This window comes from Malurus melanocephalus, unplaced genomic scaffold (assembly GCF_030028575.1).
Source record: "Malurus melanocephalus ecotype Western Australia unplaced genomic scaffold, MMel_1.1 scaffold_166, whole genome shotgun sequence".
Taxonomy (NCBI): Eukaryota; Metazoa; Chordata; class Aves; order Passeriformes; family Maluridae; genus Malurus; species Malurus melanocephalus.
The window spans coordinates 420,111-542,170 of NW_026623398.1; the positions used below are offsets into that span (position 1 = coordinate 420,111).

A 122,060-nucleotide genomic window follows, 5' to 3' on the forward strand; every position below is an offset into this window, starting at 1 on the left:
AGGTTTACGTAAACCCCTGCAAATGCTCTCAACTCTGTTGATAATTTTATTTTCCCCTGTTTTCACCAGTTAAAGGGTATCATCCTTAGCAGTGGTGTCTGTGAAGATCAGCTGTTAAGTCAAATTTCAACAGTATGCACTGTTTAGATACATGGAACTGAGCTAGGAAGGCATCCCTATTAAAGGTATTTTCTAGCTGGGGAATATTTTCTTSAGGAAGTAATCTGTTTGAACTGGAGTTAAAAGTATGTCTGGTTTTTTTCCTAAAAAAGGTCAATCCAAATTCTCTTTTCCTGCTCTTATTCCATCAAACTTGGCCTTGTATGTGTTGTTTCACCTTCTGATTTGTAGCCTCTGTCCCCAGCAGCTGGCCTTGCTGCCAGCTGTGCTGTGCCCTGTCACTGTTGGTTATGCCTTTGATGTGAAGCTTGGGTTGTAGCTGTGACTGCTGCCTTGAGAGCTTTCCTCTCCTGATTATATTCGAGTATGGACCTGTGGGCTGGGGAAGGCCAAGAGAAAGGAAAGAAAGGATGGGGTTTGTTCTGTTCAGTATTAATTAAATATATATATATATAAAGACATAACAAACTGTCCTTTATGGATTGTTCTGCAATGTTTTAGACTGACGTTTTAATTAGAAGTAGGCAAGGAAAACATATGTGCACATCTAGAAGGTGAAAATTATTGGATGTTAACTTATTGACAGGACATCTCATTTATCATGTTTTAGGAAGCTGCTTTCAACTGAAGCACCATAGCTGGTTGTGGGTTTGTTCCTATCCTGTTCCAGTTGGAAAGAATTTTTGCAGCCAACACTGCAGCTGAATTGCCCCATGTTGTTTAGATGTCTTTATTTTACTGCTTCCTGCAGAGGACCAGGAGTGCACAGGCAGCCCCTGTCTGTGCTCCAGTTGAAGGACTCCAAATTTCAGTGGAGGCTGTTAATCCCATTAAATAAGAGTGTCTGAAATAATTTGATTTTTAGTTATGCCTGATTCAAACAAAAAAGAATTTTTTTTAGCGTAAGAAATGTTTATGCTGAAAAACATGACACAAACAAGGTAAGAAGTTTCCACTGTGAACTCACTGGTTTTACTACAGGACATGTCCATTTTGAAGTTCATGTTTTAGGCACTAAAAACGTAGTTTAAGGGGAAAATGGAAAAATAGTCACTTTTTCAAGTGATTAATTATACATTTTTCTGGAAAARTATTTGACATATTTTGACGGTTTGAGATTGAATAGTGGCTCCAATATTATTTAAATAGTGATATTTAAAGTGTGATGATGGAAAGTGAGTAGGAGGACTTTATAATTTCAACRTAAGTATTTTAAACAAGTTCAAACACTGCTGAGTAATAACCAGTGGAGAAAACAATGGAATAATAGAAAATCTAGGTAATTTGTCCTCCTACACCAGCATCAATTTTTTTTGCAGAATTATCCATAKGAAGATGGAAGTTTCACACCTTCCCACATGCCTTAGACAAGCAACTCAGGTGCCTKTACTGGAAGGGTTTTCCTTATTGCTGTCCTAAATGTCTCTGTCTTGCCCTGTCTCTAATGGGTAGTGGAAATAGTTTGCTTCCTCTTTTCTGTGCCATTTTTTCACATAGGAAGTCTGTTCTTTTATCTTCCCTCGATCCTGCTGCACCAGGAAATGTACATTCAAATACGAATAATAAAGAAAAKCTCCAAGAGTAAAGCTTGCCATTTAGCAGGGTAATGCTGAGGTCAGTGAAGATGAGCAGGGAAATATGAAAGGAAAGGATTGTGGGAAGAGAAGCACTGTGTTTAAGAAAAGGATGTAACAAAATACAATGCAAGTTTAGTTTTTGAGTTTCGGGTTTTGTTTTGTTTTGTTGGTTTTTTTTTTGGGTTTTTTTTTGTTTGTTTGTTTTTGTTTTTATTTTTTTTTAAACAAAACTGAAAGGAAAAGAAACTGATAAAACTTATATTGTGGTATTTCTGGAACTTGGGTGAATGTGAACGTATTTATAGGGAGTGCTGGGTTTTTAGGGGATGGATAGGTRAAGATGGAAAGGCCACTGTGCTTAGAAATGTGATGTGTGTTTCTTACATCCCTTTTGTGTTGGTTTTGGTTTACAGAGGAGATTAATTGATAACTTTTTCTGCAAGGAGAGAGAGACTAGAGGCCTGAGCCTCTTTGCRTTGAATTGAACCTTGTACAAATGCATGTTTTATTACTTAGTTTCAATTGCAATTGCGTAGATGGCACAATCCACCAATGAGAGTTGTTTTTACATTGGTGCTCATGATTCAGATTTGAGGAAATTCCCAGCATCCCATCAGGGAGACAGGCACAGAGGAGGAAGACTGTCCAAGGGGAAGAAGTAACCGTGGTTTAGGGGCAGCAGTGATACGGGTTCACATGGGGTTTTGGTGGGAGAGTGGGCAGGGAGAGGTGCAGAAAGCAGAGGGACAGAGAACACAGCTGCACTTTGACCAGGACATGTTATTTGTTAGGAAGACTCAGCAGTGTCTCCAAATGAGCGTGAGCCAGCGTGTGTGTGAGCTCTCACCTGCCTGGAGAGGGTGCACAGGGGCTGCTGTAGGTCTGACCTGAGCCCACTCTTCTCCTGGGAGTGCAGGTTGCCAGCCTTGGCAGCACTTCTGCGCTGAGACACAGCCTCTGCTGCAGCAAACGTTGCTCATTTACTRCTGGTTCCTTTATCTGCAGCAACATGAAAGATCAGATGTAAAACTTGCCCAACATCATGTATTTTGTGGAGCTGTTAATACAATTACCATGGAAATGTTGAAGGAGTACTTTTCATCAATTAAATTTACTTTATCATTTTTAGACTAAGTCCCATAATAATATTTGAAAGATAGTATGAAAGCAGTCATGAAATGTTTAAAGAAAATCTTTTTTAGATAATCAGTTTTGATTCCTTGGGAACTGGGGAGGAACCACGCTGATAGAGAGTACTTAAAAACCTGACATTCAGAATGGCTAAGGTCTGTTCTTCAAAAGGACAAATCGGTACTGGTGGCTCTGCATAGCTAATGAAATCCATGTCAGTCATGGGGAGGTGTGCACATGGCTATTTTTGAACAGCACAGTATACAAGGAAAGGTCTTCCCTGAGCTTTGAACTGAAAGCTCGATGAAATGCAAAGCCAGGATATGACTGTAGGTCACCCAGGGCACAGACCTCTGCAACAGTTCTTGAGGTGTCAGAATTTCATTATGTGACCCAGTGAAGCACCTGTGTGTCTAGATGTGCATTTTCTGTATTGCAGAGCAGCTGACTGCTGGCATTGTTAARCAAGAAGCATCTTTCAGCAAAGAACAGAACCACCCAGTGCAAGGAAAGCTATAAATGATGGCATGTGTGCATGAGAAAAGCAAATCTTCCYGGGAGCTGTTAGCTTGGCCAGTGCTTAGGATCTGTATGGGTTATTTAAAACTTCCAGAAGTTTAGGCAGAAGGAAAAAAAAGAGGAAAAAAGGATATATAATAGGRTGCTCAGTACACCAAGGTATAAACTAAATTTATACCTGGTTTTAAAATTAGTTCACAGYTATCAGGGGTGAGATTCAGCTCTGGAAAGGCACCTGCATTTTGGTGTCTATGTGTAGGGTGCTGTGAGCTGGGGGCAGACGGAGCTAATGTCAGGGGAACCTGGGGAATAATTCATTTTACCTYAATGCAGAAACCTGCTGGCTGAAAATTCGACAGCTAAAAAGCATCTATATGCTTGTGTCATTTCCTAAATTAAATAATGTACASCAAGGAAATACTATATAAACAATTGAATTGTGTGGTGTCAACATTAAATGTTCTTACAGAGYTGAAGTAGCTGATAAATAAGAAGTACAAACTTTCCTGAAAATTTTCATATTGCTAGTAAGATGGCCAATTTATTTATTACACAATATCATATTCCCTGTTTGTTGGATATATTGACTCACTCTTATATCTGTTTTCATTATGTTAAGCTTTTTTTCGAAAAGCAGTAAAAAAGATTTTGTGCAGCAGAAATTTGTAATAATCCACTCATTGATAAAACCAGTTAATGATAAGTTATTTGACTGCACATGAAGACCCTGACACTGAGGTTTTTTCTTAGTTACAGCATTTGATTTTAAAACATTGCAATATAATTCTCAAAGAAAACAAAGTTCTTGTCCAAAAAAAAATGAATCAAATCCATGTATGCATATTTTACTGACAAACTTACACATTGATATTTTCTCTCAATGTTTCCCTTAAGTATATTTTGTCATTAAAKAAGCCAAAATATGTAATTTTTCGAAGATCAATAATTGATATGCATTRTGGTTCTTAATTAATTTTTTATTGCTTTCAGGGGGATGAATGAACAGTGAAGTTAAATTAATCTAGATTTTTTTTTCGTATTTACTTGTCTTTATTTAAAAATATTTTAATGTATTTTTTACTATAGAAGGTTTTTTATAAGATTAGCTAATGCAAGAAAAGGGCAATTTATCCTAATTTTGCTTTAATTTTCAATGGCTTTCTGGTGTAAAACATAAGATGAAAGGAGGCCAAGGAGAATTTCCMTTCTTTATTGGATGTGGTAGGAAGCATAGAGACAAAGGATAAGGCTGAGGTACYTAATGCCTCCTTTACCTCAGCCTTTAATAGCAAGACCAGTTATTCTGTGGGTGCCAGCTCCCTGAGCTCTAACACAGGCTTGGGGAGTAGAATGAAACCCCCATAATCCAAGGGGAAAYGTTCATCACCTGCTKCACAACTTAGACGCACACAAGTCCATGGGCCCGGATGGAATTGAGGCCAGGGTACCGAAASAGCTGGTGGAAATGATCACTAAGCCTCTTTTCATCATCTGTTGGCAGTCCTGGCTAACTGGRAAGGTCCCAGTTGACTGGAAATASGCAAAGGTGATTCCCATCTAGAAGAGGGRCTGGAAGGAGGAGGCAGGGAASWWYAKMTYKWSWSWKMTMWWMTYYTMYRWSAMAGTGACCCACTTAGATRYTRTCTACCAAACTTTAGTAAAGCCTTTGACTCAATTTCCCAGASCATTCTCCTGGAGAAACTGRCTGCTCATGGTTTGGACAGGGACGCTCTTGCTGGGTGAAAAACTGGCTGAATGGCCAGGCCCAGAGGGTGGTGGTGAATGGTGCTGCACTCAGCTGGTGACCGGTCACTGGTGCTGTTCCCCAGGACTCAGTACTGGGGCCATTCCTGTAAAGATAAAATAGCTTTATCAATGATCTGGCTGTGGGGACTGAGTGCACCTTCAGTCAGTTTGCAGCTGACACCAGGCTGGGTGGGAGTGTTGATCTGCTGGAGGGTAGGAAGGCTCTGCAGAGACATCTGGACAGGTTGGATCAATGGTCCAAGGCCAAGAGTGTGAGGTTCAGGAAGGCCAATTGCTGGGTCCTGCCCTTGGGTCACAACAATTCCATACAGATCTACAGGCTGGGGGCAGAGTGATCGGAGAGCTGCCCAATGGAAAAAGACCCGGGGGTGCTGGACAAGAGCAGCTGAACATGAGCCAGGATGTGCCCAGGTGGCCACGAAGGCCAGCAGCATCCTGGCCTGTGTCAGCAGTAGTGTGGCCAGCAGGACCAGGGCAGTGATTGTCCCCCTGTACTCAGCACTGGTGAGGCCACACCTCGAGTGCTGTGTCCAGGTCTGGGCCCCTCATGACAAGAARGAGATTGAGGGTCTGGAGTGAGTATGGGGWTGGGCAGCAGAGCTGGTGAAGGGTCTGGAGCACAAGTCCTGTGAGGAGCAGCTGAGGGAGCTGGGGGTGTTTAGCCTGGAGAAAAAGAGGCTCAGAGGAGACCTCATCGCTATAGCTGCCTGAAAGGAGAGTGTAAAAAGGTGGGGGTCAGTCTCTTCTGCCATGTAACAAGTCACAGAACACAAGGAAATGACCTCAAGTTGTGCCAGTGTAAGTTTATATTGAATATTAGGAAAAAAGTGTTTACAGAAAGGGTGTTCAAACATTGGAACACATCACCCAGGGAAGTGGCTGAGTCACCATCCCTGCAGGCATTTAAAAGACATGTAGTGGCACTTAGGGACATGGTTTAGAGGTGGACTTGGCAGTGCTGGGTTAATAGCAGGACTTGATGATGTTATAGGTCTTTTGCAACCTAGACAGTTCTGTGTTTTTCTCTCACATATTTTTTTCTCATCATCTGTTTCCCCTGTCCCTTTGAAATATTCCCTTTAAACACTTCCCTGCTCTTCATCTGATTCTTTTCTCTGAAATCTTTTGCATCTTGCTGAAGATACCTCGGATAATCCTCACGCGCCCTTCCACATCTGATGAAGATGCCGACCAGTTGCCCCCAGACCCTGATGACTTTGAGCCTGAGGAGCCGGACAGCGCAGAAGGCCATGCCTATTCAGACTGTTTGAGCAGTGCTTTTTATTCTCCCTAATAAAGTATTTTTCTGGAAGGAGTTCATGGGTGGTTTTCTTTCCCTTTGATTATGTTTAATGTAGCACTTGAACCACTATGCCTTATTTATAGTGAAAACCATTACATGGAGGATGAGTTTGAGCTGTGGGAGCAGAACTCTGAATTTCTTTGTCCTGAACTCTCCTTCGGCAAGAACTTGCAAGCCCGAAATGAAATGCACTGGGTCAAGTTATATGAATGTCACCACGTGTTTCAGCAGCCACTCCTAAAGCTATCCTGCAGCACCCAAATGTAATGGTGAAAAAAGCAGGTGGGTTTTATTCAGAAGGTACTTTACCCATTTGGAAACACACTGAAAACAATTGTACAGTTTGGTGGGATTTTTTGAATCTTGTGTCCGTGTTTTGTCTATACAGCTTGTCCTTCTATCTCCCCCCACGTTCCTTTGATTTGTCCCTTTTAATGTCATTTTCTATGAGAATTAAAAGACCATTTTCTGTCTTTAAATAGTGCTGATTTTTTTTACCCACTGAGAAATGTTATTTGTGTTGGAATTCTCTATCTCATTCTAATGTAATAAAAAATAGTTTCTCTAGGGATATCGGCAATGGGAATATATATCACATTTGAACAGGACCTGTAAGTTGTATTTTATGAGATCCAAGTGCAGGAGGCACCTTATGCAACTATGTACCAGAGAGTGAACTGAGAAGCAATTTCTTATGCTTGAGGAACCGTCTGAAATTAAATTGTCCCCTGACTTGCATATAAGCAGAACACTTTTAATTTGCCTTACTGCAGTATGCCAGTTTCATGTATATGTATGTGTATACATGTGTGATGTAAGCATTTAAGAGCAATTGTCCTGTATAASAGTTTCAATCCTTTAATTCTCATTGCTTTTCAGGTTTCTAATGCATTTTAAGCTGTTTAAGAACGTTTTGGGACTGTTCTTTATTTGGGATTCCACAGTGCTGCCTTAACTGAGAGGTGGGGTCTGGCCCTGCTAGACTTGAATGTCATGACTTTCTTTTCATGTACATAAATTGTGCATTGATGGTTTTTATTATGTTTTTACAGTTTCTTTTCCTGTAAATGTAATATATCACAACCCAGTGACCTGGTAAATACTCATCTTCTATTCCCATTCTGAAAGATTTCTCAGATGATCATTCATTATAACTTCAATGAATGCTGGTAGCTGGTTTTTACAGAATTAGAAAGTTCCCAGGAGGCTATGACTGTCACAAAGAGAACAATATSTTCTACTGACAAAAGGAATATTTTATTTTGAAAAGATGAGTTTGCACTAACACTATAATATCAAGTCAACTGCATCCACTTTGGTTTGCATTTTAATTGAAGATAGCAATAGGAATATTAAGCTAACCTCATTCATTTGCAAAATGAACATCTTGGAATCTATTATGACTTTAATATTGAAGACTGTATATTGTACATAAGCATAGGCTTAAATTATATCGATAAATGAAATAATATTTGAAATTTTTGCTTCCCATCCCTTTTCTTCCTCCAAAATAAACAGGCCTCTTCCACCATGACTTAATATTTGATCAATGCATGTTGCAGAAGTATCAATCTCAGAGCCCACAAATRCTTTGGCACTAACAAGTAATGTATGGTTTTCTACTGCTTTACTGTGTCTTACTAGACTACAAAAAAAGCCCCCAACTCATTCAGCTGTTACAAACCAGCCCTAGGTTGCAGAATAAATTGTAGTTGAAAGCTAGTAAAATAAGAGTTCTGTTGAGAAMTTGTATTTCTTTCTTTTTCCTTCCGATGCACAAGTGTTTGTTTTAGATTCTTTGTTAGATGTTGGAAATCCAAACATTTGCTATAAAAATTACAAGCTTTAACCAAATACTATCACCATTTAGATAACTTTTAAACACTGAGATATTTATCTGTCCTTTTCAAATGAATTTGTTTTCAAGGCAAATTTCATATTACAGTGTTGAGAATTTTGCTGTGAGTRTAAGCTTATGGTGGTAACACTCTCTATGGACATGCAGCTCTACAAAATATATCAGTCAAAGCCTATGCTTATTCAAGCTTTGATTAAGAAAAAAAAATCAGCAGCAGTTGATTATGTTTCGCTTTCATTTTGTAAAAAGAGGGGCAGAGGTAAAGGTCAGATGCTGGTGTCCTTATCAGCACTGAGTAATGTCTCTTTTGAGGTTTGGCTGTTTGATAAGAATGGGCAGAGACASAAGGTGGAGAGGCTCAATGGGAGTTGGTCTGTTAATGACTGCTCATATCCTGTGCTCCCGTTTCCTGCTGACCGGGGAGGTGACTAGAYAAAGTCACTGCCTGGTTATGGAGCAGTCACTTGTTTTCTGTGGGGAATGGGCTTCTCATTCTCAGCTGCAACATAATTTAAAAGATAGCTATGAARGTATTTAATGCTTTCCTAATGTATTTCATTAGCCACATCTCATTGTTACATCCATCATTGTGGAGAATGGCATGGCAAACCATATTAATCAATATGGGTGGGAAGATTTTTTTTTTTTGTGTAACTAATCCATTGAAAAATTTTCTGCCCAGGATAATTTGGTTTGCTGGGATATAGCAGTAATATTTAGGGACATTGTATATATAACTGAAACAATGGACATCTGACAGAAAGGAGGTCTGTTGTTCCACTTCTATCGGTACTCCTGGAGGACAGTAGATGTAGGCCCTTGCCAGCACAAGGATAGTCCACTTTAAAACACTTGATTTACAAGATCTGCAAAGAGAAGAACGCATGTACAGCTTTCCATGGACTGCCAYGTCAGAAAAGGCTCTGAGCTCTTGGAAAAAAATTAATGTAGTGTTGAAATAACCTTTATTGTTTTCATCCTCAAATATATACTAACTTGTCAAGGAGCCTCCTGCTCCCTGTACATGACATGTAGGACTCTGCTTGCTCCCATGCAAAGCGGAGACTTGTGGTTTCTGTGCTGTTTTTCCACGCCTGCTATCTCCTGCTCCGGGAGTGTTTGCAGAGCCAGCGGGGTGGACCAGGGAGCGACAGCAGCAGCTGTCGGGTGCCGCGGCAGGAATGTGGAYCCACCTCTCCTAAGGATCAGCTTCCCACCCTTGGCTCCTGGCTGCCTGAAAGGTAAGCCTGCTTCATATCCTATCTCTGTAGCTCTGTCATGCTCTTCATTTCTGCAGGGATCCTGCCGTGAAATCCCAGCTAGAAATGCTGCTGGGGTGCYGTCCTTTCCAGGAGTGTGCATGTGACCTTAGGTGCATGTGACCTGGRGTGTGACAGAGGGGACGCYTGCTGGCAGGGCACGATGGRGCTGAGAGGGTGAGCCCCAGAAATAACCTGGAAAGCTCAACTTGTGCCATCTGCTGGACTGGCAGTTACAAGTAGCAGAGCTGCCCACTGAATTCTGTTCTTGTTGTTCCTTTCAACCTTTTGATTTAAGTGCGGGACAGAAACTCTCTCCACATTAGAGCTTTGAAAATCACTGTGAGAGTAACTTCTGTATCAGTCTTAGGGTTTTTAACTGGTATATGTGACTAAAGTAGATGTTTTTTTCAATACAGTTTAGTATAATTGACCACATCAGGAGCAGAATTACTACTTCCAACTGTTGAATTCTCCTGATGTGTCTGATGCTGAGCAAATAAAAGCGACAGGCTTAGGAAAACAGCAGTGCAGACGAGTGACGTGTGGTGCAGCTACTGGCTGGCAGCCCTGGGCTACTGCTGAGCCAGGCTGAAAATGAAAATGTGCAAATTTAAAGAATTCCAGGCGCCACAAGAGTGCAAACATAGCTGAGAGTGACACACAAAGTTTGTGATACTCACTTGATTCCTTCTCCAAGAGCAGCAGGTCCGATGAACACAGAAAATACATCTGCTTAAATGTATTATAGGCTTAAATGCCCTATTTACACAATAATGTTATTTGGGATATTCATCACTTGTATTTTACAAGAAAGCCCACGGTCCTCCCCTCCATCAACTTTTTCTCTTGGCCTCTTGTTAGGTCCTGTCTGAGAAGAGAAACAGGTGACAAGAGACAAGTGACTGTCATAAAAAGAAGCAATTGGAAATAGCACAGTAATTTAGGCAATGTCTAGAACATGCTTTTTACTTAGCACCTGTTTGCTGTGTTTTCCCTTGCAAAGTAAAACAGGAAATATACAGTTACTAACAGTGTCTCAGAAGGTACTTGGAGAAGAATAACTATTATTTCTCTATACTCTTCTGTAGGAATAAGAAGAGTACTCTCATGATTATATAAAACCAAATTCTCAAATGGTTAGGATCATGGTCTTTCCTCAGGTTTAGTGATGAAATGTCATGCTGAGCAAGGTGTGGTAGATAATAAGGGGATGTCAGCTTTTCTATGGTTCCTTTCATAATAGCATTCAGGCTGCAGAAGAGCCCTGCATCCAGCATTTCTTGAACTCCCTGATTTTAGTGTGATGGCATGAAGTTTGGTGTCATACTCCCTTGCACTCATAGCCTTTTTTTTTTTCATGTTCTCATCTCCAATGCAGTTTGCKCCARCTCSCTGRCAGTTGCACAKTTGGCAGCATGGTGCATCCAGMATATAAATTTCCATTCATGAGAAGTGGAGCTTCTTAAGTGAATGCTCTTAGATGCTTTTGCAAGAATGTTAATRGAAAACTCACTTGTGAAACTACATAGTCTCATCACTATCTTATGTTAAAATTGTTGAGTACAGTTCAGTCCATTGTCAGTTCCTCGTGTCTCTCTGTAGAGATTGTCTCTGACATCAAGGCATGACCTGACACAGGAAAACAGTGTAAGACCCTGAGAGTAAAGACATGTAAGACAGTGTAAGACCCTGCGAGGTGAACATGATTGTAGATTAAGTTTTAGGGTAGTTAGGATGAGTGCTAAGTTACACACAGCATGATACCAGATAAAAATCTGCCATTGCTTGCTCGTATATGTCCTGCACTGCTGGTTTATTGCACCACTGCTCTTTTACCAGCATGCATAGCTGTTCCCCAGCCCACAGAGGAAGTGACTCCCTTGGGAGCTGCTGTTTGGAAGCCTTCTGACATCCAGGGTCTCCCRGCTACCAGTGGGGCAGGGCTGGGATGGCACTGAGCAGGCACAGTCGAATGTGCCCACCTGAGGTGCTCCTGTCCTGGTCTGTCCTTTAAAACCATCACAAATGGACAGGTTAATGGGAGTGGAGGGGGTTCAGGGTCTTCACCTGTGCCRCAGGAATGGACAGTAATGTAAGCAGCAGTGTAGTGTAAGCTGCTCTGTGGATCCCACTGGAGATCTCATTTGAGGTCGTTAAGTGGTGCAAAGACATGATGAAGTTCCTTGCCACAGGGATAAGTTTTGACCTAATGGAAAAGGTTACGAAGATAGGAACTTCTTATTACTGTTTGCCCTCACTGAAGAGTGGAGAACTGCAGCTTTCCTCTGGGTATTATGTTGCTTCCTCTTGCTCCTTTTATCCCAGCATTTCCAGGAGACACAGTGGGTATATTTTTACTTCATGACATAAAGCTCATATTTATTCCCTCTGCTGCAGCAGCCCTTGCAGATTTGACTGGTTCTTTGCATCTGCCTTGCCATATTTACTCTTCTGATGGTTGTCTAAAAACAGAGGTAAAAGAAAGACTAAAGAAAAAAAATTTTCACTGAAGTAGCTTTTGTTTTGTACTAAAGAATGTTTCAGAACAGGAACAATCTAAGGTTTGGGGGTTTATTATCATCAATTTTTCGTATATAAGGTATGTAGAGTGTTAGGGGATGACTGTCTACCTTTTCTCCCTGTCCAAGGCTTTAAAGATCACATGGGTATGGCATCTATCAAGAAACATAGAAAGGGGTGTGCCTAGTTATGGCTGTTGTAAAATGAKAGATGAAAAATGGTTTARTATTTATTTATTCATTCATTTATCCTCTCTACTTATTTATTTTATGAGGTCTTTTACCAATGTGTTGCCTGGAAGAAGTGGAAAGGATGTGTGCTTACTAGGCATTTAGTGAGATACTTAAACAGCCAGCTTCACAGCATGTCTAATGAACCACAGATTACCAGAGAGCACATTCTTGTTTAACAGTAGCAAGCTGTTAACAAACATTTTCTGTGTTTTTCTGTGTCTTCTTGCTTTCCTTCCCTTGCTGGTACACGCAGAGCTGTGTGTGTAAATCACACSTCAGACATGAGCCCAGTTGGTGTGGCAACAGAAGGGTGTGTTGTAAACCTTGGCATCCTCGGCAGAGCCGCTGAGGGTTCTCCAGCACTGCAGTTTCTAAWATTGGCCTCCTGACTTTATCACTGTGAACCTGAGCCAGGTTATTCTTCTACAGTCAACTAACAGACCCCACAATCACTCTGATATGACTCTCAGCTCCATTTTAGTTGGTCACTGGTTTCTTCACAGTGCCTGCTGAAAGTTTAGCAATTCTTTCTGCGTTTCAAAAGTGCAAGATGTCATGATCTGATGCTGGGAAAGGAGAGCACACTCTGCATGAGGGTATATGGGGATAGCTTAGTCCCTAACTCAACAGGGAAAGACCAATAGTTATGGTAAAGTGCTGTTTTAAAGTGTTTTTCTGTGCGCTTTCATCTCTACATAGCAACATGTGGTGCCAGTGAATTATATTTGCCATTTTACTTGTTTAATAATTTCTGAGCTCAAGTTAGTGCTACTGAGGTGTAGCTGTTAGTTTTCATGGACTTTTTCAGTGTGAGCTTTTGGGATAGAGGGGACAAGGAGAGAGTGAATGGGGCCAGCAACCAAAATACATCCTGAACAATTTGCTGTTATACTGAACTGATGTTTATTGTTATCAGAGGCAGCTGTCTGCCCTCTCTCCACGCTTCTATTTGTGGATTTTCAATGGCTATAAATGGAAACAYGCGCTGACCAGAAATCACCACAGCGCCCCCGATACTTTTCTCTCYTGACTCCAAAAGTACAGAGATATCTAACATGTAGTCAGGTTGAATCACTTCTGCTCAGSATATTAGGTGATTTTTATTCCCCTGGGAAATGGAGTTAGGAAAACATGAAAGCAAAGCCTCAGGAAGAGAAACTTTACAGGAAAAGCAAATGGTAAGATACGTTGAGAAATGCTGATATTTGTAATTTTTTTAATGTCATTATACGGTGTAAAAGGAAGTAATCTGTTGTACTTTATAGGATTATTTCCTGGCTTCCTTTAACTGCTGACCTTGAAGATTAAAACTTTATTCATGTGTGTTAAATTAATTATGGCAGTAAATTTGTGTGGAAGTTATGGAAATTTGTGAATGCATTTTGTGTGCACATGAAATGCAAAAACTGAAATCTAGTTAAACATCAATTTGTTATCATAACCCAAACTGATACCTAATTCTTATGGTTTTCTTGTATTTTTTTATGGGACTATTTTGTATCTTTGCACATTGTTTTCCATAACTTTAGATGAGTAAATGGCAGAAGAAATTTATTGTGTCAGGAGTGAGTCTGAAACTTACTGAAAAGAGGTGTGACCAAAACAAATYATAAAGAGAAACTGAAAACAGTCAAAACACTTCTTAATTTCTAATTAGCTTAGGCTTGCTATGCARTTTATAATTGGCCTTGCATTAACGAGGTTATTTTTTTGATATTTCAAAAAGGGCAGTTTATTCTTGGCTTTGCAAAGGTGTGAAGAAAAGTGGCCATCACTGTTGCTAAGAAACAAATCAGTGCCGAATTTTTTAGCATTTATCTTAAATAGTAGTGGTGTTGCATTGATTTGGTTTCATAGTGGTCCAACTTTTACTCCTGTTTAAACACAATGTTGGCCTCTACTAGCCTTAGTTAAGTGAGTTTTGGCAAACTTGTGTGTTTGTTAGTTAATGGTTTTAAATACAATTTCACCAAGGCAAGGTGCATTGGGTAGGAAATAGGGAAAGCACTGAAACTGAAAGWAATGACCTGGTCTTACACTGCTTTTTTGTTTCTTAAAAAAAAGCAGTATTTATCTAAAGAGTAATATTTGAAAGAGCATTGCTAAAGCTTCAGCATTAAGTTCTAGTGGGCGAATTATATATTATAATTGTTCATTTTCTCATTAATTAATTGATTCTTTAGACAGTGACCACAAATTTTCAGTTTGTGATTGATATATAAAATATGAGGAAAACTTCAAAATGAAGAAAAAGTATAAAATCCACTTAATCTTCAGGAAAGATTTCAAAGGAAACCTTTGAAATTTTGTTCTAGCTCATGCATAGAGAAAATAGATAGCAATGTWATCAGCCAGGATGGTTATCTAATTGCAGACTATATCCTCATGCACAAAGAATTGAGCAGCCAGTCTTAAGTAAGATTTTTCCAAAATSCAGTGGGTTTCATTTGGAACCCTAATGAACTGCTGATGATCTTCTGTGTGCATCATTTACTAATTTTAAGAACAGCAAACAGGAGCAAACAGGGACCCCACTGATGGGACCCACGCTAAGGCCCGTGTCAGGTCAGGCACTGTTCAATAGTTTCAAAATGAGCTCCTGCCAACACGTTGAGCTGAGTGTCCCTGAGCAGTGGCAGGTCGCATTCCTGTGCTGCTCAGTGAGGGGAATGCAGATGCCTTGGCTCAGTGGGTTYCACAGCACTGTTGACAGTGGAGGAATGCCTCGGCTCTGTGCCAATCCTCCCAGCCCTTTCCCTGTCCCCTTTCAGCTGAGCCCCACTCTCCTCTATGTCCTACCTCAAACTCTCTTTGCCTATTTAGTCTTAATGCCTTTCTTTCTGTTTGCTAGATTGATTTGCCTTTGCCCCTGCATTTTTTCCCTAGTTTTGTTTCTCCTGGACTTTTACTGATTCTGCCCTTTTCTCTTTGTTACATGCAGGTCAGGTCAACTGACTGCATGGGAGCAGTGTCAATCTGTGGTACAGATACTATTTGTACATGTTATTGTTGATGCCTGTTCACATATTTAACTTCAGTAGAACAAATACATAAACTATTTAATATTCCGCTTCCACCTCCTGTGCTGCCTTTTTTTTCCACTTCAGCTCAGTTGCAAACTCTGTTTAGCCACACTGGGGTCCTGATAAGTCTGCTTGTATTCCTGAATCATAGACATGCATGTGYAAGAGGTTGTTTTCCAAGGACATGATGGCTTTCCCAAGCCCCCTGTGTTCCCAAGCTGCCTTCTACAATATCCCACTTACCATCTCCTGGATAGGCTGCAGTCAGTTTTCCTAAAGCCCAGGGCGTGTGTTTCAGTACTTGTTTTCCTCAGTTCCCCACAAGGTCTTAGGCCTCACTATTTCACAGTCACTACAGCCAAGCCTACCCCTCACTAATATCTACAGCCCCTTCTTCCTTCTTTAAGAATAACAGGCCCAGTTTTGTATGACACGATTGGCCTGTCCTGTGCCTGAATCAAGAAGCAGTCCTTGACACCCTGCATTGCTTGTGCCTTGCCATTTTGTTCTCTGAAAGTGTCACAGAAGCTAAAGCCTTATGTGGAAAAAAACAAACAAGATGTGCAATCTTGAGTTGTTTAAAGAAGTTGTGAGTAGCACTGCCCATTTCCTCACCCACTCSGTACTGTTTGTAGCCCAGTCCCAGTGTGATGTCACCCTCACTGATCTCTCTTCAAATCCTKACCCACAAGCACTCACCCAACCCTGCTGTTCAACCTGTAAAAAAGTTCTCCACCTTTTAGCTGCTGCTTCACACAGAGATTCTGACCACTTTTCCCTGCTTTTCTGAGGAGCTTGTGTCCCTCACAGAGGGACCTATCCCACCCCATCTCATTTATTTCTGCAATGCTGTAGTTCTATGGCCTATATATATTTGTGTGGGTAGGACAAATATTGAATTTGTATGCTTTGTTATAAATATTTTCTAGCTATTTTCAAAAGAACAAAGTCTATGTCATCCTGAAAATACTCTGATTGCAGCATGTTGATCAAATAGAGACCAGTTCATGTTGAGAGTCTAAGACAGAAGATAACTTCAGACAGTTTTATGAAGTGGTATTGTGCCTTTACATTCAATGCTTACTGTAGATGGGATAAATAATATAAAATTCTCTACCACTTTAGGATATTTCATGTAATATTTGTGAAATTTATTGTTAAAGAATTCTTGTCCTTGCTTCCTGGAGGAAGAGTCCTTGGCAACCAGAATCCTAAAGAGTCTTTGTGTGGAGCTGACTGTGGCAATGGAAGATAATGGAGAGCCCATTTTGTGAARGGAAAATAGAATGACTCACTATAAAATAGATTGGACTAAGTAGATGGACTCAATTTTCCTTTTCATACCTTTGATAGCTCAGAAGGACAGAGTAACTCTAGAGTTTTCTGATTGAAATGACGACTCACCTCAAAATAGTCTGTTTTCCTTCTGAAGTCCTCATCCCTTAATGCATATTGCCTTGTTTGAATTTAATTATATTTCACACTTGCCACTTTCCTATTTGTTCTATTCTCTCCCCATGAAAAACAGCACATAAAGTATTGCATTTAAAATAATGCTTACATGGGTATGTTTAAGAGGGAACATTTAATCTTTGTRCTTTAGTTTGCACTAAAGTTAAGTTACAAGTAACTTTAAGTAAAGTTTAAAAACCTAAGGGTTTTTTTTTTTTTACTTTCTTCTTACATGGAGTAGCAATAAAGAACAGTTCTATAGAGAAAATAAATCAACCAAGTGCATATCTGAATCAGAAAGAATGCCATGCACTCCTTGAAATAACATTAAGGTTAGGTTTTGAGTGAGAGGGTTGCTGGACTTCGTTCAGAGAATTAGCATTTGCTTTTCACAGAGAATGTGTGATACAGCTCATACAGAGCAAGGCAATTCAAATCTGGTAGCGACATCAAGAGTCCTGCCAATATCAGGTCTTCTCTATGGAAGTGTGGAAGTAGAGACTCCTTGAAGAAGRCAGCCTGTTTCCTGAAGTTTGCCTAAGGGAGCCCAGACAGAGTGGAGGACAGTGACTAATGAGGTGATGTCTGGTCCTGCTTGCAGGTTCTGCTGTTGATTTAACAGCATTAAACCAGGTGAGAAGTGAGTGTGAGAGGGGAAGGGCTGTTTGCAGAGCAGAAGATGAGAGAGCTGGGTGGGGGCTGGTGGCAGCGGGCAGGGCACATGGCTCCACAGAGACCTCTTCTGCCAGGTCAGCCTTGCCCTTGTGCTCGGAGCTGGTGTTCCAGCGGTAGAGAGGTCAGCAGTCCCTCTGGGCTTAGGCTGTCGCTTCTTTGCAGGGAGCAGGACCCTGTGCCAGTGCTCCCACATGCTCCCTCTGGGCATGCAGGTCCTGCTGGCTGCTCCTGGGGCCAGGAAACTGGGGGAAAACCTCAGAGGAATGGCACAGAGAAGGAAGGGGAGCCCAGGGAAGAGGGAGTGTTTCTTGTGTAGATAGAGGGAGTCAAAGGCCTGGATAACAGAATCATCTTTGGCAGCAGCAGAAGTCTCTGTGGTTGAGTAAAAACAGCGTATCTTGGAGATGAACTGAGCTTTTACCTGTGTGACACACCTGCCCCTGAGCCACTCCTCCTGGCAGGGGGAATGAGCCTGGGGAGGTCAAGGTGGGAGGGATCCGGCTGCTACTCTGGGGAAGCAGCTTGAATTGGGGTTTGTGAGAGGGGCAGGTCCATGGGTTTCTCCGGTACCAGGTGTCCATGCAGAGCTCAGGGTCTCCATGCTCATATACATCTAGCCAGGACGGTGGTGTAGGATCACAGAGCACTGCTGAGGTCACATCTTTCTGCTGGGAGAGAGGAGGTGATGATCACTGTGTGTGGGGATGGCAGGGATTCAGGGCTGGAGAAACACAATGATACAGCCCAAAGTACAGGTGCTTCAGCACTGTGAGGAAGCCAGTGCCACGTACACGGAGAACTGACACAAACCCCTCCTCCTGTCTGCCTGTTCTCTCCCCTAACAAAGGCAGGCTGGTGGTTGCTAGGCTGCCAATTTACATTCAGGTGAGAGGTGAAGTGAGTTTTCATTTGAGTCCTCTTTCATCCCTGGTTTACTTTGCACCTTGACTTTTCTGTCTCATATAAGAACACACCTATCCACAAAAGAAACTCATAAAAATATGTTGCCTGCCGGAATCCTTTCCTCTATTCCTCTGAATAATCCAATAAGTTGGATTATTCAGTGCTGAAGTTTGAGTATCATGCTCATCTTATGGCATATGAAATTAAATAAACACACAGCTGTAGAGTCAGAGAAGGCTTGAAGTGTGTATATATTTAAATGATTCCTGTTCACCTGAGATGAATGTTTTAGTTCTTGCTGTGGAGGRTGTGAGTCACCTCCTCTGGGGGCTTTTGTCATGTAGCTGAGTTCAGGTGGGTGAATGGACACCATTAGGACATTTTGTGCTACTTTGTCCCAAATTACAGCAGCTTTGGAGAAAGGGTTGCTTCACAAGAGACATTTTCAAATAACYTCGATCTTTGGAGATCAGGACTGAGGCTTTGTAGGTGCTACAGCAAGACACTGGTAAGATCATGGAGGCAATTGCATCTTTCTGTAGAGGCACRAGAAAGTGACCAAGGCAGAGCTTCAGCCCGAGGGCCAACATTTCTTCTTGCATACCTAAAATAGCATTCCTGCCTAACTGTGTGAGGCATGGATTACTTCAACAAGCAATCACYGAGGAGGAGGAGGTGGAGGGAATAAACCTGGAGTCTGCACGTAGCAGAATATTTTTAGCACTGTTGATGTGACATTAAACAGGACAAAAGAAAGTGGGAAGCACTGAATCCTGGTCTGCCTTTTTAATCCTGTAATTTAATTTTAGTGCAATGAGGCAGGAGCTGCCTTTTTTTAAAGCTAACTCCAGTCTTACAGAGGCACTGCTGGAACATTTGAGGTAGGCTTTGGTTGCAGCAATAGGAAAAGAGCTATCTTGGAGGGGTGTCATCAGTGCATTTTTGGTTGGAGGTTATGTGAAACATTACCATACAATCTCACACTGGGGTTCAGAAGAGGAATACAGTAGATTTCTGCAGGTCTTGAATGTTGTGGYAAAAAAGGCTTTTCATGAAAAATAGAAATTGCATATTTTAATGTTTTGGGGTGAGGAAAGAGACCCTGTAACAGTTGATCAACTGCTGCCACRAAGTCTTGCAGGGAAATTCAAGTGATTGAGTTCTGGGTGAGGTGTCAAGAAAAGAAGTGTTAGTATGGAGAAACAGCCCCTGTTGATGAATTAAAGCAGTTCTGGGAAATAGTTCTAGGCATGGAAGTCTCTAGAATTCAGTTAAATTGAAAGATTGTTCTGTGGCATGGTATTGGTTTGATACTTGCCTGAATGATACCCCGGTGTAACTTGAGAGTTATAATGAGTGAGAGACTTTCCAGAAATAAGTTTGGCTATGGAGACTGTTATTTAGAAAAATCTATTTTTTTTTCAAAAGATATTCCTCAGGAATGTGTGAGTTATGGGTGATAATTATGAAGATGTTCACTGTCCACTGCTACTGCTAACACTGAAATTAAGAATGAGCACTGGGAAAAGCCTCTTYATTAGAAGTATTGGGCAGCACTGGAACAACCAGGGAATTTGTGGACTCTCCCATCTGGACTTAACCATATGAAACCATGGCCTTGCTTAGGCAGTAGTTTTAACTTGAATCCAAGTGCTGGAGTGGGTATTTTTGGAGGTCCCTTCCAAACATTTCTTTCATGTAATTTTGAAGCTACACTGCAGCATTTGTCATGAAACATGCTAAGAGCTTTTTCCATCTGCAAAATCTCCTTCCAAATCACATTTGAAATGGATACACAATGAGACTGTGCTTATCGTTAAGAGATCCTCATTCCACCCAATATTTTCTATTCACTGTTCTTTAAATTCTGAAAGCACTCAATAAGCAGGTGGCAGCATTAAATCTTTTGCTTTTATATGAATTCCTGAAAATAGAGCTTGTGGTTTAACCCCAGACAGCAACTAACTACGACACAGTGGCATCTTCCTTCCCCTTCCCCAGCCTRCATTGTGGAGGAGAATTGAAAAAAAAGTAAAACTTGTGGGTTGAGATAAGAACAGTTTAATAATTGAAACAGAATAAAACAGTAATAGTAATTATAATGGTAATAATGAAAAGGAGAAAGGGAGAGGAATAAAAGCTAACAAAGACACATGCTGCACAATACAATGCTCATCACCTGCTGACCAATGCCCAGACTGTATCTGAACAGTGATCATCTCCTCCTGACCAGCTCCTCCCAGTTTATGTACTGAGCATGGTGTTCTGTGACATGGCTCATGACTTTGGCCAGTTCAGCTCTCCTGGCCATGCTCACTCCCAGCCTTTTGTGTTTCTGCTCTCTGGTAAAGCGAGGGAAACTGAAAAGTTGATTTGAAGACTAGTTGATTTAAAGACTAGTTAGGAAAAACTAAAACATCAGTGTGTTACTAAGAACTGTATCCCAGCTGAAACCTACTTGACAATGAGCAGAATAAAGAGATAAGTGGTTAATGAAAGGCATAAAGAAGGTGGATGTTAATGAAAATGAACTTGGAGGACAACATGAATGTGACATCCCATCCTTAAGGGGAAGGGAGCACCAAGRTTCCGATGCCTGTGGTCGGAAAGGAATGACTAAAGTCAGAGGGTCCACAAAAAGTTGAAAAGTTTTATTGGTAAATTATACACATGGCATGGAAATTGAAATGACAGACCCTTAAAGCATAAGCACACTGCAGTGGGTTTTGAGTAAGGAGTAGGGTCAAAGAGGAGRGAGAGATTAAAGAGAGGGAGAAAGAAAGAAAAGAAGGAAGGAAGGAGAGACAGTCTTGGCTCCAGCATCAGTCCTACTGATAGCGTGCCCAGGTCCTGGATCATATGTTTTGTGGGGTTACATTTTTACTGATAATTTTTGCCTGTTCTGGAGCTAAGTTTCTCACTTTCTAAGCAAATTAATTGTCATTTGCAGTTCATTCTTCTAGACCTTTCTGGAAATGAATTGGAGGGCACTGGGGGTTCTTTGGTGAACTTAATCCCCCTCTACTGGGTCGGCTGTTGTCGGCAGCCCATGCCTGCTTCTAGACCTCATTCTTGCACTTGCACTGTGCTGTGTTGTGCTTATCTCCAGAAACCAGAACAAGGACGTTTATCCCAGAAAAGTGCTGCCCTGTCTTGGTGTGGCTTGCTTCTCCAGTCACATCAAGTGAGGCATCAAGCCTYCCGCCAGTGATGGTTGCTTATTTTYACCTCTCCTCAAGAAGATTCCACTGGATGAAGAGAAGTGGGAGTAGGTTGGCTTATATTTCACTTTTTAAGTATAATAGTCTGCCGCACTGATGTTAGCAAAGGCATGCTGAGGAAACACAAATTACCTGTGGAATGAGTTTGTGTTGCAGACAAATGATGAGGCACTGGTGAGTGCCTGCCACTTCCTAATGGGATGGAACATGGAGCAATGCCTGATAGTCCTTCATTTTTAGGACCATCCAAAACCTTTGCTTTCTGTTGCTTCTTTTTCAGAGGGAAACACTGCCCTAATCCCTAAGTTCTATGTATCAAGGGAGCAGATTTTCAACTCTTGATTGAACATGAAGGTCACACAGGAAACCTTTCTGCATTTAATACTTCATTTTTGAGTGTTAAGTGTTACCTTTTTTGAAAAGACTTTTTTGATGATGAGTTGTGGTGTGTACTGCAAAATGCTTTCTGATGGCAATTTTACTATTTTAACACCTTCCTGGTAACAAAGATCCATTCTTGAGGAAAAGGAACAAAATCAGATTTSCTGAATGTAGGTGAAAAGTTAATTTTGCTCAATCACTTTAATTTGTTCAGTATTCTGAAAAGTAGAAAGTAACTGGTTGAAGCTTTTCGTATCTTGAATTGTACACGAATGTATTCACACCCCAGAACTAATGTATTTACAGAAATCCCCAAAGMAATTTCACATTTTTCTCTAGGAGACAGAAATTGAATCACTGCCATTCACATTGCTGTGTCATATTTCTTTTTATTGAAGAATGTTTGGAAATCAAACATGGGAAAGTTAGTGTTTTTTAAATATTATATTTTTAAATGTTGTGAAATGAACCAATAGGATTTGCTTCAACCATTTAAAACTGTATATTCAGGGGAGAGCCATAAAAAATTCCCCAATTGAATAGATTTTAAATTGTTTTCATTCAAATTCCATTCATTTCATAAAATGTTACTGACAGTACATTTATCATCATTTTACTACTTTTTAAAAATACAGCTGTTGGTGATGATTTTATGTAACAGGAATGTTTGAAAAAATCATTCGATTTTTCAGCCTCAAGCAAGAACTAAATGGTTTAATATTTTTCTTTAGTAAATGCACTTTGGAATAAATCCAGATCAAACCCAAAACATCGAGTTAAGTGATAATCAAACCAAGAATAATTATTACCTAAGTTCCTAAGCCAAAATTCAGCTGTTTCAGTCTGAGACAACAAAAGCAAAATGCRAAGTATTTGTATTTGAAATTCCAGCACAGAAAGGATATTATTTGTGTTCCTCTGTGCTTTTTTTTAGCAGATGTTTTCACTAATGTGATGGAACTGTTCTCAGTTGAAAATATTCAGTATACCATATATATATATTAYATAATTGCTATATTATTTACAGTCTGTTAGGTGAACTGACACTGATATTTACATATTAAAAAAAAATCCCAAGAAACTGTCAATGGTTTATTTGTCAGGAGAGAAGTAGCTAAATATAACTGAAGATTTTTTTTTTCATTTTCTTTTTAATAGCAATATATTATAGTTTCTAGTGTCTTCTTTCTGAAAAGAATGTATATGTCCTGAAGGATTATAATGATAAATGATTCCTTTAAGAACTGTCACTTCCTCCCCAGTTTCTAAGGCTTAGAAGTCAGGACTGTGGGTCTCCAACCTTGCCAATGATTTGTGGTGACACAGCGCTGCATCGAGTGATGGATTACCTGGGGTTTTCAGGAGCTCCAGTGCACTTTAAAGTTTGGGAAATAGGATTATCAGAGCAAATTTAATTTTCACTTTGTTTCATTCACTTTGTTTTATTCATAAGTTTTATGATAACAGTGTCAATAATAGGATTACAGGCTATTTCTTTGTTCTCCAACGGTGATTTTGCTTAGGAATCACCATGACCAACCACATCAGGATACAATAAAACTGAAAAAAGAGTTATTACCCTCAGTGGTCTTATAAGTAAAATATTGTAAAATAAAACCTAATATTTCATCCGTTTCCAATTGAATATTTTTTTCACTTTTTCAGCCCATGTGCTTCTTGTTTTTCATCACGTGGGCTTCTTGACACATGCAGAAGATCTAAGTCAAATGGTTGAGATGTCCAAAGAAAGGGAAAGTTGGCATTTTCACCCTCCACGTAATGGCAGTGAAAGGGATGAGTCCAGAATATGKTTTTCCCTACTACAAAATGCTCACAGAAATTACCCCTGGCAGCAGATGTGTGGGTAACTCTTTTCAAAATTACTAGGGCCAAGTTAAACTAGTTTCTTAAAAACAGCTAAATTCGTATATATTAGTAATTTTTAATAAGTAAAAATAATTGGACTGCTTGACTTCTAGAAGCACTGCCTCTGTGAAGTGCCCAAGTACTGCAGATGTGAGTGTCATGCAAAAGCATGGAAATAATTTTCATGATGCTCTGGGTGGTGTGAGGCTTGGGAGGGGTGCGAGATTGAACACTGCAGAATTAGGAGGTGTTTTGACATGTTGATGTAGGTTTTCAGAATATACTCTGGTGTAGCTAATATGTAACATTACATATTTCTTAAAATTCAGAACTTATTTGAAATGTTGACCCCAGTATTCAGATGGAATCCCTTTGCTGTTTCTATATTGGACTTCTTTTGACAAGCTATGGAGAGCAGTATTACTTATATGCTCTTACATTTATTGTGTATTTTAGATATCTGTTCAAACATTATTTGTCCATGAAATTGTATATTAAAATGTTCTAATAAGTGTTCCTGTGTTCTGTTTTTATTTGTGTTTCTCATACAAAATCTTATAGGTTTAGATGTTCCTTCATTAATGATGCAGGAGAAAATTGCCTTCCTTCAGACTCCTTAAACAAGAATGATTTTTTCCAATAATGGAATTATATTTGAAATAATGGCTTTTGCATAAAGCACAAATAGTTACAGTAGTTATCTCACTGAGCTATCTCAGGGTAGCAGTGATTTGGTTTGATAGCTGTTTTCCTTCCTTTGTAAGTACAGAGATTATCTTCTGTTGCAGCTATCTTATTTTTGATGTCTGTGAGAGGATACAATTCTAAATGGGTATCCAGCAGTTTACATGCGTAGTCCAATAATTAATCAAATATTCATTGCAGGTAAATGATTTAGAGGGCTAGTCACTGGCATAAAATATATTTAGGTACTTTCAAAAGCAGATAGCCACTTTCAGTCAATGCGTGAGCGAGCAGATGATGATTTTCCAGTAAATCTGTTGGTATTTACATGTGTGTGTCTTCTTGCAAACAGACTATATTAGATGTAAAGTGATGATGTGTGTGGCATGTTTGAAACACTGCCCTACAATAGAGCAAATGCCAAACAATGAAGAACAGTATTTTTAAATTTGCACATGTGGGACGTATAGGTATGGGACAGAATTTGCAGCATAAAATATGATGGGAGTTGATAAGCTGTTCTGTAAAACCAGCTTTCACTTTTGAAGCAGGATACAAAGGCATTTTAAAGCATTACTGGGTGTTTCTGAATTCAGTGCATCAGCTTTTGCTCTCAAAAGAAGAGACGAGGACCTGTTCAGAGTGTGACTGGGCCTGCTTCTGAAGAAATCAGGCCATTCTGGAAAAGTGTCCTAGACAAATATTTTTATCTGGGAAGCGGAGGAAACTGGGAGGACGATTTTAGTGCTCCAGATTAGTGGATATAAAATGAATCAGGTAACATTTGATTCAAAATGATTGTTTTGAAAACCAGTGGAGAGTCTAAATAATTTCATAAGTATTAATAATATTTTTGCATCATCATTARCATTACTATCGTAATTTTGTATGATGTATATTGCAATTTCACCCATGACTCATCTATATAAGGGCCTTTTAGCTCAAGGTTAGGAATAACTGTGTAACCAATGACTACTCATCTGCAGAACACACTGCACATGCTATTGTGTACTAAATTCTTCRTATGAATTCCTTGTAAATGTCTTTCAAGTTCAGATGTTTATTTTAAGCTGCTATTGAATATATGGAAAAAGCATGAATTCAAGTGATCTTGAAGCAATCTTCAGAAGACTGTGAACAGCTTATTTTTTYCCCATCTAATTAATGAATAAACATCCTAAACTGTTCTATTCTTGAATTYAATAAATAGTTCTCTAATTAAATGTGTATAATTTCAAATATATATATTTCATAAGCAGATAGTTATTGCCATAATTTACAATTAATGTATATTTTTGTGATGGAAAATGAGGCATGTTTTAAAGCAGTTTTAATGAAGTTTTAAAACCATAATTATTGTAATAAGTTGAAAATGCTTCCTTTGTTGTTGCTTTCATTTCAGAGGAATGAACATATCTGACAGAAAAATCATCAGCAAATACATATATGTCTATTAGGGGAGCTTCAGCGCTTCATTTTTCCTGAAGCAATGGAATTTACCAAAACAATTTTACTCTTTGCTGCATATGTCAGTAAAATCATTGCTGCAGGGAAAAGTACTGGTGAAGTAAAAAGTGGGGTGAATCTGGGGGGGGGGGGTCTTTGCACTTAGTGGTGCAGTGGCAAAATGTGGTGTGCATCACAAATCTTTTTAGTACTGCAAACCATAGACAGGGTTGTAATTCACACATCAGACAAGACTTGAGAAGAAAGCTAATAGTAAGACAGGAGAGGCAGGTAGTCCTAAAAATCATTGAAAGAAGGTGGAGAAAAAGTAATAGGAGTCTGAAATGGGAGGAAKGARAGAAAAGGGAGAAAAGATAATTACTTTCGAAAAATGAAGTAAAAGGCTGCAAGATAGTGGGAATGAGAATTAAATAGATGTGTGTGAATTAAAAAAGTTCAAGAAACATGGGAATAAGGATAGAAAAATAGTGGATGTGTTGGGCTGAATATTCAGCAATCTTGTCCTTTTAATAATTGATGTCTGAATAGCTGCATTATATTGAGCAATCTAATAATTGCATCATTTGTATCTAATATTAAGTTTCCTGATGCTCTTGAAAAGTAATTGTGTAGATTTCACAAATTACTTGAGAGAATACCTGTGTATCGTTTGTAAGTATGGCTCAACAGCAGAAACTCGTTCTACGTTTATAGCAGCCCTTCGCCTTGGTGAAGTGATTCGCCCAACATCTTTAAATTCCCCACTAGACACTTATAAGCCATGAGAAAGATTAGCTGTGCTTTTTCACATATTGCAGGATAAGGGTTTTCAGTAAGGAGACCAAAACCTTGTTGCTGTTGCATTTTTCTCGCTGGATTCATCAGCACAGCTTTCCATGTAGGTTGATACTGATACCAGGGAAACCTCTTTTCCTTCTGTGCAAACAAGTTTTGCCATTGATTTCCATACCTGAGCCAGCTGAACTGTAAACAAGATTTCCCTCCTTTCCCTCTGGCACTTAATATAAAGCACTAGACTGTATTGTGAGTCAGTCTTAACCAATTGTTTTTGTGTTGATCTATAGAAATAGATGTAGATAGCATACAGAAGACTTTTATATCCTGCGATTGCTGTATAACTAGAAGATGTATTTCTACTCAGAAAGCTGGGAGTGATACTTTGCATCACATCTTCAAGTGAGAATGCTTCAGCTCTTTTATTGATTTATTTTGCTGTTATTATTTCTATGGTTAATATCTCTCCAGCATTGCAGACAATCCTCCTTTGCTGTTACTCTTCCAGTGACACCGTCTTGGAACGCCGTCTCAGTCGACAGCGCTAAGCAATGTGTCACATTTTTGGTTGACCTCTTGTTCTCCTGTGTTTTCTGAAGTGTTTACAGGATTTGTGGCACTCCTGCTCGCTGCACTCCAGGCATGTGAGGCAGCTGCTGTGCTCCAGCCTGGCAGGAGCTTTGGGCTTTATAACGAGAATTGTCCTTGCACAGCTTTGTGGCGCTCTACAGTCCCTTGGTTGGTTCTTTATTTGACTCTAGAGATAACCTCAGATTTTTTCAGCATTAGGAAGCCTGAAGTAATATCAGATAACATAAATTAGATTGTGTGGTTGCCCTGGTTGTTAGTGGTATCTTACGAGGTTGTATTCTGATTCCTTTGTTTTCATTTTGGTTGTCTCCTGTCACTTACAGGAGCAACAGACTGAATGCCATTAGTCTTTAATTTCTGATGTATTATTTATTTTTTTGGCATCTGGTTGTCTACCTGTTCCTCTCTGTTAAATAGCTGGGGCTACGATTTTGTGTGGATCTGTGCTCACACTTCATTAGCAGCACTCCTCTGCTGACTCTGTTTGGGTTGCTCCTGTRATCTAATATCCATAGGGACTGGAGTTTGCAGTCGAAAAATTTGATAACTTCATGAAAATCTTCATTGTAAACTCTGTGTGACTGGCTGCTAACACTGAGATGAATATAAGCACTGACTGTGCTTTAGGAAAGACACACTATGAGTTGCAGGTGCTCAGCTTCATGCGGCTCCTTTTTTACCAATGCAGCCAGTTTTAGTTCTGCACCATTCTGTTTTAAATGAAAAAAACAGCATCAAGGCCCAAAACATTACAACTTCAAATATTTTTTTAGAGCTTTCCACCACAGAACACAGTTTATCCAAGCCAGTTGGCTTGCATACTGAAATAGTCCCTATTCCTCTCTGTTATTATGGGCTCTCTATACAAGCTTGGCTGCAATAAACAGAGGTAAAATTTGGGGGCCCCCCTGCCAATCACACATGAAACTTTTTTTTAAAGGATTTTCTTGAAAACTCTTGTAAATATAGCCTGCTTTTAACGGCATTTTAATATTCCTGTTAGGGGGTGCATGTGTGTCTGTTTCTATTTCTACCCGGTTTTGAAATAACTAATTTACACTGATTGTACTGGAAGATAACAGTAATTGCTCTCTGGAGTAGAATAGGGTGAATGATACTTATTTAGTGAAWAAAAATATTTATGATTCTTGTGTTTATTAGGATTTTTCACCTTTTTTTTTCTGTAGCGTTGATTTAAAAGCGCTCAGAAGAGATCGACTTAAGCATAATATGACAGTTTTTCTTCCCTAATATACTTCTTTCAGTCATCTAGGAGATGTGTTTAATATAAAGGATTTGTGTCACTTCAGCTTGGCACAAGAGTTCGTATTTGGTAATGCACAGCAGCAGTGTCTGCTGAAATACAGTAGTTAGCCCAATGGGTTATTTAAAAGTAAAAGGAAAATGTGATGTTGGGACAGGAAGAAAAAGAAATAGGCTGTCATATGTGAGGTACTTCTTATCATGAATAGGTCAGAACTTATTTTGTGCTGCAATGATAGCTCACCACTGAGCTTCAGATTATTATTACTGGGAAATCCCTATGTGTCTGATTCTTCAGAAAATAGTTACAGGTATTTAAGAAGAGGGTTTCGAGCAATGGTTTGGTGTTTCACTTCTATGAAACAAAGGACAGGGACAATGTAATAGAAAGAAACATTATAAAAAGCAACCTTATATCTTACTGTTTGTGTTCTCCCCTAAGAGGATGGAGGTAAAACTCAATTAGCAGCATTAGTCACAGTCTAAGATTTGAGTTCCCCAGAAACACACTCTGCAATCAAGTTCTGCTGCTATTTTTAGCAATTTTTCAACTTTGCCCAGAATGATGGAAGATGAGACCACTGCTGCTGAGTCACATTGATGACAAACAGAAGGGATAATATCAAGTAGGTGTTTGGCTCCAATACTAAATCTCCTCACCAATAAATATCTCTACTGAAATAATGTGCAAAGAATAGAGGATTGGACCAAGAACAAATGTTTTGAAGTGATATTGTAAAAAGAAAGGTGATGGCTTGCATTTTTTGTTGGTGCTTTGGGTGCTTCCTGGTGTAAAACTGAGGCTTACCCTGAATTTGTTAATCCTTGAAAAAATAGAATGAGTGAGAGAAGATTATAATAGTCCTTGCTTGGCTTACTGCTATAAGAATAGTGTTGACACTGTGAGGTCAGAAAACAAGAATGGATAACTGAATTGGTGGCCCAGTCTACCTAGATCAGTGTCCTGTCCTCGACTGTTACCTGCAATTCATTCTTGTGGAAAAAAAGGCATGGTGAAAAGGACAGATATTCCTGTACCTTCCTGTTCTTCGTGGCCCTAGTGTAAATAAATGGATCTGTTCACTGTGGATGTGTTTTCTTGCATTTTGATCTGGTTTTCTTTTTGGCATCTGGAACTTCCTGATGCAGCAAGTTTCATAATAATTATGTGTTATATGAAATCCTGCTGCTTTTGTTTGTGTGATAACTTAATGTGGTACCTCATGGCAATTTTATTCTTATACCAAGAATCTGTGACATTTAGCAKAAACTTATCTTTATATACCTTATATTTATTTTTCTGTACTGTATTATAGTAGGCATAGTCTTGCTTTAGGTACCCACTGGTTCGTATGTGCTGGGAATCTTGTGCATGAATGGTCCAACTAATGTTGCTTAGACAGGAATCATATCCTCTCTTTGGGGTGGCTGTAATGTACATCTGAGTGAGAAACTAATATGATTAAAAAAAAATCAGTTAAAAAACAAGACTTTGATTAATCTTATCCATATTAAACATTTACGTTTGAGTAGGGTGGACTGAATCTCAGATGTGCTGATTTCTATTGCATGTAAAGAGAACATAAATAAAATAGAGATTTCTATTCTGGACACCTTTGAATTTGTTCAGACAAATATTACTTTTATGGAGATCATTCACTACAAAAGAAGAAATATACATAATGCTGGGAAACAGTGGTGCTTTATAAAATCGTTTACCATATAATAGGCTGGTAAAATGTATTTTACTTGCTGTCCTTCCTCAGACACCCTTTGGGCAATAGCTAAGGTGCTTTTTCAGTACAGAAAGAGACAGCGAGGAAATTTTATCCAGAATTCTCTTAAAGCAGGATTTTTTTCTTAATGCCTGACATTGTGGTGCGAGCACACTTTTTTTTTTTTTTTTGTGAAATTGTCTATAACCTCAAGAGAGCCCGTTCCTTGGATGATGAAAGTGTTTCATTTGCACTGTAAAGAGGGCTCCCAGCACAGTGTCTCTTCAAAGGTCACCCAGAACGTTTTGATTAATGCTATCTTGTTTCTGTTTGGCAGCTAGCAAAAGGGAAGAAAAGAGAATACACAAATAAAACAAGGCAAGGTGAAAAAAAAACCACTTTGCTCGTTTAACAAAAGCAGGGTTGCAGGTAAATGTTATCCTCTCAAGCACATGGTGTGCTGTGGGTTGAAGAATAACAGATGATCCCAGAGCCAAGGGAAGAGGAGAGCTGGTCTCTGCACCTGGGAGATAGTGAGCCTCAGCTTGCAAGTGCCTTGGTGGTGTGCCTTGAGTTGAGAACTTGCCATCTTAAATCCATTCCAAAAATTTGATCTCCCTGATGGCTGAGGAATCTGTTGCTGCCGTACCGAACATTGGCACAAACATGCTGCCTTGTGGTTGATGTTGCCCTTTTGTTGTCAGGTCTTTCCTGATCCTGATGCCATATCCAGAGAGTTTGATTCCACTAGGTAATCGTAAATATAACTGGAAATTATATTTCCATTTTAACAATTTTCCAATAGGAAAATATGAGAGAAAAACTTATTCATAAACATAATYAATCCTAGGCTGAGCCAATAAAAAGATTCAAGAACCTCTAGCATTTGAYTTACCCTGGCTTTGTAGTTTAGTTMATTTAGTTCYTAGTTGTGCTTTCTGGCATTCTAGCATAATGCTTTCTTCAAAAAAACAAAAAAAMMCCACCTTCAGACCTATTTCTTGTTKGTTCTGGCATTCCAGCATTCATTCATTCCCACAAACATTTTCAGGTGCCAGCATGATATTTCAATACAGWAATTGTAAAGAAAATATCAGAGTACTGTTTTAAGTTTATTCAGGGCCTGTGCTATGAACTTTGGACATGGAAGGCAGGCTCTCTGTTTGAGACCTACAGAAGGTTTCAGTATTTTACTTGCTAGTCTTCAGGAATAATTCAAGAGGTGAGAGGAGGTAGACCCCAGTTTACAGTAATTTTTCTCCTAGTAATTCAGAGTCTGATTTTTTTACCTGATTTTTTTTTTTTTGCTAAAATTGGAAATTTAGAAATTCCTATTTTAGATAACAGGGCTAATCAGTAGGCTGTGATTAGTTTCTCTTGAATTTAGACAGCTGCATTTACATGTAAAGAGGTCGTCTGGGCTCCTGTTGCAGTCAGCAGATGGAAGCAGGGACTTCCYGGGCATTATTCTCTGATATAGTTTAAATGGCTATCTTATGGTGAAATGTATTGTTGTCTAAGAAGTGTCTGTTCTCTCTCCTYTGATCATAATGGAGCCTTGAACAAACTCACATGTAGATTTGGTAAATCCTYATGTTTCCTTAACTCTCTGTACAGRAAATATCCATTTAAATTTGTAGAAACTTTGGCTTTTCATGTTATTGCAATGTTATTTTATTGTCCTTCAATTTATTTAATTAATTGCTCTGAGTTATATTTGATGTGGAACAGAGGTATCAGCAGGCACACCAAAATTCTAGATGTGAAGTTCAAGATGTACACAAGTGAAAATGCAGAGGAAATGTTGGCTGAAAGCTGGGCACGGTCTCAAGAAACAGCCATTGACATTCCTACTCCTGTGAAAAGTGTTTGGCTATTTTAAGAACCAGTGTTTTTGATTGATAGCAGAGGGGATTCCAGTCTGATAGAGTTCTTTCAGCATGTTAAATATGCCAGGCATTTATCTTACACWCCCTTGTCTTTTTTTTCATGTTTTCTGAAGCTTTTTTTCCCCTCAAGCTGTTTTATTATTCTACTGCATCCTATATATTCTTTCTGGTACATTGGGCAAGCTAAMAAGGCTCTGCTCATGTTTCTCACTTGAACAGTAAAGAATCAGATGATTAGGAGAGCATTCAATTTGTACTATTAATTATGTGAATTTAAGTACAGCAGTTTTCAGGTTGTAATAACCATAACTCCTTTCTTTTAGAGAATGCTGCCATTTAGACATCACCACTGCAGTGGGCTGATCCACTGAGCTTGTAGATTCCTTTATTGAATTGTCAAAGAGAAAAGTCCTGGAAGATTACTCTCCTTGCTGTGTTTGTGAATTCAGAATGTCTYTATGATTTAGTAGTAGCTAGGCAGGAAAGAAAAAATTACGAAGGGAAATCACATGCCCTGAGTGAGGACAACCACACCTGCAGAAAAACATTGGCTGTGTGATAAATGTAACTGTATTTTCCTTGGCATCTCTATTATGTTTTGGGAAAATAGAATTAAGAAACATGGAGAAAAAAATCATGGGATGATTTACATATACTTAATCAATGCTTTTCACCTAGTATTAATGTGTCAAAAGGMGATGGAAATTATTGAACAAGTATGCATTCACTGGTCAGATCTGTCAGTGTATCTGCCTTCATATAATCAATRAAAGCTTCATTTRGAATGCAGACAACTTTTCYACATCTTTGTMAAGAAAGTGCAAGACAGAAATATGWGGAAGTATCTCACTTCCATTATTTGAATTCTCCTTAATTTCAGAGTGTATATACTCTATTGGGTATGAATTAAAGCAATAAAATTATGGAGGAACTCTGCAAAATTTCTTGCAAGAATTTCCTTATATTATAGCAACAGATGAGCCACTTGATTGTTCTGATTTAGTTTTCCATTTCTGTTAGAAAATCATAATGCAGAAAAATTCGGTTCTAGGAAAAAATGTGCCTTGCAATATAAAATCTTTACAGAAAAAGCAGCTTTTCTCATTTAAACAAGAGTAATTTTACAAWGGACACTGTCTACAAATAAAGAAGGACATTTATAAGAAGAGAGGGGGTTATATCTCACCTGATAAATCTTATTGAAACAGATAGCCAAACTGTGCTGCATCACCAACAATGATGTACAAAAACAAAACAAAAAACTAACAAACAAAAAGGCCCCGAAACACAAAAAATAAGCAAAAAAAAAAACCCAACCCAAACGTGTTGTGTACAAGGGTAAGTTGAAATGTAGTACACAGGTGTCTATAGATACAGTGTGACACAGACAGGAATGAAACCCGTGATTTTTTGTCAAAGATACTGACCATGGTACCCATAGGAGGTGAACTGCATATATATTCTACATATATGATAAATATATGTATATATATATATATGTATATATATATATGTGTGTATATATATATATGTATATATATGCTATAACTGAACCAGATACTCTGCCTCATTGCACCTGGTGTTGTGTTAATCTAATTTGCTTTGTGCTTGCACTCACTGGGATGATATCAGAAGTCATTGGCAGTGTTTTTATTTTATTATTTTTTGTTAGACTGTTTTGTGCAGAGAAAACTTAATTCTCCAGGGGAAAATTCTACATTGCCTAAGGTAAAGCAAAAAATCTGGACATTTGCTCTAAGAAGACAAAGAACATCACTTGAGACAAGGATTTGGGCTGGAGGAGAGCTGGAAAGGGAGCTGCTCTTTTGCTCAGTCACATTGCTCACTGGATTACAGTCTCTGCAAATCAAGCTGGCTCAACCGAGCAATTGCCTGGAGTTAAGTAGGATGAAGTGGAAATAAGTATATATAAAACTGTTAGCCTCAGTCTGCTTTGGTCAGAATTCACTAAAAAAATAATCAGTTGGTTTTACTGAAAGCTGGCATGGAGTTATTCCTGACTCTCTAGAAGATTCTGTTACCTCCAATTGACCCCAAACATGCCAGAGACCATGGAGCTGCCTGCCTTCTTTTCGTTGTGGGCCCCCACCCTGCTTTTGTAAAAAGACATCCACATGTGCTTAATTCACAGACCCAGAGGGGTGTATTGGAAGGACACCTAAAGTTTTGTCTGCCTTCCCATCACCACGCCTGCTGTTGTAAAGATGCCGTAAATCTTGAGAGAGAAAGCGACATATCAGCACTGAGACAGAGCAGTCCAATATCTGGCATGAAGATTGCAGAATGCAGTGCAGTATTACGGCATATAGATTATTTTCTGTCCACTAAGTCTAAAACAAATCTGGTCTCTTCCTATTTATTTTCCAGATTTATACCACAGTTCTTGAACTAGAGAGGACAAGACAAAGAATTAAGTGGCTCTTACTGGCCATAGTTTCTAGCTAGCTTGCTACAGTGCAGGGCAATGAAGAAGTCTCCTTTTCTGGGACCTGAGATGAAAAGCTTTTCCTATCCAGARTAAGATTTAGACATAGCTCAAATATCTCAGTTGAAATTCTGGAAAASTGATTTTTAGTTCCCTTCAAATCACAGGCTTTCAAGGCTTTTTTATATGAAAATTTCCCARGCACATCCATTTCAGTTTCAATGACTTCATTTCACAGTATACTCTGAGTATTTTGGCGCCTGTCTGAAACCATAACCCATCATAAACGCAGCAAGCAGAAGCAGTTTTGATAAGTCCTTTGATCCTACGAATTAGATCTGACCCCACTGACAGAACAGAGAGCCACAGGGTGGTCATTTCTGTTCAGTACAAAGGGAAAGGAAAAATCATTGCCCCCTTTTAAAAGAAGACATCCTGTTGGAGTGGGTGGTCATGGTGGGGTAATGTGGATACCTCCAGCATCCTGGAGATCCAGTCTCTGAATARTTTGTTTAAACCAACCTTAAGATGCATTCCGAACCACAAATCTCACCCTCTGTTAATAGTGTCCCTTAACTATTGGTGGGCAATAAGCAATCATAAATGCTGAATATTTGCTGAATATAAAGCAGTGTAATAGAAAAGGGAATAAGCATTAGCTCTTGCAAGATTGGCCTCTTGCYTGGTGGTGTGGGAATACATAGGTTTAAGCTTCTTCAGACAGACTTTATTCAGAAAKCCTGTTTGAAAAGGAAAAAAAAWAMYTGCCTATATTACACACCTGCACCTGTTTAGCACTGTAACCATCTCTGTATTGCCAGCATCTCCCTAGTGTAACAGAAAGAATATTTGATCATTTCAAATACTTATTAATTCAAACAACTTATAAAAAGCTTATAGAGGATACTAACTGGATGCTAAACAGTATTTAGGGAAGGTATTTAGAAATGGGTTACACACTAATGGAAAACATTGTAACGAATAGATAATAGTCCTCACTACAGATTCATGAATATTTTATACAAGAAATACTTTTTTGGGCCTTACTAAAAACCCGATTGCTGAAGTTTGGTGCAGAATTTGCATTACTGYCCGAGGAGTTATTTCAGGGTGCTAGATGACACTGGAAAATGTTTCCTGATTCCCAGATGAAATATTTTCCTGCTCTGTTTTTTTTTTCCCCCACTGGTTCTGTGGTGAAGCCACAGGGTGCTACAAGGAGTGGTCACAGTTCACATCAGCTGAAGAAACCCACAGTCCCTTAATACACCTTCAGATGAGTTTTACCTATTTAATTTATTCCTCCTCAGATACTTCAGATTTTTATGCTTTCCTGAAGCCACAGGGTTCATTCTTTACCACTGCACAATTTTAGCTCTTTGTGAGCTTTCTCCGTCATCATTGTAATACTTTCTCATATGCAAAGTGGTGTCAGATTCTTTTGTTTTGCTTACAATTACCACCCTATCTAGACAGCTTTAAAGAAAAAAGAAGAGCCCTACAGGGGTTTATATCATTCTAAAGTGCTGCTCTGCAGCAGTGTTCTACAGGAATGGTGCAATATGGTATGTAGTGTTTTATATGGAATTATRCATCAACAGATGGTATAGATGATAAAAAGCCTGAAGTTGACTTCGAGGTGATCTCTGCTTTRACCCAGACCTGTGTTAATGAACAAAGCTTTGTTTTTCTTAGAGATTCTCTGCCCCAAAGGAGCAAATATGGTGATTTGGTGGTTAGAAAGCTATTTGCTACTTTCTTTGTCGTGTTTGACATATAGTTTAGGATTTGCCTACGAGTTGTGGGGTCTGTATTGAGGAATATGGTATCGTTAGCTTTTGCTATTCTCAGTGTCATGGCTTTGTCAATTTTAAGGCTATTTGGTTTAATTCAAAATTACATTTCATTGTGATACTTACTGCATGGATCAAATATGTTTTTGGGAATGCTTTTACAGAATTAAGGTTCAACAAGATGCAGTAATATTTATATATATTTATGTACATTTAAACATGAAATTGACTCTTCTTAGAGATAACGGATAGACAGATCCCTGAGGCAATCACCTTTATACCATTGTTTTTCTCTRTCACTAGAAATGAACTTGGCTGGCTGTCATTAAAAAAAACCACTTCCATAACAGGCAGAGAAATGCAATTGCTTTTGTGGAATGGCATACCGTAAGCTCAAGGGCTCTCAGTGTATTTTATTACAGTTGCAGTTGACTGGTGGAGATTAACCTTATGTTAATCACTGTAAATGTAAAACCTTCTGTCTTAGATGGTGCTTACTACAAAAATTCCTKATATAATTTATTCATACAAACAATAAGATTTTTTTTTCATTTGTTTAGAAGCCATTTTAAAATTCTARCCATCCATATTATTTRTRGTGCACTTCCAGTCATACAAGATAYCCTGTTCCTGAATTTGGACAGCAAAGAGGAAATGTTTTGCGAGTTGAAAACATTTAAACTCTTAGAAGCATCAACTTTGTGGAGTAATAATATTTTTAACATTTTTGTAAGTAATCCTTCAAATAATTTAGTCCCTGTGTCTTGTGTACCCTAGTCCCTTAGTCCCTGTCCCTGTTTTAGTCATGTGTCTTGCTTAATGAGATGGATATTCAAYCCAAAAATAATAATARCAAAGGGATTGTTATTCTGGAGACTCAAATGAAGAGTAAGCTATTTTGTATATTTTACATCTAGTTCAGAATTTTGCACAGTAATAATATCTAGCCTTCTCAAAATTGTAGTTTTCTCTCTCATGTTTTGGGAGGATCTAGCTCAGGATTAGACTAGGTTTCTGTTACAGAATATAACCCTACTCTACTCTCTGCTTTCTTTTCTCATTAGAGAAAGCAAGGTCAACACATTTGACCTCACATTTTCATTAAAGCAGTCTGGACAAAATTTGAGGACATTTCTTCACTAAAAACAATAGTGAAAATCTCATGTCCCAGAATTTCCATCCCATCTCTCCCACCTCAGAACTCGTGCTGGTTTGGGCAGATACAACACTACATTGGCTGCCTTTGGTCACACTGCTCAGTGACTGTGACCTGAGCACCTGCTACCACCACGGTAGGCTGTGTCCACCTGGACCTGTACAAGTAGGAATGAATACAAAGGACCAATTCCAAGTTGCTAGATATGGGGGGATTACTCTTTCCTGAATATGGTACTTGGGCACAGAAAAGCTGCTGTCATGCATATAAGTGTTTCTAAGGGGTATTTTTATTTTATGAAGGTTGTCACAGCTGGAAAACAGTAGTGAAGATAAAATGATTGTGCGAATTTTTTGTCTCCTTTATTCACAGTGGAAAATGCAACACACCTCTTGCCTACATGTGTGCTGGGGACTTTAATAAAATCTTCACTGTCAGTAAACTTGTAAAATGATTTCAARGTCTTGTGTAGGTAATAAAATGTTTCTATTATACTGCCATTATGACTAGATGGAATAAGGGGTACTAAAGAAATGAGGCATTTTTATAATATAAAAGCTATYAGAATGTCTAACTGCAATCACTGTCAGCTTTTATAATATGTACAGTAGCAGAACCTTCATTTGCTTGTAATGCTTGAAGGTTTATTATTTGTTCATCAGCATCTTAAGTTAGACAGTGTCAGTATCTCAGCTGTCTGTAGCAGAGTGTGTTGATTAGTGTTTCYAGAGAGATTTGGCATAAGGTGGGTTGATGCTGGCACAGAGAGGCGGGGAGCATATGTAGTGCATTATCACTATACGTTCTCAGTGTTGWCAAGTAACAGAAGCAAGCTGACATAACACATCTTCACAAGTAATACTGCTATTACTAGTGTCACTTTTATCATCAGCTTCGCAAAACGTTAACCTAGGACTCTGATTTGATGTTAAAATAACATTGGCATGTATTGACATATGTATCACATTGATTTTGCCATGACATTCCTTGGCAGGATTAAGTTTATTGTATTTTGTTTCAGTTTACTTGTTAGCATTGCCCCTAATATCTCCTTCTAAAGGCTGTCTTTATTTTTGTGCCTTCTTTTTTTCCCTAGTGACAGAGACAGCATTTATTGGTTTGGATATGAAATGCTTGTAGGTAACATTTTCTTGTGAGAGGCTGTCATACAATTAATTTMATTCCCAGCAGTTTAAGAAGTGAACAGATTCAATGTCATTCAAGGATTTTTTTTCTTTTTTTTTCACTTTAAAAATCCATTTTTGATGTTTCCATCAAAATTAGATGTCTGGAACRGCATACTTTTTCTGTTAAAAATGGAATTTTGCTATTACTTATGTAATGAGTGATGTATCTTTAAAATGTGCCATTCATTTGATTGCAATTTRAAGCTGATTAGAGGTTGCTAACTTCTGAATGTGAATGACTGGTATCAAAACAYGAGGCTGATGTAGCAGAGGTAGTCTGGAAAACGACCTGCTGCAAATTGCATAACCTTCCAAAGAACAGAATTTTTAGGGAAATGTAACTGGCCTGGACTCTGAATTGCTGGTGAGAACCTGAGCTGTGGTTTACTTGCACATTTACTTGCACAAGGTTGAGGTGACTTAGCACTCTGGATCTCACTGGAGTTGATTTGGCCATACTCTTTTGCTTTCACCGTGTAGGTACTATAGAAGGATAGAGCAAGCTTGGGTTTTTCCCTAGAGCACAAACAGCTCAGCAGTGCAGGACATTTGGAGAGAAAATATCTTTTCTGGGAAGTGAGAGGTTCTTGCTGGAACCTGTGAGTCATCCGTGGTGGAACCACAGTGGCTCTGAGTCCAGCATTGCCTTTCCAGCACTAATCCGCAGGTGCCATGTGGTCTCTTGGACGTGCACACCCCCTCCAGAGTCAGGAGGGCCATGTTTAAAGGAAAGGAGGCACCACCATGCTGTGTCCATCTGGATGGGAGCCACTTTGGTGTGGAGGATGAGTCACTTGGTCAGCACAGAGCTGTGCTGCGCTTATTAAATTAGGTGACGTGTTACACAATTAGCCTGTATTTGCGCGGCTGGTGACCCAGACTGGCTCAGGGCTCCCGAGCTCCRGAGCTTAGGAAAGGATAATTTGGATCTATCTGTAGTAATCACCCAAGAAAGTGACGACCCCAGAGTCGTGAAGCTGCCTCGGGGAGCCATCAGGACAAGCTGACGGTAGMAAAGAGCCCAAGCCCCGGCCCTTGAGCGCGGTAAGGATCTGACACGGAGCCACGGGGGAGCAGCTCACCCTGCTCGGCATTCTCAGCTGTGACTTTCCAAATTTAGGCCTCTAAACTAGAGATCAGTTTCTTACGAGAATGAGACTGTAAAAACTGCCACACGGGATCAGCCAGAGCCCCAGCTTGTCCAGTGTCCTGTCTCAGGCTGTGTCTGAGAGCTGACACCTAAGGAACAGTGTGAGAAAGGGGCCAGCATTATGAACTGAACTCACATCTCTCTGTTTGCAGGGCAATTACAGTACTTCATCATTAGGCACAGAATATTCAGTGAGTTTCTCCTAATGAAAGTCTTTCATGTTGTTTAACTAATTGAATATTCACTGGGCCAGAGCAGGGGACCTAAATTGTCCTTTTCATTCCCATGTCCTGGTCAACATCTAATCCTTAGCTGCTTCTGCTTTGCCCTAAATTTTAATTATTTATATGTATTTTTTTTGTGGAATTTCTATGTAGCTGTTTAGTGAATCCCACTTTCTTACTTTTTGCTAACCTAGTATTTTAACTTTTTTCCCCCTTAAATATTCTTATTATGGGCTCTTTTTTCTCCCTAATGATTCAATTTTCCTCAGAAAGATTTCAAGAAGCTTTCAATGGTTCTCTGCATTCTGAACAGAATTTAATTGAGTGTTTGAAGATCTCTTACATTTGATGTCAAAATCTAACAGCAAATCTTGGTGGGTKTCTTGTGCACCTTTCTTTGCTGCTATATGCGGAAATTGCATTATTTGCATATTCGTTAAAGTTACCATGCCTCTATTTTATTGTATTTCATATTAAATTTCTCAATAATTATAATATAGATAATAAGAATTATTATATATAATTATAGATATAATTATTAATTATAATATTAATAACAAGAAGAAATATTTTTCATTGAACTATCTCTCATTAGGCTCTCAGAAKTTGTGTTTGATAATTTAGTTAGTAGATTTTTATGATTCCTGGAAAAGTGTGCACTCAATCTGAACAGAGAAGAAATGTGAAGCGCTACCAGAGCTTTGTCTTACTGATCAGTTGCAATGATGGATACAAGGCAAAAAAATTCTTCCCCAGAATATACTTTCTCAGTAGATTTCAATGGTGCTGACTAAGAAATCTTGCAGCAGGATTTTTCACGATGTTTCAGGCTTATTTTACCAGGTATGAAAGACCACACGATCGCAAATTCTCAAGTTACACATTCAAATGAGTTATCCCCTCTTAGCAGAGACACATTCTRATGCCACCCAGGGAAGAAGCAATGGTCAGCTATTTACATAAATCCATTTTCACCACAGGATTTTTTTTGTTGTTTTGCAGTTGTGGATGTCCTGCACCATAGATGGTTCACTATCTGTGCCTCCACTGACAGATAGTAACCTTTTAAAATAGTCTTGCAACTAGATGCATATGATCCAAGAGAGATAAACTAAGTTTGGATGAAGAAACAACTTCTGACATGTGCTGCATGGGTTATTAGGGCTGAAACCAGCTRAACATTTAGAATTTGGCCTTCTGATGTGATACAGCATAATTCTTATGGAACTGTGCTTTTCATTGGTCTTCATGGAATTAAGAGTATTTTAAAGTAGTAGATGMAAATGTATGACAGCCTATTTCATTTTTTTTTCTAATGCGATCATAAAATCTTGCTCAAATCTAAATTTTTCCATTAGAAAAAAATTTCCATAAGAAACGCGAGAGTTTCACGGGGGCAAGGCCTAGTGTATTGTGATAGGACAAGTATATAGTCTGCTGACGTAGCTATTTGCAAAAGCAATTCCCAAATTCTTGACACTTCACCTCCACCCCCATAGCATTCTCCTGCCTTTCATTTTACAAACACACGCACAAAGACACACAGTTTCTACAGAAGGCATGCCAAAGCCTCTTGATCCTGAATGCTCTATTGAATGTTTGAGGTTCTAGTAAATTGGAGTGAAAATGCAATGACTAAGAGATATTTTGTGTCCTGCGTAGCACCCAAGGAGTTCTTAAGCAGACCTGGTTTTGTTTTTGTAGCACTAGTCATCTTTATAAGCCTTTTTTGCTGTTGAATTTTGCCAAGAACAGCTGTGGGTCAGTACAGCCTTGAATCTTGTGTTTATTTAGCATTATTGAGAAGCCAAACAAAAATGCCTGCCAACTGCTTCTAATCGTGGCCATGTGTGTTTCTCAGATGTGTTGTTCTGGAGGAAGAACAAAGCTTGATGACAGCCCTTGTGTGCAGAGCCTTCACCTGCAGCATTCTGCCTTGTTTGTGACCATCAGGMACTGCAGTGGCTCTTGGCTGCTTGCAGGCAAAGGCAGGCTCCTGTGAGTGCTGCAGAACAAATCCTGTCATCTCAGAGTTACCTAAAGCTCCTTGCTTGCTCCCCAGGTGCTTCTTCCAAGGCCTTAGCACCAGGATTTTTGTGTCAAATGCTTCCCTGACTCTGGAAGGTGCTATCACCATTAAAACATTCAATGATTGGGTTCTGACACTTCTGACTCAGAAAAGACTTTAACTGAAGGAAGGCGTTAACCTTTGGCAATCTGTTTTCTGATGCTAATGGAGGAAGACCTCTTTCAAAGCTTATGCTGGAAAACACATCTCAGAAAGAGATATCTGAAAATAGTTCTGGTAGCTGGGTTATTCATTGGCACTGYTGGAGACCTGGGGTAAATTTCCAGCTTGTCATTCAAAGAGAGACATATTCAAAAGCAGTTCTGTCTCTCCATTCTGGTGCTTCTGCTAATCATTCCATCCTGGATTCAAGGCACCTTCCAGATAAAAAGTGAATAAAAACAAATATATCCTGTTAAAAGGTTTTGGTCAAGCAAAATAACCTTTTTAATGTGGAAGAAAATAAGGAAAAATTACCGGTCCACTTCAGAAGAGCAAAGGAGATGAGATTTCCTCTGTACAATGGCAATACAGTCTGCTAAGACGACGTGTGACAAAACACAGCATCTGACTTCTACTGAAATTAAACACATCCTTTAAAACTGATGGAATTTTATCAGCTACTAGTGTATTTGTGCAAGATATATATATGTATATTTATATGTATACATTTTCTGCAAGGATCTTTTTTTGGAAAGCAGAAAAAAAGTGATTTATTGGTACAAGAAGCTTTTGAATTACCTTCAGAAATGACTTCATTAATTTACTTAACTTTCAAACTGTTTTCTCCATTCCAATTTCTGGCTAGTTAAAAAAAAGACCTATAGGGAGGGCAGAGAATGGAGCTGTGAGACAGATACTACATGAGGGAACTACTTTTTGGGAGAATGCCTGTCACTGATTACATTTGCTTTGAGTCAGAGAATGGATGTTTCAGGGAAGAGGACTTGTCCCGTGGGCACTTCTGCCTTTTGCTTTTCTTGAGCACCTGAGCTTCCCTGTTGACCTGTGGTCTCTGCTGTAATCAAAATCTCAGCTGGAAAGCCATAGCCAGACTGAGCTCCTCATCACTTTTTTTCCTGAAGAAGGAGCTGTAGGAACATAAAGTCTAACACAGTGAAAAAGAATTTGACATAAATGGTAGAGCAGTGCCCTTTTTGTAAAAACTGATTTAAGAATATTTTAAAATAACCCAAAGCTTTAGTGAAATGTGTGCATAATTAAACTTTTATTGGATTGCCAATAGATTACTGTTAGGATGCTCTTGATTCATGAGCAGAGAGTTTTAGGGTTTTAAAYTTTTTTAAAAAAAAGCCCTAGAGTTTTAGGGTTTTTATTTTATTTTTTTTTTAAATTGAGATTAGATATTCTTCTGTGTTATGTAAACCAATTAGCTGTTCAGAAGATACTGATTATGAACCTTTTACAGATTGCATGATGGTTTGTGCAGGCAGATGCAAGAGCTTTATTAAAAATGATTGCCATTTCCTAATATTGTTCACAGGGCATATAATCTCTGGGATAAAGAATACTTGCAAGAGTCATTTGCTGATGCAGAAAAAGGACTTTTATTAAGTCCAAATCTTGACTTAATCTTTTTTTTATCTGTAAATCTTCCAACTTGTCAAAACATTGGGTGAAAAAGTCATGCATGAGTTCCAGGGTCTTTCCTGTTGAATTTAAATGAAGGATATATATTTGATGTCGGGTTTAACAATCCTGCTCTTGAAAATTAAAATGATGACTAAGAAATAGATAACTGAAATGCTTTCTATTTTTAAACTTTATATTAACCTCCTAATTTACATAATTTAGATTGAAATCTTTATTTCTACCTGAAACACATTTTTCAAGAGATGAATGGAAAATAAAAAGCTATCTCTGCTGTTGTCAACTTATGCATTTACAATATTATTTTCCAGAGTTTTAAAGTTGACTCTAACTCAGAATTGGGTCTCTTTTTGAATCACTGTTTAGATTGGAGTAGGAGTGCCGTGTTAAATGATACTGCTCCATTACTAATAATGACAGAAATAAGGATTAATTGACATCCAAGATATATTTCTTCCCTTTTCAAGGTTAAGACCAATATTAGAAACTCAGAATCATGTTCATTTTCACTCAGTTCTTGGGTAATATTTGACTTATTTCAAGTAACTTTAAGAAAAAAATGCTCCAAAGTGATGAAAATACTGTAATTTCTTCTGAAATATTGCAGGATTCTCCTAAATTCAGGCATTTTAGAGCACTGCAGTAAGCAAGCAATATTTTCTCTAAATCTATAAGCTCTGCTCGTAGGAGACCACAGTCATCTGCCACTAAGGCAAAAAGAGCAAAGGTCTCTTTGAATTGCTACAAAATGTTGGACCCTAAAATCTATATTTTGAGGAAGAGGACATGTGTCTTTAGCTAATAGAAAGCACAGCACAAGAGAACCTCATGAACACTCACAACGTAATCAAAATGCTAAACCTCCYAAACAGGAGGAAAGAAAGAATCCATCCATGTACTGTGTGCCTGTGATGTCATTAATGCACAACCTGCAGGAAATGAGCTCTCCTGGTGATGAGGGTGGTTTAAGAATTTGTATGAAATATACTGGAATTACTGCCAGGATCAGCCTTGATTGTACTGAGTTTATTTTTGGGTGCTATAGGAAATACAGGCTTTGAACTATTTAAGGTGATAAAAATGTTGGTAAAACCTCTGATAATTGTTCTGTCAGTAAATTAACTCAATTGCTTCTTTAATCTRAAGCTATGATTATTACATCCATGCCTTCCTCCAGTTTCTTAGAATGAAGATGCAACATAAAAGTACAAATACATAGGAATCAAGTACTGAATCCACATTCTTTCTTACTACATGCAGAAGTGTTTTCCACTGCAATGTCACCTGTATTCTTATATTGGGAACTTCTGAAGAAAATCTCAGTAGGAAGAACAGCGTGTAGGTTTTTGTTCATTTCAATTAACTCCTCTCCCCTTTTTTACAGTTCTTTGATCTTGTGATCTTTTTGGTTAGTTCAGAGTATCTATAGAGAGAGTGTTTGCACATTTTCAAATTAAACTCTAAAGTATTCTTTAAAATATTGACAGGGTTTTGCTTAACTTTGGAAGACTCTTCATTATTAGCTTGACATTAGTAGCATACTTGGTCATGAAGTGTTTTCTCACTACCCAAATTTGTTGGCTAAAGAAATTATGCTTGTTCTTGGTGCAAAATGTACAGTCTGCTGTTCTCCTACAGTTCCTCCATTCTTTCTCCTACACTCTAAAATATCTGAAGAATGGTACATGACTGTTTTTAGTGGATTATTATGCCAAAGCGAAAAACCAAGAATTTTTTTTAATGAGACAAAGTCAAGTTTGTATATATATGATATAAAATTATTTAATAAATAAAAATAAAATTACTTAATTGGAACAAGTGCAGCTGTTCTCAACATGGTCCTGGTATTGTTAAACATGCAGTATTCGTGATACCTGGGAAAGCTCAAGTTAAATGTTTAAAGACAGCTGCTTTTTAATGATTAGCACAGAAAGGAAAACAAGATTCTAAGTTTATTATCGTGCCCTCCTGTGAACGTGCAGGAGAAGCCAACAGCCATTCAGCTTTACCTTATTGCTTGTTAGCAGCTGAGTGCCAGAATAATTACTCTTTGTAGCCAGCATTCTTCTGGGCCCACACAGGCCTACTCAGAAAATAGCTCATTAAAAGGACCTCTGAAAATCCTTGCTGAGGAGGGGAAAGTATGACCTATTCTTCAGTTTTATCACAGACATTTTGTTGCTGCTTTTTTAATGTTTATTTTTTATTATTCTTCCAAATGTGCTCTACATACTACAGSCAGCATTCTGCAGAAGGAGGCTCTGAATTACCAGTCCACTGAGTTTTATTARTAGGGGACAGGTAAGAATGCTTCTAGACGGGCTTGTATTGATTATTGATTAAATGCCTGGCACAGATGACWGTAAAGGGAGCAGCTTCTGATGGGAAGCCTGTTGCTGATAATACAGGATGAAATAATCCATTTCTTAGAGATTAAAACATTGACTGCCTTCCCCTATGTGTGGTTTGTTTAAAAGCTGAGAATTTAGCAGCTGATATTTCCARAATACTCTGTGTATCCCTAATGTACCATCAATGAGAACTCTGATCTTTATGGAAAGGAGCTGAGGAATATGGGCTAGCTGGTATTACAAGACTTTCACTGCTGTCTTCTGAAATGACAGCAGAAGAAAAAAAAAGCAGATTAACTAGAAGTCCTCAGTCTCGTCATATATGAGTAGATAAAGACTAAGGTTTTAATTTGCCTGTGTTGAAATCTATGACAGCATTGCTTTTCCTTTTTCAAAGTACTCTTTTCTGATTGATAAAAAAAAACTTGTTAAATCCAGAGGCCAGGTGTCTTTTTGAATCTTGAAAATCATATTCGAGAATATGTCGTGATCATTTAGTGAGATAATTTGAAAACATTATTATCTGTCATTGGTATGTGGGTGGCAGCTGTATGGCCTTTTGAAAATYTAACACAACTCTTTGTTTATATTCTTTGGATCCCTGCTCCAAAAATACAGTTCCTCAGCAATACAAGTGCCCAGACAAAAGCAGTAGCAGTTTGGGAAAGGACATAGCTATTGAAAATGTCATTCATATTTTAAAATAATAGTAATAGAAGAGTTCAAACAGAAGAGGGAACGTTTTAGAATCTGTGCTGCCAAAAGCAATTCATATCAGCCTTTACTTTTCTCCTGCCAGATCAATTATTTTTAAATGAAAGTTACTTTCCAATTAAACAAAACTTGATCAAAACATTTTAACTCTCAAAATCCCTTCCTACAGTTTTCAAAAAGAAAATATTTTAATAAACTAAACTGAAAGAGCCATCAAAAATTAAATGTACTTTTTACATGGTTTAGCTGACAACAGGCAGAAGAAATAAAAGAGGAAAATTAGAGGAAAAGGAAGTTTTTAGGAAATCAGAAAATCAAAATGAGGAGACAGTTGTCAGTGGAGATAAGCATGTAGTAGCTGCAGGAGGTGTGTGAGCATCTCATTGCATTTTGGTATTTTGATGGGAGCAGGTGGAGCKCTTATCAGGGTACCAGGGGCAGGAGATAAGGGCAGGAGTTGTTAACTTGGGGCACGGGAATGAGCACATTCGAGTCTCACAGAGGTTGCTGCAGTYTCTGGGTGGGGAGTGTTGGAAACTGTCTTGTATCTTCTGAGAAGAATTTCCTTTGCTGAAAGTGCTGGCAGTGAGAATGAACTTGAGCCTGAAGCTGCARTCCTTCGGGTCTGAGGACTGTTTTTCTTAGAGTAAATGTTACAATTAGCAGGTGACCATGGTGCAAAGAGCCATGGCTGTTCATTTCTTCCTGTCAGACTTGGATGACTGGGGTCTTCGCACTCTGTGAAGTGTTTTGAGTAGATTTATACCTGGGGAAACACAGAGGAAATGCTGTTGTGAAACGAATGCTGTTGTGTTTGCCAAAATATTGCTAGAGCACACTTGCTAACTGCAGGTTTGCTCTGAAGCACTCAGAGTCCTCATATCCAGCATATCCTCAGGAGAGCCCATGAGGGATTTCACACATCACTGTTAAACTGGAGAAGTTTGAAATGTGACTCAGCTGCTAAAGTAAGGCTGTACCAGTCCTTCTTCAGCTGCATCTAAACCAAGCAGCAACACAGTTCTTCAAAGCTGAGGAGAAACCTTGCACAGATGGGAAATGCTCAATCTCGTCTACTGCATTCAAATCCCTACCAAACTCAAGGGTGTGGTGAAAGACCAGATACATCGTGCAATTTATGCAAACTAGAGATGCAAAAATTTGAGACACATAAAGATGCAAAAATTTGTAGTTACTCTAATTGAAAAATTAGCAATCTAATCACAGAATTACTATGTTGTTGATTCCCTTTTCCCTAATGGGAACAAGTCAAAGGAAGCACTTGTCACAAACAGCACTTATCTGAACCCTTTTAGTATTCAAGATACTATCACTAAGAGAATGAGATTGTTCTTATTAAAGCAGACAATTTTTCACAGGGTGTGTTTGGTTACTCTAGCTGGTTTCTCATACCATCGTGCACTGATACCCAGCTGGAGGCACAGCTGGCAGGACAGCCCTTTGTGCCCTTGGTATCTGGGGGAGTGACCTGTGTGTAACCCGGCAGTCTTTGCTGTGTTCAGCACATTCATCCTTCTTGCGTGGGGTTCAACCAGGGTGTCCTGGTGGTCTTGGGATGACTCTTGGTATTCTGAATTTATAATTTCTTGTAGAGGAGACCACTAATCTCCTGATTAGTGCATCCATTTGGGAAAGAATTTTATGCACTACCTCTCACCCTCTCTTCAATCTGTTTTCTCCTAGCATCTCCTCATTGTACCCAAGTGCTCACAAACCCTCACATACATGGGGTTTATATTATGATGTAGTCCAGGTACAGACATATTCACACTTAAAGTCCAAATGGTCCTGTTATTCCAGCTCATTTCCAATGATCACACAGCTGAAAGCAACCTAGAAAAACTTTCTCATTTCTACCACTTTTATTTTCTATTCATTGTTATGGAAGCTGCCAGTATCTCCAGTTGTTTGCAGAGAGGTGTATGATAGTGGGGCTTACTTATCGTCTACTTTGGGCCCTCTTGAAGCTATTTTTCTATCTTTGCTAACAATTTACTTGCTCCTTCATTAGCCAGCAAATTTTATATCTAAATTTGATGGAGTTTGATATGTTTTATGTATGCCAGACACTGGTTCTTTGCTTCCTCTGAACACCAGCACACAAGGTTGCATTCCTGTAGGTAGTAACAACTTATTGTTAATGATTTGTGCTTGTAGCCCTAGGGCTCCTATTCCATACTTGCATTTTCAAGGCTTCTGCTATTATCTTGTGCTTGTAGTTTTGGAAACATCTTTTAAAATCCCTTGTTTTTCTTTGGCAACCTCCTAGCTATGATAGCATGACATGTAGTATTAGCATATACATTTGCTTTTTCTGGAGTAATTTTGTAGTTATTTCATTGTACAAAATTAATGCTATGTTAGGAGACAATGAGATTAACTTAACTGAATAAAGCAGTGCTAAAAATGATAAGACTGTGTGTTCAGTCCCTGGACAGGCCACTCACTTAAGAGCTGGACTTGTTGATCCTTGTAGGTCCCTTCCAACTCAGAATATTCTGTCATTCTGTGACACATGCAGGGATGTTTTAGGCACAGCTGTGATGCTGGGCACCACCTGCTTCCAAAATATATTGCTTGCAACAACTGGTGTGTTACCAGACTTGCTCTGCAATGTGTTTTTGGCAGGAGAACTGTGAGGATGCTCCCTGTGGTGGCAGCACAATGAGCTGGATTCTCCTGTGGTGTTGCAGGCAGGATTGGCAGTGCTCAGTGTGTGGTGGTGGAACCCCACTGCATGTGAGCCTCAGCTCTGAGGGCAGAGAGCTGCTCTGGGTGAAATCCCTCTGCCCTGAGCCACTCAGACATCTCGGGACCCCAAAGGGCAAATGGCTGATGTGGGTTCCTATAAAATGCTAACATCATCCCATAAGACTGATGTCTCAGCTCTGACAGATGTAAATAGTGCTTGATTTGAAAACTACACCTGCAGCTTTTGGTRCAGCTTTTGGGAAAAGACAATAAGGGGAATTTTATTGATTAATGAGAATGTGCTTCAAGGTTTTTCTGAGGGCAACAATGGCATTTTTGGGACTCTCTTACAGGGCTGAAATTACAAGAAACTCTTACAGGAAAAATAATGAGTTCTAACCTTCAATTTCTCACTGCATAATCAAGATGGAGTTGTTACAGAAAATGTGGATCTGTTATGCCSCACTGCTATACCAATGTAACAAAGCAGTGTGCAGCATTTTTAACTGGGCAGAAGTATCATGACACTGTATACCATATATTATGTARATCAGTTTGTAAATTGTCTGTTAATGTGTTAGTGTGGATGTTCTACCTGTGAGGGCATAAGCCCTATGACCTTGTAAGGACTCCAGTTTTAATGCAGTTATTTTTTCGTATCTACAGAAATTGGATGCGATCTGAAGTCTCCCATTTCCCAAGGTGTCTTCTGACCACTAATAATATAATAATATTTTATAAGCAAACCATGTGCATGTTAGACAGCCCTTTTTTTTTTTTTGTTTTAATTTCTTTTTTTTTTGTTTATTTTTAATCAGTCATCAAACTTTTTCTGTCTACTTTTGTCAGTCCTTGACTGCCTTCTGTGGAAGACCAGATGGCAAGCCTGGCCACACTAGTGTAAAATCAGCAACAATATTTTGGCTTAATTTCTGGTTGATCCACACAAAAAAATGAACACAGGACAGCCAGAAGGAAGTGGTGATTACCTGCTGAGGGAGAAGGTKGAGACAGTCTGGGCATGGGACTGCCTAGATGCTGTTTTATGCATGGGTGATGGACTAAAGCAGCTTGGGATGCTACAACAGAGGTGTTTTAACTTGGAATATGTTGCTTTTTAAGAGGTTTAGGAGACTGGCAGCAAATAAGGGCTTTAAGGGTGTCAATGATATTAAAATATGATWTAAAGGCCCAGGTATCTTAGAGTCCAATATTTTATGATCATTTAGTCACAATGCATTTAATTAAGTCAGGTAAGCATAACAGGCAAGGTATTTTACTTGCCCTTAGCAAAAGGAGGAAATTAAATGTTGTCTTTACTTACTTTTCATTAAACTTAGCTGCATATGTGTAGAGAGTTTGAAAGAGCAATTACAGTTGTATGAWATCTGCTGGGCTGAAGAGCTAATTAAAATGATATTTGAAAAAGCCCACTTCATCTGAATGAGCTCTTGTATTTTGAATAATAAATTGCAATTTAGTGCTTTGTGCACATCACACATTCATTTTCAAAAGATACTTTTTTTTTGCATTTGAGTGTGTATTGATGTATTGAAAGAAGCAGAAGTGATCTGCTGAAAGTGATAAAATGGGCACATCACAGGTCTTGGGGAAGCTTCTGGACCACAGCTGTCCTTGGGAATTTTGGCATCTTCATCTTAGCTGTAATTTCATCCTGGACTTTTGGAATGGGTGTAGCTTTTTCCTCTGAAGTTTCACAGATAGAAAGTTGGTGTTCAGATGGTCATCTGCTGCTGTTTGTAAAAGGTTTTAGAAAAGCTGGAGCTCATATTGCACAATAAACAGCTAATCCATATTAGGTTACTGTGATAGCTATAATTAGTCAGGATATGAAGATAGGCTGAAGATTCTTGCATCTCATTAACTGATAATTCCACCTGACTAGATTTTTCTCTGTCTTAAGAAGGAGGCAATGYCTTTTTGTGGTTTGACTTTAGCTGRACATAGAAAAGGAGTTTGAGGAGAGATTACAGAACTCGGTCTCTATTTTTGGATGGCCCCTCTCCCTGGCTGAGTGAATGGTGTTAGCTGTGCTCYCTCTGAGTGTCAGAGCTATATTTGTCACTCAGGAATTGTAGGCATGTGAATTTGTACTCTGACCAAAACAGTGCTTCAATCAACATGTTTCTATGTCATGATGTTCACACTTGTTATTTTGCTATTATTTACTCATCATTTCCTTTTCTGTTCTTTAAACAAATAAATATCTTCAAAAGAAGAACTTGATGTTTCAATAACGAGGTTTTCTCAGGGTGTTGTTTTATTAATGAAATGGCTTACATTAGCAAATCAGTGGAAGAAGTGGTAACGTGAACCAGCATATTGAATTTCACTTTAGCAATCTGTATTCCAGAAGGAAATCCTGAGAAGCAGTAATTGACAATGGGACCTCAATTTAAATTACAAAATGGGCAGTGTGCTGAATGCATATAGAGCATATGGGAGATTAAATGGAAGTGTTCATTTGTGCTCATAAGGTAACCAAGACATTAAAAATGGGCTCTGCAAGTAAGGGCTGTGGAAGCTGTGGTGATGAAAACAGTAATTAATATAATTTAAGTTACTATCCCCAGGGCAGCTGTAAATTGATGGCATTAATTATGCAACAAACCTGTTTGTAAATTGATGACATAGAAGCTCATGGAAATCACCTAGAATAAATTTTTCGTTTTGAAGTTTTTTGGCAATATATTATGCAGCCACCAATAGCCCCCAATGGATATTCAAAGGTTATTTATATTAAACTCTATAATTTGTATTCTTCAAAGGATGAAATAATGTGAAGGGTGCAATTGAAAGCAATCAGTTATTTCATGTGCATGAGGTTGGTTATATAATATAAACCAGAATTCCTTAGTATTGAATTCAATAGCTGTCACATTTGTTATTTTTCTGCCACTGTAACTGTATTGATTCAAGTGAATTCCAGCAGCAGGGAATGTATGGCATTAAATTGCTTCTGCTGTTGCTACTGATTATGGAGAAAAGATKATAAGATGTTTCATATTTGATTTTATATATATTTTAATTTTAAGCTTGTTCCTTTATTGTTTACCTCTACATATCAGAGTGACTATTAATAGATGTAATAAAATGTTGGAAGTCCAGCCTGTCAATTTCTTTCAGCTCTTCAARGTTAGAAACATCAACCAGAGAGAGAGATGGTAAATGAGATGAGTATATGAAAAAAGGTGCAAAAAATATTTTCTCTACCTTAAAAAGGGAAGTAGTATGCAACAGTTCCTTCTGCTTCACATTGTTCAATTAAAATTTTCATTTTAAAATGTCAAAGTATTCTTACTTTTTTTTTTTTAATCTATAAAATAAAAATAACCACTTATAGGTATTTTTAAGCAAGAAATATTTCTCTTTTGTTTTTCCCCAGTGGGAGTGTTTGTGTTTTCTGGCTAGTCATGTGATATTTGCTTGTTGTCTAGGTTTCTGTGATGCAGTTTAGATTGCATGACCAGTTTTGCCAGCTGGAAATTCCTGTTTTCAATTGYTGTGAGTGAAACTAAGAGGAGCACAGTGCTGTCACTGCTTCATGCAGTATCTGAAATGCAGTAATTGTATTTGCTTGTGTATGCTTTCCAAACCCTGAGGAAAAAAAACATACACTAGGGGAATATAAATAATGCCATGATTTAATGGCATCTTCCACCTGAAAAAAAAAATTCTTGTTTGCTCATTTTTATGTATTTTCCAATCTTAGTTCTAGCTTGCAAGCAGTTTTGGTGATTATTTCTACMATGTCTTTAGGCCAGATACAGCAAGGATTTTTTTTGTGTGTTCTGTAATTTTTCCACCAAAGCAATAAAACTGGAAGTGCAGGGTAAGACACGATAMAGAATTAGGTGATAGCTAATCACCTAATCACCTAAGTGATAGATTTGATCGGAATTTGCCATTAATCTCTTTGTGTTTGGGCTTGCTATTTGCATACTTATTCCCTCTCTTCCTTTTTCTTTTATAAGGAGTGTTTTGTGCTCTGACTCAAGAATGCCCACTGATAGAGAGCAGGTGCTGTCAAGTGTCAAAGCAAGAGCACGACTAGAGGGTGAGCTAGAGGTGAAAAATGTTATTAAAGACAACCGAGATAGGCAGAGTTATCAGCTGCTTTTCCTCATTAGAGACAGAAGATGAAAGCAAAGCTACAGGTCTGCAGGAAAGCAAAGGCCRTCTCCAGCTGATTTTAGTGTAGACCCAGGCACTACACTGAGTCTGCAGTGAATTGTGTGAGCTGTGCAGAAATCAGTGATGCTGATGGGGYGGGTGCTCCTGCTCAGGTGATCCTGCACCTCGAAGGTCCTTTGGGTGCAGCAGGTGCTCAGGGGAGGCTGCATCCCTGGCTGTGCTGTAGGATCTGGCAGCTGCTCACTAGAGAGTGTATCCTTGGGCATGATGGCACTCTGCTGACTTTTATCAGGAGCAGGGACTATGTGTTCAATGTGATAGCTAATAATATTTAAAGTTTGCGTTGTAGTTTTATGAGAAGCAATGATCAGACTCAGGAACCTTAGCTCCTGAGAGAAGGACAGAGCTGTTGTTTCTCCTTCACCTAAAATAACAACCTGAGCTCCTGGCATGGTGCAGCATTTAGCTGTCACTCTTTTGCTGTTGATTGAGGCCATTCATTATATATTCCAGTTCYTGGTCACTTTTGTGAAATGGAGGGGAAGAAAAAGCAGGAGAGCACCTTGTACCTACATACCAGAATGTGTCTGAGAGAGCAGAGCCCTTCCAAATGGTAKAGGAAGGAGCAATTGACAACATTTGTACAAATAACGTGCCTCTGTTTTGCYCAAGCACTCCAGGAGGCATCTGTCAGTGGAAGTAACTAATATTTGTTTAGAGTTTTTTGAAACTGGAAATCTGTGTCTATCATTTTTAATGTTCCAGCCACAAGATGCTCAAGCAATGTAAGCCATAATTCCACTCTGTTCCATAATTGCTATTTACTTATGGATGCAAATTACAAAGAAGCATAATGAGAGTCATAGCTCTTCAATTTGTTTCACTTTAAACAAGCAAGCCAAAAAAAAAAAAAAAAAAAAAAAAAAAAAAAAAAAAAAAAAAAAAAAAAAAAAAAGACAGAGCAATAATCCTGTTTTCCTGAATGATTCAATACTGTTCAAGCCTCTGCATATCAGAGCTCATTGAAAAGACAAATAACTGCCATAAGGTTTGTATTTGATGATATAACGAAGGAAAATCAATATACTCCATAGTTTTGAATCAGAAAAAAGAATTTTTTGCACCAACAAGTAGTGGGGAAGTCAGCATGTCACGTTCAGTGGTTTTGGGTGTGGCTCCCTCTATTTACCTTGTGAAGGCATTTGCAGTTCCTCTTCCTGATATGTGGCAAAGCAACTGAGAGTTTTACCGTAGTGTGGACTTCTTTTCCCTGCTCCATCTCCTGTGAAGGAGATGGAAGTGATCGGAGAGCACAGTGATAGAATTGAACATTGAGATGAAATTGCCTTCCTTTAGTCTCTCTTATCTTTGGTGTGTTCAGGCCCTRTGTACACAGCCTTACTGAGAGGGTGACAGGCAGGGACAAATAAGCAGACAGACAGGCAATTGGTCAGTGCATTTGGCTGAATAGCCCAAAGCAAATGGAGAAGATATTGAATCAAAATTCATTCCAGATATTGCTCAGAAWTAACTGCATTTGCATTAGAAAATGTGAATGTGTTTTGTTGKTTTTTTTTTCTTTTTCAGAGCAAAGGTTGTTCCAATTTGGTTTAAGTTGTTAAGCAAATACTCTAGGAGCTGTAATATGCCCAGATACTCTGGTATAATTGAATTTTCCTACTAAAGTGGAGTTAAACAAATGTAAAAACTGCCTTGAAATGGATAGAATATGGTTTTCTGATTTTGTTATGCAAAATTGGAAGAATAACAAGCTATCAAACAAAAGTTCTCCTGTCTGTGCCACACCACTAGAACATGTAGAATGTTGAGGATATAATCAAGGAAGTATTTTGTCTATTAAATGAGAGTTTGACATACAATTACCCAGTAAAAAACCCACCAAGACAATGACCAATAGAGTTAAWAACAGATGTGTAAGACTGTTATTTAATATTATTTATGGTATTTCAACTCTGATGAAAACCAYCTTCATTTGGATAAAGAAGTTGAACTAATTCTATGTTTTGTAGGTCACTTCTCAAGAATCTGGAACCAAACCATTGACCTTCACATTTGTACCGACCATTGGAAAACTTCCAACTCATTTTGAGGTTGTGGACATCTCTAAGTTCCTTGTGACAATTCCAGAGGATCCACAGGATCTGAGCAACCAAAAAATAGTAAATAAGGTAGATATTTGCATTTTCATTTTCATTCTTTCAAAAGATAAAGAAAATTTTTTTCTGAGCATGGCTGCACTTAAGTTCTTTCCCTTGGATGATTTCTTGGCTTGTGCTTGGTTTAATTACCAAGATGTGGAATCACTGTGCAAGAGAAAACTGGTGTCTGCTTGATAGCTTGCTTATCCTTTGGCAGAGTTTATACTGGAAGGAAACCCCTGATCATCCCTATTCTGTCCTGTGTCAGTCATGCAGGGGTAAATTCTTGGCAGATGAGGGAAATTCCTTCTTGATCTTCATGGCAATAAGGGTGGTGTGCAAGGAGTGTTATCACATGGGTATTGACCAGGAGCTGTTCACTGGATCCTGGTTTCAGCAAATGCCATTGCTGTGGCTTCCAGAAAAGGTGCCAATCCCTTTCATAGCTGCATAGTAATGTATCAAAGTGGAAGAGAGCTTCTGAATTTTGGCAACTTGTCCCTGTGATTTCCTGCAATGGTGAAGCCAGCAGCACAGCATTCCTGGTTCTCCTTCCTTTAGTCAATCCACAGTGTTTGTTATTCCTTTTCTGCCTCACAACACTTAATGCCCTCTCATTTTATTCTGTGCCATTTGAAAGGCTTCTGCAACCCTCTGGTTAATATTAATGTTTATGGCAATTCTGCTTTTGTGTAACAGCTCCTTCCCTGGGACATTGCTGGGGCTGCACTTCTGGATGCCCTTCCAACCAATAAACTTTTCACAGGAGTTCACAGCCCTCTGACCTGAATATGTTCCTGCATTTCAGAGTCCTGTCTGTCTAAAAAGAGGTTAGGTCTGGGCAAAGAATGGATGTATTTGAAGAGACATTCACTGGAATATTATCCTCAGGCTGCTTAACTCATTAGTTACATTTACAGCTGCTCAATATTGGTTTTGTTATAAGTAATGCCTGAGGTAAAGCAGAATCAGGTCTCCCTGTCATCCATCCCCAYGGGTTTCTCTGTAGACAGAGGAAACTTTTCTGGCAGTTGATGCAGCTGTGAGGCCCTCAAAGCACAGATTAGTCTCTCTTCTAAAATGTCTAGAACCTGAAGAGTGTTCTAAGAAACWAATCAATATCAGATAACCAAAATACCACTGTCAAGCTCCTAATGGTGATATCCTCCTTCGTGGTCCAATATTTTTTTTAAGAACTGAGCTCCGGGGACTCATGGAGCTGCAAGTGAAGTGGAAATTTGTAATTACCGTATTCCTCAGGCAGTATTCAAATATGAGCCCCATCTGGAGGCTTCCTCTTGAAGTACACAATGTGTTTGTTTACCTGATTCTTCCTCTGAGGGAAATATGAGTTACAATAGCAGTTCTTATATTAAATGATTTAACGGTATGTGCAGTTTGCACTATTCCTGCTTTCATCCAAAGCATGCTTGAGAAGTGACATACTGGATGTGGAAATTGCAGAAAATACGAAGAACAATTGTGGTCTGTGCTGAGAGGCTTGAACATACAGTAAAGCTCTCTGACCTCTGAGTCTGTTTGCTCTCTTGGGAGAATGCCTTGTCTTAAGGGCCTTTGTTCCTTCATTAATATGTATAGATTTTGTCCCAGATTTGTCTGTCAGGCTCCTCTGAGGAGCATTGTCTGCTCCRTGGATCCCGCAGTCGGGATGCCTTCCCATCGTGTCTGCTGTAGTGTGGTCTGACAGCTCATTCGGCTTCACTGCACCCTCCTTTGGGTTCCTTTGGCCCCATCTCAGGCCATTCCTGTGCTCAGAGTGCCCTGTTGCTCTGGGAGCTGCTGGAAGGGCAGCCCCCACAGTGCTGGCTGGGGGCTGGAGGCTGGGGCTCCCTGGGGAAGGGCCTTCTGCTCTGTGCTCATGGCCAAATTCTTCATTTGCCTATTGCACTTTCGGTAGTGCAGACAGCCACTACTGAAAGCCAAAATTGCTTTGTGTTTTGGGGGACACCAATAAAATGATGTTAATTGGGATCTTTCTCCCTGTGTCTTTTGCAGTCTGACACAGTCTCTGATGAGCTGGTTGTAAAGAGTGGGGCCAGACAAGACTGCGTGTCCACTGTCTGTACAGACAGCACCCGAACAGCTTTCCAGTCCCTGGGGTGTAATTCAAGCAAAGGAGAAATGCAGGAGAATGACCTTTTCAAGGCTGAGTTTATCCTGATTACGGACTCCGGTGATGAAGATGAAGTCTCTGCAACCTCAAACAACGTTCATCAGCCTTWCAATGGCTACAGTCCCATCAGTGCTCAGCTGCTGACCACATCCCATGTTTCCCCTGGCACTGGRACAGGGAAACCTCCTGGCGATGGGCACCTTGCAGGGGCTGCTCTTCCCCACAKCACTACTGATCCACAGAAACCTCAGGTAACTTGCTCTTTAGACTCTAGAGATAACCTTTGCTTTCTAAAGCTTTCAGGATGCGGACATGGAGCCAGTTTGTACAGCAGCTTGGTCAATTTGTTCTTTAATCAGCATTTTCATTGACCATTTCTGCAACATTTTGACCTTAAGGAGCTGGCCCAACCCTTCTGACTTGGTGCCTCTCCATGTGATTCTGGTGTGTGTGTGGAGCAGGTAATGTAGATCTATTCTTTCCTTTAAGAGCAGCTAATCATCCCAGCAAGTTAATCAGGAGATGTTAGATTCCTAGATAGTCTAAATTGGCAAAGGTCATTAAAATCAATGGAGCCTCGAGATAATTTCAAATTTTTAGCATGAGACTTCCCACACCTAGATTCTTTTTTTTTTCTCAGCACCACCTGCAGCCCTTTATGCAAGAGAAGGGGCTGTAAAAAAACCTATTAATCTGAATGTGGGTCAGCAATGACTAACACCTCTTTGCACAGGTGTAAAGAACTGATGAAGATGAAAGTTCAATTTTATGTGGATCTTTATAGGTGCATTTATTGATTTATTAAATTTTAAATTCTCCCTGGGGCATTTCAAAAAAGGGTCTTTGAAATATTTCATTTGCAAAATTCATAAAGCCAAACTACTGTATTAAAAGTTAATGTCTCCCATCTTGGAAAGAGCAATGAGATGTACTGAAGGGCATATATGCGATGGAAAATTTCACCTTTAGCAAAACAGTAACATCCTTTTCACATGAAATAAATTCAGGCATTTCCTTTGACCTTGACAAGGTTACCATCAGTTGAAAATGAAATTCTTTGTTTATAATTTAAAAACCAAAGTTAAGCATGGGTACTTTGTTTCTAAAAATRAATAGGATTTCCTATCCAATGTTGAAATACTATTGCTACTCAATTTTTCATCAAATTCAGCACAAAACTTTGATTGAGGAAATTGTGAATAAGAAACCCACTCTGGTRTGGGATTCACAGCATTATGAAATGTTCATTTCTTCTGAGAAACTCCCAAATGAAGTCAGTGAGAGTTTTCCATGAGGAAGGTGTAAAAGTGGTAAACATACACAGAGGAAGCAGCCTGTAAGAGATACTTGTCCTAATAGAATTTTACTTTAGCAATGTTCAGTATGCAGATTCTGTCAGGCTTACTTGGGTGTTGTTTTAGAAAGCTTTTGCAGAAATTGGGTGAATTTTGGAACACCATATACAAAAATTCCTATGTTGAATCTTTCTTAAGCTTCTGATGACTTGACAAGTAAACAGGGTTTTTGCCTTGACTGGTGAGGGAACAGAAGAAGAAGATTGCACAGAACAAGAAGTTAAGCCTGACTTTGCTTACTATTCACCTGAATGTGAAGAGAGGTAGTATGTAATATGGGCAAATGCATATCTTTTCATTATTAAGTCATGAGTTTTCAAGACTGTACTTTYTCAGTCTCATTATCTCAGTATCTTTAGCCATCTCTATCACTTCAKAAAACGGTGCTTTTACTAATCTACCTTCACTGCTGTTCTGATTCTAAGGTGTTTCCTTCAGCATCACTCCTTCTGGCTTTCTATCTAATGAAGGATCATCTGTTCTGGAATGAAGAAAAACTATGAAAAGTTTAAATAGATGCATTGTTTATCTGTTGGTACATTTCCTTTTATACAAAGGATTCTATATATGGCTATCTTTTCAGTTCTTGAATTATAGGAACAGTATTATGTCCCTTGTAGGAGTTATTGCATATAACATTATTTAATTTAAAAGCATAATTAGACAATGACTTTCCTGTCAGATGTGAAAAAAACCAAGGATGAATGTTGGGGAACATTGTGCTGCAGAAGGAATTACTGTAACTGATCCAGAGGGCTCTATCAGCTCTATTAATTTCTGACTTTGTTTAAATGAAAGAAAAAAAGGAAAGCATTTTAAAAAGTGGAAGTTTCTGTTGTTCTGTGAGACATAAAGGCCCTGACTGATGTTGGAAAGTGCCATACTATATTCAAAGTCTGAAAAAAAAATCCATTATTCTGGTCTATTTGGACGTTTTTGATGACAGTTTAATGTTTATACATTGCATTGGGTTTTTGGTTTTTTTTTTCCTTTTTAATTTTTCTGTTAAAGAGAGTCTAGCCATGCAAGAGAGAGTCAGACTGACTYCTGCCCTTGCAAATTTACCCTTTGGGTTGAGCATGATGTCTGCTCCCCTGAATATCTGGCCATGAGCTCAACTTGGAGAAATTTCTGGACTCACTGTGGGGGATCAGTAACCAAAAAGATTTTTACTCAAAGTCACTTGACATTCTTCTGTTCCACAAGTGCCATCTGGTTTGGCTTTTTCAGACAAATAAGTTAAAAGTCCCTGCAAACTCCTGCCATTGCTTGGACCTTCTTATTGGGAGAAACCAGACTGCTCTAAATGGCATTTATATTCATTTGGTCTCAGCTCACAGTCTGATTTACTGTGTTTTCTCCAGGGGTTTTGTCAAGTTTTCCACAATCTCTAGTGCTTCCTTCTGACTTTCTGGCTCTCAGATTGCAATCAGTGTAGATAATTTGTTTTTACTGTTTCCTATCTATAAACAGATTCTACTGAGATAAAAGCATGGTTATCTGGCCCCATTGGCAACACCTTCCCTCAGACATGACTTTTCCCTTTTGGGCTCTCAGTTTGCACACTCTTTCCCTTTTCCTTTGAYCAGAACTTATTTCAGGGTTTTGCTGGTAAAGTAACCACATCCCAAAACATTGTGACCTCACCAGAAAGACCATTTGCCTTGTTTCCAGCTCAGTTTTGACATTTCAGATATGCTGAAGGTCTCCTGGGGAAGGCTCAATTCTAACATATTGTCCACTTTGCTAATTCTAGAATTATTACCATCAAGGCATTGTGTGCTAACACAACCTTGCCACCTATTTAGAATTTCTTCATACATTTTTTGGAAATATGTATTTGAGGTGCTTCTGGGGAGAGAAAAAGGCTTGCAGCTGAATCACAAACCAAAGATTTGAATCACAAATCTATTTTGGTCACTCACTTCTTCTKCACTAATCCAATTCACCTACAGGAGGGCTTTAAACCAGTAGAGAAACTGAAGAGAAAAAAATCCACTGATTGAGGGAATTTATTATATCTTGTCTACTGGCAACTGTAAAACCATCCTCAGTTTGGTGGCCGCCAGCAAGCCTCAAATTCAAGGTGAGATGTAGGGAAGAGAATGGAGTCCAGTACAAAGATGTTAATGTGTCTGAGGCACATATGAGCTGAGACTGAAGGAGCTGACTTTGTTGACTGCCACCAAGACAGAGGCAAGCAGGCATCTGGGAACTGCCCAGAACACTGGCAGGGTGCTTACAGACATGACAGAGCCAAACTCTGCTCTGCAGTGGCAGGTGAGACAGGAATGGCTGCAAATCCCAGTGTGGGAGATGCCAGGACATCAGAAGCAGCTTCCTCAGGGGGAGGTGCTGCAGAGCTGACACGGTGCCTGGGGGGGCTGGAGCTCCATGAGGGCTCCAGAGACTGCGGGAGACACGGCCACACTGACCTGACCCACTGGTGTGCTGAGAGCCCTGGTCTGGACTGAGAGCCCAGGAGGCTGGACTAGATGACCTCTAAAAGTCACCTCAACCCACTTTGAATATGATTTCCTGATCCTGTAAATAAGAGGTTGATCATCTATAGATGTTTTTAATACTGTGTTGCAATAGCAAAATAATTTCTGAAGACTTGATTAATGGCTCAATTAGCTCGGCATGTAAATGTTCAGTGGCATTTAAACTGGAAGAATACTGCAAAATGTCTTTATCATACTTGCAGGAGTGCATTTGTCATCTGTTACCATGAATATTTTCCTAGCTGCTTATAAATATTTCTTATTAAATTTTAACTAATTAGAAGTCACTGCATATCCTGTGCTTTTATTGTGAAGTTTCATATTTGTTCCTCATTTTCTTTTAATCTGTTTTTTTTTGTAAGGGAGCTTTATCTGTTCTATTTTGAAATACAGCGATTTCATACACCAGCTCTGTTTTTGTAGTTGATCAACTTCCAGAATTAATAATTAAATGCAGGAGGCTGCTCCAAATTATCAGATTTATTACCACACWTTTTTTAAACTTGTTAAATAATTTTAGCTTTCATTACATATTTAATAACAATTTTTCATAATGATTAAATAGTGGTAAATTATTCTGTTTCCAGTGTTTTTGCTTCTTCTTAATTAGCAGCTTTTTCAGCAAGTCATAATTTCTTAATTCAATAAAATATATGTGCAATAATTTTCATATCCCAATATTTGCCCTGTATACATCCATCGACTTTCTTCTTTGAAATGGGACACTTTAGCACRTCTATAAAATGAGGAGAAATTAGTGTGGTTGTTTTGTGTTTATTCCTATAAACCAAAGCACTGACCTGGTTTTCCTGCAGTTACCTTATATATAGAAAGAGTCTTTGGTTTGAAAGGCTTGCTATTTGTGTAGTATCATTTAGCAGGAAGAACTATCTGATTTTGAGTAATAAGGCCTGATAAGGTTTTGAAGTTTCTGTTTAGCCCATATTTATGTATTGTTTAGCCCTTGAAAGTCTCTAAGTCTTGCTCTTGTCTTGCAACTTCTTCCAGCATGTGCTCTCACATGAAARTTACTTGATCTGTTCTTGTGTTTGTTTTATGGTGCATCAATACTGTATTACATAATAATAGTGATCATCATAATCACAATTCCTCTCTATTATGGGTAGGACATTTGTTATAAAAATATAATTCCTAGGCTGAGCCACAGCCAAGCTCAAGTCATGTGAGGAAAATGAAGGATATTGTCTTTTATAGAGCTGCATAATCTTTTCAGGGTATCTAACAATAGTTAAATAGGTGTTCTTATATTAACATCAAGTTTGATGGATTGAGAGTCAATTTCCCCTGCTTTCAAATTGCTCAGTCAAATCTTAGGTGACAATTTGTATCCTTTTGGTTTTACAGTTGACTTAACTCACTATTTCATACTGATATGTTTTATTCATAGTGTGTATACCTCAATTTTTAATTTYAGCATTATAATAACTTGGAAGATTTTGAGAGAATTTCTTTCTTTAGAAGCAYGAAACTGCATGAAAGGTTGATAATATACTTGTATGCTCTAATTAGTTTTGACAAATCCTAATTAGAACAGACCCAAGAAAAAAGGCACTCATGAAAGAGCTCATTACTGTTTTATTAGTGTATCGAAAGACTGTGGAGAAGGGAATAAGAACTCTTGCATGCCTGCAAGCTGTCAAATGCACTGYTCTGTGAATGACAGGAAAAATGAAAAGCAAACTGGATGTCTGATTTAAGTAGTTCCAAGYAAATTTCTCATTGTGATATCACAGTGCTGCAGAAGGGGTTGTTTACTGAATGAGAAAAAGAGCACTTGGCTTGAATGCCATTTTCGGAAGGGCTGCTCTCCACTGAACTGGYAGAGGGAGATGGGACACTGTTGAAATTTCCTTATCTTCCATTGTGTTTATATAATGTGGATGGCACCACACGATTCCAGACATGCAAGGCACAACTATCTTGGGTTTTACCTAACATGAAAAATACTGCAGCCTTGAACCTTGTTTATATCGACAAAACTGAGGTGTCATAAACCCAAAGTAACACATAGATTGTCTGCCTCAGTCACCTCCCCACAATCCATCAGGCTATTTGTTCAAGTTTAAAACAGCCCTATGCTTTTAATCCACACAGCAGTACTAATGGAAACCCTATACACATGACCACAGAATTGAAATGTGGGGTGTTTTAAGAACTCCACAGCTTCCACCTATATTAACCATTCTGTTTTTGTTTTTTTTTTTTTCTCCAGTTAATTTCTGCTCTTTCCACCTCTGATCATCTTTCCTCTAAACCACCTGCTGTCCACTTAATTTCTCCAATTAATCAGAAAGTAGTGTGTGGTGCCATGGTTAACATGAATCAAGCCTCTTCACTGGAAGATTCCTGTAACAACTGGCAGTCAGCAACCGGGTTTTCTAAGCAAGACTCATCTCTTTACTTTCAGACTGCTTCTCATAGTTCACCTCTTTCAATGTCTAAGATATCCTCCTCTGCATCAAAGAGTTGGTACTCCTCTCCTCGACTGTCTGATAACCTACAAACACCAAGTCTCCATACTCCTGGCTGTGTTTGCAAAATGGGAGATTTCACCACATCCTCTGCTCCAGCAAGGAGTCCAAGTCTTTCCCCTAATCCTCCATGTTCAACTGAAATTCAAGGATCTTTAGCTCCGTCTGTTTTGCCCAGTTCTTCCAAAAGATTGAAMGCTTTGTTTCCTCTCCCTGTAAATATAAAAACACATTCGTTATGTCCYAGCCCTAAACCTTTGTCTCCACCCTCTCTTTACGGGTCCTCTTCGACCGTATGTAGTATAAATGAGCCTTGTACACCAACGTTATTTAGAGGAAATTCAGCCAAGTCAGGAGTCAAATCCCCTCTGCCAACCAGACTGACTCTCTTGACTGCTATTTTGAGATCAGGCTCCTCTCAGCGGAGACCACTTTCTCCGGCTTCTTGTCCYACATTTTCCCCTAGCTCCCTTAGTTCCTCAACACTCACAATAGATCAAAAGTTCAAAACGACTCCCCCGACCCCCAAGAAATCTGTTTCAAGCCCTCCAATAAGGCCAGATTCTCCCAGCAAAGAGGATTATTGGGTTTCAGGATGGGCTCAGCATCTGCCTTTACCTTACAAGGCTCATCCCACCCCTCGAGCGAGGTCCCTTTCTCCCAAAAAGCACCTTCAAGGTCGAACACTTTCTCCAGAATCCCGAAATTCTTTGTCATCCCCTGTCTCCTCCCATAGAAGACCAGTTGCCTTTCCAGATTTGCAGTCTACATTGCCACCTCCTTGTGCCCCATCTCCCTCTTCCTTAGCRTCCCCCAGCTCCCCTTCTCCAGAGGGGCTGGGGTATGCTGCCTCCAGGTCCCGAGCACCTCAAAAGTCTCAGCGAGTACACACCTACTCCCCCATYTTCACTTGCCGGTCATATCCTTTGCTTTCTTCTACCAATCATAGAGGTGCATTGTCCCCCACCCTAGAAAAACACTCGTCTCCTTCCCCAAGTCTTTTGCACTCAGCTTTTAGATCTAAATTGGATTCATCCCAAACATCTGTTCAGGAGATGAGTGCCTCCTCTCCTACCCCTTCCAGTGTCTCAAAGCAGTGGTCTCTCCCACGGCCTCACTCCACCCCACTGGTTCCACGAACTGGTGACATTAATTCCCACCCACTGCAATTTAATTCTTCATTGGTGCAAGCAAATTACAGGTCTAATTCCTCCTCTCCAAGACCTGAGCAATTTGCCACCTCATCGGTGTTAAAGTGCAGATCTCCCATCTCAGACAAGTCACCAGGCACACTGCCATCAAGACCCAGAGAGCTGACTTCACCACAGTCTTTTTCCCTGCCTCCTGRCCATGAAAACATCAAACCCAAGGTACTCTTGGTGCATGCTTATTTTTTAATAGTTCTTTGTCCCTGTAGGACAAAAATCACAGTCATGTTGCAGAATACTAGAAAAATAAACAGGATGTGGAAAAAATGTGGAAAAGGAACAGGTTTTATATTGATAGTGAATATAGTGAAAATGAATTCCTACCCTTCAAATTGCTAACTATTTGTTCTRTATTATGGAGAAGGTGCTGTAGGGATCCTTTAGCATAAAAAAAGAATATACTTTGTTAATGAGTCGGAAGATTGACTACTAAAAATGGATTTGTGTCCAGTGGCTCTGCTATACCTTTGGTACACTTATTTTTGAAACTCACCCAAAACCCTGGTATGTCAAAAATCAACTGTTGAAGCATGTTGTAATCACCCCATCCTAAAGTAAATCCATGTGTGTTCCCAGGGAAAGTAATTGAAGTGTGATGATCTTTATGTGCAGGGCTGAGCCAGAAGCAGTTTAATCTAATTGATGTGAGGTGGCTGTTCACTGATGAGTGATTCCCAAGCACCTCATCCTGCCTGTCCTCCTCACTTCCCAGGAGGGTTTCCTCGCCCCAGCTACCCTGGGACCAGCCCAGAGGCACARCTGAGCTCAGTGTGAGCAGAGACTTTGTGGCCAAGGGCCAGCAAGGGAAGACAACGGCAGTCTCCTGCTTCTTCCTGTTCTTTGTACTCCTCTGATCTTTGGCACTTCTCGGATCTTGTTGTGCTGGACAGAGGATGAGGGGGCAAGAGAAGCCAGGCKTCCTGCAGCATGAACTGCTGCAAATACAAAAATCTGACACTTGGCAGATCTGCCATGCTCCTGCTGTTTGTCATCCTCCCATCACTGCAGTGTGAGAATGAGCAACGATGGCAGCTGCTGCRGGAGGGCTTGGGAACATGTCACACTTTAGATTTAAAGGTGTGCCTCAAGAATGGGAAAGGAAGGAAAGGATATCCAAAAACATGCAGCTGGTAGGTGAAAACAAGGGGAACTGCTAYGCAAAAAGGAAGAGTAAATTGCAGAAGGCATCAGAGCTGCAGGAGGCTTTCAAACCTCTTTTATCTTATCTTCACACTCTGTGCTTCCCTTGTGCTCTGCTCCCTTCTGAGGGAGCATAACTCATATCTGAGCTCTGTCCATCACAGAAAGTCTATCATAGTTTACTGATTTTTTTTCTCTCAGCACAAAATTACAGCCTTGTCAGCCAGATCAAGTTGTGTCAGATGTGTTCCTAACAGCTTGGCCGTGGCAGGGGTGACTTGAAAATGTTAATTGGAAATGAGAGGTTAAAATCAGCACAAAGTAGCAATTGTCCTAAATGGTTCTKTTAAAAAACAAACAAGCCAAGGCGAACCATTATGCCTAGCAAAGCAGCACAGTGTTGTTACACCTTGTCAGGATTATTTAGTGAAACAAAAAGAGATCTGAAAATTGTAGAAATTCCAAGAAAAAATCCCCTGAGACAAAACTGAAAGGCATGATTGAGCCTGCAGATTGCAAAACAGTTGCATTTCCTGCTAGTTGATGTATTGAGCACTGTGAGGTCTCTGGCAGTAARGAAATTCTCTGCTTGTGACACAGAGCAATTGCCTGGGCTTATATCTGCAGAGGTTTTTGTGCTCTTTCTGTCTTTCCTACTGGCCCTTTTCCTACTAATTCTGTCCTAATTCTGCTTTATCATGCAATATGGTGACACTTTTCATATTGCCCCACCATCTCATGGAGACCAGGAGCGTGTCCACCTGGTGTAATTTTTAATCATGCAGACAAAGATGACTCACCTGGAGATGTGGAAGACCTAAAATATCTAACTACCTGAAATAAAATGTAACACAGCTGGGTGTTCAGTGCAGGAAAGGTCTGGCATGGCTCCRCAATGTGAGTCTGAGATTTCATCTGCAGTTGATAATAATGAACATCCAATACCCCAAGCTCCTGCTCTCACTTATTTCCATCCCTAGAAAATGGCATAGCTCAGTGAACTGATGTGTTAATGGCAGCAGGCTGTCCAATAACACCCCATCCTCAACCCCAGTATACTTCCGGAGAAAAAAAAAGCAAAGTTTTGAGGAGAGACATCTTTAACATCCTAAACAGCCTTTAGGTTTCTTTAGTACTAATCAGCTCAGCTATAGAATTAGCCAAAAAGCAGATTGCATCATCTGACGACTGTTGATGCATGACAAAATTTTTTCATGTATGAATATGCTGAGTGAACAACAAGGGGAAACCACAGAGTCTAGAAATGCCTGTCTGTAGCATGTGTAATATGGCATGTGTAATTTTTCAACCTTAATATTGTTTCAACAGTAGTTGCAACAACATTAAGACATATTAAACCAACACCTATTAAACCAGAAGTCGGACATGCACCAATTAATACAAATCAAAATTAATTTGTTCAACTGTTTGTGTATGCATATATAAGCATGTGYTTTCCATGTGTTAATGATTTTAAAATAGGAATGTTTTGAAAAGTAAATATAAACATAAATCCATAGGTCAGTGTGAAGTGTGAACTTTGTGTGACCACAGGAAATAAAAGCCCTCTCCCTGGATTTTGAAGATGCTTTGGTAGTGTTCTCATGGACCTAATAGAGCAAAATGGACAGTAAGATGGGGTAGGGACAGATAAATTCCTGATTCTGCAGGGAACAGTTGTTAAAATAGTGCCTTCTGACTTTCTGGTTTGGAAAAAACKTTGTAGCGGTTTCATGGGCTATCATTCTTAGATATTCTTTGATTTTTCCTATTTGAATATAGCTCAGGAATGCACATAGATGTACCCAAAACAGTTGGGGAACAAACTGACTCAGCTGCATACTCTACCATAAAGCAGGAGAGATTATTCTTGAGGAGTTCTATGCTACCATGGCTGGTCACTGATTTTAAGCCTTCATAGGGCCTGTCTAGCACATGTTGCAATGCACTGTGGATATCCTAGGTGATCATTTCAACAAGAAAATGAGGACATTTTCCCCTGAAATCCCCAGCCTGACATTTGCCCAAGCTCTGATGTTAGAATTGGTTTGCTTTTGTCTATACCAYGGTGCAGGCCAGCAGACCTAACTGTCCATGGCTGTTTAAAATTACTGCTAGATTCCTATGAAGCAGATTATTAAATGAAAAAAATAATTTTAATTAATATGAAATAATGTGTAAAGAAACATATTTATATAGATGAGAAACTGAATTAAAGTCTTTCCACTCATCTCAGACCTGCAAAAGTAGCACGTTGCTCACAGGTTCTACAGGATCTGGAAGTCATGAAGCACATGAAAGCAGTATAGAAACTTTTACATTTTGACAGTCTTTTTTAGTTCAAAATGATCATAGTTTTCATATATGTTGCTCCTTTCATCATATGTAAGAGCCTATGGGCTAGTGAAGATGTGTTCCATGTATTTCACACATTCAATTACACAATTTTTTAGTTTAATATTAGCTATAATCAAACAAGGATACATTTTGTGAATATGCCTATTTTAATGTTTGCAATTTGGCCTTCCATCTCAGAGACCATTATTTTATATCTTATGCATACAGAATTTGTATATRCATACATTTATCTTTGAAGCTGTGCAGTGTTGCTGTCTAAATGTTCAAAGGGCAGGATTCAACTCACATGACTTCTGACATTTGGAAGTTACATATCCAAGCACAACTTAGGGGATTCTATTACAGCTAATGGAGAGAATATGGGGTATTTAGAAATTGGTTTTGTTTTACCTTTCTAGTTGCGTATTTTGGGATGAGATTAATTCTGTAGAAATGCYTATGATTAGAAAAAGCATGATTAGAAAATTTTGACTGAAGAACCTGAATGGCAGACATCTAAGTTAGAATCACTAAATCTCATGTGAATTACTACTCATGCTCCATTGCCCTTCCCATCAAAAAATAGAAAAACAAGTTCAGTTCCAGCATTGCATTCATCTGCTTTCTTCATTCAATGATTGCTGTGCTGACTTCTTGAATGATTCATTCTCCAGCTTCTGACTAAAGCAGACAATATTATGCATAGAAAGAATTAACAGGTTGTGCCCTACAATATTTCAAAATAGGTGTCCAGAAAAGTTTCTTGTCTGAATTAAAATTTTGCCCACTCTGCTGTCATTGAGACTTTTAGTAGATATAAAGAAAAYAAAGCAGTAACAAAAGCATGACCCAAAGTACAACTTGCTGTTTCAGACTGTTATAATCATAGGTATTTACTGTTGCAGGTAATGGTGCATTAAAAAACCTGATCTGATTAACAAATAACTTTTCTGGCTGCTTATCACAGTAATAATCAATCACTAACTTCAAAATCTATTTTTGTGTGAATTTATGATTTATTTTGTTAGACTGTTGCCTAAAAGGGAACAATGTACCAAATCTTTATTTAATAATAATAATAAAAAAATCTAGCAGCCATGTGATTAAGAATCCTAGCTCTTGAAATCATATAAYTAGAAAAGAATCTCATCAATCTTTTAAAAATTACTGAATTCAACCTCTATATTTGCAAAGAAAATGTGAAAATTATGGTTTGCAGAGAGTTAAAAAATAACTGGGCAAACTAATAAGTCTAAAATATAAATTATTTGAAAATAATRATTTTTGAGGTTGGGTCTTAGAATTTTTGTACCCAAACCCATCAATTTTGTATGGTTTAGATTGCCAGTGCTGTAAGCTTTGTTAGAGTGTGAAAGTTCCTATACTTATTTTGTTTGRGTGGTAGCTAAAAAGCTGCGTCAAGGCTTAAATGATCTATCCACTCACACAAGCAATTCAGCATTTAAGGATCATAATCAGCCTCATGAGAGCCAATCACAGAAATCCCTCTGATTTGTGGTTCAGGATCATACCACTCAGCAACAGCTTTTGAAGTGGATGCACTGACAAAAGTAGCTGTGCATTTTCGTATCAAATCACAAGAAAACTTGGGAAAAACTTACAGTCTCTCCTGATATTCATTTAAGGGTGGTAGTCAGCAGAAAGTGGTTAAACTTACTTTGGAAGCTATAAACTGAACTTACTACTGTAAGGTAGAGGAAATTYGCTTTGTCCTTCTTAATTCCTAAGGACAAAACATGTATATAGGAATTAAAAATCTTGACAGAAACGCTAGATTTTCTTTAAGAAATAGCTTTTCCAGGAAATATGTAGGCATTGCTTTGTTGCAACGTGTCTGCAAGATGATTGGAATTGTCTTTCATTCTGTCATACCTTTCCCCTCTCTTCCCTCTCTCTCTCCCTCTTCTACCCTGTTTTACTTGTCTTCCTGCTTTCTGGTTTACCCTTTTAGCAGTACAAGATCAAGACAAGCTACAAGGCATTTGCAGCAATCCCTACAAACACATTGCTTATGGAACAGAAGGTTAGTGTTTGCTCAAACACATGGRCATTGCATTGTATATTTGAGACCATTCCACTTTATGTACAAATTCTGGCATTTCTTTTGGGGGGATACTGCAGAATGTCAGTTCTGGGAACTAACTATCCRGGACCATAATTCCAGTCATTTTTCAGGGTCAATCACTTGCCATTGGCAATCAAAGAAYTTCACTAATCTGAACTTCTGAAAATCAATTTATTATAAAAAGTAAAAAATCCCAATGTCCTAAAGGAATTGCCTTTTATGGCAACATCTCACAATCTGCTTTGTTACTGGAAAGTGTCTGGAGCACTGCTGTTCTGGGACCTGACAATCAGTGGATCTTGGTCAATTAATGATTATTGGACAGCTGTGCTTACACCTGTAAATTTAACATCCAAAACATGCAAATTTGACCGGCTGTATTGTTAAACTGTGAGAACCACCCTGGCCATTGTTCTGACCTCTGTTAACTTCCATTCTTCCTGAACACTTCTTTAGGAGCTAGGCAGTGGGCCATTCCCAGTATGTAGCTTGAGGTAATAATCATTTTCTGTCGCACAGGCACACAGATCCAAACCCCAGACTTCAGTGCTTTGAATTACTACCAAAGTCACAGACAATGAAGGCTGGACTCTGTACCCCTTATTGAGATAAGGCAACTTTGAAAGTCACTTGAAAATTTAAGTTTTGCKTGAAGGGTTCAAAATACCAATGGATGTTTATTTTTAAGATATTTTTTCCAAAGTAGTTTTGCTCAAAAAACAGCCAAGTTTAACAAAAATTTTCTCTGATGATCAATGAGCTAAGTGTCTTACATGTTTAAAGACATGTTTAATCATGCTAACATTTGTAAAGTTTGTAGGTTTATAAGAAGAAGCTTTCTGTTCAGGACCTATCTGAGGAACTCTAATTTCCTTAAGATTAAGCATTCCTGACCACACATCTAAAWATTTATTCACAGATCAGTTCATTTCACTAGTAGTTGGAAAGCTTTAAGTTATAGGAGAGGGTGAACTTAACCATGTACAAAATTTGAAGATGATAACTTTTTCCTTGAAATAATACYGATTGTGGACTAGTAATTATCAATTAACTGCTAAAAATCAGATTTTTTTTTTTTTTTTTTGGAAAAAAAGAGGCAGTCCTTTCTTTTCCAACTTTCTTTTAATCTTGAATGCTTTTCTAATCATTTGCATAACCCTGATCCTTCCCTTACCTAAATCTTGAATGCACTAATGAAGATTATGTTTGCTTTAGCTTGCAATGTGGTGCAATAGAAACGGCTCTGTAAAGGAAAATAGCTGATGCAGGAGATCCTACACCCCTACAGAATGTGTTTTGGGAGGGTTTTGTTTGAGCAGAGAGCCTGTTAGCGGGTGGAAGAATTTGGTGGACTCCTGAAGTGCCACTTCATGGTTGACTTCACCTGAAAGTCACTGTTTGTGCACTCTGACACTGCACCACTCTGCAATCCAATCCAGGTAGGTGACTCTGAGCAGGGGATTCACTCTTAGATTACACTCCTGATGTGAASTAGTGGGTTAATGTCAGCTGTCTGATTGCACTTTTTCAGAAGAAAATGGATTTCTTTTGATGGTCTTGCTGGTACTCTCTGGGGCATTGACTCACAGCCTGCATGTTACTTATCTCCAATACATAAAACTGAGTTGTGCAATCTAATGCCAGCATCTGTAGAAAAAGTAATGGCTCAAAAGATACCTGTGTTTAGAGAGACTCTTGGTTATCCGCTGATGTATTGAAAATTGTAGCCTTGGTGTATCCTTCAGTAGTGAAAGCAGTCATGTAGTACTAATAAGAAATCAATTCTCTGCTGTAGGATTTGCCTTCAGGAGAGACTCTTGACTAATTAACTTTGTAAAGTGTATGTTTCAGAATTGCCTGAGCACACGCTTTCTTCCATCTTGGGAATTATGGATAACAATGTCCTATTGATCTGCAGCAGCAGCTAATTGTGGTGCCCCGCCCCTAAGCCAGTCCCGTTGTGTTAGCTGATAAGAGTTTAGAGAAAGACTCTTTGAGAAAGCATGAAGTAGTCACATGGCACACTTGGRCCCCATTGTACCAAGCCTTAATATCCAAGTATTCCCCTAAAAAATGTTGGGTGGGGAACTCATGATGCATTCTAGCTCAGTGACAGCAGTTACATTTTTCCCATTTTATGCAATGCATTTTATGCACAGCATTAAAAAGAAAATCCAAACCAATAAGATTTTAACTGCATAAGTGATGTTTTATTAACATTAGCATAATGGTTATGTGATTGGAAATACAACATTTTTTTAGGATACATTTTTTAGCCTAAGGTGCTAAAAGAAGTGTTTTGCTCTGTGATTAAATTAGAAATGCACATTGTCAGAAATAAATTTTCCCCACTGCAGGAGTAATTATGTTACTTAAGTGGTCATGAGAAATAAAATTAGTCAGAATTGTATTGTGGGTTATTTTAGTAAYAATTCATCTGCACTATTAATTAGATCCCACAACAGAAAACTGCCACTGATGTGCCATGTAAGGTGCTATGATTTGTCTCCTCTAAATTGTCTCCTTGTGTCTARAATTTTTTCTCAAGTTTTCTTTTGTGTTTGTGTAGAAGCTTTAATTTTTAAACCAGCATTTTTCAGTTTCTGCTTATGAAACCATTAGGCTGTCATCTTCTTATTGTTTTTTCTAGAATATGTTCTTCTTATCCTTCAGTACTGTGACTCAAAGAGAGKTGTTCAACTGTGTGCCCATTAATAGAGAAGAGAAGGCTTATTGGYTACATATGTGTATACTCTGAGTAACCCAGAAGTGGCTCAATCTCATAAAATCTCCTCACTGGCACACTTCCCAGCTGTCTGAGTTTGTATGAACCTGATGTTTCTACACCACCTGTTCTTTAATCAGAAAAAGCCCTATCCAGGACATCTCTTYGAACGCTGGGCTGTAACTTCCTTCACAGCCAGAAGACCAAAATGTGYTTTTTAAGGGATTTATCCTCAGCTTATCTTATGGTCAGACTCTGTCAGGGAACAGCCAGAGTGGGTTACCCCACAGGGAAGGTGAGTCAGGAGCTGAGATGGCAGCAAAGGTGGCAGGACAATGTCCTCACCAGCAAGGGCACAGCTCCACAGTGCCTGAGCAAGGACGGCAGAAATGCTGATGATGAGCTGRTGACAATCAAGGTCAGTCAGCAGTGCCATCACAGCCACACAAATTCAGAGCTATGAGGTTGGTCCACAGACTGTGGTACTGAACTCTCCAGCCCAGCTGATGATAGGATCCACAGGGCAGAAGAGGAAGCTGAACAAATTCAATAGAGGCAAAAATTTGACTGAAAGAATTCACCACTACAAAAAATTGCTGGAGACTGACACAGGCTCTTTGTCACAGAAATTGAAAAATCAAGACAGGACATTTTTCTAGCCCCACATATACAAATTCCAGGTAGTCCTGGGGTTTAAAGAAGTCAGATGAGGTGAGCACTGTTATTCCTTCTGGCCTTATTAATGTTGAGATGGTGAATCCCTCCTCTGCAGACACTCACTCTTGTGTAGGTTCTACAATTTTATRGATGTGATCACAATCTAATTCAAAATTCCATTCCTAATTCAATACTATTTAAAAAGTAATGTGTCTACTATTTAGAGGGTGTATTTATCAAATATCCACTACAATGTCTTTCAGTCAAAACAGATAGATGAAGTATTTATTTCCAGGATCTACAGAAAAATTCATAACTTTATATGCCTCATGTTAAGGAAGAAAGGCAATCATTTTGCAGTTGTAGAGCAATAAAAGAGCTTGTTTGTAATAATAACCAAACGTGCCAATGTAGGAACACCCTAGCTCCTCTTTCTTTCTTGGGCCTTGAAAGCAGTCCCTTAAAACACTCCAACTTCATCTTAAGGATTATGTAAAATTTGAGATGTAACAAAAAACTGTTTTAGGCTTTGGATTTATGAGCCAAAAAAAGTCTTCTCTGAGCAATTCAGTGGTCTTTGGTCTATGCAGGGGAGTCTGGGTTTGCTGTATTTGTTCAGCTACACATCCTCTGTACATGCTGATTGGAGTGAATTTCCCTTATCTGGGCTTCATTTTGATGGGAAGGAAACAGCCATACAGACTTGGTGCTGCAGTTATTCTCAGCTTGATCTGGGGTTGGCATTAAGATAGGTATATCTACATTTTACAGCCCAGGATGATGGAATCTGTCATTAAACACACCTGCTACACAGCTGWGACCTCACACTTACCAAGTCCTCTGAAAAACACCAGGTATAAATATCTACAGATAGAAGAGTTGCAAYTGTTGACTCATCTGGATTGTGTTTATCAACTTGTTCCAATCAGACAACAATAATTTCAGTTCTAAATCAGTGTAGAAAAAGTAAAACAAATCTTTCCATATTTTGCTATACTTCTGGGAAAAYTCCAAAGACCTGGTTATTACTTCCCATCATCTACAAAACAGATGATGGGCAGTGCAGCATATTCTCCTTGTGGAAGAAAAAAAAGAAAAGAAAAAGGTATTTTCCTCTGCACGCAGAAGGAAAAAGAGGTTATACTGGGTTTTGGGTTTGATTGTTTTTTGTTTTTTTTTTTTTTTTTTTTTTTTTTTTTTTTTTTTTTTGGTTTAATTTTTTTTTTTAATGAAAAGGGAGCAATGCAACTGAGGAAATATGGCAGTGTTCAGCTACATTGAAGACCCAGCTTTAAATTCTTGCCTTTAGGAAAGTCCTACTTACTGTATTATCAAAAATCTATTGCTATGGGAACTGATCACAGCAAATGCAGATCCAGGTCACTCCTTGAAATCACACAGCAGGAAGGTGGAAGCCAATTTTTCCCACTCTCAGATGACTGACCTAAMTGCTGGACGATTGGCTATTGTCAAGCTTGTCAGAACTTTCTGGACCTGGAAAGCAGTTCTGACAAGACTTTTTTTGGGAATATTTTGATAAAAATAGATTTTAATTTTCCCCAAATATTTCTGGTGAGCACTTATCTGGTGAATTTCTTGCATCCACATTATGTGTTCACATCCAAGTGTTTCTCAAGGCTAGAGACGAAAATTTGAGTTAAGAAAGAAAGGCAATAATTTGTGTAGTTGTAGGACTAAACAAAAGACCTTTTTTGTCTGTAATAGTAATCAAATGTGCCAATGTAGGAGCTCCCTCTTTTTTTTCACAGGCCTTGCAGTTTTCAGTATTAATTATTTTATAAGATAGAAAATAGTCAGTATAATTTGAGTGAAATTTTCAGTAAAATCCTCCAGAATTTTCAAGAAGTAAGTTAAAGGAATTAATGTTATGTGAAGTTCCATTATAAAGTGGGATTTTTTTGCATGTGCTGAGAGTTTAGGAAAAAATAGTGATGGGAAAAATATGCTCAGTCCAGGATTTTCACAATACAGTAAGAATAAATYTATGTCAGAGCTAGGTCACAAAATTCATTTTTTCTCTTTCTATTGATGTGATGGTGAATGAAATAATGTTCTAAATTTCCTAAATGTTGCCAAGACCTTTCATTTTTCTAACAAAATACTGGAGATTGTGTTTGGGTAATTTACCAATATCCTTTCAGCTCTGATACAGTTTTAGCAATCAAAAAAGGAAGAAAGAGGAGGGGAAGGTTGTAGTCATCCGTGTTGTCAATGGCATATATGCATCACACACTCAAAGCTGCCCTTTTCAAGGAAAAAGAATTAGYGATTCAGCAACTGGTTATTTCAGTTAAATTACTTTACATTTTCATTATCTAAATTACAATCCTCTTTTAAATTGTGGTATCAGAGTTGTTTCATAYATAATCAAAAATTTGAATGTCTAAATAAGAATGTTCCACTTTTAATATTGTCAGACCATCAGCATAGGAAGTGAATCTTGAATACTGTTGATAATGCTAATCAGCAGTATGTGATAGCAGTACTGCTTTAAATTAATCATAACATTTTTGCATGATAATACCAGTAATTTTGAAAAAAAAAACCAAAACAGTTGTATATTTTTATCTCAAATATTTTCTCTGTGGAAACATGAAGAAAAGAAGGCATGCTGGAAAAAAAACTTGAGATGTGTTTTGAGCAGCTAACAGCTTAAACAGAACCATTTAACTTTGTAGAGGTGATAGGAATATCTATAGGAAGTATAGYTCCCTGTTTCTTCTCTTTCTTTGGAGGACTCAGCTATTCAAATAAGAAAAAAAAAGAAAAAGAAAAAAGAATTAAAGAAATTTGATTAATCGGTTTGAAGATTAAAATTTTCTTTTCCAAACGTTCAGAAAGGGAGAGCACTACAGTTTTTTCTAGCTCKGCTCCTGCATGATGGTTGTATCTCAGAGGGATTGTGGAGGACACAGACCTTGGCGTGTAAGGAATTCACCTGAATTCCTTAGTTACTGAAGGCTCCAAAATGGAAAGATATTCTTCATTTCTACTGAAACAGATAGATGTTTGCTTCTTAAGTTAGCCAGAGTCTTGGTTCTGAATACAGACTTTTGGATGTAGCTGTAATTCCTCTAGAAAGATTCCCCCAAATCTTCAGGGTGGTTGTTTCTTACCCTTGATTGTGTTCATCCACTATTCTGGTGAAGTGAATGTGAAACAGAAACATGTAGGTTTTTTCTTAACAATTCCTTTATTATGTTTATTGTGTTACTGGTTTCTTGGGGGTTTTGAAAAGCTCAGGTGTTTCCCCATTCCAAACCCTTGATTGATTAAACGTTTTCCAAACTCACATTCAGACTCATCGCCCCTCTACAACAGGCTGCTGTGTCAATCCTGACCCTAATAGACACTGAAATGACTCTTCTACTAAATTTTATTGCTTCATTTCAAGTTTACCAGAAGGATGTGATCTTGAGTGGAGTCGAACCAGGGCCACTGTGCTTGAGTGCAGTGCTGAGCTCAACTTAGTGGAGCCCTCCTCTTTGACAGGACTSTCTGTTGGTATTTTAGGAACTTCAGCTGGGAAACAGCAGAGATGAGAAAATATTTATTTTCATGGTCTGTCTTGGGATAAGATTACATTAATTTCTGTATATCACAGTGAATCACTTTTACTTTTTTTACCTTTTGAACTACAACTACTCTAAAGTCAAGAGAAGGAGAGGAAGGAAGAAATGTTTGGAAAGCAACGACTTTTATTTTAATAGAAGACATGGTGTTCCATAAATGCACTTTTGTGCAAGATAATTTGTGCATAGTATTAGAATAATGATAAATAATATTAAAAGTAAATTTTCATTTAGGTGTATACAGATATATGCTGCCAGTAACTGGACAAGWAAAGAAATCAAATGTACTCAGAAAAGAAAAACTCAAAAATAAGTATGCTTATTTTCTTTTTTATTTTTGAAAAGATTCTCACACTTCCCTCACAACTCCACAAATGTCTTTTGTATTTGGCAGCCCTCATATCTTCCTCACTGGGACTAGTCCATTCCCACAGAATCCCACATGTATGAAAAAGGGCTTTACTGGAATGCTATTTTTTTCTCTTATACTTTTTTTTTTCTTAATAACTGATGAAGTGAAACCTTACAAAAGCATAATGTGTTAAACAAAAAACTCCACAAACCCTGCAGTTCCCTTCCCTGTAGTCCAGCTTCACACATCAGCAGGCTTCCAGGGTAATTTTTGGTCTCAGCATGGTRTCTATTTGAAAATCACTTCAAAGCAAAACTGGGTGATGGCAGGGAGAGTGTGCTTCACAGATTCTGGATGAAGATGAAAAGGGAACTGAGCAGAGGATTTTGGCTTTTGAGGGTGTTTTGTGACCCTTATGAAATGAAGGGATCAGCAAACTGATTTCCACTGTTCTCAAACCTGTTCCAAGTACTGGCATAAGAAAGTGAGAGATATATCCAAACACAAGAAGCTTGTATTTTGTTTTGGAAAGAYTGCATACCTGCTTATCACAGATATAATATAGAACATATTTTGCTCCATGCATTTCTATTTCAGGCTAAAACCCATGAATGTCAAACACTATTGTTGTTAAAAGGTGGAATCGACATCCTCTCTAAACAGGAGACACTTTTTACAGAAAACATCTACCAAAGGAAAAGAAATGGCTTCCTGTGTGTTTGGGTCCCTGCCCTGTCCGCCTGCTCTCAGCTGCTTTATCTCTGCTGGCATRCAGCAGGAGCTCCCAACGCCCCTGTGGCACACACAGTACACACTCTCCGTGTCACATTTWCTGTGAAGGAGGGGATATTGTTGAAGAGACAATTTAAACTGGTAGTTTCTGATTTCCAAACCATTCCCCCTGCTTGCATACTCCATTCTCYGCAAACCTCTATCCACATTCTGCGTCAGGTGTTGGTAACCTGAAGAACATTATTTGGCCTGTAATTTCTTTTTTTTGTCCATCTTTCCATGGTAAAAGTAAATATTGGAAAAAATGTATGTTTGCTTGGTTTTTAAAATTTTCAACTCGGTATCACATCAATACCTCTTGAATTGCAGGCATTAGAAGAGCCAGCCAAGCCTCCTAGCGTGACTGAAGGCACTGCTTTGGACACTCATTCAGAGGTAGTGCTGTTATTTATCGTTCAGATCTATATTTGAAAGCAAAAAGAAAAGTTTACTGAGTGATCCATTCTCCCTTTTCAGATGTGCTCYCCTGCCCAACTCAGACAACAAACAGAAGAGCTGTGTGCTGTCATTGACCAAGTCCTGCAGGACCCACTGACTATGGTAACCATCAGTTTGTGGAATGGACTTAGTCTCTTCCTTTCCTTTTGTCTCTTGCCATTAATAAGTCCATTCTCTGTTGAAAATAATTTTCCAGCGCCGATGTGAGTCTTCTCCAAGTTTTCTGCAGATGAGCACGGAGACAGATATTGGCAAGGTAGGTGAACAAGCCCACCTCCACACCAGGAGTTCTTTTCAGGTAGATATCAAGGCAGGGAAAATCTGTAGGCAGTAGAGACTGTCCCAACAGTAAAACCAATGGCAACAAAAAGCTGCAGCTGAGAAATGCAGCATTAGAGGAGTTTGGTGGTTAAAAAAGCATGGAAGGACAGACCTGTAGCCCTGGAGTCAGTGCAGTCTTTGCTGCAGGATGCTTTCCTGAAGTCAGGAGATGTATTATGAAAGAGAAAGAGGATAAAAATCTCATATACCTTGCCTGCCCTGTGGCAAGATCTGTGGCCTTCTCCCAGATTTCATCCTATCAGTGTGCCCTTGCAAAAAAGCAACCAATGYTTCTAGCTTCAGTGACAGAAGGCATCTTTCAGAATAGTTTTTTTTTTTTAAGTTCATTATTTATTTTCAAATAATGGGATAMTTAAATTAATAAATAGACTTGCTCTGAAGTTCTGATTTCATTTTAAGTCTCACCACTCCCAGAAGGAGGATGTCTGCATCTCTTTCTCCTGGTTAAATAAGAAATAGGTAGTGAGAGCCAGGGTCTAAACTTCTGGTTTCATTAAGTTATATTGATTGAGTGTCTTCTGGGTTCAGAAGGATGGCTAACCAAGGGAAAAAGGTACTGCATTCAGTTTGCTCCAGGTAAATTTAAATTTATCATGGTAGCTACAGGAAAGTGAAAATGGCAGAAATCCAACTAAAAATGGGAGGAAAGGAATTTCTGGCAGATGAACACATCAAAAAGTTAATCCATTAGAAATAGCCTGCTGAGTGTCCAGTCCACCATGCAAACATAGGGCACAGGTCCAGCATTTCTGAGTGGCTCTATTGAATATACAATTCAAGTTTAATTATCTTTTTTTCAAATTACTTCTGTCAGTCAGCACGCAGTGGTGAATTGGACTTCAAGAGGCTGAAAGAAATGTGGTAGCAGCTGAAGGACAGGCAGATACTGTCATGGAGAGTGTTTTTCAGTGCTTGAAGAATCTGGAGTTCTGCTACAACACTGAGCTATAGTATCMAAAAGCTATTTCCTTGGGCAATTAAGAATAGAAAGCATCTTTTAGCAGTCATGAAATCAAATTAAAGGGGAAAAAGGTGAGYTTCACAAGATGTAGCATAGGGACCAAGCTAAAGGTGGTGAGGATCTCAGAATGAGATAAAAAAGTGCTTAACAGGGTGTTAAAGGAGGTCATAGACATGAAAAAGAGTTGATACGTAAATGCCTTAGAATTACTATGGAATTAGTCAAATGAAAGCATGTTCTTGCAAATAAGAGCATGGAGAGGGAGCATTTCAGGTTATTTTGTGAGCAAATGTAACTTAAATTTCATGTGGCAACCACACCTATGGCTAAGTAGGCATTTTGTTATGAGAGTTCTCATATTAAATGCTATCCTAAAAGACCAGGATCAATGTTTCTGAGCAGTAAAATGAAGCAGTTTTTTCTACAATAAACATACAAGCAAAACTTAAATATGCCTTAGTCTCATGTATGGTGTGAATCTTTCTGGAAAACATCAGTTTTTCTGAAGTTGAGCAATTAATAACTTCTCAGAATGTTGAAAATCTCTTGGAGTTACTGTTCAGAGTAACTCAATATATTGATTATATGTCTATTTATTTTTTCACAAGACGTCAACAACACTTCAGAGAGCAGCWGGGCGTGAAACCAGATATGTAAGTACTTTTACAATTACTCCATATTTTTTATGCAGAAGTGCTTATTTTGTCTGCTCTTAGACAATACTGTGTGAGTCTGGACAAGCATCTACTTGTGAAAGCAGGTGTTGACTAACATAGAGAAGCAAATATATCACAGTGCTGCCATTTGAGACTTGAGGCATTTTCCCACTGTAGTAAATCCATCATGGCTGGAGAGTCTTCAGTTCTGTGTTGATAATTTTACCTGTATGAATATGATGTTAAAATTAATTTCCTCACACACTCTGTTGTTGTTTCAAGCACAGGGTAAGAGCTCAGCTGTTGGGTAAACAGACTCTTTTGGGTGCTGAAGGGTGCATTTYTTTGGGCTCAGCCGGAACCCTAGGGGACGTGCTTTGGTGGAAGTCCTTTAGTTCTTGCTTCTCCATCAGAATTTGGGGTTGATCCAAACTTTTCTCTCCAAGGTACAGAGCTGGCTGAAAACCCATAGTTTAGATGAATAGAGAATGTTTTGTCACATACATACATGTTCCAATATATGACAAAAATATCTATATTGAGTAATTTTCTCAATTATTGCAATATTAAACTCAATTAACATTTTAATTCTCTCTRGCATACACAGCTACTGCAGGTTCCATATTTTACTTGCAACTCCTCTAGTCATGTGGTGAGAAATCTCAGCTTACTGTTCATCATTCAGCATTTCTACTGAACTTCAAATCAAAGCAGTGCTGGCAAAGCAATAGAGGTCTCCCAGTTTCATGCCAGCACAATTCTTGACTGATCAATTCAATTTTGCTTCCTGAATGTGGCAGTATGCATATTTTATTGCATACTGTGATTTTCACTTGACAGATTGTGCTGGCTCATACTAATTAGGAAGAATATCAGAGGAGAGCTTTTTAATGAAATAAAACAGTGTACTTCATAGGTAGTCTTTGAGAACAGAGTGTGTTTAATAACACTCCAGTGCAGATCTCCAGCTCCCAAAACTGGGGCTGACATATATTATAAATTCAGGCCTTCAGTTTAAGGATGCCTAGGAATACAGTCAATTTCTCTTTTCTGGCATGGAAAACCAACCTTACGAACAGCCTCTTTTCAGTCTCCACCAGAACTTTCTAGATAAATAAAACAAATAAATGTTTAAAAATATGTTTGGGWATAACATAGAGCCTTATTGGTAGGCTAGCCATTCCTATAAATTGTACAAGTGTGTTGAATTTTTTGTGTGTCAGGAGACAGATTGGGGTGCCCAGGCTGTGCTGCTGGGACTGCCTAAACTTGGTGGGTCCAGGCTCCTCTGCACTCTGCCATTTTTTTGTTTTGCAACTGAATTAATTTTACTAGAAGGAATTAAAATGTCAATTTAGAAATAGAATTTTTTTTGTATTTATGATATTTAACATTGAGATGCTTGTCAAAATGTTGCTTTGAGGGCATTTTTGATTAAAAGAGGAGCTTACATTTGCTTATGAGTAATACTAAAGTATTATTTATAACCACCATATATAAAGACATATGTATCTGCACATGATAATATTGCTAGGTAGGTTATATAGAGTAGTAGATTTTACAATTGTGTGGAAATGGCCTGCCATTTAACAATTAAAATGTTATAGATTTGCCTTGGCCTCAGCTAACTTTTGTTTTCTCATGTRCTTCAGAACSTTTTAAAGATKTAAATGATTTTACAAATAACAACGRAGTGTATASAAAGTATGAAAACTAACTTCAGTTTATACCAGCTGACAACTAAATACTACAGTTGAAATTTAACATATTTTAAAACTTTTATAGTCTTCAATATGATCACATTCACTATTTAATAATAAATCTCTGTTTGCTTTAGGGATGATACTACTGATTTTTAATAATTATATGACTCTCTAGATAGGAATTTTSTAGATAGGAAAAAATGAATGTTACTGACATGTTACTGACATGTATGCTTAAGTAGGATTGTTCTGGTCCTCCTACTGTAAAGTTAGAAAATGTTGAGAAGGTTGGACCAACCTTCCAATACTACTGATAACATTAATAGCATTGATGCCGCAAATTAACAAACAGTAGAAGGCTCAGAAAAAATAAGGATTAAAAATTAAAGATTAGATCACAATGAGAAAGGAAATTTTGTTGAACTTTGAAAAAAAGAATCCCTAAAATCTTAACAACAAGCATTTATGTTTGATTATATCTTGAAATAAACTGGAAACGAGAATATTTTATATTGTGTCATATAACTGCATCAGTGGGAAAAGCTTCTGTAACTAAGCTAAGCCTAGTGCTGTACCTGGATTTTTCTCCGTCATCATTATAATCTCAAAGATATTGCATATAATACTGTATATATTCATCTTTTTTGCAGGCCAACCTTTACAAATCGGTGCCTATTGTTGCTGAGAGTCAGCTGGTATGTATAGCACAGCTGTGTTACACTGTCAAAATCTGCACAAGCACAAAATCTTATTATTATTTGCTTTCTTAGTTCTTTGAAAAAACTGCAGTCAACATCTTTTTACAAAGCTGCATTGCTTCTACAGAGCTATTTCTTTTTTCTGTGCTGAATACACACCTGTTTTAAGTAGCTGTAAATCCTGACATGGGCCAAATGACAAGCTACAATCCTATTGAATCTTGAGGTGTATGATAGCAGCAGAGTCTGCTGCAGGTTCTTGGATGCTTTTAATATTCTACTTTTACTAATTCGTTTAAATGMAACAAGATTCTATTTTGTTAACTCTGTTTTACATCAAAGCTGCTTTAACTAGTAAAAAGCAAGGGTAAGATCAAATAAGAAAGGGAGATTATATATCAGATGTTCATTTTAGCTCTGATCACAGTTTCATCTTGGTGGAGCCAAACTTTCTGAAGAAGAATCAGAAGAGAAGTCATGGAGCCTGCCCAAGTGACAGTGACTTCTAATGAATGCTTAGGGATAAAAGGAGATGTGGGTGAAATTTTTTCCCATTGTATTTCAATTAGTGAAATCTTAGGGACTTCCTGAATCAATCTCTTCTACCTAGAATTCTTTGACTATGCCTTCTTTCATTATTTTTTGCCAGTAACTTTTTGAATTTTGTTACATTTTGGTCTCATAGGGACCAAACATTCTCTAGCAATAGGCTTTACTTTTTGATTATTCATGGTGCAAAACAGCATTTTATTTCTTTGTTTTAAACCTGTGACTTGACCTCAGTTCCTGTTCTGAAACAGCAAATAAGTTTTCTTCCTTCACTTTGTTAATAACATCAATTATTTTCTGGGCATTAACAATAATATACTTCTACTCACCTCTGTTTCATGTAGAAAATTAAAAATTGTTTGGTCACTCTGAGAAATACGGATACTGTTCCAYATCACTGATGGTCCTTCTTGCCCTTTTCTGTATTGATTTCAGGTTTTTGTTTTTGAGGTTGGGAGACTAAAACCATAAACTGCTCTTGTATAGCTCCAGATACTTTCTATTTGCACAAGGATGTTAAAAGGTCTTTTATTGTGGTTTCTATTCCTTTCTTAATGATTTATAGTAGTTTCTTTAGTTCTTACTTGTGTTGAGCAATAAGCCAATGTTTGCACAGGACTGTATACAAAAAAAGCCAAGTTATATTTCCTGAGTAGTGAGAGCTATTTTCTGAGCGAATGAGTTCATTGGTGCATGAGCATCAGCAAATTTAGGATTAATTTAGTTTTTCACTGTGAAATGTACCAGTGCTGTATTCAGTAATGTTTCCCCTGCCTTTTRTCATTCATTCACTCAGCGTTGTAAGATTTCTCTGTAACTCGTTGCGCTGATATTTTGTTTTTACTCTCCTAATCAGTATTACCAGCAAACTCTGKGACCTTACCAGACACTCTTTTCTAGCTGATCTGCATCCATAATTCAAAGCCCAGATTCCTGTTCTGATCTCTGAGGAGCCCTGTTTGTGACTAATTCCAACCCTGCTGCTGTGGACMRGGACACCTTTCACTAGACCAGGTTGCTCAGAGCTCCATCCAACCTGACAAAGGGCTGGGGCATCCACAACTTCTCTGGACAAACTGTTCCAGTGCCTCACCACTCTCACAGTAAACAATTTCTYCCTAATAGCTAAACTATASCYACCCTCTTTCAGTTTCAAGCAAATCCCCCTTGTTCTGTCACTGATGAAATGGGGTTGCARCTGGGGCCTGACCCACCAGTTTGAGCAAGATCTCAGGGGTGACCAGTATCATAATAACGGGAGAAAATTACAGATGAACATGCCCATGCATCTGCCAGTGTTCCACCTTCTGATTCTTCAGACAGATATCATACAAATTTTGATGCATTTTCATGCAAAATACCTTCTGTTCCTGAAAGAGGTTGGCCATGTCCCTACTGCCTATACAGAAGTACCCTAGCCCACCCTGTAGCTTATTTCTAATGGTGCACTTGCTGGTCCGGACCAAAACCACACCAGAGAATACCCTGGCATTGAATGAGTATCGCTGATTAAGGATTGGCTCTGGAATTTGTGCCTTGACCCTGTGAAATTTGCTGAAAGTTCTGTACACATATGATGGCAGCCCAGTGCTACCGTAACGGCCTTTACCATTTTTTGATGTTGTTGTGGGAAGATGAAGTTTCCTTGGCAAAACTTAGTTTTAGCTTGCTTGTCAGCATGTCAGCTGTGACATCTGCCATCAAAGAAAGATTTCAACTTCTTAGTTTTGAATCAGAGATCTTATGTAGCTTGTCAGGGTGCTAATACARTGTTTAGAATTCTGTTGCTGGCTGATATGTGTTGCTCTGTTAGCAGAGTCAGACATAAATGTATGACTCAGTCAGCACTTGAGTGCAAAATGTTGTTTAGAAAATTCTTCCTTAAAAGCATTTCTACAACATACTTTTGGAAGAAGTTTCTTACAAAAGGAGAGTAGCTGGTTTCAGGTACTGCAGATGGCTTTTAATTGCATGGTTACGTGGTGTGGAGGAGTGCTAGAAGGCCATAGGTCCTTTGTCTGCATAATGATGACTGGATAACAACTGTACCTTTCTTTTTAATTTTATATTTACMYTTCTGTTGAAAGCCAGATTTTTGAYAGATGCTTTTTGGAAAAGTTGATAGAAAAATAAGGTTTTTCTCRGTGAATTCTACAAATATATAGTCATGAACTATGGATTATAAATTCATTAAATGAGCACTGCATCTTTTCACTAAGTTGATCTTTGTAATGAAAACATTTTTGATGCAGCTTGGCAGTTTCTACTCTTAAAAAAAACAATTGGTATCACTGCACAGCTGATTTTTTTATTTCAGTTTAATATTTTCTTATTTGATGAGACAAATGAAAGCKCCCCAATCTGTGGAGAGGAGGGATGGGATAAAACACAAATCTAAGGGAAGATATTTTGCTCCCTGTTATACTTGCTGTTCCCAGATGCATTGTGCTTTCTGCCTCTGCTGCCTTCACCTCTGACTCTGGGCACTGTTCTGTCCTTTCCCAGGGCACCTTCTGCACTCTCCCCTCCAATGGACACTGCTCTTGCCTTGTCCTTGCTGGATGCCTGCAGATCTTGTTTTAAGGTGATCCATGGCTCAGTTTGCATGCTACATCCGGTGATCTCAGCTGCATCATTTTAAGCTTGCTTTCATAGTAAGCTTCTCTTTTTTTCAGACTGACTGCTGAAGTGTATTGCTCTTATAAATAGACAGCATGGTGCTATTAWGTACACATGTTTATTTTATAAATAAATCTAATAGTGAATCAAGTTTCTTCTCTGCATTTTTATACCTGGCTGGATACTGAGGACTGGGAGCTGTGACAGCACCTATTTCTGAGCTCCAGCTGGGCAAGCTTCCCCTCTGTGCTGCAAGCACAGAAGGAACTCAGCAGCAGTCTTGTTTTTACCTATATAAGTTGTGACAAAGATCACTCATTTTCTATGGGTTAGTCATAACAGAGGAGAATACAAATGACTCACTTAAAAGTTTAAATTCAATCACAGACCTTCCAAAACTTGACTACTTATGAAATTCGAGTACGTATACTTTTTCCTTCYTTTTTTTKGSYYMMYKRAYMMKKYYWAWTTTWAAWTWWYCCYTWRSCYYCCYTTWRRRKTTWWKSCMMMRKYMRKSTKKYMRRWTTYMMYKKWARWWTTAAAAAAAAAAAATCACAAATTTGAGAAGTTAATAGTAAATTTTTTTTGGTTGACTGGTTGCTAACTGAGGAATATTTTCTTGCTTAAATAATCCAATTTGTCTGAAATGATGGGTATCACATATCTGTGCTGATCAGATTCTCTAAAATTGTAACTGAACTCTTAAAGATTCTGTCACTGTCACTGAGGTGAGCGGCTCTGGTGCTGGCATGATCAGGGAGTGGTCTGCTCTTGTGGGGTGCATGGAGGGGCTTYCTGAGCCAGGGGAACCTCAGAGGGAGTTGGAGTGAAAAACTGGCTGGGTGGCCAGGCTCAGAGAGAATGGAGGTAAAGCCAGCTGGTGGCTGGTCACAAGGGGTGTTCCTCAAGGCTTGGAACTACATCCTGCTCCCCTTAGTGTCTTCACTGATGATCTGTATGAACCAATTTAATGTGTCCTCAGCCAGTTTGCAAACTGAGTGTTTGTCTCCTGGGCAGGAAGGTTCTATGGAGCGATCTGGGCAGGCTGGATTGATGAGCCCMGGCCAATTGTGTGAGGTTCAACAAGAGCCAAGTGCTGGGYCCTGCCCTTGGGTCACAAGAACCCCATGCAGAGCTACAGGGTGGGGGCAAAGTGACCGGAGAGCTGCTCAGAGGAAAAGGACCCKGRGRTSCTGRMYRASAGCAGCTGAGCATGAGCCAGSGTGTGCCCAGGTGGCCAAGGCCAGTGGCATCCTGGCCTGTATCAGCWGTAGTRTGGCCAGCAGGMCCAGGGCAGTGATTGTCACCCTGTACTYRGCACTGGTGAGGCCACACCTCGAGTGCTGTGTCCAGGTCTGGGCCMCTCATGRCAAGAAAGAGATTGAAGGGCTGGAGTGAGTCCAGAGAAGGGCAGCAGAGCTGGTRAAGGGTCTGGAGCAAGTTCTATTTGGAGCTGCTGAGGGAGCTGGGGGTGTTTAGCCTGGRGAAAAGGATGCTCAGGGGAGACCTTATCACTCTCTACMAACACCTTAGTTTTAGTGAGGTAGTGATAGAACAAGAGGAGATGGCCTCAAGCTGTGTCAGGGAAGGTTTATATTGGACATTAAGAAAAATTTCTTCSGACTGCAYAKGGAAGTTGTTGAATCACCATCCTTGGAAGTATTTAAAAGATRTGTAGATGYTGTTCTTAGTGATGTAGTTTACTGGTGGACTTGGCAGTGGTAGGTCAATGGTGGGACACAATGATCTTGGTGGCCTTTTCCAACATAACCAATTCTATGATTCTACATGTCTATCATTTACCTGAAATCGATCATATGTCTCCACTTTTGGTACTATGTCTTAAAATTTCCCCTCATTGGACACAATATTCTGCAGGCATTTAAAAGATGTGTAAAYGGAGTGCTTAGGGACAWRGTTTAGTTGTGGRCTTGGCAGTATTAGGTTTATGGCTGAACTCAATGATGGTTACCTATGTGACTCTATGACTCTGTGACTATGAAATCCAGCATGCAATCACTGGTGTTATTCCCCAGAAAGACTTTCTCCTGACATGTTTCTGCCTGGGTGTAAGTCAACACCATCACATGTTGTCCTTCCTTGTTTCACAGTTACTGTTTTGAGGAGCCTGTGTGAAAACGGATGTGTGGCTGTGTGTAAAGTGTGACTTGAATTTACCAAGTTGCAGCAGAACAGCCAGGAAAAAAACAGCCAGCAAAACCCACAAACCACTGTCTGACAACTCAGTAGYTATTTTTTGTCAGTAAGAAACACATGCTAATGATGAAGTTCCATGCCTAAAAGCAGCTCTTGCCACTTTTGTCCACAATTTGTATTAGAAGTGTCCAGGCAGCATGACACTTGAATAACTTTGGTGGTGAAATATGTCATAATTATAATTTTTTAAAACCTCGTCAGTGCAGCCCCACTGTTTTGAATTGACTTGCCTAACAAATATTCCATAAATTGTAAAGTATTTTGTTATTTTTCTTCCATCTCTTTTCTYCTGGATGTGCCATGGGTCAAGACAAAACCCGGTGTCATTCGTCCTGTGCTGGTGAAAGGAAAGAGTGCACAGCAAAAAGAGGAGCCCTATCAACCTAATCCTTTTAAAAAGTACCTTGAAGAAATCAGTGATCAAAACACTGAGCAGGTGAGTAGCTCTCACCCTGAAGGATTTTGTAGCCTCAGCTAAGATTCCTTAAAGATGAAGGAATAAACACAGATCCCTTTTTGTCCTGGTCTCTTTTTTTTGCAAAGTTAGATGATTTCCCCAGAGGCCTCTGGATCCTAAAGGAAAGTCTTCAAGCTGGTATGGGCAGCTGGGCTTTCTGCAGGCCATTTTTTTTCTGGTGATGTAAAATCCTGTATGTTGAGGAGAGGATCTTTTTATGGTAATAAATATTGTGAAAAAGAAGGTTGAAATCCTGCACTTCCCTGTCAAACAGATGTCTAGATCATAACTTCTAGAAAGTGCTTCCTTCATTTGGGGCCGGGACCTGAATCTCCTCTGAAGAAAAATGATAGCAAGGACTGGGCAAGGTTCACTCCTTCCTCTCCAAGGGAGAGTGCACAGAAGCCCCGCAGTGTTTCTCTTTCACTCCCCAGTGCATGGATCCCCCAAGTCCATCCCTCTCCCTGGTCCATATCCATGTCCCTCCACAGACAGAGGGTACAGTTCTACCACATGTGATGGGCATTACAGGGCAGCCAGTGGGGCAGCAAAGGTGCCGCCTTCTCTCACAGCCCTCTGCATGAAGCCATTGGATCACTTGGCAAAAACACATCTTGAATTTTGCTGACCTACTGCATGAGGCATTATTGCAGAGGAACTCCAGATAAATGGCTGTGACAGACTTTTCTCATACAATTGTTTGTGTGCATTACTGGGAAATAAACCTTAAATATGATACATAATTTGAATGTCCCTGTAGGAGTTTGTTATTAGCCTATCCTGGATGTTTTGAATCTTCCCTGTGGAGTGAAGTATAAGGAAGCCAATAGTCCTCTTGTCAGACATGATGTAAATCTGATACCTTACTAAGTGAATTTCTCTTACTCCTGTGCCCCTCTGGTCACATTAGAGATTTTAGCAATGGCAGCCCTCTCTACTTCCTTTTAAAACACAATATAATTAAGCTTTTAATTTTATCTTTTCCAATTCGCCTCCATAGCTCTGATTTGATGTAGAAAAATCCAAGAATTTCTTAAGAATACTGCAGCAGTAAAGAAGAAAATAATTGTGATATGAGTGGGTTTCAGCAACACATATGTGTGGTATCGGAAAGTTTCTATAGAATGTGGAGTTTATACAAAATATAAGAAAAAAATGAATAAAAACAGTGATTTACAATTAGACTTTGAACTTTTGAGGTTGACAGTGAATATTTGAGTTCAGTGACTACAAGTGAGTTGATAGTGAGTTTTTCATGCTTTAACATCCTGAAAACCTTCTGCTGCCAAGGCACTGTGCCCCCATTTGCCCGGGATGAAAGAGCAGGAGAGTTATCTGGAGCTGTTGCCCTAGGCCACCTCAGCAGAGCCTTCCTGAAGAGGCAGGGGCTGCTCTTACCTCCCTTTCATCAGGGCTGGACACTGATTATGCTGGCTATAGTTTTACTGATGAAAGAACTATGTAATCACCAAACTTCATCTTTTCAGGCAAATGCAAACMTGGGGTTATTGCCAGAGCTTGAAGCATTATAGCGTTTGAAGCTAATTGTGGGAACCAATCAACTTTATAAATTACTTGTGGCACATATTACTGAATTACTGATGGCATAACAAGTCCATTGTTTTTGTTACAACAAAAGCCAAAATTATTTTATACATAAGCTACACTTTAAAATTAATGAAACAAATATTGAACTGACCCTAATAAATGAAAAAGTTAATTTCACAATTAAGAGGCTCAGTTCTGTTTCCTTTTTTTAGAAGAATTATGTTGTATGCTTTGTATTACTGATAAACTGGTATTTTTGTTCTAAAGTAATATTACAAGATGCTGTAAAATATTTGTTATTTTAGAAGATCTCTATTAAGACATCTTTGTTCTGAAAAAAAAAGAAGTACTGTGACTTGTATTCAGAGGGATTTACTTTACAGAGGCTGGTTTTGTTTGTGTGAGAAATGACTGTATGAGTCCAGCGGTGGTCTCATGAATAGTGCAATAATACGAGGATCTAGGGAAAACACTAAAGTGCTGAGCAAGACAGCATATGGTCAGAATTTCAGCTYTTGACTCCCACAGGAGGTTCATGGTGCTGATATAAGGCCCTCGTGGGTGGAGTAGTCTTGGATGCCCAAATGAGGATGTTCACAATCTGACAGCTTCTGTGAAACTTTCCTGAGGGGTTTGAGTGCCTGCAGGAGGGCTGCAGCACTGACTGTGGAATTGGGCTTGGTGCCAAGACAACAGCTTGAAAATTGTGCTGGTTGTCTCTAACCATGGGGGTTTCGCCTGTAAAGACTGGGGACTCATTCTCCCTCTTCACCTGCTCTCAGTAGGAGCATTTTTGGCTGCACAGTGGCTGACTTCCAAAGGGGGGGAGGTGTTCCTACCAATTTTTCCCCCAAATCAGGTAAATTTATGCTTTCATGGGATATAAGGGCTGGCAATTAAAACTAGGAGACTGGGAGCTAGGCATTCTACTCTCTGTGGAAAAGCCAATGCTAATCCACTTGTCCTCAGATAAGAACTTAGCAGGCATTGACTGTGGCTGTGGGCAAAAGTGCTCATACTGCTACCAATTTGCCCTGTTTTCCTTTGAAGATTTTTCCAGTCATGCTGGGAGGTTCAGCTCTTACATTTCTATTCTCTCCCTCTCTCTGAGTTTTCTTTTACTTTCTTTCTAACCCCGTTGCCAGCAACAACATCTCTAGGTAATGTTATTGCCTCTCCTTCATGTAGCCCATCTTGAAAGGACAGACCCTTTCAGACTGAATCTTCGAGGAGGATAGAGACTAGATGAGATTACAGATGGCATCAGCTCTATTAATTTATCTCGATTTTTCTTAGACCTCTCYAGTACCTCCCTGCCCTGCCAAACCTCTCAGTGTGACACTGAGCACTAGTGACTGTGTGGGTGACATTCAGTACGAGACAAAATGATGCAGCCAGCTGTGACTGCTGACCTTCAGCTTCACATCCTTCTGTTGAACACACCAGGTTTTCTGTACACCAGAGAGTAGCTTGTTTGCTTTTCATTTCATTAAGAAATGTCTCTATGTGGAAAAGTGAATTTCCCTTATAAATACACAGTAACTTTTCCTTTACTGGAAAGGTAGAAGTTCTCATGCAGATAATCCAAAGTAATTAACAGAGAAAAAAAAATCTAAAGTAGTAAAGATTGTCTGGAAAGGATGTAGCTCAGCTCACAGATAACTCTCTTCATCTGTGTTCTGGGTACACTGTATATAGATTTATATATATAGATTGCCACTCATGTGGCAATAAAATTTATAAACCTAGGAAAAATCCCATTTTATTTCAGCTTTTTTTTTTTTTTTCTTTCATGTTAGCTGCCTTATTTTTATTCCCCTGAGGGCATATACAACTGGTATTGCTGTTGTCTAGTGGATATCCACCCGTCAAACACTTTTTACCGACAGAATGTAATATATTTGAGATTTCAATGCAACCATATTAAGCTTCCCACATTTTTAGAATACTTTACTGGAGATCGCATTTTTCCCATCATGAGAAATATTTTTTTTTCCTCAGTGCATTTCAGTAACAGTTCAGGAATTTTGTAAGCATGCTCAACTTCATTCAAAAAACCACCATGAAATAAATACACTGGAAGTGAATATAACTGCAGAGCAGTGCTGACATGGCAGCTTTATAAAGATTTAAATTTGAAATTGGGGAAACAGAATCTTTTTTAAAGGAAAACTAAGTATTTTGCTCATAATTATATGACATGACTCATCATGAACATTAGAGAATTCATGTATGTGCAAATATTTATTAGAAAGGATGTACACAGACTCCTTTGTAATTKAAAAAATAAATTACTTTGGGCAATGTAAAGAAAGATAAGGATGAACTAAAGAAATATTAGCCACACTTGGTGTGAACATGTGAGACCAGTTTGCCAAGGTTAATCATTAACAGAAGCAGACTGGTGCCTTTGACGAGGCACGKCAGGAGGTGAGGCTGGTGTGAAGTGGCTGCGCTGCTGCTGAGCTCTGATCTGCTGCTTGTTCATGCTCACTCTTTTGGTGGGCCATGCATTAGCTTCTGCTGGAACTAATCACAGCTCTTGTCACAAATTTTCTGGTTCTTGAGCTCAAAGGCACAACACAGGGGAGTTTTTGGTCTAGACAGCCAGCCAACTGGGTGAGAATCCAGGATGTATTGTGTTAACAGTCTCAACAAAATCTAAGTGCAAGATTTTGTGTGCCAAAACCTGGGTATGCCTTGATTCTATCACAAATATTTTGAAAATATTTTTTATAAAATGGTTTTATCCTTTAGGATAAAAAGAGCAAAAAGAGCAGAAATATTGGGTTTTCTTAACCAGAAACCCTATTAACCACTGACAGAGCAGCAAAAAATATCGTGTATGCACCTTCACTGGTTTAAGTCTTAAATATCTGAAAAGGCTTCTTGGAGTCTTGTTAAAAGCCCTGGATATCGTACACAGATATTGCCTTCTTTTGTATGTCTCAGACACTTTTTTCACATTGGTTTTGTTCCCAGCCCACTGTCTCACTAAATCTCTCAAACATGACCATTTTATCCTAGAACAGGATCCTATAGGGATTTCCTTTTCTGTCGCTTGTACACCAGCTGAGCTGCAGGAGGGAGACGAACAGGACGCCAGAAAAGTGTAACTGGTTTAAAGGGACATCTAYTGTGGGTTTTTGCGTGTGCACTTTCATGCCAATTAAAATGCTTAGTGTAGATCAATTGCATTGGCTGAAAATTGAGTTCCTTTCCTGGTTAACCATCAAGACCCATGAAATATAGAAAAGGTGCAAGACAAGCACTTTGTTTTCTGCCCAAACTTCTTTTTTGCACCCATGAATCTGTTTCTGTTTACCTTTTTTTTTTCATAGGAGATATTGCTCTCCTACACCCCSCGGATCCAACGAAACTGATCCCTCCAAGTCCCCTTTGTGTCCTCCATCCATCTCCCTCACTAACTGTCCAAACCCTGAACCTTTCAATCACTTGTCTTCCACCATCTGTGATGTTCATGGGAATCCTTATAGCCCTTACAGACATAACACTTTGTATGACAAATTGAGAATCTAGGTTGTGTGAGTCAAGAACTTGTAGGCTTTAATCCTTTCAATTCTATGCAGAATTCAGCTGAGTCATTAAGATTCAGTGCTGGCAAGTGCTGTGGCAGATGCATCTCAAATGAGCCTGGGTGTTCAGCTTCTCTGGAGATATTATAACATTTCCTTCCCTTGACACAGCTCGTGTTAGCTCTTGCTTCCTCTAGAGCAGCTAGTGCAGGCTCCCACCATTCTTCATTCAAGCTATTTTTTCTYTAAAGAAGGACTAATCTATTTTATCCCTCATGCTCAGATTAGTTTTAACATTTACCCACACTAAAGTAATAGGGTGTTTATTTTCTTCTGATTTAGTGAAGGGAGGCTAACCTGAGAGAAATGCAGACTTTCCAGTGGCTCTATCTGTTGTCTTGCCAGTACAGTGTGAATGACGTTATTTCTGAAATTTTTGTCAGCTTTGAAACAGCACTAGAAYAGGAACTAGAAGTAAAACTAAAATCAACTTCTATTCTTTCTTTGAGACATCCTGAATAAAATCACATTTTCACATCTGAGAGACAGGTTTAAACAGAACAAACATTCTATTTAAATTTTTACTGAACTGGGCTGACATATTTACTTAAGCAGAAAAGATTTCACAATCAAATATTTTTAACAAGTTTCCCGGTTCATTGAAGACATTCACATGAACGAATAAATAGTTCATATGAACACTAAAGCCTTTTTTTTTAATAATAAAAATGGCTGTTTGCTGTTGCTAATGAAAGCAATGCTAAAACCTCAGAAATTTGAATAAAAAAAAAAGAATAAGTCAGGAAATAAGTGTCTGAAGATAACTAAGATAGTGTAAATTTTTTGGTATGTCGTGTCAGCAGTTCTTTGGAAACAGAATAATCAGATGTCAATCTGGACTGCTTGAATACAGACAGAGGTTTTTTTCACCCCAAAAGCAAACACGCATCAGTTAGAATTTTTGAATGCTTCTATTTTGGTCTATAATATTAATATTCTTTGATGGCCAAAGGAAGATTAATTTTGAATTTGTTCACATGACCAATATTTAACATTTGAGTCATTAGATGCTGATAAAATTCCTGATATATTTGCCAATTGTTTCCTACATCACCCAACCAAAAGCTGAGCTATTAATGTTTTTAAAAAGAAATTATTTAATTTATTGTCATAAGTACTTGCAGTAGCAGGAAAAACAGCACAGCTTACACAGTATAAAGTGTTGAAATTTAAAGGAGGTAGACCTGCTCTGTAAACAACACCCTGACAGCATGGGAATTTCTTTCCATTCTCTCCTAAACCTGTACTGTTATCTCTGTAAATTCCCTGGAGTTTCCCCACTCCATWTCTCATCCCTTAGGATAAGGAATAATGTGCAATGACTCACTTGCTGTCTCTCCAGCCACCCAGTGAACATGTGGTCAGTGTCCACATGGTCAAACTACGCATGCCAGGCTTCTGATTGTATGTTGTTATTTGCTACACTTTCCACTAGAGGGCAAAACTTGCTGCTGTAAATTCTTATAACAATTCTAAAGATGTTATAAATACAGTATTGAAAAGGGATAGGAGGTCTCAGTGAATAAAGTTGTTATTTTCCACCTGTACTTTTGTTAACAATGCCTTAAGCAAGTGTTCCCTCAGAAATGGGAAATGGGAACAACCAAAATGATCACCTGTGTCTTACATCAGGGAATTTGGATGTGGTCAGCTCCTAAAACCAGCATTRTTTAATTTATTGACTCAGAATGAGATAATATCAGCTGTCTCAATCTGAAATGCTTATCGAAAGGCACTGTGGTGTTGTTTAGGCAGGCTTGACTCAGTGCCAGATTGTTTTTTTTGAAGTACCTGAATCTCCATTGATGATGAAATTACACAGAGGAAGCTGAAAGCTAGACCTGGCAGGTTCTGTAGGTTATAACTGTCCGAAATGATGAAATCCATAAGCTGTGTCCCAAATCATTTCACAATGTGGTTTTAAGTTTTGATTGGAGGAGGCAGTGGGAACCAAGGTGTCTCTCTCCTTGCATCTGTGCAAAGGCTGCTTCTGAAATAAAAATGTTGCCCATTTCAGTGAGCTGATTCTCTTCCTACTTACCTTGTTATTTCTCTTTTCCTCTCCTTCCCCACTCTATTGCCCAGTGACCAGGCACTGCTGCTCTTATTTAAACTCCTTAAACGTGAACATTTAATGAGTTAATTTTTTTATTATTAAGGAAGCTCCTTTTCCTTTTGACTGCAACAAAACAACTCAGGACAAAGGACTTATATACAAGAATTGTAGTGATGGAGAGCCTGAGGAAAYGTGTGGCTCTCGTCTCATGGGAATCTCTCCAGCCTTTAAGGGAGGATTGCATCAGGTGGAAGAACACAACCCTGTACCTGGAATACTGTGTCCAATTCTGGTTTGGACAATTCAAAAAAGATGCAATCTGATGGGAGTCCAAAGAAGGGCCACAAATATGATCAAAAGGCTGAGAGAGAGAGCTTGCCCTGTGAGGAAAGATTGAAAGAGTTAGGTCTTTTCTTGCTGGAAAAGAGAAGGCTCAGAGAGGCCCTCATCACACTACCCCCAGTACCTCAAAGGCGGTTACAGAGAGTGTGGAGTCTTTCTCTTCACAGGGAGCCACATGGAGAAGACATGGCCCAACAGGTACAATTTGCAGTAGGGGAGGTTTCATTTTAAAGATTTTATTTTTATAATGAGAGRGTCCAACCACTGGAACAATCTCCCTAGGAATGTGGTAGAGTCCCCACCACAGGTGGTTTTCAAGACGTGTTTGGACAGGGTGCTAAGTAACCTCATCTAAGCTCTCTTTCCCACAAAAGGCTGGACTCTTCCAGTCTGTGTTGTTCTGAGATTCTGTGATTTATAGGAGGAACAATTGATGAAAATATCTTTCAGGGCTGAGACCACTAGATGTTAGAAAACCAGTTGTCATTTTGAAGGAGAAAGGAATGACTTGCCAAGCGAAGAGACAGCAAAGGAACGGGTGTGACTCCCTCAGCTGAGAACTGCCTCTAAGTCCCTAGTGACTTWCAAATTGCCTTTTCTTTCTGTCAGGGAGGGCTGAATATATGATTTATGARCACCCCTGTGAAAATCTCCCTGTTGGTTAAATATTTAGCAGCACAGCCTTTGAAAATGGATTGGAGGCAACTGCCTTTCTGCAAGAGGTGTGAGAAATGTTAAAAAATTACCATTTCTGTCTGGTCAGACATTACTTGTAACAGTAGCAGAGGACAACTTCTCTCTAATGCCCAGCTTTGTGCTCAAGCCAATTTAATTTTTTTTCTGGGTCTAAATGGAGTTTTTCCTCAAATCACTGAATGTAGTCTGAAACTGTCAGCTTCTTTCCATAATCGCTTGCAAGTCTCCAGGCTCATAGGTAAGCAGAATATTTAAAGGGAATCTTTATTATTTTTTAAATGAAATCAGTGGTGTTTACTTCATCATCCAATCTCCTACTCATTGGAGTTTGTGTTTGATTAATAGTAGCATAGTGGGAATTGACATTCTGTGAATACAGCAGCCTTTCAAGGTTGCCATGGAAAAGCACTTTTCTCCCAGACATCATCCCAGCAGCTTTTATTTTCTAGAAGACAGTTTCTTTCTCTCTTTTGAACTCTGATATTTAAATGTTGTACTTGTGTAGGTGTATTGTGGTCAATCAATCTTTTACTATCTGTGATCCAGAAAAACTGCTTTGGTGTAGAAAAAKATATCAGAAGTAAACAAGTGAGTTCATTAGTACTGTGCTACAAATTGGACYTACTTGTTGGGAAAATTTTAATGCTTAATATTGCTGTATCTTCTTTGAATAATGTTTTATGGCATTTCTTTGGCTTAATGATTTATTTTAATGATATCATATTTAGATTACACTTCTACCACTTTAGACTTGTTTGRTAATGCCTTCAGAAAATAAGTCTAGAGTTTCTGCTCAACGTATCTTTAAAGAAAGACATTTCTCTTGAAGCTTTTTCTGAAAAGATCGTAACTTGGTAATCAATTACTTTCTTCAAAGCCACTGAGCAGTAGAACTTGAGGGTAGTTTAGGCTCAACAGGAGACCCAKGAACATGCACATAATGTGGGGGTGTCCTAAGTCTGGCACCACCTGGAGTGAGCTCTGCTACCRATTTCTCTGGAGATAGCTCTTCCAAAGGAAAAAAAAAATCGGAATTGTTTACTGTGTCACTCCTTTTGGCCTGGGTAGTTACACAAGTTTGAGAGCTTTTCTGTCCTACTTCCAGTAGAAGCTGTTGATTGTAGGACCATGGCATTTCTTTGGTGCACTTCTGCTCCTTTAGAAAACATGCACACAACACAATAGGATCAAGCCCCAGTGGGCACTTTCTGTGCTTGAGTACCAAAATGTGCTTCCCACTGAACACACCCAGGAGTGTTCAGGTTTCCTCTTGGAACATAGATACAGCCACTTCTGTTTCTTTCTGCCTTCTCATTTATATAGGCTMTCTCTTTTGAGACAGATTAAATCAGTCTTAAGTACAAAATAGTGCTATGAAATGCTTTGTCTTCATTCTCGGAAGACTCTACATCATAATGTTTGAGTTGATCCTTATATTTAGGATGTCTTCTGCATAGTGGATTGTAGTAAGACATTTCTTATACAATAAACATTCCCAAATACAATAGAAATTGTGGGCCTAGCTAACAACTCATTTCTGAGAACAGAAGCAACCTTGAGGTCAAGGCTGTTATTAAGAGCTTTAGCAGAAATATGTAATTGAGCAAAGAATATCAAAAAGGTTTGGAGTACATGAAACCTGTATGAAAACCAAAAATTATAATTGTACAATTTTTATTGAAAATAGTGAAAAAGCAAGTGCTGAAGGAAAAAGAAAAATCATAATTAATGGAAACTATCCCAAAACACCTAGAGCTATATAGAAACTTCTATGCTAGATCTCATGAAACACGGACGTTTCTATGCAATTTCCCACTGCTTTTTTAGATTAAAAACACTACTAGCTATCCAGGAAAAGTAAACAAATAGCCAGCAGACCTTTGGAAACTTTAAAGGGAAAATGAGAGTTCACTTTTATATGGAAGTATTTGTGTAATGTGTACTCTGAAATATGGTCTTAATTCACTCCACTTTCAGTTATGTTACATAACAGCATAGAATATAACTAGTTCTGGTGAAATCCCAAGGATGCATTCAGAGCTTGAATTCAAAAAGTCTCTATTTACTGATTTACAGAGATTTTGTGAGCCAGCTATCTCTTTTCTCAGTTAAACACTAGCTATAATTTTGCTAGTTATGTTATAGGCAAAATATGATCCGAATGCAAATTTTTATATAATAGGTGACAATTACAGATGCACACTCTCAAAGATTCATTCAGAGTTTCTGGTTTGGATTTAAAGTAGCTAAAGTCAAACAACTCTCTTCTATCAGAAGCCTGCTCAGAAAACAGGATCTGGTAAGAAAACATGTGGAGGAAAGTCAGCTCTGAAAATTAAATCCAATTCATTTCACAGTCTGACCTGGAAAGCTAAAGTTCTTTGGATGTTTTCATTCAATGAGAAATGAGCCCCTACCTTGAACCAGGAAGCATCAGCAATTCTAAGCAATGATTCAAAGAGTCCATCAATAGCTGACAGTCAATATGCTGAGGGAAATTTCAAATACTTRTGTTGTTGGAAATTCAGACATTTTCTTTCTATAACAGATTATATTTTGAAAATATTTTAGTACTTCAGAAACCAATACCCATCCTCTGGATTGCATGAACTAAATCAAAGCAGATAGTTCTGATCCACATGATTAGAAGAGGATTGTCTCCTCTGCTGCCTTACCCCATGGATGTGAAGGTTGTGGTTCTCATGTCCCAAGCCTTCATTATGGACCCAGAATCCTTGCTGGCCACTCCTGTAACCAYCAATAGTGAAATTAGCCCTGCAACGAACTGCCATGCTTCAGAAAGCAGAAAATAGTGGATYTTAACATGATTGTCACCAAGTGCACTGATAGTGAAATGCGTTGTAATATTTTATGGGAGTGATCCAAAATTAAACATCCAGGATGGAAAACACAATATTCTAGTTAGAGATGGGTTTTCTTGCAATTGAATACTTCATTTTAGTTTTCTAATTTACTGGCAAAAATTTGCAAGATAAATCAAAATGTTTTGCAGAATGCTTAATTTTTTTTTTTTTTGTTGTTGCTAGTGTTTTTCACTGAAAAATAATTTTGGCAGAAAATCTTCAGTCAAATCCATCATAGACTGGTCCAGCACGTGAAGTTAAACTTCACCTGGGAAAAAGCAGCCCGAGGAAAATTGATGCACTGCTGAGTTTGCATGCATCTCCCTCCCATTCCACTTATAGATTAAGAATCTTTACTACGAAGCCCTGTAACTCTTCTGCTAATCTGGTATTACACTCTGCAGAGAAGCTGTGGATGCCCCATCCCTGCAAGCACTCAAGGCCAGGTTGGATGGTACTTTGAGCAACCCGGTTGAGTGGAAGGTATTCCTGTCCATGGCAAAGGGGTCCAAAATAGGTGATTTTTAAGGTCCCTTCCAAGCCAAACCTTTCTATGGTTCAATGATTCATTCTATTTAGATTAAATCTCTCAGTCTCACCACTCTCTGGTGTCCTCCAGGCCTGTATCTGGTAAGAACCTGCCAGGAAACCATGTTTGTGTGAGATTTGTTTCTTTTTGCAGGTACTTATCAGTACCTGGAAAGAGATCGGAAATCTTCAAAATAAAAATGCGCAGCTACACTAGTGCATAATAAGGATTTRTAAGTCTGTAGGGATGTTCTACAGCCTAAGTATGAAGGCATCTTGTAAACCTGTATTATGATCACTGTTTCTACTTTACTTTGCCTTTTAAATAGAGGTAAAAGGTGCAAAGGAATTTGATACTTAACTGGCTGAATCTTTGAAATAGATTTTATACTGTCATTYCAAAGAGACTAGAGACAYTATAATCATAAATTGACYCTATACATTATATTATTTTCTTTCTCCTTAGTTGAAAGTAGTCCTTGCTCTGCTTCTGTGGATGTTTACTATTTACCAAGTATTTAATGTTCATTATCACTCAGATAAAATGGAGACACATAAAACTGTTCCATAAAAGTGTTTGCATGMTTAAACAAATGTTTTAGTCTTTGAGAAAGAAGTATTGTTTTCCTATTGTAAAGGAATGTATCTATTTTTAATAGGGGTCTAGAGTACCTAATTTATTTTCAGAAGGGATTAAAGACTTGACAGAGTAGTGTAAATGTGAATGTTCTCTGGTTACTATAGTTGAAATATTCTTATTTCTTTTGTATGCTATCTCTCACTGGTTCCAGTTTTAAACTGGTTCCTCGATTAGCAAAGGTTGCAGACCCTCTAGAGAGCRACTTAGAGTTATGAAAAAGTCTTACACTGAGAACACTAAAGAAAGCTTTATATTAGTTCAGAGGCAGTTGTGATTCATAGCACAATAAAAGATCAAATGACCTTTTAAAGGCAAATACATCTTGCTGATTACAGAACTGAATGAGCAAAGGTCTAATGAAGATATTATAGAATCACCTCTTTCTAAGCTTTGTCTAAGTGTGTGAGAGGGTATTTTGGGSAGGTATATAATTTCCCTTGGAAGTTGCATGCTGCTAATACTTATTTTGTAAAGATTCTGTGCTCTCCTCAGTACAATCTTGAAGACACAAATACAGATTTGTCTAGTTTCCTCCTTCACTGTCCTTAGAAATAATAAAGAGAAAGTGCCACATCATGAGGAATGTGAGTAATGTCTGGAAAAGTTAAATATTATTGATCACCTTGTAAGMGTAATGCAGAATTTTGTAACTCTCAAAGGAAAGAAGAGTAGAAATCATAAAAGCAATATTCATCTCCCACTATCAACAGACACTATTTTTTCACATTTGCACAGGAGATAGGACTTTTTGCCAGTTGCTTTGACCTGAAAATGAAAGAATACAATACCAGTGGCAGAGTTTGATGAGCTCTCAATGAAGGAAAAATCAGGAAGGAAAAAATAAGGTTCTGTAGCCTCTTGGTTAAACTCAGAAAGGACAGGTATGGGAGATTTTTTACAGATAGGCAGGCGCATTTCAATTTACATTGACACTTAATGGAAATAACACTGATAATCGGCCTCCAGTTCTTTAGGATGAAGTCACCCAGSCCAAGGCATTCATTTCCTTTGCAGCTGGCAGAGGCAGAATTGTATGATTCCAGGAAAATCCCAACACCTTCCTTTCAGGGACCTGCAATGCTAMGCGTTATTTCAGCAGAAAAAGGGTGCAGCACTCACTTGTGTGTTCCATCATTATCAAAGTACTACTTAAATTCTTTCAAAATGAGACATATGTGACTTCCTTAAGACTAGACCCACTGACGAGTAGAATRTATAGACACTTTTATGATAACTTCAAGGGTTTTAGGTCAGAGAAGCCCTATGGAGAATTACATATTGTTAACTAAATTTTTTTCTTCATTCTTAATTAGTGAATTCCTTGCCTTCTTTCAATTAAACCTTTTCAAAATAATCAATATTAGGAGTGTCTGTCCAGAAAACAGAAATAATTTCCCTCTCTATGGAGATTGTTACACATGTTGTCTCTTTATTTTGAAAAAAAGGATGCTATCAAAATAAGTGAATCAAATAAATTTCTTGGACAAAAAAAAAGGTAATTACTTTTGTCAGGTCTAAGGAGGGACTTGAGACCTCATATTCAAAGGAMAAGGTGAGGCAGAATCATGACTCAGAGGGGCATTTCAGGTTAACAGGACAGGCAATGAATACCAGTCAGAAAGGCCAGGATGAGATAACACAATAGAAGTGTATTTTTCATTGATTTGCTATCTGTGCAATTTGAGAAAAAGAGCTGCTGCATTCTCTGATCACTGCCTGACAGGGAGCTTTTCTTTCTTGTGAGCAGCAGACAATTCTTCTCAGAGGGCTTAGCCACACATCAGAAAGCAAAGAGAATATGAACAATATTTTCCTTCTTCTTTTTTGGTTAACCTTTCTTGCTTTTCCTGGGATACAGGGGTGCCGTATTCTGTTCAGGCAACAAATATCTCAATTCTAGTGTTTATTTAAATTGCTAACAGTTTTGTACCTGTGTATCATGAAGGATTGCCCAACCTGGGTAATCACAGGATGCTGAGCTTGGAAACAGAGTTTGTCTCCCATCAGACCATCAAACACCTCCTATATGTGCTGCAGCAGGGGGATGGTGGGAGGTCTGGGGGATGTCTTGRCAGCTGCCTCATTGACACTGGAAGCCACAAGAGCATCAGAGGAAGGGATGTTTCTTCTGAGAGGATCTGGGCATCTTACCCTTCTTGACCCTTCTTTTGCCTAAATTTATTCCTTTGTAAAAATTAATTGAATAAATAAATAAATAAATAAATAAATGTGTTATCTAAAATTTTTCACTTGCCTTATCATTTTTGGGAATCCTAATAATGAAAAAAGAAGCTAAATTGTTCAAAGCTTCTGTTGCTGCTGAAGTAGATTGCTTCCTCCCTGGAAAGGAATCAGGGCAAATTTACAAAGGAAGAGAGCAATACATATCACATCCRTAAAGTAATTGCAGAAAATTAGACTATATTCCACTTCAGTATATTTCTTTGTGTACAGGGTCAGTTTAGCAGATCAGTTTTCCTTCTCAGAAAGCGCAGTGTAAAAATCAATTATCTTAGAAAAGCAAAATTTTTAAGCAACACATAATTTGTTGATTTACTATTTGATCTAAATGCCAAAATAAATTARTGCCTTTGATATATTGAAAGTAGCAGGCTTCTTCCAATCTTGTTTTTGTAAAATTCTAATATACTCAAATCCAAAAACTTTCAGTGACCTTTTGTTTAGAGATGATGTCTCTTTGTCACTCCATAGGAAAATGTCACAAGTTTATGGTCTTAACATTGCCTTTATAAGCTCCAGCTGATACTTTTACCTGCATTCTAATTAAAATCTCATTGGAGTTCATATGGTTCTTCACTTGAATCACAGCCATCAAACTTCATCACTCAGATGCAAGATATATAATATTCAAAACACTGGAAAGTTACTAAGATTTAAAACAGTTCTCTGCACATTCTAATTACTGTTATATAGCATTTTTTGTGAAATGTTTGTGTGATTTATGCCTATGAAATTTCAGATTAAGGAAAATGCTTTTGGAGGAGATATAAGAAGACAGATATTCAAAATGACAGAAATACGGTTGCAATTCTAAATARCTTTATGTGCATTATCTCATGCTAAATGTATCATAAAGCAGGTGCTCCTACTGTGACATTTACTTGAGAAGCTTCTTTGAAATTCAAGAGGGATTATGCCCTTCCCCACCCTTTTAACCATGGGAATATAATATAACAGAAAACAGACCATACCTTGAAATAGATTTTCAGACAGCCAAGGATAGTAAGATTCTGCTGAACACAAATGAGATCTCATTGCCTTGCTATCCCTTGTATGTCTGAGAGTATTTGCTTTAATAATAAATTTTGGCAATATTTTATATAGAAATTGAACTGATAATGGATTTATTTTTCCTGTTTTTAACTTTATGCCTTTTCCAACSTGTGACATCTTGGCTCGGCAGCCCAGTCATCCCATGGTGCCTATTCCAGAAAATGAGACACTCATCTCTAAGGAGGTAATCAGTTGATATTTAAGGGGTTTAATCATTTGCCTGCTAGCTTTATCTTTTATTTACATAGCTCATATAAAGTTGATCAGTAAAAATGTGCTGAGCTTCCAAACCTGCTTTTGTCCTGTGCAGAGACTAAATAAACATTAATTGTCCTTAATGATCATTGAAGAAAATAAATGAAGTTAATTTGCTGCCTGTGTTGCTGATGTGAATTTGAAATAGCACTAACATTTATGCTTTGAGTTCCTGATATGTGCTGTGGAGATGTTAGCAAGTGGGAATGGTAAAATTATGCCGTTTATTAAATTATGGAGTCATATTTAAATAACACATTCCACAGTTTTCAGTTGCCAGTATAATTTCTGTTTTAAATATCAGACATTGCAACAGCTACCAGAAGCACTTAGGATAATTAGTTATTAAGAATTTAAAAAAAGACAGTCAAGAAAACATAAAACCTAGTACAAGTTTGCCCAGTAACAAAATTCAGCGCCAGTTTTGTTTGACTTTGAAGAAGAACACAAATTTTCTTGGAGTCTAAATTCAGTGGCTAATTCTCTACTAGCTTTAGATATCTAAAATCTAGGACCATAATGGTTATGACCCTAGATAATTCATTCASTGACAGCAGAAGTAATCTATTAGTCATTGTAAATTTTCTCTTGAGACAAAACACATAGAGAATTAAAAAGGTTTGACTGGCACAGGCAAGTCCTTTTACCCAACAAGGTCATGAGCATGAAGCTGAATTATAGCCTCAATGTTGAAATAAACTTACTAATTCAATTAACTAACATACTCAACTCTGGCTTTGGAATGCAATAGAGCATCTTTCATTACAGGACACTTTCAATACTATTTTAGAAATTCACCTATGAGGGCATAACTTACTACCAGAAGAAGTATTTATTATTACTACTACCAATAATAGAACTATGTGTATGTTAATGACACAGGAATGATTTTTTWAAATTCTTTTACCAGGTGCATGGTCACAATAATTTGACTAGTTTTTTAATGAATTAAAAATATAGATGGGAATGATAATTACATATTTATAAACAGTTTATTTTAAATTTATTACTTTAAAACTAGATTCTAGATTGTCTAAAACCAACAATGTGTTAATTTAAATATAAGAAATGGATGCTTGCCAATAATTTCTACCAAAGTAGTAACTTTCTTTTAGTTTTTAAAGATATTTTGGGAGTTTGGGGGTCAAACTCTTCACATTTTGGAAGTGGAGGATTTGCCTGAATTCTGAGTTTGTTGACAGCATATTCTCACAGGCTATCTCAGTTTCCACTGAAAAAAAAGGGTAAAAATAGATTAAAATGAAAAGAGATTGATATCTCACTTGTTGGGCAGATCAACAGAATGCTGTTGTGTACCAGGAGCATATGGGCATGACCGAAGCCTCTTATTCCCATGTGCATCCCTGACCTCTCTGTGCAGGGTGCCAGGGACTTGGGGCTATTTCTTATCTCTTGTTGTTTGAATCTTCATCACAGCCTTCCAAACATCCTCCTTTGTTCCTTGCCTTTGACATTTCTGCTTGTTTCTACACCATCAATCCCCTTYCTTCTGCCTCCCAGGAGCCACTTCTTGATTCTCTCAAAAGCAGTTGTTACAGTGTGTGCTATGGAACTATTCAAAGAAAGACCCAAAATGCCCTCACAAAGTGAAGTTAGACCACGAGTACCTTGCAGATCTTCTCAGATAGGTTGTTTTTCCATCTCAGCTGTAAAGTTTCTGAAATATTGTTGAAGTAAAGGTATAGCTTTAGAAGTGAGTGAGAGGAACTACATAATTCTGATAAGAAATTTGGTTTTGAAGTTCAGCTGATTGTACTGCGCCAGGAGATCTAAAATGTGGGTATATATACATATTTGTACTTACGTGTAATTGCAAATGTATGTATTTGCAGCCTCTGATAATGCAGATGATTTTCCTATATTTGAAAATAAGATAGAGAGAGGCAAACACCTAGATCCTTGTCTCTCATCCTTCTTTACAATTTGCACATTGAGGAAAATTTTGCAAATCTAATGGAAAGAGACATTTTCAAAGAGAATTCTCTAAGAGACAAGACACATAATTTAATTGATGCATTATTAAGATCAGTTCAGAAAGTGAAACATCTTGTACTGACATAGTAAAGTCAGACTACTGTGACTGTGATATTCTTGAAAAGATTTTGTATTAATTAACAATTAATTAACAATTAATAATGACAAAAAATTCCTTTAGTCAGAGGCCAATTTGGTCTGTTCCAAGGCAGATAGACTATATAGAAGTGTCTTCTAAAAGTTCCCTTATATTTTAAACAAGCACTTTGAACAAAATTTCCATTAACCAATTTATTAAAAAGCTTAATGTACTGCWACAGTGGGAGAATTAGTACCATGACCTTTAGAACAAATGTATCTGATGAAATTGTGGTTGCATTTATTAGACCAAAGACAATCAGTCAGAAAGAAGAGGTAGAAGTGCTGTTATCAATATGATTTGTATTTCCTTTGATTAATGTCTTATTGGATGACAGTCATTCACTACTTATAATAATGTTAGCTAGAGGCAAATAATTAGTTTTAAAGTCAGAAAACTGTGTCAGATACCATTTTGTACATCTGAGCAAGCTGACTATTTGTGCTGATTTCCTGGGGCCTGCCACTAACATGTATTCTGTAGCAATCACTATGCAGGTGGACTCCAGCCCATGTAGATATGTCAGGAAGAACTGTGTCAGGTTCACCACAAGCTGCTTAGGAAGTAACACTGGGAGATGCATTTAGTATTTCCTCCACTACAAAACAAAGAAAATATTCTTCATAGAACAATTCAACACACTTGTACAGAGCATGTTATCTAATTTTTTCCCCAATTATTAATCTCATTTTAGCAGGAGGGGGTGACCAGGGCACACCATACTGGCCATATGAAGGCTGAGCTATGCCTTTGTATGTTTACTGGGGGCAGAGAAGACACAAATTCATATAGAGATTACCCCCTTTTCTCATTCTCAGTCAAGAAGGATTGAACAAAGGCATCTGTTTCACTTGAGATCTGCTGATGGAAATGGAAATATACAGCACTGATATCCAGAAGGAGATCAGCATTTATGCTGATCTTGTAGACAGACAGGAATTTAACAGACAGAACTAGGAGAAGCTCAAGACATTTGGGACAGTCTTCTGCCTGAGGGTGGTGGCTTTTTGGAGATAAGTTGCTGTTGAGCTGTCTTTGAAAAACAAACACATTTTCACTGTTTTTTTCTGTCATTTGGTTAGGTTTTCTCTATCATGTGGTTAGGTTTTCAGAATTGTATGCTATAATGCTTTCCCTTTCCAGTGCATTAAAAAAAGCAAGGTAAATCTTGGTTGACGATTTTTAAAACCATATCATCTTTCAGGTACTTGCATTGCTCTTTTTATTTAGGAAAATAAATAAAGAAGTCAAGATAGGTTGACTCTACCTTGACTCTAGGAACAGTTTATACTGAATTTAAACCTTATGAGTTTGCATAATGCACAGATCCCCAGCTAATTTAAAATGTCTTTTTTTTTATATCAGTGAATTCTGTTTGTATAATGAATTGATTAGGAAAAAATCTGCCAAGTCATAAGCCCAATATTACTTTTGCTGCTATCATAAGACTTAGATCACTGTCTTATATTATCTAAATTATTATCTGCCCTCTTTATCTAAAATTACATTTAGGCTCATACTTCTGCAATGTTCCTCCCTCAGAGTGAGAATGTCAGTGTGATTTATGCAGTTTCAAAAAACAAACGGATAGGTAGATGCTCTGTGAAATGTAAACACCTCCTTGACCTCTAGGAAGGAGTGAGAGAGGGAACAAGGGGAATGTGCTATTAGTTTCTCCTTAGTAATCTGTATTGTTTTCCTCAAAGCAAATTATTCACTTTTTTTGAAATAAATTTTTTAAAAAACTGAAAAAAAAGGTGTTACCTTTGTATTCTGAGGAATAGCATTCTATTCTTCATGTAATTTTAACCTTATTMTGTAACAGCTTGAACCAAACAAAACCTGTGACTTCCCTGTGAAAGCAAGAAAACAAATAAGAGATGTTATCCTCCTTGTGAAATCCTCCTCGACAACCAGTGAATTTTAAATGGAGGAGGTCTGAAGGATAYTCTTTGAAACCTAACCAAGCAATATGCCAATGATTTCTGATATCCACTGTCTTCAAGTAAAGCTAGTGTTTKCCTGGGCTATGATGTGTGAATTATGTTTTAATAATTCTCAGAACTGTACTGAGACTTGGGGAAAACATGGGGCATATGCACCTGTATAGTCTGAAAAAAACAGTGTGTGCAGGGGCTAAAAGTATGTCCTCATTACCCTTATTCGTCTATGATTTGCAAAATTTCAAGTCTACAATTACAATTACTAATAAATGACTAATTACAGTTACTAATACAATTACTTTAKGTCCATGTAATCTTTTGCTGCTGTTGAGCAGTTACTCAGTTTTATCCKTTTGTTATTCATGAAAAATCTGCAATATTTACTTGAGAAATCAATAACATCTCTAAAGTCAACATTCATAAAAAGTCCCCATGAGAAAAAGCAGATTTCATTGACTTCAGTGGTGACAGGATTTCACAGACTGTCTTTTGTGCAAAGTAGCAAAAGTTCTTGAAAATTGAAATTCTATGAAAATGTCAATAAGGTCCAAAGTTCTGTTATACATTGCTCTTAGTCTTTATTTACTTAAGGAGTGCTCCTGCTCAGAAGTCAACAATAGTATTAATCATTGATAGATTCTACATAAAAGAGGAAAATGCAYGCATTTAATGAAGGTGTCCTTGTACCAAATAATTTTTGTCAGGGGTTTACTTCAAACAAAAGCTCCAACCTAAATGGCATTATCACAGCAAAGTGATGTTCTTCAAGGTAAATGYTCCTCCACCTTTGGATCCTGCTTTATTCTGCAATGATTCAGCTCTCRCTGCTCAACACCTTTTGAACTCATAAAAAGGATTCCAACTTGTCAAAGCAAGGACAGGGACGTGTTACATACCTAGTGAAAGCAGATGGAATTCTACTGGAAACACTCCCACCCATGTCGACTTTATGAAAGCCTTTTTCCATTTGGTGCTGAGAAAGGCCTTTCAAGATGTATTGGGGGAAAAAAAAGCCTGTGTTGCTTCTTGTGCTTTTCTAGGAGAGAGAGACATGGGCTCTTCACCTGTCACATCATGGATGTGCTATTGATTTGCTTTCAATGTTGCCTAAGTTTTCAGCCTTGTTCCCCAGACACTGGAGAGCTGGTGTAGACTGGTATGGCAGCACACTGCTGCCAATTCCTCTCTGGAGTATTGGTCTCACTATCCTTAGTTTATTTTGACCAAGCCAAGGACTGCAACCCTAAGCTCTCTCCATAACATTATAAAAGCTCATTTRGCTGAAAATTTAATGACCCTGCAAATGAATGTTAAAATCAATAATAACTACTCTTTTTACTAAAGGAGTAAAGTTTTCAGGTGTTAGCTGTGACAATTTTTTTTAATCTGCAAACTGCATGGTCCATTGAAAGGGARCAGTAAGCTGTAGCCTTCTGATACTTAAAATTAGAAAGGCAAGTCCAAACACTTGTCACACACTTCTAAAGTCAACACACACTTCTAAATTCTCAAATAAAAACTTTAAATATCAGCAGACAAACTTTCTACTTTATATCTGAACAATACCTTCAATGTTTTAATTTTTTTAAGACTTTATATGTACAACAGGAAATTTATATTGCAATAGGTACTTTGGGTCAGCTTCAATTATATCTCYTTGTTTTAACTAGAAACCATCAGTTACAGCCTACTAACTTGAAAGACCATATTAGATCAMCATGCCTTAACAAAGAAAAAGCATTATACACATTTATAGGATTTTATTTGTAATGTGATCACATGGAAGGAATTACTATAAGTATATTAATTTTATAAGTTTACATTTAAAAGACTGAAAGGGTAATAATATAAGAGTGATAAAGTGTGAAAATATCAAACTGGAATTTTAATCTAATTCTACTTGGCATTAAGAAACAGCTGTTGCATTTGGTCCCCTTCAAAGAATGGCAGGAGTACTGAGTAATAGCTTTAGAGGAAAAGAGTTTGCCCTGAATGGGTGGTGAAAGCATAGTTATAGCCTGAAGAAGGCTTTTTTTTTATTATTCAATACTTCAGTAATGTATAATTAGAATCATAGAATCAGATTAAAATTAGCTATAGTGTTTGACCACTCTTACGATAAAAAATATTTTTCCTTATGACTAGYTAAAAAATTCCCACTTGTTGCCTTGTTTTCCTTCACCATCCAAATCTGAGCTGTCATAAACCCTTCATAATAGCCGGAWAGGAAAATAGATTCCCTTTAGCCTACACTTCAGGTTAAACAAGTGCTGTAGCCACCCCTCATCTGCCACATGCCTTTCCCAGAAATCAACAAATACTTGCAACCATCCTGATAGTGCTCTACTTGTTTCCTCTGTTTGCTTGACAAAGCAAAAACTATTTTTATTGTGAGGGCTCAAAAATGAAAACTGTGTTCCAAATGCAGCCTCACTAGTGCTAAGCAGAAGGGAACAACTTCCTACAACCTGTTGGCTCTACTCTAATTAATGCAACAGTGTATGAGGTTACCCTTCATCACAACAAGGATGGACTGATGCACATCCAGTTTGGTGTCAACTAGACCTCACATCCTTCTTAGCAGAGCTGCTACCCAGCCAGTCAATCACTGGCCTATACCATTGCATGGGTTATTTGCTTCCTCTATGCCTCCTTGTCCCATGGCCCATGCAGGATTTTGTATTTCCTTTGTTCACAACTCTTCTGCTAGTCCATTCCTCCAGTGTGRCAAAGTCCTCCACAATGGGAGTCATACCCTTGGCATATCAGTCTCTCTCACCCCTCCAAATTAGGAACATCCACAGACTTCTTGGACATATAGGCTCTTTAGGTCTCTGATGGAGACATCACTCTGGCATCTTCTGAAGTACTACCTTAAACAGAGATTTTGAACCATTGACTACTGTCTTTTTAGACCAGTGTCGCAGCCAGCTATTTGTCCACCTTGTAGTCTATCCTACTCCTYGGTTTGGGTGCCAGTCTATTCTGGGAGACTGTGGCAAAATCCTTGCTAAAGTGGAAGAAAGCARCACCTATGTCATGTGAATGCAAACATGGCAACACACTCTGTTCTCCCAACATGAGGTTCAAGAAAAGAAGTAGAAAGTGGAAAATCAGTTAGTCAGAAATGTCCTCTGATGTGCATTTAGTCAAGGTGATGCTTGTCTGTTGAAATTTGCTGTGTGCAGAGGAATTCCTCAAACATTCCAATGCATGGAAAATCATTCCTGGTTCAGTAAGCAGAGTTGTAAATTAACAGTGCAGAAAATCACTGATTCAAAAATAAGAAGACAAACTGCTGTATGAAGTTGTCCACCAGTTTTTACAACTGTTCTTGCATAACATACTGCAGTTTTTATTTTCCTCGTCACTTTGTTTTAATCTTTTATTTTCATTTTTCTATAGGTTTCCAATGAAAGAGGTTCTGTTTAGACATGATGGTGAGTATTAYTATTTTTTCTAACTTGATTGCAGTCACAATTTGAATATGTAACTACTTTGGTGTCACTTTATCAAATTTTTATCCTTTTGTTTAAAAGGATGATAGGATACTTTAGGCACACAATTCAGTGTTTGKATAACGAGATGGCTATGTTTGGTGAATGATTTTCTATGAATAATTACCAATGCAGAATAGTTCCAATTCTTAGCATGACAGAATAAATTCACCATAGAATTAATTTTAAGTAGGATGCAATCAAACAGTTGGAAGAAATTGATGTTTAGACTGGAATAAGATTGTGAAGGGAAGTCAGGGAAAKAAGATGAATTTTTATTATATTTAAGCACATAACCACATAGTGCCATTAAAGGAATGGTTTACTAGAGTTAAACAATGCCACACTGCAAATAATGTGCTAYGCTTGAGAGCTGATTCAATGTACTRCTTAGCAAGAGAGGTGATACTGAAAAGGCTGAAAAGTTCAAAGYGKTTTTTTTTTCTTTCTTTGTTTCAGTCTTCATGAAAAAAGAGATTAATTATGACTAAAACTTTATTTCTATTATTATTAAGAATTTGAGARTAGGATCATGGAGAGAAATAGCAAATAACACCTGAGGGAATACTAAGGTAAATTAGAGCATTCAGGATAGCACAGCCTAATGAAATTTACCCTTAAAATACTTAACCTAAGCCATTTCTCGAACACTATTGATTAGAAGGATGAGAAAATTCCAAGAAAATTGGAGAAAGGCAAACACAATGTTTTATCTAAGCAAAAGAGGAAAGGAAAATCTAAAGAATTACAGAAAATTCAGTCCTAACAGCACTTCCAAGACCCTGGAACAAAGTATTAAACAGCAAATTTGTAGTCATCTAGAGACTGGTAAGAAGATAAGATTATTTTCACAGGGACATGTTAGAAACAAATCCTATCAAGTTGATCTCATTTCCTTCTGTGACTGCAAAGCAGATATAAGAATGTGTTTTATATAGTGTATCTTCAACACAGTCCCACACGACATCCATAAGCAAGCAAAGCAGATATGGACTAAATTAAATTCGCATAAGGTAGATATGTAGCTGATTGGAGAGCTGGACTCTGRGAAGAATTATTTGCTGCCAAAGCGGGAGAACATCTCATAGACTTCCAGAATGCTGKCTTCTGGCTCTAGCACTATAAAACTTTGCCATTAATTACTTTCTCAATGCCACTGACAATAAACTTACCCAATTTACAGGTAATGCCCATTTGGGAGGACTTGCAAGCAGCACAGAACCCAAGATTTTAATTTTAAAAAAAATCTGCATTACAAGAATGGCTTGAAATAAATATGATACAATTAATTGAAGAAAAATACAAAGAAATATGAGGGGTACAGGCAGCCGAGGAATGACAATAATACTGCAGATGAAAACCTGAGGATTATCAGGGAGGACAARTTGAGTCTGCGTAGAAGAGGTGATGCTCTTATGCAAAATGGCATTTCAGGGAGATGTTGAAAGGAATGCWTATAATATGATGAAGATAATTACTCATTTCTTTTCAGTATTAGTGCAAAATCAGTGGCATAGGATGGGAAATTTAGAAAAGATGTAAAGGCCTCRGTGTCTTCACACAGAAAATAAGAAATAAGGACAGAGTAGAGGCACAGCGTCTCCTGTCACTTCATAATGGACTATTATAAAGGGATATTAGTCACTTTTCCATCTTTCCTGAGAGTAGGAGGAAAAGAAATGGGCCTAAATTTSAGAGAGAGAGATTTAGCTTGAATTTGAACAGTTACAGCTCTGTGAAGATTTAAGTCCTAAAAGCGGTTTGCCTCAGGCTGCTGCAAAGACGGGCAAGTTTCTCACAAGATAAAGTTGGTCTGCTGGCTCTCATCTTCTCCCACAGCTATAGCTCAAAGGAGGCGGCTGAATGTATCTTTAGGGTTGGTTTTTTTTTTTCTTTTTCCTATGAAACCATGAATTCTATTTGCTAGCCAGATCATTGTGTTGTATAAACTAGAAAACTAAGTGACCTCAGTGTATGTTATGCATTTTACTAATCTATTTTTGTCAGACTGTGCTCATGCAAAAATCCTTCTTTTGCAGCCCCAAATCAGGATCAAGAGCTAAAACTGTGTTTTGAAGCCTGTTTATCAAGAGCTAAAACTGTGTTTTGAAGCCTGTTTCTATATTGAGAAAGAATCTACAGCACCAAGCTTATCTAAAGCACCATTAAAAAAAAAAAAATGCTTCCTGTATGCTACTAGCAAGGCAGTAATAACAATCAAATATTCTTTCAAGATGTACTAGCATAATTAACCCCAGAGATACACATGAATACATGAATATGCCATTTCTTGAAGTGCTTGCTGGTTTAAGAGATGCCCAATAAAACACAGCATATTTCCTTTAGAAATRATATAAATATTAAAATTAAATAAACTTGTATTTTTGTTGCAAAGGTTTTTTTGAGATCATTGTTTTTACTCCTGTTAATCTGGCTCCATGGCTTTCAAGTAGCTGAGAACAAATGCCAGCATTGCTGGGAAAGGAATRTTCCTGGGCACTTAACCTTGGTCACATTTTGCCATCACACAGACACTTGTGTTTTGTGAAGTAGTCCGGAGATTACTCACATTTGTTTCAGCATCCACAGCAGATTTTCTCTACCATGTAATATTCATAGCCCTTTTGACCAGTCAGGTGCTGAGTGCAGGTAGAATTACCGTCTGCACTCTTGGCACACCGGGAAGAAACACCACTTCTCTGTTTATGCTGATATGTTTTTGATCTTGTACTGCTTCCGCATGATATTGCCCAAGCCTGGATCTTAAATATTTTGCTTCCAAACRATATTATGAAAATCTAATGAAGCTGATTGTCTGCACTTGCATGGTTTAACTGAGTTCTCCCCAGTCTCTTGGTCCTTTGAACCACAAGGCACCCCACAGGTGACTGACAACATGCTCAGGACCTTTGCATCGCAGCCTTGTCTTAGAGTGCAAGAGCATTTTATCTCCTGATACATTGTGATTAAGATTGATATTTTAATGAGAATCCCTGCTTTTCCATTAAAATTAGTGTGATGAACTAGTTTATGAAATACTACTGTAAGTTAAAACATTAAAATTAAAATCAGYTTAAATGGAGTAGTCCATAGGCTTCTCAGCCTATTGCCCTATTGGACCTGGTGTACTTCAATTCAGCCTGCTTTTAAGCTGGACTCTGGAACTGTGAACATACAAGAAAAGGTCATCAATCAGTAAGTCTCKCTCTGTAGGTAATATATTAATTTTCCAGAAAATTGTGAAAAGTTTGATACACATACAAGGGTGGGACTTTTCATATTAGTTTCTTTCTCAATGGAAGAAATGTATGGGCCCTGTGAATGGCATGCCTATTAAATGGGTGGTGGAAAAAAAATGAAAAAGCATTTAAGTGAGTAAAAGAGGGAGTTTTTGGGGGTGGAAATCTGCACATACAAATAGAACAAAAAAGTATAAAAAACTTTAAAAAATAGATAAAAATAAATACATATAAACACATCTATAACTATAAATGTAGAAGGTCTAATAGATCTACCCACAAAGGATCTAATAGTATTTTTTGTTTTCAATAGAGCACTAAAGTCGGCAAAATTCATATTTGTGATCTGTGTGATTCTCAGAAGTCTTTAGTCTGCTTTCCTGCCCATATTTTTTTTTGTTCTGAATTTGTTTCAACCCCAAATTTCTTTTCCTCTTGAATTTCAATTTTGTAGAGCCCAAATCCATTCTAGTATGTATAGCTGAGAGAATTATTCACAAGGTTAGGTTTAGGTTTAAATTAACCCATGAGATAAACTGAAGCCTATAGGTGAAAGGAACAACAGGAAGAGAAAGAACTAGGAATTAGAAGATGGATAAAGGAGCAATCCTTTTGACCTGGGTTTGTGAGTTTATTGATCAGTGCATACTTCAAGAAAACAGTTTCCTTCTATGTTCAAACACCTTCCATCTATGAATGAAAAATGAGATTATAGTAGCAATTACAGTCTAGAAAGTGTATCCTGGGAAACCAATGGACAAAGTATTAAGAGAAAAGAAAACCTTTAGGGAGAGGCTGTAAACAGCAGAACGACATGAAAATGATTTCTTTTTCTGTAATACTAGAAAATTAATAGATGCTGCTTATTCAGTAATGTCATCTGTTTAGTCCAGGTTCTGATGCCTTTACTCTGATTTTAGTAATTATKGCCTGGTAAAATATACATTCCTATCAGGATCACAATGACTGCCTATGTTTAATGAGGGCTTATGATCTCCTTTTTGCCTCAACTTCTCTTGCAGTCTGATATGCAATATTCACCCCACCCTGTGCATGCTTGTGATGTTTCTTTTGTTGCTATGTGCTAAAACTCGAGCTATCAAGAAAATGACTTATTMAAATTGGCCCAAGTGGTCAGAAGGGAAATGTGTCCAGCCCAAGGGATGTCTCTGGACAGTGGCATAGTTGAGAAAATCTGGGTGCTGCATCAGAATAAGGACAGCCCTCRGCCCCAGGGTTCAGCTGACTGGTATCCAAAGCCTAGTTTGGTGTGGCACAGCTCTGTGRTCTTGCCTCACTTTTAATGAGATAATTGCTTAAGTCTCAGGAAGTTCACAAGCTACAAAAAAGAGAAAAGTGAAAGCACAGAGAGAAGTATTTTTTTTGGATGGTAAGAGTAGCAATTCAGGGCCAGAAAATGAAAAAAAAAACAAAAAAAAACCCTGTACTTTAAGGTATAAAATAAATCCTTGAAAACAGAGAACCAAAWAGTGACAACTCAGCAACACTGAGGATTAGCCTTTTAAGAGGATTATGATACASACTTACGAGGGGTGGCTGAGGGAGCTGGGGATGTTTAGTCTGGAGAAAAGGAGGCTCAGGGGGGACCTCATCACTCTACAAATACTTGAAAGGAGGTTGTAGCCAGGTGGGGATCAATCTCTTCTTCCAAGTAGCAAGTGAGAGCATGAGAAGAAATGGCCTCAAGTTACACTAGGGGAGATTTAGATTAGCTATTAGGAAAACATTTCTTCACTGGAAGGAGGGTCAGACATTGAAATAGGCTGCTGAGGTAAGTAGATTCACTATCCCTGGAACTGTTCTATAGGATGTGGCACTTGGGGACATGGTTTAGTGGACAACAGAGTGATAGGCTYGGTGATCTTAAATTCCTTTTCTAGCATTAATGATTCTATGATTCTAAGACACGGATGAGATCAGATAGGACCGCACAACTGAGATGATCACCAATATGTGCATAACTTCCTTGCATAACAGCACAATACTTCTGAAAGCACATACTGACAATGAAATACATTATAAACCTTGTCTCCTTCACCTCTAACTGGYTGATGAGGTTTGGGATTGGCAAATTCAATTGGTAAATATCACCTCTCTGAAGCTATATACAGCCATGCACAGGATAAAGTTTACAATAGTCTGCACTGACAGCATAACAAAGGTGGCATGTTGTCTATCCTATATTGGGATCACTGCCAAAATTTCCATGCCTGGTTGTGTTTCTTGAGAGGTTCCTATTCAGGTATGAGCCACAATAACTGCTGTTACCTGTTCTGTAAGTCCTAGTGAAACACAGCTTTGGAGAGCACTTGCAGCTTCATGATGCATGGACACTGTGCTGGTTCCTGCACAGGATCCCCCACTCTTCACAGGCTTCCCTGGGCTGAGTCCAGAGTCACCTGCTCTTGGCACAGTGCAAGACCATGGCTGGCAAAAAGGAGATGGTGCCTGCTTCCTTGAGATTGATCAAGTGATGCAGCTGGGTGGGGGAAACAGGCACAGTTAATTACTGTGATGGGTAGAGTGAAAGGCTGTGAGGTAATAGCAACATAGTAATAATAATAATAATGATTATGATAAAGATAATGATAATAATAGTAATATACTATGTTWTATATATATATATATATATATAGCACCTATAAAGTAATTTCTTTTTACTTGCTGTTGTTGACTCTGAATTCTTGGGCACTTGTATTTGTGAATCTTGTGTGTGAGGAATAGGATTTCTTTGGCATGTGCAATTTGGGTCAACTGCTCTTCCTCTACCTCTGACCCTAAACCTGTTGATTCAAATATCTGATTATATGGGCGAACTGGTCCCAGAGACTGTGTAGAACAAGTCACACTGTGACAGGACTCCAATATCTGATAAAATTTGTCACATAAGAGACGATTATTCTAACCCAAGTTACATGTAACTTGGGTTARTTTCATAAAAGTTGAGGTAGACAGCCCTGAAATTTTGAATTGAAAGTGGCACTACTTGCTACCACACCGACAACCCACAGCAGGGAGCTGCCAGGCTCTTGCCAAACAGGGTGAAGGCACCCCCATTCCTACAACTGCTTGAAACATACAAAGACTGAAATGACAGTGAGAAAATCACTTTAACACACAGCTTGTCTCTGCATAAACACATCTAGGAGCTAGTCATTCACAATGTAGGAAGATGAATCCTACTCTGCTGTTAGTACAAGGGAGAGAGAGTACATTGTGGGATAATAATTTTGTTGAAGTTATTGTGCTTTGAAAACTTCTACTGCATTGCAACTATTAACAATGAAGAGTAGTGAGCATAAAGTATTGGGGCCTTTAGAAATCAGTGACGCATTCTATGCCAGGAGTCACCAGTTGAATTGCCATTTGAATTCAATGAAGGGGATGGACAGAGTTTAAACAGAAGGTAAGAAATTATGTGGATTCTCTGATGCATTGAGTTGTGCCTCCTGGCAAATAACTGATCTGGGATCTGGCGTTATGATTTCTTCCCTAACTTCCTGATKGTCCCTTTCCTGGCACAAGGTAGTAGTACTGTGATTCCCCCTGCACAAGGCTTGACTCCAGTCTGCTTGTGGCAACCAGGAGAAGGGAAAGTGTCATGGTTGTCTGATGGGGTGGGCTCTGCTGTCTATTCTGGGAGTCACCTTCAGCACCCAGAATCCAACTCCTGCTAGCTACCCTCCTCTGAAGGTGATGAGATTTTTATGATGCMRAGTAGGCTCTGTCAGACAAATTAGGACTTTTGAAAGAAAGGCTGTGATATAACCTGGATCCAACTTTAAAGACATCCTTGGACACTTTYTAATGTTTTGATTTCTTTTTAGGTTTATTATTTCACCAATCATTCAATGCTATAAATATTTGATTTCCTGTCAAATGTGTGGTGTTTTCTGAAGCTTGACAGTAGACACAAGAACTGCTGAAAGATAAACTTAATTGTGCTAACTAGAACTAGGACTAGGACCTTAACTCAAAATCTTAGGAGAGCTGTTATGCTCAGAATAGGCTAATTTTCAGTAGAGAAAAAGGGTCATGTCTAGCTGTTTGTAAATTGTAACAGACAAGTCAGTGTGTACTTTCACAGAGTAAAGACAGAGTTTCTTGGCTTACAGAGGAAAATGCTAAAAAAATAATGTGTTTGCTGAGCCACAATGGAAGATTTTTGTGASSTTTTTTTAAGGTTTGAACACAGGCCATCAATTGGGGAAAAYGGGTTATATCAAGTTTATTGCAAAACAAAGGTGCTTAGAAGCACAAGCTGATTTTTGTGTTCCTTTAACAGAAATCTCACTCCTGTGTAAATGAACGGATTTCCAAGCAAATTTCTTACCTCTGGTTATCATCAGCAAACCTTTAAAGTTCACTTAAGCTGACTAGCAGACATTTGCCACATATGGTAGGTCTTATTTTTGTTTATGCTCCCAGAGCAAGGACAGTGTAAAAATATTTTTGAAGATTTGTAATACAAAGGAGATTTTAATTTGGCTAATGTCAGTGCAAGTCATTCTCTCAGAGCTGACAGAGCTGCACAGAYATAAGAAAAATGAATGAATTATAATTTCCAGAGAGCGTTTCACTGTTTCCATGAATATGCCCTTTTTCATTTCCCTTATATTTGTTGCTTTATAGCAGTCAGTGACAGAGCAAATTTGAAGGCTAAGATTTATGTTCTATTAATATATTGGATAGTGATTGCCTATTGCTGACCTTGGCCTTTCTATTATCTTTCACACAGAGGATTGCCTGCCAGAGAGCAAAATAAAAACTGTCTGTTCAGATATAATTTTCCCTCCTCTGCAGCTCCTTGTGACTAAGAGAGTGTCACTAGTTGTGACTAAGACAGTGTGGGAGGCGGGTCCAAGGAAAGCACTGCTGACAAGAAATTGTATTGAAGACTTCAACATTCGGCTTACAAGCCATATATATGCGTCTACACGCACATTTCCTCTTAATATCTCTGCCACTCATGGCAGTACAGCCACACCAGCTGTGTTTCAAAAGCAGCTGCCCTTTGATGCTATACCTTCCCAAGCAGCTCAGCTGAAATCACAAAGGGAAAAATCCCCTTCATTCCCTAGAAAACTGGCCACCATCAACTTCTCCAGGTTCCTTTCACTTACTAAGAAATGAAGAGAGAATAATAACTGGTTTTTATCTTGCTTCAGCTTTGGAGACTTAAATTGTCTTGTTCTAATTTGAAACTKTGGGTGGTTTATTTTTTTAACAATTTAGCCTTATTTGTTATCTCTGGTAGGAACTTCAAAGTTCTTTGGAAGCTTTTTCTGAATCTTTTACGTTTGGCAATCATACCACGTATATTTCTTTAGGCCTGCTGCTCAAAAACCTGGAGATTAGAGATCAGGTAGCAAAGGCTGTTAGACTTATCCTTGACATCTGCTCTGGTTTTCTTTGTGGATTTGTTAATACAGCCATTTCCTTTTAAAATAGGAATGAGCAATTGGGAATTTA

The 122,060-nt window shown here is 38.4% G+C and overlaps 2 protein-coding genes across 2 annotated transcripts in view; both read left to right on the forward strand.

Annotated features, from left to right (window-relative positions):
* Window positions 1–6,772, forward strand: part of LOC130577078 (uncharacterized) — a 19,453-nt gene extending 12,681 nt beyond the window's left edge. The window contains exon 7 of the mRNA XM_057372186.1: window positions 6,256–6,772. Coding sequence (XP_057228169.1) covers window positions 6,256–6,408 — 153 coding nt within the window. The 3' untranslated portion in view covers window positions 6,409–6,772. The remainder of the gene's footprint in view (window positions 1–6,255) is intronic.
* A 46,854-nt stretch (window positions 6,773–53,626) lies between these two features.
* Window positions 53,627–115,654, forward strand: MLIP (muscular LMNA interacting protein). The gene is made up of 14 exons (XM_057372187.1): window positions 53,627–53,695; window positions 55,792–55,950; window positions 57,937–58,305; window positions 64,147–65,775; window positions 71,063–71,134; window positions 79,605–79,670; window positions 79,752–79,835; window positions 79,930–79,989; window positions 81,645–81,689; window positions 84,046–84,090; window positions 89,789–89,914; window positions 105,630–105,683; window positions 113,237–113,271; window positions 115,368–115,654. Exons 1-13 carry the CDS (start codon window positions 53,627–53,629, stop codon window positions 113,261–113,263), a joined length of 2,805 nt encoding a protein of 934 aa, XP_057228170.1. The 3' UTR covers window positions 113,264–113,271; window positions 115,368–115,654.
* Window positions 115,655–122,060: the final 6,406 nt, after the last annotated feature.